This window comes from Panthera uncia, chromosome D1 (assembly GCF_023721935.1).
Source record: "Panthera uncia isolate 11264 chromosome D1, Puncia_PCG_1.0, whole genome shotgun sequence".
Lineage (NCBI taxonomy): Eukaryota > Metazoa > Chordata > Mammalia > Carnivora > Felidae > Panthera > Panthera uncia.
The window spans coordinates 25481717-25603612 of record NC_064808.1 but is presented as its reverse complement, the minus strand read 5'-3'; the positions used below and the strand labels follow the sequence as shown (position 1 = coordinate 25603612).

The 121896-nt window shown below is 51.8% G+C and overlaps 1 protein-coding gene across 1 annotated transcript; it reads right to left on the bottom strand.

Annotated features, from left to right (window-relative positions):
• Nucleotides 1–3472: 3472 nt before the first annotated feature.
• Nucleotides 3473–64635, bottom strand: ABTB2 (ankyrin repeat and BTB domain containing 2). Its single transcript, XM_049639751.1, has 18 exons — nucleotides 64515–64635; nucleotides 62536–62664; nucleotides 50394–50540; nucleotides 44025–44238; nucleotides 24668–24820; nucleotides 23205–23370; nucleotides 20288–20377; nucleotides 19417–19518; nucleotides 16969–17065; nucleotides 16627–16762; nucleotides 14686–14915; nucleotides 13118–13296; nucleotides 12628–12733; nucleotides 12297–12399; nucleotides 11694–11784; nucleotides 7327–7395; nucleotides 6574–6693; nucleotides 3473–5206 (listed from the first exon to the last, which is right to left on the bottom strand). The coding sequence occupies exons 1-18, from the start codon at nucleotides 64633–64635 to the stop codon at nucleotides 5015–5017; spliced, it is 2445 nt and encodes an 814-aa protein (XP_049495708.1). The 3' UTR covers nucleotides 3473–5014.
• Nucleotides 64636–121896: the final 57261 nt, after the last annotated feature.

The following is a 121896-nucleotide window of genomic DNA, read 5'->3' as shown; positions in this document are numbered from 1 at the left end:
TCTCCCTGTGCCCTGCGGCTCCCTGGCTGCGTCAGCCTCGAGCTTTGGTTACCGATCCTCCTCAGATTTTCATAGAACTTAAAAGGACTGGTCTTCCATGAGTCCAAAGACCCTTTCCTCAGCCCTGGTGTGTAATCCAGCTTCCTGTAAGGCGAACTTCTGGACCAAGAGGATTAAATGTACACCTCCCAGGACTCACACCCACAGCAAGGAGAGCAAATTCGGCCTGGACTGGTGACCCCTGCACCTTGCCTACATAGGTTTAGGGGTCTTTCGTCTCCTGGATCCACAGGTTCCTGTCCACAGACCCCCTGTTAGGCCAGCAGGAGAGTTCACTGAGAGGGGCAACGAGAATTTTTGATCCGCTTGTTTTTCAGGTGAGTGCCTGAGCCTATCTTCCAAAGGATTTTCTTAGGAGAGTGACTTTTTTTTTTTTATATGAAATTTATTGTCAAATTGGTTTCCATACAACACCCAGTGCTCATCCCAAAAGATGTCCTCCTCAATACCCATCACCTCCCCTCCCCTCCCTCCCAACCCCCATCCACCCTCAGTTCTCAGTTTTTAAGAGTCTCTTATGCTTTGGCTCTCTCCCACTCTAACCTCTTTTTTTTTTTCCTTCCCCTCCCCCATGGGTTTCTGTTAAGTTTCTCAGAGAGTGACTTAAAATCAAAGTCGGAATTCCAGTGGTCAGAGCTGGATGGTTTCTTAAAACTATTGTCTTAAGCCATGTCTTCCCATGCGTATGGGGGCCCAGATTGGCCGAGCCCTTGCATGGCACCTCCCACCCCGAAGCCTGGCTTATGCTCTGCTCCAGGATGCAGGGAGAGGTGCTCTGAGGTCACACCTCCTGGCTGCAACACCGTTCTGCCCTGAGCCCCACTGTGACCTTGGGCACGCCACTTTCCCTCCACCTGCTGTCTGGGCCCACATCTGTGAGACGCAAGTGGTAATGACCATTCCCACCTCATGCACCGTTGTGAGGAGCTAGTGGAGCTGAGTGTGAAGAGCGGACAGTGGGGCCTGGTGTATGGCAAGTGCTCTAGAAGTCTCTGGGTTGTGTGGCCTGCATCTGCATAACCAGGGGAGCTGCTCAGTGACACGCAAGCTTAGTAAGACTTAGTAAGACTGGCTTTGTTCTAAAACAACCTAAGCTGAAGAGCCCCACTTGGGAGGCAGGAGATGATGCACTTTGTGGTCAGACCTGTCCGTTTCTGTGGCTTGCAACAAGGTCATTCTTCTCGGAGACAGCCTTCCCCTTTGCACACAAAGAGGAAGTGAACATTGTGCCTTGGCCCTTTTATTTGCAAAGGGTATATTCTTAAACAGGTCCCTGCACTTTGAGATTATGATCTTGGGTTCCCCTCCAAACTTGAAAAAGCACACCTCCCCCAGACCTCACCATCTGGCCCCCAGACAGTGACATCTGTAAAGCTAGGCTGTCTCAGGAAATCTCATTGGTGAAATGAATTCAGATAGGCTGGCTAGGAATGCTGTCACCAGGACGGGAATGGGGCTGAAGAAGCCTGAACAAAGAAGATTCCTAAATGGTCTCCATCCTCCTGAGCTGGGAGGGGGTTAATGCTGGCCTAGTGCTTCCACTGCTCATCTGGCCCCGGCAGTCCCCAAGGACTCCAGAGTGACCGGGAGGTGGACACAAAGGGGTTGTTGAGATGGGGGGGAGGGGAGAAAATAAGTGATCATCACCTTGGAAAAATGTAGACTCATTATCTGAGGGCCTTTAACACCAGCAGCCAGTTTGCAGGCCTGGAGGAGGGGCGGGGCTGCAATCCCTCTGGCCTGAATGGGAGGGTCAGACATCAGCCTTGGAAGAAGCGGATGCCCCTTTCTGTGAACAGGTTGGTTAAAGGGGAAATGTCCTGTGGATTTTGCAGCGGGTGGGGTGGCGGGAAAGGGAAGGCCTGAGGGTCTCCTACGGGGCTGTAGGTGGTTCAGCTGAGGAAAAAGTTTCCATGCTCTTGGTGTCTGGCTGTCATCGGGCAACGAGCAGAGAGCAAAGGAAAGGGAAGAGCAGGAGCGGGAATGCGGGGGACCCTCACGTCTGGAGGAGTTTCCTGTGGGGACGAGGCCCAGGCTCCAGATGCCGAGTGCCAGCCTCTTCTTGCCTGCAGGGTGGCTGGAGAATGCGGTCCCACTGTACGGAACTGACGCGCTCGGCCCCTTGTTTCCCAGGGACTCCCGTGAAGAAGTTCACCTTCCTCTCCTCCAGCCTGCCTTTGGCTGCTGTTGGCTGAAGCGGACAGCTGGAGGAGAGAGGCCCCCGTGCTCTGGAGCGGTGGCCCCGAGGAGGCGGCCCAGCCACCAGGGGTAAGGTCACTTCTAGCCCCGATTTCTGTGATTGAAGCGCTTCCTTAGTGTGCTCTGCTACACGTAGGTTCAAAGGGGACCCATCCCTCCCTAACGTGGCCTTCTCTTTGACCTGCCCCGGAAAGAGAAAATGGCTGAGCTCCCTGGGTACTCGACGGAGGTGCATCCTACAGGGGGGAAGGAGGGGAGAGACTTGTGGGGAAGGTGGACACAGACACCTGAAGGGTAGTTACTGCAGATGGCAAGTGCCAGGCAGGGACAACCCCCGTCCTCCCTCACAAGGGCCTCTGCCCAGAATGATGGCGCCAAGGGGTGCACCTCCTCTCTGTGGCCCCCAGAGGGCGCTGTGGGCCCACGCAGTCCTCTCACCACCCGTGCCAGGGCCCCACGCCGCAAAGCTGGTCATCAGGCCTTTCGCAGACCAACCCCAACTGACCCCATGAGGTCTTCATGTTGTCCCCCAACTCCTGAGTTCTGGCCTATCAGTTACTGAACCACAGCACTTGGGTCCATGTTTCTAGTGACCTTAGAAATTTTTTTTTCCTGTGTCAGGTACCAAACATCTTTAAAAAACCTTTATTTCTGCCTGGACTTTGTACCTAAAACAAACTACAGCTGGTCCCAGAAGACCTCTGGACCCCAGTCGCCAGCTTACTGTCCTCCCTCTATTACCAGGTGGAAAACACCCTGCCTCCACCTTGCTGGGCCACACAGACTTAGACTGTCCAAAGTTTGCAAACAACTGTTAACCCCAACAACAGCTCCCACGTGAGGGCCGTGGGGGTGGTGTGGGCTCAGGGGAGACCAGAAAAGCCCCTGCAGCCATCGTATTCCTATCTGTGGGCTCCAGTCCCTCCACACAAACACCTTTTCCGTCCTGATCAATGGCACATGTACTCAACACACGGGAATGATTTTCTCTTATCAGCTACTTCATTTGATGGAAGAGGAACACCAGAGCCCGGTGTTGGGGGACGGATGGAGACTCAGGTCCTGGGTGAGGTGAGTAGGGGGTAGCCTCAACCCGGCTGTTGGCAGGAAGCCTGAGTAACCAGAGAATTAGCTCTGGGTTCTCTTCCTGGTCCTAAATGGGCTCTTCTCCAGCTTTAAGCAACCCTCTATCAGGAGTGATGAGGCCAAGGTCATTGTTAACAAGTGTTTATTGTTAATAAAACCATGATACATTTACAATAAGTGACAACATTAATGTATAGTTACAGTATCATACAATATTACAGCAATAAAATAACGCCTATTCCTTTGTACATCCAGCTCAAGCAGCTAGTCGAAAATATTTTCCAAGATTGCAAGCCACCAGGGGCTTTTCAAGGTAACCAAAGTAACACCTCCTTAAGTGCCCAGGGCTTTTGGTGAATAAATAGTTTCTAAGGTGCAGCCAGACAGCCTGAAGAAGGCTACACCCGGAGCAAGCTGTCCGGAATGCTCCCCCAGTGTCTGGTCCATAAATATGACAAGTGTCCAGCCCGATACTGCCCCTCCACCTAGGGAAGCCCGGGGCCTACAGCAGGCCTGGAGCAGGTAGGTGAGAAGCAGCAGGCCTTCTCCCACCCCTTCCCTCCCACCACTGCCCCACCCTTTCTACCCCCAGGACTGCAGTTCCCAGTGAGAGGTGCCCCCTCTCCAGCCCAAGTCGGAGGACTCAGCCAGGGGTACATTTAGGGGTCTGCTTCCTGAGCCCACAGAGGCAGCCTAAATCTAGGCTTGGGTTTTCAGAATGGGCCCCTAAAAACAGCAGCAGCATGGGCTGAGGCCCCCGGACTCCTCCATGCCACCCTGTGCTTAGACTGAAAGCTCTGAAGGCATCAGTTGGGGAACTGCCCTACCACTAACTGAGCAGGTTTGTGGTCCCCAAAGGAGGGCCTCTGTCGGCCTAGACACCAAAGAGAATAGGACTGAGTGACCCTCTGTGTGGGGATCTTCAGGCCCCCTGGAGGCTCACATCAAGCCTTTGAAGGCACAGCCTTGAGGAATAAGTTCAGGGATTTGGACAGCCTTTCTGACGTGATGTTGAGAAAAAAATACCAGCTTCTGCATGAAGTGGCCTGAGGCCCAGAGTATACATTCTCTACATTCATCAGGATGCCTGTACCTCCAGGAGCCCCAGCTGGGACCGTCCGAGCTTATGGAGGCGTGGGGACTGCGGGTAGTTAGCTTCTGACCGTGCCTTCCAGGCCCTATTTCAAGCGGGAAGAATCAGGATCAGCCATAGATCTCCAGGAGGGGAGCACAAGAGGGTGAGTACACGGCAACCCTCAAGGTGCAAACGGTATGGGGGTTGCAAGTGGGGGAAGGGCCACCTTTTGACCTTGTCTGCCCATAGCTAGTCAAGCAGACACAGCTCGGGGGCAGAGGGTTGAAGGTGGGGCTGCCCAGTGACAGGAGGGCTCAGAGCACATCTACCTGCGCAAGGACGGATCACCACCAGAGGGGAGGTCTGGGGAAAGAGGGGGAAACTGAGTCCCATGAGCCTGGCTCCAGGAGGGCCTCAGCCAGCACCCCGGCCCCCTCCATGGGGCAACGACCCATCCACAGACCCTGGCTACATACTCGTTCAGACGGCCCGGAAGCACTTGCTCCCAGCCTTTCACACCCGCTGGGATGCGTAGAGACAGAGCCCTGGCCCAGAGGGGGCTGGGTGTGCCGACCTGCTGTGGGCCCAGCCCCCTCACACCCGGGAGGTGATGTAGACGGAGTGCACGCGCTCGGCCAGGGTACTCTGCAGGTCCTGCAGCGGGTCCAGGCCCTGCACTTTGCTGTTGCGGCCGTAGATGAGCTGCCGGAAGGAGTCCTGCTCAAGCAGGGCCTTCATGTGCTTGAGGAAGAAGCCTTCACAGAACACGGCCAGTTCAGGGGCATTGGGGGTGGGGGGGGGGGGGGGGGGGGGGGTGAGACCCACAACCTTAGCATGACCCCGGCACAGCCCCACCCGAAACCACCCTCCACCCTCCCCCAAATATTACCCATGGGCCAAGGCCCAGCACAAGCCTTGGCACCCCCCTGACCTGGACTCCGTCCATAAGCATCACCTCCGGGTTGGACTAATCTGGGCTCAAATCCCAGCTGTACCACCAGAAACATCACTTGTTCTTGGCCCCAGCGTTTTCTTTGCCTACTTCCCACTGCTGCCATCATTGAATAGCGGTCATCCTTGCTGGGGCAGAAGCTCCCTTACTAATGGCAGGGTCAGGGAGACGGCATGAGGCCTGGCACCTGAGCAAATGAGCCGGTAGGTGCTCAGTAACTATTTTAACTCCAGAAATATCAAGTGTCCGCTCCGAGCCAGGCAGTGGGCACCAGGTTCTGAGGTCCAGGTCTCTACAGTGTGCCCTTAGAGCTGATGTTCTCCTTCGGGGAGACAGAAACCAGAGGACCAAGCAAAGTAACGGCAGATGGAGGTCAGTGCTGTGAGGAAGCACGGGCAGGTGATGGCCGTGTGGCAGGGGCCTTATGGGAGACGGGGGGGGGGGGGGGGGGGGGGGTCAGCGGGCTTTGTGAGGTGCTCCGGAAGGTGCTTTCCTGGAGGTGGGGATGGTTATCACAAGAGACCCGGGGGAGGGAGGCGGGAGCTGAGAACGAGCCAGGGCACTGGGTGAAGGGAGAGGTGGGTGGGGTGCTAGGGGCTTGGTGAAGCATGATATTTAGTCTGCAAGCAGAGGAAGCTTTGGGGGAGGGGAGGTGTTAAGTAGAGGAGTGACATGGTCCTAACGCTTTTCAAAAAGCCTGTGGACTACGGGGTGAAAGCCAAAAAGGGAGAGGCTGGGCCAGTCCCATGGTCCAGAGAGGGGGCGGGAGAGGCCCAGCGGACAGACTGTCGATGTGTTCACAAGAGCTGACCTAAATGAGGGAAACTAAAAAAGATTTACATATATATAAAGTATATAAAATTCTCATGTTTTGAGTCTAGGCACTTGAGCAGAGGGCCATGCTGTTGCTAAGGAAGGGGAAGATTCAGGAGGACAGGTTGGGGAAGAATCAGGTCAGAACCTGGGGAAGTGATGGGGCTCAGAGAAGCTCAGCCTTTTGCCCCAGGCGTCCCCAGCCTGGTGGGGCACAGCTAGAATGTGAACTGGGATCCACTTGGCTGGAAAGCTCTTCCCCGAGCTACATGCTGCTGAGCAGCGATGACCCCAGACTCCAGAGAGCATTCCTGCCCCCCTCCAGTCCTCACACTGCCCCGCAAGTACTGCCCAGCTGCCTCTGTTTCTTAGCCAGGCCCCAGCGGGTCCTCACCTTGGCGTACTTGTACGTGTTCACGGCGCTCTCCACGCTGAGGGTCTGGGAGCACAGGATCTCGCAGTGCCTCTGTAGGGCATCCAGCTGGAACAAACTGGCGGCTGACAGCAGCTGTGGGGGGGCGCGGAGGGAGGCAAAAGGCGGCCTTGGATGGGGGCAGCCGGGCCTGTGGCCCAGGCATCACGGAACAGAAAGCTGCTTTGTGCAGTGGGCCCTGTGTTCTAATCCTCGGGGCCCTGCCTGCCTCAGCAGGTCAAGTCTGAGGACGGATTTATTTCTGTTCTAGAGCACCTCGGTATTTGCTGGGACACCTTGGAAGGCACAGGATGGGTGACAGACACTGGTTGGGATTCCTGACCTCACAGAAGATCTTCAATCATAAGCTGCATGCTTTGTCTACACCACCTTCTACCCAGGCGCCTGGCCGGCAGGGGCTCTGTTTTCTAAGTGCGAGGAGGTGAGTGGGAGGCCCTGCTGCCTGCCTTTGATCCTCCTGGGCCCATTATCCCTACAGGGGAGCCTTTCCAGCCCCCATCCCCACCCCAGGCATGGCCCAGGAGGCGGTGGGCACCCAGTTCCCTGTCACAGGAAGAGAAAGGACCAGCAGGGAATCAGAAGGTCCTCGAAGAGGCCACCTCCCCTCCTTGGCTCTCCAATGCCGTGTCTCTGAGCGCGGGGTTGAGAGCCAGCAGCCGGGCATTGGGCACACCGGCTCCCACGCCCTTCCCAGCACCGGGACCTCACCTCCAGGATGTCGGAGGCCGGGATGTCCATGGCTTCTGTTCCTCCGTAGTACAAATACTGCATCATCATCTGCAGCGGGAAGAGGCCCCGCATGAACACCAAATGGCCCCGCGGCACCCAGGTCCTCTGGCTTCACCAGAGTGCCGCTCTCCGCCCTGGGCCTGGCTGCGCCCTCTACCCTCTCCATGTGGATGCGTGCACATCCCCACTCACTGAAGCGGATATTTTGTGCAGTCTCTACAGGTCAGCCCCGAGACTCTCCCTCTTGATTTCCTGTATATACGACAAGCTTCTCTCTATGGGATGGTTTCACCCTGAACCTCATGACAGCCCCGTGAGCCCAGAAGGGAAGGTGCTATTCACAGATGGGGAAACTGAGGCCCCAGGAGGGAAGGCAGCATGGCTCAAGTCACTCGGGTCTTCTGACTCCCACACCAGACTCTCAGCAGCACAATGCTCATTTCTCTTCTTACCTAAATCCTAAATAGGGGCCTACCCTCAGAAGCTGCTTCCAACTTTCCCGGCTGTGCTAGAACTCCAGCGTGGAGGTGAGAGCCAGACCCTGTCTGCCCCCTGGATTTGTTCCCTTGGACAGCAAGCTCAGAGGTGGGTCGGGTCTGGTCCAGAGGTCACCTCGTTGCCTGGCCCAGACCTGGGACTTGTGGGAACAGAGGGCCTGGGATATCAAATGAGGTGGCCTAGGACTGGGGAACTACATTTAATTTTACTGCGGTCTGTCACAAACTCTGCCATCACGCTGGAGCCTGGGAGGTTCCCAGTTGGAAAAAGAAAAATGATTCTCCCCGGTTGGCTGCAGAAACAGCCCCAGCAAGGAGCTGGCAAGTGTGTAAGTAAACACGGCTCCGGCCGGCACAGTCGGGCTCTGTTAGGAGCCGGCCCCCGGGCTGGAAGAGGCACCAGAGGGTCTAGGAAGCAGCCCAACCCCAGGGGAGAAGAGTGGGGAGATGGCCAGTCTGTCCAGGCCTGAGGTCAGTCCCCGGAGACTGTCCCTCCCCACAGAGCGGGGGGCGGGGGAGGCTCCCTCCGTCTAGCAGCCCCTGCTGGAGCACAGATGGAGGTGTCTGTCCCTCCAGGAGGTGTGCACCTCAGGTGCCATCCCCTGTGCTGGGCACGGAGTGGCTGTTTGGGACGCCAGCAGGACTGCCTTGGATGATCCAGCGCTGGGAGTGGAGCAGGCGGGGGGGGGGGGGGGGGGGGGGGGGGGGGGCGGGGGTTGTGTGTGGGTGGGGGGGGGGGGGGCGGGGTAGGATCTCCTAGGCTTGTTTGCTAAGGGGTGGCCTCAGGACAGCCCCTCAGCAAGAAGGGGCCTGGGGGTGTGGGCTGTGAGATGGGCTGGAATCCTGCAGCTCTCCTTCCCAGGCCCCGCGGCTTGGGAGCTGGTTTGACAAGGCCCAGCCACCTGTGGCCTGTGGATCTCCCTGAAGTCCCTTAAATGGATATTAGTCTGTGGAAGCCAGAGCTGAACCGCTCCCTGGGAACCTTGCTGCGGGAGGCAGGTGGCCAGCAGGCAGAGATGGGTTGATTGTACGCAGCCTGGCAGCCCGAGGGTCCAGACAGGCTGCTCTGGGAAAGGCCCCAGGCAGCGTCAGCTGCAGAGGGGGTGGCAGGGTCTCCTTCCGTCCTGGACAGGACCCCAGGAACCTGACTCCAGGAGGCTGCAGATACTGACGGGACAGGACTGGGGTCAGAAGCCAGGTAAGACCAGCAGGGCTGTTCCTCAAAGGCCCGGGTGGGGTCGTCGGCAGTGACCTTGGCAAGATCTAGGCTGGCCCTAACACTATAGCCGCTGACCACATCTAGCTTTTAAGTATTTGGAATAAGACTGGTCTGAATTGAGATGTCAAAAACACACTGCATTTCAAATGCTTATGTTTTACATTCTTGGTATGAAAATACAGTTGCTAATTTTTATATTGATCACATGTAATATTTTGGCTACCGTGGGTTTAATATATTATTAAAATTAATTTCACTCCATCTCCTTCTGCTTTTTTATATGGCTACTAGGAAATGTTAAATTACATATGTGTCTTGCATTATCTTTCTCTTGGATGGCATAGCTCAGATCTCCTTGGGCCTGTTTCCTCCTCTAAAAAACAAACCTAATGAACCCCTTCCCCCGCCTGCCCTCATTCCCTCCCAGTGCTGTGAAAGCCAGGGAGATACTGTGGGGCTGCCCTGAAACTTTCAGCTTTGTTAGGAAACCCCGGTCCCGGATCGAAGCCCGGAAAGCACAGGTCAGCATCTGGATGCTCCATCTGAGATGGCACTCCCCCACGTGGCAGAATTCTATAGCCAGAGAGCCCACATTTCCCAGGCCTGCGTGTGCCACGGATGTTAGACCTGATGTCCCTATTTACCCTCCCAACAGCCCCGAGAGATCGTCAAGGGCTGCTAAGGCTGCTCTGACACGGATGTCCTCCCAGGGAGCGAGAACCCCTCCGGGCTGGGCAGCCACATGGCAGTGGGCACCGTGTCCACACACGTGCCCTCCCCCTACTCTGGCCCCGGCCCTGCTGCCTCTCCTGCATTGCCCTCCCATGTCTGGTCCTGACCCCACCTCATGCCCGGACTTTGGGCTTCTTAGCCAAAGCAGTGTCTAGAGCTGCCCCTTCTCCATGTGACTTTGGAGCAAGGGATGGAAAAGAGGGAAGGAGAGACCCTCCCCTCCCCAATTCTGCTGCCTGTGCCAGACCCTGGGCCTCGCCTCCACCTTATTGGTCACCAGGTCCTGTCCACCTCCCCTCACTGCACAGCCACCAGCTGCTCACCGTCATCACACAGCTGGATTTCTCAACAGCCTCCTAACTGGTCCCCTGGAGTAGTCATGACCCCTCTGGTCCCTTCCTCACCCTCCGAGTGAGCTTTGTAAATGCGAACTTGACCATTCCACACCCATAACCTAAGGTTTGAATCCTGGCTCTATCACTTCCCAGCTGTGTGACCTTGGGTAAGTTACTCAACTTCTCTGTGCCTCTGACTCTTCATCTATCAAGAGGTGATAATACACCTACACCTCCTAGGATGGTGCTGTGCTATGAAGCTTAACTGATGAACACAGTCAAAGCACTTGGAGCCACGCCTGGCTAAGTGACAGTGATGGTGCTATAGGTTAAAGGTCAACCCCTTAATGCGATGGCACCCTGTGGCAGCTTCAGACTCGTTTCTGGATGTTCTTCTGAACCACTAACCAGACTGGATCAGAGGACATTTCTTGAACACACTGTGGTCTCTGCTTCTGTGTGCACAGTTCCCCCCGCCTGGGGCTCCCGATGGCTGGCTAGCTGCCCCAGTCCCTGACGGCCTCTGCAGATTTGGGTTAGATGCCCCTTTTCTGTGCTCCCAGTGCTCCCCATGCATACAGATCACTCTCTGATCGCTCTCTTGTAGTCCTGTCTCCTGGTGGAGGGGGCCCGGTCCTGTTTAGTGTCATCCCCACAGTGCCCACAGATGACGAAATGCCAAGTAAGTGGGTGAAGACAGCAGGAGGAGGAACGAGGCCATTTTAGATGGTGGCTCCCTGTGCTTCCGTGAGACTCTGGCCTCTCCCGCTAGGTCACAGAGCTCTCCTGTGCAAGGCCAGGCCCCGGACCCACATACGAGCTGTCCCTGGCCTCGGTCTCAGCCCCTGGGGGGTCATCCGGGCAGCCCGGAGCCCCCCCCACACAGCCTGGAGACCTGTAGTCGCCACTTTCCCAAAAGGAGCTCTCCGCCGGGGCTCCTCCCTCCAGACTCTCTGGCCCCGACTGGCAGCCAGCCCGTGGAGTTTCCATCACACTACCTCTGATGTTCTCCAAAGTTAGGGACTGAAAGACCCGACCTGGGTCCTCCACAACCAGGACAGGCTCACCCGGCTTTTTCTGCCTGGCCTTCCTGGTTGGGGGTCTGAGGCTGGGAGGGGAGGAGCAGCCCACACCATGCTTCCCAGAGTGAGCACAACCCCCGCGTCCCGCCTGCAGGAGGCAGGGGGCTGACGCCACAGGGGGGTCTGTGCTGTGCTGCGGGGAGCTCGCCCTGAGGCACAAGGGCTCATGCACGTGTGCCAGGCCTTACGTGTCTGTCAGTCTGCCCATGTAGTCGTTTGGTGGTCAGAGCTCAGGACTCATGAGTGAGGCTCTGAAGCCACAAGCCCACACAGGAATGGCTACCTCTGCCTGGGAAAGGCCCAGACACTCCCACCTGACCACTGATGTAGCGAACGCAGAAGGCACTGGGGATGGAGTGGAAGATGGCGGCCAATCCCAGCTGCCTCCCAGCCCAGACGGACAAAGCCAAGGGGCCCTGGGGGTGGGGGGAGCTCCCCCCACCCCACCCCTGAGAAGCACAAGGCACAGAGAACCACACACCTGAAAAATGTGGTACTTCATGTCGCTGATCTCAATGGTTTTGCTGCCGTTGCCATCCTGTTCTGATTTATTGGTCATCAGTGTCTTGAACCTGGAGCGAAAGGGGAGAAACAAGGCGGGTCTTGAGCATGACTTTTACTCCATCATCCTGCAGCAATGGCGCCATCCATCACCTGGCCGGTCACTGGGAGACGGGACATTTTTAAAATTACCGCAGCGCTCCCAAAATGATTCTCGGCAAATGGCGTCTTACATCACCCTGGACTGACAGCCGGGCTGGGCCCCAGTGCGTCCCCACTGCCCCCCAGGGGTGACTGTGACGCCTGTGGCGGGAAAAGTGACTCTTCATTCCCAAACATTTATATTTTCTAGCGAAAGCAGGAACTCGAACAGGAATACAACCTCAGGGCTCCTCCTGGAGCGCTCTCGTCCCATCCCCTCTGTCCCTCTGTCCACACTGTCTTGTGACCCCTGTGGGCACCCTTGTGCTGCCTGTGGGGCAGCGGGACTCCATGGTCGCGTGACCCATCTCCACGGAACAGGCTCCTCTGTCACCTGGTGTCTAATGAAGCCACTCCCACCCCTCTTCCCGATACAGCCTACCTGTTAGAAGCCGTCACCAGCAGGACTTTATGCGCATAAAACAGCTTTCCTTCCACTAGGAAGGTCACATCTGACATCTCCTTGTTGTTCAGAAAGTGAGGATCTGTGCCCAAAAGGAGAGAAGGGAAATGACTAGGCCCCCCCCCCCCCCCGCCCCGGGTGCTGGGTAAGCATTCTGAGAGGTTGGGGGATACAAAGGGGAAGAACAGAGAAACTGAGGCCCAGGGCCTTGGCGCTAGGAATGGGGAACAAGAGACAGACAGGGAAAGATAAAGGAAGACAGACAAGGAGGGGGATCTGGAAAGGTCGGGTGGGCAGGGGCAGGCCTCACCTAGCCTGGCGGGCAGGGTCTTCCGGATCTCTGGAATGCTGGGGACTGGGCTGCTGCCATAGCAGTGCGTGAAGATGGCAGCCAGCTGCTGGGTGACGGAGTCGTTCTGCGGGGCAGGGGCAGAGAGAGGGCCTGTGAGCTCGCCCGCCCGCCATGGTCATCTGTTTATAGCTACAGACACGTCAGGCTAATTTCAAAAGTCCAGGCCTGGATTAGAGCAGCCGCTGTCTTTTATTCCTCCTGGATCTGGCTTGGCAAGAGATGCCTGTTCCTCCATCACTGAATCCCCAAATTGCTTTCCTGGCCAGGCTCCAGCCCCGACAAATCCACGGCCTGTGGCCTCGGCAGCCAGGCAGTGGGAGTCTGGGTGTGGGGGGTGCGGGAGGGTGCCGGTGTCTGTCTGCCGTGTGTCGGTCTGCGTGTCTGCGGTCTGGGCCGGGGCCCTGGAACCTGGCAAGCTCAGGGTGGGGGCCTGCCCAATGTCACTCACTTTGCTGGTCTTGAGGATGTCGAACATGAGCTGTAAGCCCTCGGTCACCAGCTCCTCGTTGTATTCCTCCTCCTTGATGGAGCTGAAGTCCCGCAGGAGGCTCTGCACCACCGAGTACCGCGACTGGGAGAAGGAGGTCCTCAGGGACTCGATCCAGACGTGCAGCTTCCAGGGGACGCCTGGGCGCAGGCAGGGGAAGGGCAGGCCTCAGCAGAGCGGGCCCTGGACAGACCCCCCCCCCCCCCCCCGCTTTCTCGGCAGGCTCTCCCGCACTGTGCCCCCTCCGGTCCCCTAGCATCCCGCCCTGTCCCCTCATGCTGAGTGGCTCTCTCCGAAGCCAGCTGTAAAGAGCTTCCTTTTGGCCTGACAGGCTTGCTGAGGTCGGGGGGATTTCAGGTTCTCATCAGATGAGGGAGAGCCGGCCGGAGTGCCAGGAACGTGCACGGCTCAGCCTGAGGCCACGCCAGTCCCACCGTCTCTGGGGCCCTGGAACTACTTACTGGGAAGACCTATTAATTATGAGGGATGGCCAGGTGGACTCGGATGCCTAGAAAATAGGCAGGACACATAGGCAGGCCCACGCCTATCTAAACGGCTGAAATGAATCCTGACCTACCTCAGAGGGCTTTTACCAGCGCTCAGGTCACTGGCATTCAGTGGCACATAATTACTGTGTACCAGCTCCCTGGAGTGTGTCAGTGAGGCCATAAAGTAACTTGAAACTACTTTGTGAAGGTCATGACAAAAACTAGTAATTTTCCTGGTAATTAGAGACATAGCTTCTTACCCCCCAGCCTCATATGGATTTAAACAAAAAAGGACGGATGGCAGTCCCCAGGGACACATGACTTAGGTGGCATTAGCATCCTCAGTTTGCTGACTGTAGATGGGAATGATACACCCATTTTACAGTGAAGAACACTGAGCCTGACCGGCCGCAAGAAGGTAGCATGGCCTCCTGCTCCCCTGGCCAGTGCTAGGGGTCTGTGTGTCGTGGCCCCTGTGAGAGCAGGGACACCGCTGCCATGCACCAAGCGCTCGTGGCGAGCCAGAGCCAGGCCCTGTGCCTCACGTGACATCACACTCTTAGATGAGGACCATCAGAGCCTGTGGAATGGCTGGGACCTCACCCAGGTCTGTCTGTCTGTCTGAGCGGCCTCCCTGGTGGAAGGACAGTCCCACAGACTTGCAGACCCGAGGAGTGGAGAGTTTGGCCGAGTGACAGGAGAACATCCAGGTGACCGGAAAAGTTGACTCAACCCCGGGGCCGCACATCCCAGGCCGTGACCAGGCCCTGGGGCGGGGAAGCTCTGACCAGGGAGGATGAAGGGCCTGAGGCGGGGCGATGCCCTCAAGATGCACCTCTGCTGAGGACTGAGGCTCCGGGCAGCTCCTGTCCTGGCCATCAGCCATCAGGCCTGCGTAGACCGGTCCCACCCGGTGCCCTGCTGCCTTGTGGCCCATCTGCCCCTGTGGGCACCGCCCCCTTCCTGTCTGCCGCAGAGCAGGACGGCGCGCATGCGCGTGCGTGCACACGTGTGTGTACGTGCATGCCTGCGAGTTCTCACCCAGCGCCCTCAGCTCCATGGTGATGTCCACGTAGCCATGCTCAGCACTGTAGTACATGGCCTCCTGCAGGGCCTTCGTGCGGGTCCGGCTCAGCCGCACGGGCCCCTCACTGCCGCTGCCCTGGCTGGACGCGTCACTCTCCTCCACACCTTCAGCCAGGATCTCCTCCAGGGACAGCACGTCCGCTTTGGCCTGCTGAGGCTGGGTCAGGAGCTTCCTCAGGACGTTCCTGCAGGCCAAGGGACAAGGGAGGGTGACGCCTGAGGTTCTCACCATGGACGGAGCCACCTGAGGTGCCTTCCAGAGCCCCGGGGCCCATATGGGAGCTACGGGGCACCTGTGGGCACAAAGTGCTCACGATCTCCCCCTCCCAGGCGGGCTGGGCCAGGCCTCCCAGCGCCCTCCATCTGCAGCCGCCCGAGGGAGGCAGGGAGGGCACCGGGGCCTCCCCTACCACTCCCCTACCATCCTGGTACTACTAAGTCATGGGCTTTGGGGCCAAGCAGGCCCCGCCATTTTGCCTGTGTGATCTCAGACAGGTTGTTCTATGTCTCTGTGCCCTGACCACTCTGTCACCTACAGAACAGGGTGCCAGCCTCACCCTCCTCCAGAATTAATGCCAGGCCAAGGTGATGGCATCACATGTAGAGCCTGATACATAGCGGTCCTCTGAGATAGCAGCCAATTTTACTCATGGGAAGTGTCTGAAACGTAGGACATGCTCATATTCATTTGTTTTTCCTTCCTTCCATTAGGAAGAATGACCTAAAGTCAAGACGCCTGTTATACAGAATTCAGCGTGTAGAACGTTAGACTTGACGTAACGTGTTCCCATGTACTGTTGCACTTAACCCCGTGAGATCCCACGGACGCTGCCATTCATGTGTGATGAATACAACTTGCTCAAGGTCACCCTGGGCAGGAGTACAGACTCAAACCCAGACTTCTGGTTCCATGCCCCAGGCTCATTCTGTCACATCCTGTGGCCTGGGATGGCTGTAGCATGGGCAGGTCCAAAGGTCACCTGGGGGCTGAGCCTCCTTCCGGCGGCAGCCCAGCCCAGCCCCCACCCCATTCTGTGCTGGAGGTCATGTTGTGCCATGCAGAGACCCCTCTGAGAGACTCGGGGTCATCCGGAGGTAGCTTTGCTCACCAAGTTTACAGAGCACCCACTTTGTGCCGTGCACGGGTATGTAAAGGTGAGCCAGCCATGCCTGTCCCCGATCCGTGTTCCAGAGGGAGTGGGTAGCAGGTGAGTGGACAGACGGTCTCCACGCAGGGTGAAGAGGTTTTGAGAAGGGCGTTGGAGAACAGGAAGTAGTTGTCCCGGCTGCCCCTCCCTTCTCGCCCCTCCCCTGCCTTCTAATAACCTCCTCTCTGTCTGACTTTGCCCCCCAGAGCTGCCGGATGGTTCTGGGCTCAGCCCGCTGCCTCCCCGCCACAGCCCTGGGCAGGCCTGGCCCCCACAAAGCAAGATCCGCCATCTGCTCTGGCAGCGGGGTGTGATTTCCCACACGGCCGCCAGGAGCTTCTTCGAGGCTGAGCCATATGCTGTGCGAAGGCCCTGGGGGTCCAGGAGGCCACCGTGGGCCCGGAGAAGAACCATTGAGCACAGGAAGGGACGTGGCCCCGAGATGGGTCAGTACTGGAGTCTATAGGAAATGGGAGAGCCTGCCCTGGGTGTTGGGAGACCCAGGCTGCAGTCCCGGTCTGCCGGGAACGAGCTGGGGGGCCTCTCCCAGCAAGGGGACCTCTCTGGCACCCAGTGTCTCTGGGCGTCCAACATCTGAGGCCTCTCTGCTGGTCGAGGACCTGCTCGTCTTTCTGGGTGGCTTACATGCACAACTCCCATCTGGAAAGATCTCTAGCTCTTTTGCTGCCCCTGGGGGAGCCTGTTTCGTGCTCCCACATCGCACGGGGCGGGAACCCCAGGTGGGTACCTGTGGCCATGGGCGGCTGAGTGGCTGAAGCAGTTCATATCCTCATGGAGGGAGGAGGCCATGCCATTGGCTTCCAGCATGCTGAGTAGGGGATCAGCGCCTCGGCTCAGCAACAAGCTGACCAGCTCGTAGTTCCCTGGAAGACAAGGCCGACGAAGGATGCTACCACTGCCCACAGCACCGCGCCCGTCTGCTGGCCCCCGCCTGGGTGCCGAGCTCTAGAGAAACACTGATGAATGGGGCCAGGGGGAGGCCTCAGAAGGAGGGGTTTCAAGGCTCGCTCCAGGGATCCGGGCACGGGGCCGCAAGTCCAGCTACGGGCCGAGCCAGCTGTATACCTACCAGCTGCAGAGGCTAGCTGCAGCGGTGTCTCCGTGTAGCTGTCCTCACCGCCAGTCACTGCTGAGCCCTCCACGTGGGCACCGGCATCCAGGAGCAACTGCAGGGCACAGGACAGGACACGTCAGTGTGGCAGGGAGTGTCTGTGAGAAGGGCCTCGACTAGTTCCCTCTAGGCCTGTGACTGAGACCCTACTCCCCTGGGCAGCCGAGGAACTGGGACTTTAGAACTTGGAGTTAGCCTCAGGGCTCCACGTTTCTAGAATCTTCACCTCTATTCTTGTGACTTTGGACCAAGCCCCTAAGCCGTGGGGACATCTGAACTGTTTCTCGCTTTTAAATGCTTTCCTGGGGAGGGACGCCTGGGTGGTTCAGGCAGTTAAGGGTCTAACTTTGGCTCAGGTCACGATCTCGTGGTTCACAAGTTCGAGCCCCACGGTGGACTCAGAGCCTGGAGTCTGCTTCAGATTCTGTGTCTCCCTCCCTCCTTGCCCTTCCCCGGCTCGTGCTCTCTCTCTCTCTGTCTCTCTCAAAAATCAATAAATGTTAAAAAAAATTTAAAAAAATGCTTTCCTATGACTTAATTGTGGTGACCTTTCTAAAAAATTATGCAAATGAACAGAGTGGAAAGTATCATCCCAATCCAGCAGGGGAAACTGAGGCGGGGAAACTGAGGTTCTGGGAGGCAGCAGAAGTAGTGGGAAAGGCACAGGTATTAGGGCCAGAATGAGCCGAGTGCCAGTGCCGGCCACCAACCAGTCAGGGACCTGGGGCACAAACCTCAACCCCTCTGGGCCTCGGCCTTCCTCATCTGGAAAACGGCAAGAGGCCGTTGATACGAAATGGCACTCAACCCACCACGGGGATCCAATAACCAGAAGGTTCTCACTGAGAGGTCTGGCAAGCAACCCGGGGCTGAGAGGCGCAGGACTCGCCATTCAGGGCGCCTCTCTCCGTGCAGGCAAGGGGAAGATGGCCGGGGGCTGGCGGATACCTGGCAGTTTCAGCTGAGCCGGCCTGGCTTTGCCTCGGGGCAGGGGCGGGGTCTGCACTGCCCCAACAGGCCACCACCGGCTGCGTCTCACCTTCCCTGACCTGACCAGCTGCTCCGGTGGGAGCACTTTCATCCTTCCCGGGTTTCTGGACACCAAACCCTCCTCGGAGCCTGCACCCGGCAGGCCAGCCTGCACGGCAGCTGTCCCACACCCAGAGACCAGGTACGAGGGGTCGAGGCTGCCCTCCACGCCTCCACTGCATCGCCTTTCCGGGTGGCTTACATGCACAACTCCCATCTGGAAAGCTCTCTAGCTCTTCTGCTGCCCCTGGGGGAGCCTGTTTCGTGCTCCCACATCACACGGGGCGGGAACCCCAGGTGGGTACCTGTGGCCATGGGCGGCTGGGAGGCGGGGAACGGCCGTCAGCTGGAGGCTCTTGTCAGTCAGAACCCAGCTGTGGCTGCCGCCTGAGCCGGTGTGCCAAGGCGGGGGAGGTGGAGGCCTGCCCGATGGGGCGAAACTGGGCACCAATCCAGGCAAGTCCAGGGCACGGCCCTGCAGGCCGGTCTGGGCTAGGCTGGAAGCCTGCTCGGGTCGTTAGGATGGCAGTAACCAAAAAGCAGGCAGGATAGGGCAGCGGGCCTGGTGAAGACCACTCACTGAGTCACTGCCACAGCCCAGGGCTGTGCTGACAATGATGAATAGCCTGGACATGACCTCGGCCCTCAGAGGACTTGCAATCTAGCAGACAGACAGACAGACAGACAGACAGCAAGGTGTAACGCGAACTCCCAGGAAGGGGCGTGCAACCCTGTATACCCCAGTGGCCTGAGGAGCAAAGGAGTCTGGGAGTCGAGCGGCAGTGTGGCTGGTGTCCTACCCAGGGTGGGACGCCGCTCTGCTCTACTTCTGGGCCCGAACCCCATCCTCACACCGGCCACAGCTACCTTGGGCCGAGGTGGGCACCGTGTGGCGTAGCCTGGATTGACCCCTGAGCTGTGCCCCTCTGAGTGCCCTCAGGAACTGGGAGACTGAAAGACTGGGCCTGTTAATGGGGATGGGCAGAGCCAGAAGGACGCCATGATACCGAGCCGGCTCTGGGGGACCATTCACGAGGGAGGAGAACGAGCTCGAGGTGGGGGTGGGGGGAGATGGCTGGAGGAGGGAAGACAGAGCACGTTTGCAGCTTCCAGCACGCCCCGGGACTCCCTGGCAGACCCGGAGATGCCGGCCAGGCCTGCTACTGCTCAGGCCTGGGTCTTACTTGCTGAGGCCACACATACCCTTGTACGAAAGCCCTCTGCCTGAGGCAAAGTGGGGGGCGGGGTGGGGCCCGCCCTGCTGACCCGGTGAGCTGGCTCTAAGCAGTACCTCTGCTCTCTCTGATTCCAGGCGGCCGCTCGCTTGGGCCAGGCAGGGGCTGTGTCTGGGGCCCGGTGCACCTGGCAGAGGCTCACCTGGACTACAGAGATGTGTCCGTGCAGCACAGCAAACGTCAGCGATGTCCAGTGCCGGCTGTCAGGGTGGATGGAGGGGTGCCTGGGAGAGTTGCTTGGAACCTGGAAAATGCCACGGATGAGCAGTTTTTGCGGGCGAGTGACATTCCTGGGCAAGATACACATGCGCCTGAGCTAAGGGGGGATCCCGCAGGGACGGGGACTAGGAGCCAAGTCGAGTGCTTTCCGGGTTCAACCGGCAATGTCTGCCTGGAGCGCTATGTAGACAAGGCTCAAAAGGATGTTTAAGGGCACCTGGGTGGCTCGGTCGGTTAAGCGTCCAATTTCGGCTCAGGTCATGATCTCGCGGCCCGTGAGTTCGAGCCCCGCGGCTGGCTCTGTGCTGACAGCTGGGAGCCTGGAGGCTGCTTCAGATTCTGTGTCTCCCTCTCTGTCTGCTCCTCCCTCACTCACACTCTCTCAAAAATGAATAAATGTTTAAAAAAAAAAAAAGGGATGTTTACTTAGCGCCGCTGGCCCTGGGCAGATCCACCGCAGGAAGGGCACCAGGCCGCAGAGGGAAGCAGAGCTAAATGCATCTGGGGACGGTGGGGACGGTGGATGCGGTAGGGGCGGGAGGGGACGAGGCTGGTTAAGAGGGACCGGTGTTACGGTAACAGAACCACGGCCATTCTCTCCACTCACCCCCCTGCTCTCAGACACAAAGCCCAAGTTTGAGGCAATGCCCTCTCTGCTGTTATCTCCGTACCCATTCCTCCAAGAACCATTTAGCCGGTTGTCCAAAACACTGCACCCAGCGTGGCTGATGGACACCTTGGGTGCTCCCTTGCTGGGCCAGCAGCCCGGCTGTGGCTCTTTGGGGCCTGCTCACCTGGATGTCCAAGTTCGCCCCCGCGTCAATCAGCATCTGGACCATCGCTTCATCCCCAGCAGCGCAGGCATACATCAGCGGCGTCAGACCCTGTGTGAACCAGAGGCAGACGCTAAACCATCTGGAAACAGACACAGTGACACGTACTCCACAGGCCTCGGTCCCAGAAACCACCGTCCTGTCTCCTGCTTGACTCGGCTGCTCGTCCTGAGCAGTCCTGTGTCGTGGCCCAACCTCTGCCCTTTCCGGGCCCACTGGACACGCCACACGTGAAGGGTGAGCAGGGGACGGTTCCACAGGCACCGTGGGACCCAGGGGTGAGGAGCCCGGGCCCCGCGGCCGGACTCGGGCACAAAGGTCACCTCTGCCACGGCGAGCTGTAAACTTAGTCCAGGTTACTGGTCTCCCTCTGTGCCTCAGTTTCTTCATCTTTAAAAGGAGGATAACGACAGTATCTACCTCAGAGAGTTGTGAAGAATACGAGTTACTACGTGTGAAGTGCTCAGTACAGAGCCAGCTTACCTTAAGAGCTACCTAATTAAAAGAACACAGCGAATGACCCCATCCCTGCTACTATGTCACGCTGCCATAGCCTAACCCGGCCCAGGCCCTGCGCGCCTAATCGCCGTGCGAAGTGCTTCACATGCAGTGTCTCATTTAGTCACCGTAATATCCCTGTCAGGGAGGCTCTATTCTCACCCCCACTGTACAGACGAGGCACAGAGAGACCCAAGGCAAGGTCACACAGGGTGCGGGAGGAAGGGCTGGCCCTGGAACCACACCCGCCTGAGCTGTGAAGCTCACGCTCCGGGGCTGCGCTCGGAGGGCGGAGAGGGCTCTGCCTTGACCATTTCGTGCTACTGAGCAAGTCAGCGCTTTTCCGAAAGCTGAGGCCCAGTCCCTCCCTGCGTTTGGGCGGACGGTTAGTGGGGCCGCCTCCTGGCTGGGAATCTTTCTCCGTGGCCAGTAATAGCAAAGACAGCAGTGGAAAGTGTTATTCCACAGCTGGATCCTGGCAAGCGTTTGTCTGGAGCCCTGCGATGTTATTTATTAGGTTATTTGTGTGTAGACAAGATCTCCTTACCTCATAAATCCTTGCCTAGTGCCCAGAGATAAAGAAATGGCCTGACATTAGTCATGGGCGAGAGGGCTGTTTACCCACAGATCATTCTATAAATACCAAGGTTGAGGGAACAACAGGATCGAGCATTTAGAGAGGAGCCAAGCGCTGCAGAGTGAGGCTCAGGCTTTGTTTCAGCCCCTGCCGCACACGCTCGACTTCTTGTTTCCCACACATCTGTGCACGGTTCAGCATTTAAGTCGGGGGGTCTTGTGAGAAGCAACTGTCAGCCCCATTCCCGAGGCAGGTACAGGAAGACGGCTGGTGACCAGCGCTCACAGATAACCGCTGTCGTCCTCGCGAGGACAACAGGACCCAGAACGAACATTTCTGAGCCTTAACTATGTGCCTGACGCAGACGTGTCCCCTAACCCTACGGGGCAGGCATCACCGGCCCCCTTTGCTGGGGGCGAGGCAGCCCGTCCGAGACACCAGGGCTTTGACAGTGTGGATGGCCCTGCGCCCCGAGGAGGAAGAGGATGCCCCAGGACAAAAGCTCCTGCAAGGCCCTGGGACCTGTGCTGACAGAGGCACCCCAGGGAGATCTGACGCCCAGCCTGTCGCCTCCCCGCTGCCCTGCCTCGGCACCTCCCCGACCCTACCCCAGCAGGTGTCCTGACTGCCCCACCTCCGTGCTCTTGCTCTCCGGGTCATCTCCTGTCCCGGGAGTGCCTGTCCCATTGCTCTGTGCTTCATCCCCCTGCTCCTCCCAAGGCAAGGTCCTCCTGGCTCTGGCTGGGCTTGGACCCCTCCAGGGGACCCCCTCTCCCGCCACTCCACCTGACCCGTCACCAGTCCAGGGCCACCCGGCCTTGGGGTTGACCTGGCACATCAGCCTGCCCTGTCCTGTGCTGTCATCTCGTGGGAGAGCATTCCACCCAAGCCCTCCGCTGTCACCGCGCCTTCCGCACGCTTCCGTGTGGCCTTCCAAATTGCAGTGCCGTCACCTCCATGGCAAGGACTCACAAGGCCGCGTCAGATAAACAAACCGGACAGTGCCTTGTGGCGAAGGGCCTGGAGTCAGATGGCTTATAAGCCCAGCTCTGCTCCTTGCTAGCTGTGTGACCTTGGGTAAACCAACTTCTCTGTACCTCAGTTTCCTCATCTGTAAAATGGGGATAATGATAGTACGGACATCACAGGGCTGCTGTCAAGATTGAATGAGTTCATCTGTGCAAGGCGCTTTGAACAGTGCCTGGAACATAGCAGTGAGCTCTATAAATGTGAGCTCTTCAGAGCAAAAACAATAAAGCAAACAAAAAAAAACAAGTTAAAGTCTATCTAAAACTATAAGTCACTTCCAATGCTTCCTTTTCCAGCTCGATTTTACTCCTTAGCACTTTTCACGAATATGCTCTGTATTGGACGTTTCTATTTCCTAGCATGTGTTTGTTTGCCTGCTACTGCCACCAAGGCGGCGGGTTCCACGGGCCTGGCACGCGGGAGGCGCACGAGGTGCCCTAAAGCACGCCCTCGTGACTGACGCCCAAAGCTGGAAATCCAGCTGACTCCTCTGGACTTTGTCCCAGCCCTGAGCCATCTGGGACAGCCTCCAGCCCTCCAGACAGTGGAGGCAGAACCTCCGTTACAAGGGTTTTCCAAGGGGTGCTAGGAAGGTCTTCGAGCTGACGTCTCACCAGGAACAGGCAGGGCGCGATTTGGGAGGCCGCCCATTTGTCAGCAGCACAGAGCTGAGCGGCTCTCAGGTTTGGGACAGAAGGACTGGGCCACCACCCGGCAATGACGAGGCCCCGACTCTGTGCCCTACGCCTGGCTAGCGGAGCTCTCCGCACGCACCTGGTCGTCCATAGTGTTCACCCCGTCCGGGCCCAGGGCCTCGATCGCCTGGTTGATGAGGTCTGTCCTTCCGCAGTTGAGCATGCGGAAACCCAGGTCCTGGTTGAATTTTTCGGTAGCCGCTCGGGCATCCAGCCTCCGGAAGGAGCTGAAACAGCACTCGGGTCTGTGCAGAAAAGACCCACAGGTGTGTGAGTGTGACCACGTGTGACACTTTTGGCTAGGACATCGCCCCTCAAGGAGACGTGGCACAGCTACGCCAGGCTGAGTGGGGGGATGACAGGGCGGATGGGAAGGACGGGAATCGCTATTGGATCCGCAAAGAATGGCCTTGTCGTGCGCCATGCTGCCAAGCGTCCATACTTCAGTTCTTCTACACACACGACACAGAAGAGCTGTCGTGTCAGGGAACCAGGTCCCATCAGGAATAACCCACCAGGGGTTCAGCCTGAGGAGGAAGCAGCTCCAGTCGGGGTGTGGACTTGGCAGTGAACTTCCTGCAGGGAGAAGGCTGCACCCGGCCTACGGGATGGCCACTGTGGCCAAGTTCCAGTTCCTGGCTCTACGCCCTCTCTCCTGAAGGCCTCCCGAGGAGGCCCAGAATTACCAAACAGATGGTGGAGAATGGCCCAGAAGCCCACTGCCATCAAGCCATCCTACCAGGGAGGGTCACGGATTAAAAACCACGTCTACAAGAGGGCGCGGGACAGGCTTCCCATAGGTGGCTTCAGCCTGGAGCCCTGGTTGGACCGAAGTGTGGAAAGTTCACATCCCAGAATGACTTTGGGAATTTGCCGTGGAGACAGAGGAGGCTATAACTGGGGTTGGGGCAGAGGGTCAAAAAAAAAAAAAAAAAAATGCAAGGCTCTCATAGAACAGTAGCCACAGAAACCATTCTTTAGACAACTTTAGGAGACCAGTCCAATACAAGATGGCCATGCTGGGAAGGAAATTAAGGGCCACGGCTTGGGCCATATAGACCTGGGTTCAAATTTAGGCAAGGCCGCTTTGCTAGCTGAGTTTCTCCATTTGTAATATGGGCTTTACAGCACCCCCTTCTCTAAAGTCGTCCTGAGGCCCAAGATAACACATGTGAAAAGGAAGGGCTCAGCCCAGCGCCTACACCGGGAAGAGTTCAGGAAAACAGTGGCAAATATAGGAACAGAGAAGAAGAGGGACCCGCCTCTGCTGCTCGTGCCCAAATATCCCAAAGAGCCAGACTGTGAGAGCTCTCCTGTCCAAACCCAAACGCGTGTCTGCTCTGTGCACCTGACCAGCGGCTTTAGAAGATGAACCCAGAAGGCAGCCAAGGTCGGGAGTGATTAGTTCTGACAGGCGTGGTCACGCAGGGGCACCACGGTGGGGGGATGGGGGGGCCCTCCCAACCTCCAGGAGCGGGAGAGGCGAGGGAAGCCCGGCGCGGAGCCCAAGCCCTTCAGCCTCACTCCTCCCCAGGTCCGTACTTGAGCTGCCGGGGCTCACAGTCCAGGCCGGGCAGCAGCAGCCGGGCGGCCTGCCGGATGTCGCCGCTGTCCACGGTGAGGCTGCGGCGGTGCTCCGCGTAGGTGATGGCCACGCGCATCCACTCCATCAGTGGCGGCAGCAGCATGAAGGGCCTGTGAGGCAGCAGAGAGAGAGGGTCAGGCCGGTGGGGGGCCCCCTCCCACGCACGCTCGGCGAACGGCTGTAGAGGCCGGTCACCAGTAACCTTCAGGCTGAGAGGTGTGGAGGGGGCTGGCTCCCTCTCCTCGCTGAGACCCCAGTGTGTCCCATTCCACAGACACTGTCCTGGGTCGGGAGAAATTCCCATCATAGGCCACGTGTGGAACTGAGGGCCTGAGGTGACCAATGAAACAAGGCGTTTGCCGGTGCGTCAAGTTGGGAGCTCCCATCCCCCCTCCCCAAGGAATTCAGATGGGGTCTCCGGGTCTCTGTGTGCAGAAGGGAGAGACTGCCTCCCGGGTGGTGGGTGCGTGCAGGGGACAGAGTCCAACAGACCCGGGCGGGCCCCCAACCCAGCTTTGCCGTTAGCAGCTGTGTTCCATCACCACAAACACAGACTGGGCCTGCTCCCTGCATCTGTGAGATGGGGTAACACCTGCTTCTCAGGGCTGTCGTGAAGCTGTGTCAGATGATGTGGATCACACTACACATGCATAGTTGATGTCATTCCTTCCTCAACCTGCACCTGGGCTGAGGTGGGCCCCACGTCACTTCCTATGACAGGCCAGAGCTGCCTCCGCTCCAAGTCCTACGGGGAGGAAGAGTCTCGGGGCCCAACACGAAGAACCCACGGCCACAGTGACGTGGGGCGCAAGGTGGAAGCAGGGAGAGACTTCTGCTCCTGAGGCCTCTGAATTGCAAACTCCAGGGGGCACCATTCCCAAGGTATTCCCTGTGTCACCAGGGGGCGCCATGCACAAGGCATGTGACTGGTGCCCCGGGGCATTGGGCAATACAGCTGCACCTCCACGCAGGGTCCTGCCCTCTCCCTGCCCCAGGCCCTCCCACCCCCATCGTGCTGGATCTACATTTCATCCCAGAGCGGCTTTCCTCCTGTCCTGCCCTCCTGTCCTCCGTGAGTTCTGGCAAGTCTCCCATGGCGAAGACCTCCTCGGGAGACCACTTCACAGTCCAGTGGATCTCACTGCCGCGGGCGGCCCTGACAGCCAGTTTTCAGCTTTATGACTCGATGGACAACCAGCCTGCTCTGCCCACAACATTCCTTGCCTGGTCACAAGGGTGAGGCAGCCCTGGCGCGCTGCCCCTTGTGGCTGTTCTCTCTAATGACAGCCTGAGTCCACCTCTTGTTCCTGTATGTGCTCCCCGCCCTCCTGATGCCACCGCACCCCACGCCCTCCGACGTCCTGGGCTCCTGGAGCATTAGGCCTCTGCTGTCACCACCATCTTACTCCTAGACATGCAGAGAGGTACTGTGACCTGGAAAAAGACTTCCATTCTCCTTTTTCAGTCACTAAGTCAGTCGACTGCAGGGAATCAACGTTGAGACCCTCAGATCTCTGGTCTCAGGTTTCCGAATGCTTAGGATATTGTCAAAATTTTAAGAGCTTCTCTCATTGAGGACAAAGGATGCTTTTATTTATTTTTAAACAAAATTAAGCCGGATGTAACCCTGCAGGTGGTTACCTGGGAAGCTATTTTGACATTCTGGGCTCTGTCATTTCAGAAAATGTATCAGGGTCCAAGTGTAGTAACTGCAGTGGTGAGGACGAGTTACGGGCTGGGGAAGCCTGGCTGGCCCTGGCTTCAAGGGTGCCCTCACCCCAACCCATTTCCAGTCCTGGCTCATAACATTCACCAGGACACAGCAGACCAGCAGGCACCTGTCCTTCCTACCTCCTCAAGAGAATGAATCTGCTCGCGCCTCGGCCCGTCTAAATCCTGTTTACCCTTCAAGGCTCAGTTCCAGTGCCACCTCTTTCCAGAAGCCCTCCCACTCCAAGATCCAAGATCCCTTAGAACTTGCTCTTCCATCATTGGATATGTCTCATCTTCCTGAGTAGACTCTTCTGCCTCAGGACAAAAACGATGGCTTGCTCATGTCTGTGTACTCCCAAATATCCCCAGCATGGGACCTGAATGTAACAGGTCCTCAATAAACGCTGGCTGAATGACTAAAAGTATGGCCGAGCTTCAGGAACTTACTACGATGTGTCTAAGTTTTTAATTCTGGACCAACTCCTATTTCTGCCCAGAAAAGAATGGCATGTAATTTTCAAGGGCACAGTGTTGACTTGCTAGAGTGGGAAAGCCAAGACTCTATGGAAGAAGCCTGTAGAATGTAGGAAGAAACAACAAGCCATTTGTGCACTACTCCTCTGTTTATAACAATTTTCTTGATTATATATGCCCATTTGAATTCTCTGTAAATATTCTTGGATTTTCCAATTTTTACATTGCAATGCTAGAAGGCAAACTCAGAGACATGTTTCTATATATAACAGTCCTTTGGATCCAAGGGGAAGGCTTTATCTAAACCACCAGCATTGGGACTGAAGTATAAATGAAAAGATAGTTCATGGATTTGCCAGCCATTCTTCCCTGTTGTGGCCAACAGCCAAGACCAAGTGCCAAGTACGGTCACTGAAGCTCCAAGTGGCATCTCCCAGCTGCACTAGGGGAAATCCAAGAGGGAACTTGGGGAATCACCAAGTCTAATCAGATGGTGTTATGATTCATATGCTCTGTGCCTCTTAGAACTCAGCACATGAAAAAAACAGTATCAATAACTTTGGTGGGCAGGTATTGGGGATTGGCTCATTCAGCCTCCATTTTGCTGTCTTTGTTGGAGACATAAAAAGCTGAAAACTACACTTCCCAGACTCCTTTGCAGCTGGGGTTCTGGATGCAAATTAGGTTTTGCCATTAAGATGTAGTTCCATGAGATCTGGTAAATGGATGTGAGACAGAGGCCATACTTGTGCCCCCTTTGCCTGTTTCTGGTAGCAAGCCAGGTCATGAAGCATGAGGTCTATTTTTTCTTTTCTCATACAACATTCCAGTGTCCATTTTCCACCTTCCTGAGTGCTTCAAAGGCAGTGGTAGTGTTACTGAAAGTGATGACAGAGATTTCTTGATTGCAGCTTCAGTCCTGAGTTGCATTTCCAGGGAATGTCTCAGAGGGAGCAGTCCCCTTGGTTGGATGAGTTCGGTTTTGTCCTTGAGCCTGATCCTTGAGCCCTTCTAATGATTCTGTTGGCATCTAATTCCCTGCATTAAATCCCTTCCTGCTTAAAATACCTAGAGTGGTTTCTGGTTCCTGAATTGAACACTGGCTGATATTCTCAACACACTGAAATCCTCCAGGGTTAAGAGTGTCCCTCTGCCTCTGGGGTAGTGGCTGGCATCCACCTGTCCACAAACAAGGCGGTACCAGCCCCCAAACTGACCTCTTCAGGCTCTTTTCCTTGGCCTACCCATTGACCCTGTGGTCCAAGAGAAGATAAAATGACAAGCAATTCATGGACTTAGTAACATCCTTCCTTTAACCTGTGTGTTCCAGGCTCCTATTTCCTTTCTGGTAATTTCATCTAGCCCACTGAACATGCTGAGAAGCTGGCCTGTATTTCTGGACATTCTGGAAAATCCCTATAAAAACTCCCATCTGTACTGGCGGCAGCTACATCCTAACTGCAGGGTGAAAGGGCTCCAGAGGAGCAAGGCTAGGAATGACTGACATCTGCATTGTCCTCAGGGTCTCCAGCTTTTATCCCTCCCAAAGAAAAAGGCTGTTTCCCTCCTCTTGCCATTCTTCTACGCTGAGCTTGGCCACAAGCCTTTCATGGCTAGGGCGGGCATCTGCTGTGCCCGAGGCAGGGAGAGGGGGCAGGGCTGAAGGAACCCCCTTTGTGCTGCCACTCTGTCGCCAGGTTTCTCCCTCGCTGGGTCCAGTACCTCTCAATAGTCGTTCTGGAGTGTTCTGGTCACAGGACGCCCTTTGTACTCTTACAAATTATTGAGGCCTCCAAAGAGCTTTTGTTTATGTGTGTTATCCTACCACTATTTACTGTATCAGAAATCAAAACAGAAAATGTTAAAACATCTGAACATGCAAGTTCACATCCCCCATCAGCCATCAGTGATACTGTTATCACACGTCACACAGCCTCTAGAAAGCTCCCCTGGACATTTGTGGGGAAATGAGAGTGAAAAGGCAAATAACCCCTTCTTATTATGAAAATAATTTTGACTCTATAGACTCCTGAAAAGTCTCAGGACCCCAGGGGTTCCCAGACCACACTTCGAGCATCACTACCTTAAGACAAGTCTGTTCTTGGGCTGAGCATGGGGCTGGGATTCTGCCTCTGGCGGCACACGGTCTGGCCATTTCCACAATCGTGTATGCTTTGAATGCACCTGCCTGGCCCAGCGAACTGAGGCTCCTACCCCCTGCCCCGCAGTGTCCTCACTGGGAGAAAGCCTCCCTGTCCTGGAAGCAGGTGCGTTGACTCTAGAACCCGGGGCAGATCAGTATACTCTTTGGGCCTGTGTTCCTATTAAAGAAGGGATGTCAGTAGCTTCTAGATGTTTTCTCCATTGTGAGCATCTCTTTTGCGGTCTCCTAGACTCCACATGACAATAGCTGTATCTACTCTGCAGTGATCAAGTCTGTGGGTTCTAGAGAGGACCTCCTGGGTTGGGATCCGGTGTCCCTCCCAATGAACTCAATCATGATCCTGCCCAAGTTACCCCACCCTCAGCCTCAGCTGTCCCATCAGCAAAATGGGTATAGATAATAGGACCGCCTCACAAGAAGCATGTATGCGAAGTGCTTAGCACAGCATTTGGCACACGCCAAGTTCTCAGTAGAGGTTAACTATTAGTACTACGTTAGTATCTGCTGATAGAGAAAACACATACTAGCAAAAAAGCCTCTAGGAATCTGGTCCTACTAAATGCCTCAGCCGTGGCCTTCTTCAAGTCCAGCCAACTCTCCCCTCCCCCGGCCCTCCAGCAAGTATAAACACGCAAAGCTTGCAAAAGCCTGCCAGCAAACTGCCCATCACCCACTCCGTCCCAGCTCATAAAACAGACAAAACAAATGCAACCACCATGTTGAGTGGGATCCGGAAGCTGTTTCTGGCAGTGCAGGTTCTGGGCCTTGGCAGTCAAGGATCTCACACAGGGGATGGGGTGACAGCAAGGGACACAGACTCACGAACGTGTGAGGTGGGAGGTGGGCATGGAATTACCGCCAGGGACCTGCACCCCCCTGGCCGCCCCAAGTGCTGTTGGTGGCCTAACCCGCATGAACACACACACATCAGGTGGGGTTGCTGCTGTGACAAATCAAGCCACCTAAAAGGGTCATTGACTGGCAGTGTGTGTCTTTCTGTGCATAAAACAGCCACTACCGTCACCTGGGAATGTTCAGGAAACGTACCAGTATAAACGGGGCTTCTACGTGGAGAGGCTGGGAACTGCCTGACCAAGTCCTCTTAGTTGCTAGGGGAGGAAACAGAAACCCCACGAGGCCAAGTGTTTCATCCAGCAGCAACGGGGAGACCAGATCTACGTGTCATGACTCACTTTCTCCTCATATCTCTTTAAATGAATCATATACCTGAGCCTGAGTATATCAAGCCAAGGATCTCATAAGGCCCTTTGACGGGGCTGGGCCTGCAAAAGCCATTTTTCCCCCTTAAAAAAAAAACGAAAGAGAATAAACTTCTTAAGGCTTGGTTTTAAGAGGTCCCTGCAGCCTGGAAAAAAAAAAACAACCCTGCCCCACTCAGCAAGCATATGATTTATTGGGATTACAGCCCTGTAAGCAGTGTCTTAACAACATGGAACAGGAAACGACTCTCATTTCCAGCTCCAAGCGGGCTCTGTTCTTCCCGGAGGTGGGCAGCGGCCTCAGAGAGAGAGGCAGGTTGGCAGAGGGGCACAGGCCCGTAACTGGTGGCTGTGCGACCCAAGCCCTGGGCACGAGAAAGCCTTGTGCCTCTGTCCCCAACTGGCAGGTATGTCCCCCCTGTGCCCACCTGTGAGGAAGCGGATATGAGCACGCAGGCAGCCCCACAGATGTGCCCACCGGCCGGGCAGGGCCTCAAGACCTGGCCTGAGCTCAGCCCTGGGAAAACCGGGCTGTGGTTTCTTAGCTTCCACTCTTGGCAGGGAGCACGGAGGGCTCGGGTGCGGGCCTGGCTCCGGGGGCCGGGAGGGCTTGGGGAGGTCCACGCCGCCTCAGGCTCGCTCTCTAATGAGATTTCCCCACTCCCCAGTACGCCCAGCCCACCCTGCCTGTGTGCACCCTTAGTACGGGCGAGGAACCTCACAGGGGCCCGCCAGAATGTCTCCCACCCTCAGCCCTAAATTCTTCCCCTGACTTCGCCCCACCTTCAGCTGGGGCCCCCGCCAAGCCGTGGGGTTGCACAGGGTGATCTCCCCGCTGCACGCACTGCTCCCACGTCCCTCCCCGCCGTGCTGTCCGGGCTGGGGCTGCAGAGTGGCACCATCAGGAACCGGCTAAGAGGCCAAGCTTTGTCCAATGGAATGCAGCTCTTCTCTGGGAGAAGGCCGGCTCTCCCATGCTGGCTCTCCCATGCCGGCTCTGAGGCCTTCACCACAGGTTGCCTAAGATTTCTGAGAGCCGCTGTGGCCTCAAACACCAGGCCAAACCGTCCAGGAAGGAAAAACCCACTGCTGTCCCACCAGAGTCAGATGCTACTTGCAGCACAGAGGAAGCAATTCTAGTCCGGTTCACATCTTGGACTAATTATTTTTCTAGAATTGCTTGGTAAACGGAATGGTTTGGCCTAGCTTGGAGTCAGAGCTGGGACCCCCACGCCTATCTTCTCCACCGGCCCCTCCGCCTCAGGACCTGGAGCGGCTGACCCACAGCAGAGTCTCCCCGTGGGGTCAAGGGACCGCTGTCAGAGGCAGAGCTCAGGGCTTTCTGAGGGGGAAATACTCTTCTCTTATTAAAACTCACGTGTTACGGGTTAGAGGTGCTAAAAAGCCCTGTACTTGCCCAGATACGCGTATGGATATAAATTTAGAACACACCAAGTCAGGAGAAGCTGTGAGCAAGTTCTCTGCCTCTTCCCGGTGACTGCCCATCAGGCTCCATGGGAGCCACAAAGTGGGCACTGGGGCGGGAGGCCAGTTGTGTGAATACTGGGGCATCTTGGTTTGGCTCCTGAAAACAGAAAAAGAGCCTCCAGGAAAAAAGAGAGAAACACGAAGAGCTAGCATCTACAGAGCACGCTAAGCTCCTGGCACCATTTCAAGCCCTTCACATCTCTTGACTCCTTCGATCCTCCTCTCTGCGTCACAAAGCAGGTACTATTATCCCATTTTCCACACGGCCAAACTGAGGGCTGGAGAGGTGAAGTAACTTGCCCCCAACCATGCACCTGGGTAAGAGGCAGAGCTGGGATGCAGTCCCTGGCAGTGTCCCCCAGCCCCCGAGCTCCTACACGGTGCCTTCCGCTGTCACTCAGCATAGAGAATTGGCCCTGGTCTTCTACTTTCTGCACTCTTCCTCATCCCCCTCATCTTAGAGGCACAATAGCCCCGTCTTTTGTCACCCATATTGGACCACTTTTGAGGGGAAAAAGGAGTGTCGTTGCCAAGGACGCCGGACAGCAGGTGCAAGCCGGAACCAGCTCAGGCGAACCGAGACATCCGGTCACCGTCATGTCAGGGTGCCTTGGTAAAGCACAGCCCCTGGCTCCCGCCGTCCGCCCAGGCAGTGGGAGGCCTCTGCCCACCCTGAAGCAGGCCCTCCGCACCTGCACGGCACGTACCCTACTTGTCAGGGTCTCACTTGTGCCTGCTTTCTCCCCAGACTATAGTTTCTCGAAGACAGAGACTTCCGCTCACGGGCATGTCCCATCCCTCAGCACAGGGGCCCACGTCAGAAATCTATGAATTGGTAAACGTGTGGCATGTTCCTCACTCCGGGAGGCAAAGCCCTCTGGCTGCTAACGTGTTTTCGGTGGTCTGCTCTCACTCCAGAACTCTCTGCAGGGCTCCAGAGTTCTTCCCAGGGGGCTCCGAGTGCTACGAGGTCGAGGGCATCTGGCCCAACTCTCCGCAGGCAAACGAGCTCGTGAAATGGGGACCTGCTTCGTCTTTCATTCCTGGAGGCTCGAGTCGGCTTGGGTATTGGCAACGGGTTCCCTTCAGAAAAAGAAAATACTTCCCAGATAAAAAGACAACCATTTCACAGGAGGATTTTCTACCCAGGAGCAGTTTCCTGGGGCGGGGCTCAGTTGACTGGGGCTCAAGCAGTTTCGGGGTGGAGGCGGGGCCCAGCTAGGATGTTGTTGTGGAGCCTTCCCAGGGAGGGAGACGGCACATGTAGTTCTGCAGATGTCAGTGTGGCGCTGCGCCTCGGTGGAGGGGACCCAGCCATCTGTCTTTGGTAAGTGGGCCTCACTCCAGGGTGGCATCCGTGTGGGCGAGACGGTGCGGATTCCAGGGGAGCCGGCACACGGGCCGCCACATCTCCGCCCTCTCTCACGCCCCAGGGAGGGCTCCCGAGTGCTGTGAGGTCAAAGGCATCTGGCGCATTTCTCAGGCCCAACCTCCCCGCATGGTGGCCTCATGGGCAGGCAGCGGGTCCAGGAGGCCAGAGTAGCACCCTTCCCACACCCCTGGCAGGGGGCGGCGTGAAAGCGGGCCTCTCTCCACTTCACCGGGGTGTGGCTCCCTTGGCCTACGGGCCACACCTCCCCTGCACCTCACCTAGGGAGCTCAGTGCTGCCATGTGCAAGAGCCCTGCCTGCCTCAGCCGTGCCCGGTGTCTGTGCCGACAAGAGACCACAAACTCTTTCACCATATGGAAGCCAGACGGGCGAGGGCTTCCGACGTGATCACAAACACAGTGAGGGCACTCGCCACCACCCATCAGCCTCTGCCAAACAAGGCAGGCTTGGAAAGAGGCTGTGGCCCCGCTGTCCTGCTGATTTATCTCACAGACCCCGGGGGGGGGGCGGGGGGGGGGGTGTATTTTGTTTAGGGTCTCTGGATAGCATTCCTGCTTGGGTTCAGCAGAGAATAATCACACAAAACTTGCCTCCCCTTCCTCCACGGTCTAAGGCAAAAAGATGACCCATTCACACTGTCAGGTAAAGAGTTTCCAGAAACTTCTAGGAGGAGGTAGGGGTATGGGGCTCCTGAGGCCTGAAAGAGATTAAGGGGGGAATTCCTTGACTGGCAGCTGGTGGCTTTGACCCAAGCCATAGATGGCAGGACACCCAGCCAGTGCAGGCTCCTAGGACTGACCTTGCTTTCTGCACCCACATCCCCACTGCAGCTTCAGGGAAGACTCCGGCACTGGCTTCTGGACAGTAAAGTCATATTGCTACCATCTGTTGAGGACCTACTATGTGCTGAGCAAGCATAAGGTCACTCTGCAAGCATTACCCTCTTTCTAATACAGCCACCCTGCAGGGGAGGTATAATTATTGGTGTGCATTTTACAAATGTGGAAACTGAGGCTTTGAGAGGTTTGGACATACGTCCAAGGCCACATAGCTAGCCAATGGCAATCTTTCCGGCTTCAAAAGGAAAAACAAACACACACAAGATTCTAGGGTCTTTCACGAGACCAAACTGCCACACACAAAATGCTGTGAGCCTGCTAGCTGGCCCAAACCCGGGAGGCAGGCAGGCTGGAGAGAAGGCTCGCCTCAGTGGCTCACCCAGGCCCCACCCGAACTCCCAGCGTCTATACCCACAACCTCACCTCATCAGCCTTGAGGCCCGCAAGGAATGAATGGAGGGCTGGGCCGGGCCCCAAAGCCTCAGGTGTATTCTCTAGACCTCTCGAGAGTCTTTTCCCCCTTGATGTCCAATATTAAAGTAGCAAAGCAGGGGCAAGTCCCAGACGGCTGTCCTGTCCGAGGTGGGGCATGAAAGTAGGGCCAGAAATCAGCCAGACCTGACCGCATCTCAGCTGCTACCCTGTCCTCATCCTCAGTTTCTGGAATGTCAACAGCTCAGCCTTGGAAGCCACTGTTAAGAAAGCAGAGTCCATTCCCTTTAAAGCTGGGACTTCCCAGCACCCAGGCTCTCTGGGATCCTGGCGGTACTGCAGACAAAGGGGATTGTGGCTGCCGTGTTACAAAAACACTCCCAATGAATGAAGCCCCTAGGCCTGGCAGTTCCCAATCTTCTTTTCTGTGAGGCCGGGTGGCCCCAACAATGGGGCAGGAAGTCAGACGCAACAGGCAGCCCCCACAGGCGCTTGTCAACGGCTGGGCCAGGATCCTGTTCTGTCTCCATCCCCCGTTATGTGGCACTGCCACTTCCTTTGTCTGCCCCCCGTCCCTGGCTCATTCCTTGTCAGGGGCTGGACAGATGCCCACCCTCAGGCTGGCCACCCCGAGCCCGTGAACTCATGTCTGCTGGGGAAGAGGCCCCGAGTAGTTGAGGGCGAGCTGCCTAAATCACGCTGGGTGGAAGGGGTGCTGACCAAGAGACCTGGCTCCTGGGGTCTTGCCTCCTCTCTCCTGGGAGGCGGGGGGAGACCCAGCACCCCTGACGATATGAACGCTGTGCTATCGTAATCAGACCTCCCTGCCTGAGCTCTGATCTGCCACTTCCTAGATGTGACCTGGGCGGCCCCTTTTATCCCTTTTAGGCCTCAGTCTGCTCATCTGTAAGTGGGAACAGTAATGGCTTCCTCCAGGAGCTACTGTGAGAGCTAATCAGAGAACTGTGTATGCAAAGTGCTTTATAAACTATAAAGCTTTGACTAGATTCTTCCGGCCCACGTGAAATATATCGAATCACTCCCCAGCTTCCATACTTAGCAACAGCAGTCCATCTTGTGTAGGTGCTATGGGCAAACCAGCACGCAAGGGGCCCGGGTACCCCGCTGACTGTGGAGTGTTTGACCCTCAGTCTGCTTGGTCTTTGAACCAATGGGAGGATGAAATCCAGTTTTTTAAATCCTTGGGTGGTGGGTTGTGATAAACCTAAAGTGTGTACACATCACTGTTCCAAACAGTCCTCACTGAGGCCTTTGTGACATCTGGTCTACTTCTTCTCTGTCGCTCGCCTGGCTCCCTGGCTCCTGTCAGGCCTGTGTTAAAGTAAGCAAAGACAGGGGCCAAGGGGGGGGTACATGGGAGGGAGAACACACACACATGCTGAGTAGATGCGATGTTTAAGTTCACTATTGTTTCTGGATTATTTACGCATTAAACACAATTTCGTTACTTTAGGCCTTCCAGAAAGTTGAGGAAAACAGTAATTATACTGATAATCGCAGCTCCCACATCCGAAGAGCTTACTGTTCACTACTTCCTTTAAATGTATCACCTCCCATGATTGCCACAAAAACCTCTGGAAGCAGATCAAGTCATTTTCCAGCTGAGAAGTTGAGGCCCGAGAAATTAAGTATCTTGCCCAAAGTCACCCAGCTAGGGACTGGCAGGGCAGAGACCCCATGTGGTAGTTTGACGCCAGTGTCCAACCTTTAGGCTCTTTGTCCTATTTCGATAAGCGAACAAAGTATTCAACTGCCTATTGAGTGCCAGGCACAGTTCTTGGTGTTGGGCACAGTGGGAACAAAGCTGATCTATGGTACATTCTAGAGGGTGAGGAGAGGGGGCAGACCATTAAGTAGACAAGTACGGAAGAGCCGGGTAACATCGGGTAGAGGAAGGTGCTCTGAAGAAAAGAAAAAGTGGGTGAAGTGATGGGGAAGGACCAGGCGTAGGAGGAACGACCCCTGCACACGGCAGGACCATAAACAGCGGGGTCTTTGCTCTGCCACTTGAGAGGTTACGTACTGGATGCACGGGTCTGGGGAACACAGGCAAACAAGCACTAATTCACCCAATCGCCATTCTGATTTCTTTTCCTTCCACTTTGGGTAGCAGATGGGAGATTTAATGCACAAAAACGGGGAGAGGAAAAGAGAGAAAAGAGCTTAACGCTGCAAATCTTCTTGAAATGGTATTTAAGGGAACCCTAAGTCAGTAGCAGAAAGCCCTCACTGCCATCATCTCTATTATTTGATAAGAAAACACTTTCGCAAGCTGAGCAAAAGATTAACGAGCCCACTTCTTCAGACTGAGCACACAGCCTATCCGTGGCGCCTATTTATGTGAAGCGCTCGGCTGAGGGGAGACCTCCCCCCTTCTGCATCTGGAGTAGAACAAAGAGGCTCCTCTCCTCTCTTTGTACCTCACTCGTATGGGGGGTATCTCCCCACAACTTGGGGAGTGCCCCTAGGAGGCAGAATCTGGAAGCAGAGGGGCCAGCAGAGGTGACTCACTTCACACAGGGGGAAACTGAGGCTCGGGGCGGGGGGGCTGGACGTGCTCAATCCCAGAGCCAGAAGGGCAGGAGCCGACCCCGACCCTGACCCTCAGGCACCTCTGAGGTTGTACTTCTCCACCAGAGAGCGGCTCCAGCCCCACCTAGACCTATTTGCCTAGATATGCGGTCAGTGAGAACTTGAGAGAACAAAAACCAAATTCTCTCCCCCGAATTCTTGTGTTTCTAAAATGTAGATTCAGTTTTGTCATGAAACACGTACTTTGAAACAACAGAAGTCCCTCTGTGACTTTCGCTGCCCAGGCTACCCAGCCTGTCCCAGTCTCCTGTGGCTGCCCTTGAAGGCCCAGTTAAAAGCCTTGGCTGTTCTGACGCCCTCCCCCAAGTCCGTCAGGCTTCCTGAGATCCCCCTGCACATGGTGGTGGTGCTGATGACAGAGCGTCCCATGTGCTGCTCTCAGCGCTTTCGGTCCATTAACTCCCTCCCCACCAACACCCCTGCTAAGAAGGGACCGAGGCACAGAGGCTGAATGCCATGCCCACTTTGTAAGTGGCAGGGCTGGGACTGAACCCAGGCAGGCTGCGCGGCCCGACGGCCGACCCCACACATTATCACGCAGCCGAGCTGTCTCTTACGCTGTCTGGTGGGTTTCGCTCATTTGTCGTCTCCTGTCTTGTTTCTGCCTCCCTCATTAGGCTGGAGACTCAGGCATATAAGCCATTCTTCATAATTCTCTTAATACCCCTTCCCTACTGAGCAACAGAAATCCAGGGAGAAATGTGAGTTAGTAACAAAAGCACTTAAGATGCTGTCTCTGACTATGTGCCCTATAAATGCTGGCTATGGTTAGCCAGAGTAGTGTCTGTAAGTGGTGGTAATGGTCATAGTTACACGTCAGTGGTAGTCGTAGTGGTTAGGTAAGTAATAGTATTTATTACTAACAGCGATGGCACTTGAAAGTCACACTTTAAGAAATGTCATTCTAGGGCAATGGAGACAGCCTCCTGCGGGTGTCAAACATGTCATCTAAACACGTTTACGACCATTATAATGACGGGGAGGAGGGTGGGCAGCCACCATTTAATAAATACTTGCCGTGCGCCAGGTGCTGAGCTTCGCGCTTCACTGTATCATCTCATTTATTGCCACCTCACCTTCACCATTTTACCAATGAGGAAACTGAGGCCTAGAAACAGGAGCTGACGCTTCATACTGCTGCAAGACGGCGGAGAGGACACCTCCGGGATGACCCAAGAGGCTCCTGGAGTCTTCCTCTTCTTCCCCAGGACCTAAAACCACAGGTGAGCGACTTCCGGGGGAGTGGGTGGGACCCGTGATGGCCGACACCTCTGCTGGCTCCATCGCTTCCAAATTCTGTGCACATACCTGCTGGAAACTTCTTGACTAGCATGACACGGAACAGAGTGGCCAAGAGCTGGGCCAGACACACACTATCTGCTGCCAGGATCTCACCTGGACAAGGGTTTCGACCTGCGAGCAGGCCCTGTAGTCTCAGCAGAACTAACGCTATGCGGACTGTGTTTTCAGATGACTACCAAACTGGTCCCTCGTCCCTCCTGAGCCTGTCTGGTGGTGCAGAACCACATGCCAGGCTGCTCCCAGCTGGGGCGTCGGGGTGGATCTCGGTAGGAATGCCTCTCCTCCCAGCACCAACGCAAGCAGAGAAGAAAGGGCTTCCCCCTTACCCTCAGAGGGGTCCAGGCATCAAGTGGGGAAGGAAAACCGGCCAATCGCAGAAAGCACTGAGCTGGATGACAGGGCCAGGGCCCCCCAGGCCACAAGCCCGGTCCACGATTCATCCTGTACCACGACTCCTGTTCTCCGGCTCTGCCACGCCGCCCCTTTCTGTCTCTCCTAGGTACCGTGTTCTCTCCCACCGCGAGGTCTCTGCGTGCTGTTCCCTCTGCCAGGGACAAATGGTCATGCTAATAATCATAGCAGCTAATATCTGGCATTTACTGTGCCCCAGGTACTGTTCCAGAAGTGTTAGGAACGTTAACTCACTTAGACCTCACACCTTGCAAGTGACTGTAATGACATGTCAGTGGTCTGTAGAACCTAAGCTTTGGAGGGACTGACTGCCCAAAGGCTCTGAAATCAGTGAGTGGCAAGGCCAATCTGAAAGGCATGGTGTTGAATAGCAGTCCCCTCCTCAGATAGGGCTCTGACAGCCGAGGAAATCACGACACCAGACGTTCCCAGGCTCCATCTCAAATCAGGCTGGCTAGGCTCCCACGCTCCTCCTGGCTTAGTGTCCTGAACACCAGGACACTCCCTCCACAAAGGGGCACCGTGCGGGGCCGGGGAGAGGGAAGGGGCTTAAGCAAACACACTGCCTTGTGCACACGTGGCTTGCGTGATTTCTAGTATTCCCAGATATCCCTCAAAGGCCTGGCTTTGCTGCTGCTGCTGCTGCTGCTGCTGCTGCTGCCAGATCAGAGGCACTGGGGATTGCTACCTGCTGAGCCTGGGCCCTCCAGCCCCCAAGGTTCTGAAGCAGAAAATTAGTTCTCCTCCTGTGTACCTCAGCCCCCTCTGCACCTCGGACCGTATCTGTCTCCCTCGTGTGCTCTGCTTGATGATGCTTTCTCCCGGACATTTGCAGGCGAGCTGGCAGATCTCTTGCCGCTCCTGTGTGTCCACACGACCTGTCTCCCCACTTCCCAGACGCCTCGTCCCCCGAGGCATGATGACCAGGGAGGTACCTTCCACCCAGGAGGCCATTTCAGCCAGCTCATCCCTCTGCCCCCAGGCATGACTAGCAGGGACCACACTTAGCCAGATGGCTGTCCATTCTCCTCCAGACCTCGGGGGAAGGAGGCTCCCCCATCTCCATGGGCAACCCTGGATCTCTGACAGCAAGTTCTTTCACTTTTCAAGCCCGGTCTCGGGTGATGGCATGCCCTGCAGGGCAGCAGCTGTGACTAATCCTGGGTTTGAGACCCTGCCTCGTGCCTCGCTGGTGTCTATGATGCAAAGCTGGAGGCAAGAAAGGCGCTCTGGGAGGGTGCAGGGAGGCTCTGTCTGCGAGGCTCTCCCAAGGTGGCGGGGGAAGTGTTCTGGGAATGGAGAGGCAGGTGGGGCTGGAATGGCCCCAGTGGAGGTGGCCCCCAAGGCCAAGACCCACCCGGGATTGTCTTGAGAGCTTTAGGACTAGGTCTGAGTAGCCGGATGGGACGGCTGTAGCTTGGCACCGTGAAGGGCAAGGGCTTTCGGGTCAGAGGGACCTGGTTCAAGTCCCTGCCCGGCCACTTAGCAGCGGGTGCCCCTCTGGCCTCATGTCCTCATCTGTAAAATGGAGGGAATCCTGGGGCACGTGGTGGCTCAGTCAGTTAAGTGGCCGATTTGATTTCCGCTAGGGTCATGATGTGTTAGTGAGTTTGAGCCCTGTGTTGGGTTCTGCGCTGACAGTGTGGAGCCTGCTTGGGATTCTGTCTCTCTCTCTGTTCCTCCCCAACTTGTGCTCTCTCTCTCTCAAAATAAATAAATAAACTTAAAAATATATTTTTTAAATGGAGATAACGCTAGCACCTACCTTGCTGATCTGTGGGGCAGGAAAGAAACACAAGTGGGTAGAAATGCCCTCTAGAAGGAAGAGCTGGCCGCTTTATGTGCGTTATCTCGCTTCATCTTCCCCATTTTACAGGTGAGGAGCCGGAAGCGTGGAGGGGCCCGTGGGGGAGGCTGGACCTGAGCCCAGGCCTGGGCACAAAGCCTGGGGGCTTTCCCCGGTGCCGCCGGCTCCCCGTTCCGCGCAAGCCGGCCCGAGAGTGCCTGCCCGTCCCTTGCAAAGCGCCCGCTCGCCCACCCTGAGCTCCTATTGTTTCTGCCACTCCCTCCTCCCACCTCCCTCCTCCCACCTCCCTCCTCCCCCCTCCACTCCTCCCAAATCCGGAGCAGGAGCAGGGAGCTCCAGGGAACAGGGCCCCTTCTGGGGAGACACGAAAGCCCCGCTGAGCAGTGCAGAGGCAGCACGTGGCCTAGCAGGGAAAGCCATGATGACCTTCACACAGGAGGGGTGAACACACGTCCCACCCTTCATCAGCACGGATGGGTCACACAGCACCCCCTGTGGGAAGGAAGAAGGGTAATTTCCTCAGAGCGGAAATCTGAGCACAGACTTGAGTGGCACCATCAGTGTCGCCATGTGGCCAAACCTGTGCCACCAAACTGAGCTCTGGGACCACCCCCCCCCGCCCACATCACACTGGCAATCAGAGACCCTGTCTGATTCTGGCTGGGCGGACGCCCCCACTCCCGACATGGGACACAGGGAGGAGCTTCAAGAGTCAATGATGTGGGGGATACAGCGGTGGGGAAAGACACAGACAGGCATCCCAGCCATCCCCAGACTCACAAAGCCAGGGCCCTGCAAAAACTCCAGCTCCTCGTGGGCAAGGGGAGGAAGTCTCCCAGAGCTCTGGCAAGGATATCAGAGCGGCAGTGCCTCAAGGAGACGTGTGGCCCAGCCTGCAGCCGAGCGTGGGCTCAGTGGGCCCAGGAAGGGCCAGCCGGGGCCTGCCCCGTCGGTGTGGGTCCAAGTGCAGTGGGATCCACTTCAGCAGCCCAGAGCCGGGCCACCAGACAGCTGTCAGGCTGTCCGCCAGCCTGGGTATTTTTAGGGTGTCCTCCTTTTGGTGCCCAAATCTCAAACGTTTGGATACTTTTTTCCTAATCGTGGCTCCAATTTCTCATGTATCTAATAGTCATTTGAAATGATTCATGGAAAAATGCCTTAGCTACCAATTTCTTTGTGCCACAGACAGTGTGGTTTTTAAATAACAAGCTACTTAAACACACACGTGTGCACGTAACCACTGAAGCTCTGCTATCACAATTACACACAGACAACGACCCAGGTCACAGAGAAACTCTGGTGCCGTTTTAGAGCACTGGGGGCTGGGAACCGTCCCAGGGGAAAAGCCAGAAGGCAGCCGCAAAGACATCCAAGGGGTTCTGGGCTCAACACCTGCAGAGGGGCACCTCCCTGGCCTGCCCCACAGCCAACAGCCACGGTCGCAGCCAGAGGGCCAAACAGCCCAGGCCAGGCCAGTGGGCCCAAAGAGGGCTCATCTTCTCCCAGCCACCTTTGCTTGGGTGACCAGGCCCAGTCTAGCGCCCTCAGGACCTCACCAAACAATAAGCAAGCTTCCCCCGCCGCAACAATTTTTCCTTGCCCTTTCTCCTTCCCGGCCAACTCTGGAAACCACAACAATTTCTCCACAAAGCAGAAACAGCTGGGGCTTAGGGCCTAGGCTCTGGTTCCACCTTCCAGCTGGGTGCTTCGTCAGGAAGCCGGGGGCCTCCACCTGCTGCCTTCTTGCTGGGTGTCAGCAGAGCGCCCTACCTCGGCCCTGCATTCTCTGTCCACCTTGAAGATAATGACGATCCAGCAATGATACCCGTCATAACAGCAGCAGTGGTAGCATTTACTGGGAATCTACTTTGTGTGTGTACTGGGTCATTACTGCCGTAGGTCTCTTGTAATGAAAGATAGTACTGTCTGTGCAGTGTTGTGAGCGGAGCTTATGTGGCCCTGGCAAGTTATCAAATCTCTCTCTGCCTCCACTTACTCATCTGTAAAATGGGGCTGTGACGCACACCCACTTCCCGTGTGTACACCAGTGAGTGTTCGCATGTAAAGTGCTCAGCACAGGGCCTAGCACACAGTAAATCCTCAGTAAATCCTCAGTAAGATAGTGTCGACTATCACCATTCGGTCCTTTCAATGGCGTCATTTCCACCCCTCTGTTTACAGCAGAGGCCCAAGGGGTCTGAAACCTTGCACAAAGTTCTCAGGGTCCATGAACGCAAACCACCTGACTCCTGGGCCCCTGCATTCCCAGCTCGCCGGGTTTGCCACATGTCCACAGGATTTCCCGTGTTTCACGGTGGCTGTTTTGAATGAAGTAGGGTGCGTTGCACCTTTGTTTTCCATGACTGTGGGGGCACCGGAGGGGTGGGCCTGGCTGCGGAGCAGGTGTGAGAACCACAAAGTTGACGAGACCTGGTGCCACTCAAAGGCAACAGCCAGCTGGGGTGGGGGCCGGGGAGAGCAGCAGCCTTCTGTCGTCAAGGCCGCGGGTCACCTTCCTCCACCCTGCGGTACAGAGCCCCTTGGGCTCTCTCGCGCCCCAGGGCCTGCTGGGCGGTGGAATGCGTGCTGGTGGGTCTTCCTAAACCAAAGCCAGTCTTTCTCACTCCCGGGACCTTCAGGCACACAACTCTCGAGCCCATGGACAGAGCCAGCAGGGAGGCCGTGTTGGCCTCCAGGTGAGGCGCATGCCAGCATTTATGATGTTCTGGGCAAATTATAAAAAAGGATCCTCTCTAGTGAGAAAAAAATGTGAAAGCAGTCAAGACCAATTAGAAAAGGCACTCTGTCTGCAGGCTGACATGACCCTGTGCTTGTCCCCTGCCTGTGCCCCTCATTGGGTCCCCTTGTGCAGTGCAGAACCTTCACATCTGTTCTTAGCAGCCCTGCTCCCAGATGGGGAAGGGTTAGGCTCTTGTAGTGAGAGCAGCAGGCCTGGATCCTGAGGCTATTCAACCAGTAACCTGCCAGACTGTGATGTTTTCGTCTGTGACATGAGGGGATGGGGCACAGCGTGCCTCAGATCCCTACCAACAACAAAGAGGACGGTGGCATCATCATGATGAAAACAGGTGACAGAGGGCCAGGTACCACCCACACACTGTCCTGCATGCTTTTTCTCAGAGCCCCGGCTCACTCCGTTCTCAGGCAGGTGTGGATACCTGTCTTCATGAAAGAGGCAAAGGAATTTCCGAGAGCCCAGGAACTGAGCGACAGAGCTGGAAAATCAGAGACGGAAGCCAAAACCCATCATGAGCCTCAAAGAGCCCTGGGTGTCTCAACCCTGGGTGAAAAGTCCCATCGCACGCCAGGGCCAGGCCTTGATTCGTGTGAATCATCAGCCGCTTCCTCAGAGGCACACAGGCTGGCACGAGTCGGTCAGCCAGCACACCGGGTAGTGTGCCCCCCCCAACCTGGTGTGCAGCCCAAGAGAGACCCCTACCGCTCATTGTTCAGAGCCATCCTCGGGGGGTCCAGGTTGGGGTTCTCCATGGACTCCATCTGTGGACACCGCAGGAAGTAGTAGAGCGTGTGGAGGGCGTCGGGGGACCAGGTGACGGGCTGGGGTGGCTGACGGGCCTGGCGGGCGGGGCTGGAGCCAGGACAGAGCGGGTGGCGCCCCTGCATGTGATGCATGGCGCGGGAGACCAGGTCACCTGGCGGGGAGGGCAGAAGGGAGAGACAGAGAAGAAAACGTCTGAGTTCGCTGCCCACATTCCTCCAAGGCTGCTTGTAGCTAATGAGAAACCGCTCCCCTTGCCTGGGCGCCTAATTACTGTTTACCCCGGAGCCAAGAGGCGGGGGAGGTGGAAACTGTCACCCAGACACACACAAGAGCAAGTCAGTTTTCCTTTCACTGCGGGTTTTGCCTTAACAGCTGAACTAAAAAGCCCTGGCAGGACCTTCTTATGCTAATGCGGTTTCTTTTTCGACATCCCCACTCCCTCCAACACCCCATGGCTCTCTTTGAGCCAGGGAGTCCCAGCCTCTTACACCCAGCACCAGGGTGTGACACCAGCAGGGAGGTGACGGCCCCGTGTTGTCGTCCTGTGCAATGCTCAGGTCCTTCAGCAGGGAAGGCGCCTCCATCTCCAACACGTCAGGTAACACTGCCATCATCGCCACCATTGAGTGCTTACTACATGCCGAGTGTTCAGTTTCCTACGAAAGAGCTTTCGTTCGACCCTTATGATGATGGGGCCAAGTATTATCCCCCTTATACAGGTGAAGAAATGGAGGCTTACCTGGTAAACAAACACTTACTGACCCCCTCCAGTCCCCTGGTCACCGGGAGGCCCCCGTGTACAGAACTTAACCAGCCAAGGTCCTGTGGCTAGTAGATGGTAGAATCTACACTTGAATGCAGGTCTCTGACTCCAAAGACCATGAGCTGAACTGTGACCCAGACCTGACCCACTGGATTCTGTGGGGTCCTTGGGTCCCCATATCCTGCGCTGTGTTTCTGCCCAACTCAAGTCTTTTCAATATCCCGCTGGCCTGGGACAGGAAATGTCCCATCATTGTGTGAGGCCACAATGCTGAGAAAGGATGGGCCAAACAGCCCCAGGCACCTGCCGGCCCCTCTGTTCCGGGAAAAGTGTCACCCTTCCATTCTCCTCTGGCCTGAGAACTCAAGGGGGGGTGGTGGGACACGACTCCCCTGTGGGCCAGCTTCCCCCCACCTGTGGCAGTGCCTCTGGACAAGGCCGGCCCTAAGGGGAAAAAGACAAGCAGGTTTTAACCTGGCGAAGAGAAGTGTCATTCAATGTATGGCAGGACCAGTTCATTTATTCAATTGACCTTCATTCTATAGCTTCTTCGAATCTGGTTCTCTGCCCCACTGCATCCTAGCACCCTGCACAGGGTCTACCACATAAGAGGTGCTCAGCAAACATTTACAGAATAAAAAAACTAGCCTTGCGCATTCATTCCATTTCATTTCAAAATACAGCTTCTGGGTGTGTGTGGGGGGGTGGGGGGCTGCACTTAGGTCCATTAGCGGCCAAGTTCTCCTGGGACAGCAAGGGAAAATGACACCCCTGGAACTGGAGATCTCCACTAGGAAAGAGAGCCCTGTGCCCCCACCCCCACCTCCTCCCTCCTTCCTCTCTCTGCACCTGACTCTGCTCCTCGCTGGTGCCCCCTGGAGCGGCCGAGAGTGGGGACTTGTGGACACCTGGCTCCCATCCTCAACACTCTGCTTTAATCGGTCTGGGGCGGGACCTACACATCCTATCTTGTAAAAGCTCCCTCGGTGAATCTAATGTCTGGTGAGGTGAGAGAATCAGCAAGTTAACAGGTGAGAGTGCAGATCCCAGAGTCAGACACTCCGGGCTTCCAGTCAGGGCTCTGGTACTTGCAACCCTGTGCCTTACGTAAGTTTCTCACCAGAGCCTCCATCTCCTCATCTGTAAAATGGAATAATCGTATCTCACCTAAACATTCGGAGGATTCAAATAAATAATAAATGTGAAGCACTTAACGTCATGCTTGGCACAGAGTCCTTGGTAAAGATGAACTGTAATGCCATTATTACTACTCTTGTTCCTCTCTTCTCCAGGCCACCTCCCATCGCCTCGCTTCCAGGACTTTTTTCCACGCCATTAAGCCTTACCCCACATTTCCCAGGAGAGGAGGAGCCTGAGCCCTGCGATGCCAGCTCCCAGCCCCGCTCTTGGACTCCTGGGCGGCAGAAACTGGCACCGACAATCCTGCCTCCCAGCAGCTAGTTGCACAGCTAACTTGGCTTCAAGAAGTTGCAACCTGGCTTCCATTTCTCCAGGTCGAAATGCCATAACTTTTGGCAGAGTCACAGGACCAGGGGGGAGAAGGCAAAGAATCCCTGATTGCATCAGAGAGAGAGAAAGAGAGAGAGAGAGAGAGACCTTGTGGAAATGCTTCAAAGGCTCGACAAGGTAGAAGCCATTATCATTCATCATGTTTATGATTATTTTATTGTTACTGGTATAGAACCCTTTCGGCAGCACATTCCCAGCCAGGATGCAGGCAAGAAAATCGAGTAAGAAAGTAACAAGTGGAAGCAACTCTTAAGTGTTCCCTAAAGGGAAGCCAGGTACTGAGAGAGCCCTTCCAGAGGTTCGGGGGACAAAGGCAGCAGTGTGGCAGCTGGGGACGGAGGTCCCCAGACTCTCGGTCACAAGCCCAGCTGCGTGCCTTCGGTCTCTCACAGACCAAGAAGCAGATGCATGCAGACAACTCAGATCAGGCATCTAAAAACTCACACGGCTCTGCAGCCCTCATTCACACAGCCAAAGCAAACGGCTTACTTTGGGTTACTCTCCCCAGCGTGGTTTTCCTCCCTGCTCCCTGATATTTTTTAGGCTTGAGAGTGGGGAAAACATAGATTAAATCTCATTTAATCTGCACAACCACCCCATAAGGGAGGTATTTCCAGTTTACAAATGAGGAACCAGGCTTGCTGATGTTAAATGGTGGTATGTGAACCAGCTGGGACTTAACCTGCGGATCCCGCATCCCAAACACATGCTCTTGGTCACTGCTCCACAGTGTGGTCTGCATACTGGGACAGGTCTGCAAACTGTGTGTTACTTTTTTTTTTTTTTTTTTTTTACTGGATCACAACAAGTAAATTCCAGAAATTGAGAGTGAGCTTTAAAAGAGTCTCAGAGTTGAGGCGTCTGGGTGGCTCAGTCTGTTAAGTGTCTGACTTTAGCTCAGGTCATGCTCTCGCAGTTAGTGAGTTCGAGCCCTGCATTGGACTCTGTGCTGACAGCTCAGAGCCTGGAGCCTGCTTTGGATTCTGTGTGTCCCTTTCTGTCTGACCCTCCCCTGCTCTCTCTCTGTCAAAAATAAACAAACATAAAAATTTTTTTAAAATAAATCTCACAGTAATTTGACAGAGTGATTATATGTCTAATAATTTTTTACAAACTGGCTTGCGTTTTACATGTCTTTGATTTTATTTTTTAGACACTCATTTTCATTGTATTTTATAGCAGCTTTGGTCGGCAATTAGAGTGGGGACACAGATTCCCTGGCCTGTCACCACGGCTGATTCGAGAAGTCATGGCCCAGACTGGATGACACTCTTGATTTAGTGCAGGTAGGCACTCAGAGCTGCTTCAGAAATGCCTTTGCGCTGGAGAATCAGCTGATCCTAAGCTCAATGAAACCTCAGTCTGAAGCCCAGAAACGCCCACAAGGCACGGAAAAGCAGGCCCTCACTGCTTGCTAATCATGAGAGCCTTGGTTAGAGGTGCTACAGGTTTCTGGTCTGTTCAACCCTCATTATGAGCCATCAAATGAAAACAGCAGCAAGAGTCTGGAATGCAGCTCTGTCTTCAAAATGAGGCCTACGCCGTCTGGCTACCTTTAAAAAGAAGGTATCTCATGTTCCCTCCCATTTACATGTTGATGGGGAGAGAGGGACAGAGAGACAAGCGCCTGAGTTCTCTATGCAGCTGGACCTGACATAAGAAAGAAACTTCTAAACCCACCTGGCAGGCTGGTCCTGGCTCAAGTGCAGGGAGTTAATGCGTGTTAAACCCGGGGTAAACTCTTAGGTCCAAGGAGTTCAGTGCCAAGTATCACTAGCCTCATTAAGTTCTTCAGTTTCATAAAATCTGCATTATCTGCCTCCACCTTTGTCTCCTCCCTCCTGCAGAGTGGGTTCACAAAATCCCTGGTTTCAGGGTGAGGGGGGTGGGGCAGCATGGCACATGACACAGCCTGTTCAGTCGTCTGGGGAAAAATGCTACAGGGATGCTTCTTCCCTCTGCCCTGAGGAGTGGCTGGGCCAGGATGTGGACAGATCCTAGGTGGGTTTTAGGATGCAAACACTGGACAATTCAGAACTCATTCCTCTGCACACATGCATATGTGCACACAAGCATGTACACACACACACACACACACACACACACACACACACACACGATGAGGCACTATTCTAATCACGGGGACACAGTACAGTGGGGACCAAAACAGAGAAAGTCTATTCTCATGAAGCCGACATTCTAGGCAGAAGAAAGAGATGATGAACTATTTACAAGTAAATAGTTACAAGTGCTTTGAAAGAAATGAAGTTCTAAGAGGGAAGATGGACGGATGAGAAGGGGGTGCTCAGGGAAGGCCTGTCTAATAAAGTATCATTTGGGCAGAGACTTGGAGAAAATGAAGGACGAACATATTTGGGTTTCTGGGGGGAAATGGTCACAGGCAGAGGGGACAGCTAGTGCAAAGGCCCTGGGCTGGGAGAATCCTGGCCAGGAGGCCAGGGTGGCTGGAGCACAGTTAACAAGAGTAGAGTGGTAGGCAATGAAGCCAGATCATATATTAGATCTTGGGCTATGGTGAGGATTTTGGATTTCACTGAGTGAGCTGGGAAGCAATGGGGTAGGGGGATGGAGGGATACTGAGCAGATGGGTGGTATCTGACATGGCTCTAGTTTGGGCTGAGTTGACAGGAGTGGAGGTGGCAAAAGGGCAAACTAAAACTTGGGCTGTTTATAAAAGGAAGAACCTATAGGGGCTGAATGTTAAGGGCAGATGATGGCAAGCCCTTCCCTTGAGGAAAGTTTCTGAATGGGCTTCCCTTTGCCCGGCTGTGGACTGTAACGCCCACAGAAGCTGCCATGGTAAAAGGAAAGGATCAGACTCCAAACCTGATCTCAGCTGAGACGCTGGTGGCTGTGCCACTAGCCACATCTAGGAAGCCCACAGCCTGAAGCAATTCGAAGGGTGGCCACTTAAGGCAGACATACCTGAGCCCACTTCCTCCAGGGTCCCGGGGCAGCTATGTACCAGCCCTGACTGCTGCGGCGCCCCCAGGAGACAGACAGCTGGAAGTCCTGCTTTCTCTCCCAGCCCTGTTATGAATCTGCTCTGTGAACTTGAACCAGGCACTTTCTTTCCCGCTCTGGGAAGGGAGAGGAAGGATGGAGGGAGGAAGGGAGGAAGCTGTGTCCTGAAGAGGCAAAAAGGTTGTCATTCACCATTCAGAAAGCTCAAGGAAATCAGAAATGGGAAGGGGGAGAACAGAGTGAAACTCCATCTGTTTCCACACCATGCACTTCTGTCCCTGGATGTGGGACTGCCCACCACTGGGAGGTCCCATGGCACAGGAAGGGAGAACTAAGGAGGAGTGGGCAGTTTGATTTCTTAAATAATTGGGACGAAAGAGAGAGAGAGAGACACACAGAGAGACAGAGAGAGACACAGAGAGACAGAGAGAGAGATCAGGAGATGAATGAGATTTCTCACCCAACACACTCTTTTCAAGCAGCTGCCAAATGGTAATGACCTAGACCAAGGCATTCCCCCGTGTCCTGCAGGGCCCTGAGATCCTAGGAGAAGCAGCCCAGGGCCACTGCAGGGCTGAGGCCACACGCCACACAACCTCCCTTCAGCCAGAGGAGCTCTGCTTCTATCTTCCATTTTCTACACTGAGACTTTGCGGGGGGTACTTTCTTTTAAGGAAGAATAACAGTTATAGATGCAGAGCATTTGGGGCCAGGCTGTAAAATACCAAGGTAGATGACAGCGTAGGGAAAGCAGGCTCCCCCTGATCGCTGCCATGCAGGAATGGTCATCTGATGTTTCAAGAGAAACCAGAAGTCCAGATTTGTGTATGATCAAGCCCACAGGCCAATCAAACCATACATGTTTGTGGGCCATGAGTTTGCACTCTCTGGCCTGGAAGGGCCCAGCCTGCAGAGAAAAGGCAGGAAGTTTGAAGGAGGAGGAAGAAGAGGAGGAGGCCAGAATCCAAAAGGTGAGCTCTTCCCCGACCTCTCCCTCAGAGCCAGCTAGACTGGGACGCCCCACTTACTCAGTTCAGAGATGCTTCCCACGCAGGTGGCCAGGAGGGACTGCTCCAGAGTCCGGAGCTCCAGCTGGGCGTATGCATCAGCTCGCTCATCATGGCCCAGGGACCCGCCATTGTAAGGACTGAAGTACGCAGGGAGAGAGAGGACACCTGTGGGGAAATAGGCAGACAGGTAAGTTCAGGAAGGAAGCAAAGGTCCTTCCTGGGGTTGGGGGTGGGGGGTGGGGTCAGTGGGCAAATCTCAAAGCTGCACTTGAGGATATCTGACTTCTACAAAAGCCAGAACGAGGAGGGGCCCGCTTGTAGATGTGGTTTCTTGGCACTGGCCTCTACAAGCTCATGGGCCATATGGGAATTCATTCACTCCTGCACTTCTCCATTCACTGGATATTTACAGCGCCTCCCTGGGCCCAGGCATTGTGCTCCATTCAGGATGATGGGGTGACAAAGAGATCTGGCTTTGCCTTCATGGACCTCAGGGGACGTAAATGTCCACCATGCCCACCCAAAGGGTGGGATCACCACCACCGCCCCCCCCCCCCCCGAGTCCTCTCACGTCCTCATACTGCCCCCTTTCCTTCTTCCTGCCAAGAAGGAGACGAGGACAAACCACAGTGTAGGAGATGCTGTCTTCTCCACTCCAAGGAGGGGAAACATCCCAGCCACTGGCCAAGTTCAATTAGTGTTTTTCATTAGCACTTCAGCACCAGAGGGGAAGAGCCGTCAAAATCAATCCCAGGGGGTGACAGTCTGTACATTTCTCCAACTCACTGTGTGGCTTCTTAGAAAGCACAAGAAAAGCACGATCAGACTGGCTTAAAATTACATGTTGGTTCTCAAGAGCATGTGGCCACAGAGATTCCCAGCCTTTGGTAACTGCTGTTCCTGTGATCAATGCATCTTTGTCCAATAGCCCCCTGCATTTTTTTTTTCTTTTTTCTTTTTTTTAAAGAAAAATACCCACAGGACCGTAATCAGTCACTTTTGGGAATATCTCTTAAAATGCCTTGAGATAGCTGGAGAGCCCCTGGGATGTGGCCAAATCTGGGTTAGAATTCCCTGTCCCGCACACGGAAATGTAATGAGGATGTTGACTGCTATAGACGGTGAGCAGCGCGGTGAAGACGGGGCCTTGGAGCTGGGACGTTTGCGCTCCCGAATCTGGCTCTGTCACTTAGCCAGCGGTGTGATCTCAGGCCACTTACTGCACTTCTCTGTGCCTCAGAGTCCGTGCGTGTTAAGCGCAGATAAGGAGAGCACCTCCCTCACTGTGTGGCTGTGAGGGCTGATGAGCTATTAGATGTCAATGTTGCACCAGCGTGTGGCTCAGAGGAAATGCTCTGTTGGGGGCTGTCACTCTCATTTTTGCTACATGCTGGGAATGTAGGCTTAATTTTCACCTTCTAATTTATTCTTTCTAGGGGCCCCTGGGTGGCTCAGTCGGTTAAGCGTCCGACTTCGGCTCAGGTCATGATCCTGCAGTCCTGTGAGTTCGAGCCCCGCGTCGGGCTCTGTGCCGACAGCCTGGACCTTGCTTCGGATTCTGTGTCTCCCTCTCTCTCTGCCCCTCCCCAGCTTGCACTTGGTCTCTCTCTCAAAGATAAACATTAAAAAAAATTTTTTTTAATTTATTCTTTCTGTAAGGTAGGCACTGCTGTCCCCATTTTAGATATTGGGCGACTGATGTTCAGAGAGTTTGAATAACTTGTTCAACTCCGAGGCGGAGCTAGGATTTGAATCTGGATCTGACAGGCTCTCAAATGTGTACACCTAATCCCTCTCGTTAGCTCACGTCCGATGAGCGCACCACCAAGGCTCTCCCGTGGCTGCCCCGGGTCGGTGGACTGTGCATGTGCTGATACCGCTGTATCACCACCGCCTGGTTCACCCAGGAAGCCCCCTGTTGCGTCTTGTGTGTTCCTCTCCCGTGGGGCAAACACACATGACACTCTTCCTCTGCCCGGACCCGGGCAGAGTTCTCTGACCGCTCTGCAGGTTCAGCTGACAATCAGCCCTGCCCTCCTTGCCTGCCCTTCGCCTGACCCAGCCTCCCTGCCCTCCTCTGTGCTGCCTCACTGCCCCCTCAATCCCCCTTCAGCCCTCCGGGATGGCAGCAGCCCCTCCCATCAAATCTAGTGCTGACGCAGCAAGGCAGGACATCAGAGCACTTCCTCAAAGCCATGCTTCCCAGTGGGAGGATGGGGAGGGCACGACTGGGCTCCCCCTACGCCCCAGCCCTGTTCCCCAAAGCAGAAACTCTCCCTAACAGCTGAGTGCCCAAACACATTAGGGAGAGCTGGCTCTGAGCATTAAAACAAGTAAAATGAAAGGGAATCTGCACCCCTTCCAACACACACACACACACGCACACACACACACACACACACACACACACACACACACACTCTACAAGCTCTAACCCACAGACAGCCCAAACATTTGGGAGAGTTTCCACACATCTATGGGTCCTGTGCAGGCTGTGTTCCCCTCCCTTCTTCATTATTAATCTACAGAAACAACACTGGGGACATGTGGATCAAATTTACAGTGCTTAGGGCAAGGGAATAGGAAATTCAGCCGATTTGTCAAAGGATTCCCAGGGAGAAATATTATGTCAATGGATCCAGTAACACGAGCTGGCAGCTCCATTAATAATGGTTCCTATCTTCCTAGTCATCACCCAGCAGAGGGGCTTTCACTTAATATTGTGGCAAAAGTAATTATGAATCTATTATTAATCATAATAATTGATGGCATCAGAGCTTTTGCGTAGTACCTTTTGCTTTTAAGAGACGTTTAACATGGAGTAATGTATTCTTCTGGCAAGGGAGGTGGGGTGGCCATTGCCAGTGAACAGCCACGTCTGACTTCCATTGAGGGCTTACTATGTGCCAGGCGCTGTGATAACCCCACCGCATGATCACACTGGATCCCCAAAACTTCATGATGTACTCTCTGCACCCATCTTACAGATGAGAAAACCGAGGCCCCCAGAAGATGTGCCCAAGGGTACTGAGGGTCAGAAACAGAACTGGGGCTAGAATTTCGATCTCTTGACTCTCAAGCTACTGAAATGAAATGGCGGCCTACCTGTGGCCACCCTGTCCTTTAAACAACCCTAGGGGATTTGTGAGAAGAGGGGTTCCATTCTGTTTGGGCCCCGGGGTTTGACAGGAGGAAAGAGAAACTAAGATCCAGGAACAGCACTTTCCTTTTAATGGGTCTCTAGGCACCTCTTGCCAAGGATCCCTGGAGGCTGCCCATGGAAGTCTACAGATGGAGGCTGTCCTCTTATTCCCTCGGATCTTTCCAGAATGCAGCTTCACCACTTGTCTTCTGCATCTGCCCTTACAAAAGCCTTTTTTATGTCAATCTGAAATTCTTATAAGCCTGCTCCTCAGCAGCTCTCCGTGGAGATGGAAAATCTTTACGTTCTCTTAACACTTCAGTGCCTTCTTAGCCCCACACAAATTCCCAGCCTTATGATAGGGGCCCAGGGCAAGGTCATTCTGGAAAAAGGGATTTTAAACACACACACGCACGCACACACACACACACACACACACACGCGCATGCACATACCCCCCCCACAGAAACGTGTGCGCACACCTCCCCCCACCCCAACACACAGAAAGAGCATCTCTCTCTTTTTTCCATTGAATAAAATCTTTAGGAAAGATTATTTCAGTCATGATTGAAAAGAAAGCATGTTGGAATGCTTCTCTTGTGATCAGTTCACAAGGACATCCCTGATCAATCCTGCTGAACTCTGTAAAAGTCACAAAGAAAACCCACAGGCATCAACTCAGATCATTACTGCGACATGACCTACTGAGTCGGGAGCAGCAGGAGGCAGTAAGTCTGATGGAGTTATCCTTTACCTTCTATAAAAATCAGCATTTCTGTTGAAACAGTGTTCCACTCGAGTGTACTTTGACTGTAGGTGAAGCCTCCACATTTCTCAGTCTACACACAGAACCATAATCTTCCCTCACTCGATTTTTCTCAATGTGGTTGCCCAACTCCTGAATCTCGGAACTCATTATCTCATCCCCTAAAGCTGCGGCTCCCTCCTCCACCGTCCCCTCCTGAGCACGGGGCCACATCCACCCAATTGCACAAGGACGGCCCATGAGTCATCCTTATCAAGCCTCCCTCCTCCTCCTGCACGCATCCGATCAACCACAAGCCTTCTGCTTTTACCACTTCAGCATCTCAAACATCCGCCACTGCCGGGACCCCAGTTCGGGCCACTGTCTCCCCTCACCAGATGCTACAGCAGCCTCCTCTCCTGTCTCCCCCCACCAGTCCTGTCCCATCCTTGCCGGCCCTTACTCTGGTCAGTCCTCTTCCTTGACTCCCCACTGCCCTGTAACAAGGGCATTTAAGTACCTTTCCACAGGTTAGAAGAACTTTCTTTCTCTGAAATTTAAGGATGAAAACAATTCTGCCAGTGAACGGGGGAAATACCCAGCACCTCCCAGGAAATCAGCAGAGCTGAGAAGCCTACGCGTATCTGCTCCCTGTTTCTCTGAGCTGTTTTGTTTTGTGAGTTTGGTCACCTGGCTCTGTGCCAGCCCTGGGTTTGGAAAAGCAACACGTTTTCTTCCCAGCTGATTCTCCACCAGTGCCCAGAGAGGGCGCCCTTGAGTTACATGGGAAAGCCACCGAGCATAGGCCTGGGAACCCCGCCTTCTTGCCAGGGGTTGCCAACCAGGAATCAACCTGGGTTTCAGTTTGCAGCTTGCCAGCTCCCCCAAGCAAGCGCCACGCCAGAAGCAGATGGATTGCACATTGGGTTGACAAACCAGACTTTCAGTGCTCAGGTTTTTCAGAAGCAGGGCTTAGTCCAAAGGCCAAATCAATGGGGATTTCATTCTGTTCTCGGGGAGAGTCGGTGGCTTCTAGAGTCTTCTCCAGCCCCGGGACCCTACAGTCTGGCCTCTCTGTGTGCTCTAGCACTGAAGTGTAGCCTTCCAAACCTTCTTCCCCGCTTTCATTCCACTCTTTAACTTCTGAACTGTCAACAGTGGGAACAAACAGACCCTGTTATTATTATTTCCTATGGTTTAATTTCCCCCACAGCTCCAGTCTCCCTCCGCAGCACGCACACTCAACTTTAAAGGTAAAGAAGAAGTCCTTTTTTGTGTGTGAAAACTGGATAGATTTATGGGTCAGCTTTTCTGACCGGTCATCAAAACACCATCGAGACTGTAATATAACTGTCCCCGCAACTCAACAAGCTATTACCAGTGCTCTCCCTAGACCTGTAAATGTTTTCAGGGCAGCGTGACTGCAGTGGGCTCAGATGTCTGTGCAAGGCTGTGTGTGCAGCACCCTCTCCCACCCCCGCCCATGACACTGCCCACCGGACTCACTAGCAACCGGCTCAGGGAAGCTCATTTGTGAAGACGGCAGAGGCCACCGCCTGTCTCCTGTTTCTTTAAAATGAAACCGGGATGCAGAGGATTACTCTTTTATTGCCCTTGTGAGGAAACTTGGCAGGGTAGATTCTACTGGTTTTCTTAGGAGCTGGAAGCTTTGGGTGGGGTTCAATCCATAAGCTTCTGAAAATAAAAATTATATTGCCCCGCTGAATGGTTTCCAAACAGCCCACATAATCCAACACTGTTTTACTCTTTAAAAAGTGTTTCCATTCTCTGATCTGGAATTTTGTATATAGCACATTTAATGCCCAGTGTTGGATATTAGTCATACTGAAACAAAGTGCTGAAAAGTTAAAGCATGGATAGTTTTCAGAGAGACCCAAATGGAGCGTAAGGATAGTCAATTCTAGAGAAACTTCACCGAGTGGTGTTTCTCCTGACATTCTAAGGTTGGGGGTGGGTGTTGAGGCAAGGGGAAGGCGAAGGAAGTACGAAGAAAAAACCTGGTGAACCGTCAATCATCCATGCAAAAAGGATTCATCAAGAATAACTGAAAGCTCATCTAACTCTTGGCCAGGACCCATCTGAAGGTGAGACCACGACACTGTGAGGCCCAAAAGTTCATCTGAGAGAAGATGAGAGCCCGGGAGGCAGGAGCGTGGTCTGAGTTTGGGAAATGGGGTTTAACCATGGCTTAATAATGAATGGAGATGGGCTACCCCATAGTGAGTGGTAGGTACTCTATGCCAGGAATGGGATGAACCATTTGAACCCACACGAAGACCCTTGCAGTGGTCTTATTTCTAGTAGCTAGTAGCTAATACGATCACTTGCCAATGAGGCACACTGTTGGCTGGGTCACTTGGCTAAGGTCACTAAGCTAGAAGATGACAGAGGTGGGATTCTGACCCAGCCTGTCCGACGCTGGAATCCAGAGCACCATGTACAACCACCTCTCACATGCGGCTCTCCCCCGTTCAAGGCCAGGGACAGAACATTTCCTTCTCCACTCCCCAGTCCCATTAGCAGTGCACTTTCCTTTCTTCTTCAGGGTCAGGAAATTAAAAGCAAACATAATTGCGCTCTGGTTAACACCTTACTCTGGCTAAGTTATCAGAACACGACTGGCTAAAGATGGTCTTCCAGTTAAGTCAGGCCCAGGGGACCAGGAGCTCACTGTTAAACAGTAAAATCATAAGACACATTTACGACTGCCCGGGGAGCTAGGGGCCAGAGAACCAAGGGCAAGATCAAAGGCTGCTGAAGTGCAGCGTGCTCCTTGCCAGCATCCCCAATTCTCTTTTAAAAAGATGGTAAAAAGCAAACCTCACCATGAATTCTGGGCTGGAACTCACCTCCCTTTGGAAGCTGTGACAGTCCTGGACTGGCTGGCAGCAGACGCGCTTGGGGAGCTGGCCTTGGGGCCACCCTCTTCCCCTCCAGCTGGCAACAGCACCTGTGACCTCAGGACTGACTCACCCAATTCTCAGGGGAGCCCCCAGCAGGGTGAGGATTTATGGGGGGAGAGTGGGGCCACCAGAAAACAACAGCCCAACAAAGTAGTAGGGGGAGCCCAGAATCTCCACAAGGGACGCTGGCTCACTGGCATTCTGGCCACTTGTGTCATTAGGGTGCCTATCTGTTCTGTCACAGACCCAGAGGACACATGTTGGGAGCCCATAAAAGAACAAACTAGTAGAGATCGTGGATTGCTGCTTAATTTTTTTAGAGTAAAAAACCTAATAAAATGCAGTCTGTTCATAGCCATTTCCCCTCTTTGCAAGAGAGTGAAATAAAGCCAGAGTAACCAAGCAGATCAATTTCAGGAAATTAAACCTAAAGGTGAACTCTGGAAAAACCAGCAATAGTCACAACACTGGGCAGCACGGAGCAGAAAACTCACAGTGACCTACTGAGCTTTTTCCCGTGGAAAAACATCTCCGTGGTGTTTAGAATACTTTTTAAGAGATTCTGGGTGGCCTCTCTGCAAAGTATTGATGTAACACACCAAGAGCTTGAGTGACCAGAAAGCATGAGTCTTGGAACCGCCGCCTCTTAAAAAAAAGAAGCCACCACATGACCATGGTCCTTTGTCGAATGCCGTCCTTGGCCCACAGTGGGCGAGCACCGTAATTCCTGTGGGCCAAGGCCAGCACAGAGCCACTTTTGTATAAAGGCAACACATTCAGCACGCATGGGTGCATACACACACACGGTCATCACCCTAAAATATCAGCCTTTCCCCCAGTCAATGCACACAGCCACCGAGGTGAGAGTGGTTCTCTCTGTTTGAATTACCATGCTTTCTGAAACTTTTTTTACAATGATTATGATTTATTGCCTTAGTAAAATGTTATTGTTATTAGGGAAATGGGGGTAGGGAAGGAAGGATAGCCTTAGAGAATGAGGAGGGTGACCAATGTTTCTTCTGAGCAAAGGAGTATCTCTAACTTCAAATGTGGCAGAAAATTAGTTATCGGAAATTAAATTTTTATATAAGAAAACAAGTGAATGTTAAAAAGGAAACTACTATAATTGAGTTACCTATAAAGAGCCTGGAATGGGGGCCATCTAATATAAAAGATAGTTATTTCTGCATGGGAGACTTTTAGATGACTTTTTTCTCCGTTATTCTTCATACTTTTTTTCCTACTGATTAAATAATTACTACCTATATTTTTAATAAAAACAAAACCATTATGAAACCATTGTGAGCTCACGGAGGCCAAAAAAAAAAAAAAAAAGGTAAATAAAAGGAAAACCCGGCTGTTTTATAGAAATATTACCACACACACACACACAAAAAAAAAGGTAAGAGGAAAGGATATTCTTTTTGGAAGAAATCCAGGCAGAAACAGTTCTACATTGCTAATGCGGTGGTAAGATTTTGTCTGTGTGCCTCATTCCAAGAATTTGCCCCTCTGAGAACCAGCACCTTCACCTGGTGGTGACTCCAGGTGACTCAGGGGCTGCATCACCAGTGGCACTTCCCGGAGGATCCTGCCAGACACTCGGCCCAGCTGTGTACCCACCTCACTGAGCCTGTGTGATCACGATGCAGCCACATGGTGGCCTAGACCTCCAGCAGCCGCTGTGACAGGTGCAGGCTGCAATACGCTGGTACCTGAGGATGGGGACAGCCGGGGAAATCTTTACACCACACCACCAGAATCACTAACCCAGAAAAGGAGTCTCGGGCTGCTGGTGCTGGCCTGGGGGTACCGGTGGGCACAGGGGTGGGAGAAGAGGCAAACCCTGGACAGGAGTGGTTCCTGAGCCACGTCTCCTGTTAGAGACCAGTGCTGCCAGTAGGAAAAAGAGGGGAGCAGAGAAGTCTCCAAGCGTCAGCCCAGAGGGGAGGAGAGGGATAAATGAGCCAAGCACCCAAAACATGCACAACTCACCCCTTGGGGGTTAAAAAAGAGGCAAATGTCACAAGGTCCCGGGGAAGATGGCCAAGGCATTTATTAACAGATCATGAGTACATTAGTCAGAAATTTACTATGCTCGAGTTCTTCTAACAAATCTAACCTGCTTCAGTTGGCTTTGGGTCCCATTCCAAAGGGTTTTGACTATTGGACTCTCTAGATGATTTAATAGCATGAGTCAGAGAGAAGAGGGTTTAAAACCAGCTCTGAATCTTATTAGCTGTGTGACCTTGGACTAGTTGCCTAACATCTCTGAGCCTCAATCTGCTCATCTGTGTAAAAGGCTTAATAATAGCTCCTAGTTCTCAGGATTGAGGATTAAAAGACGTTAAGTGAGCACTTAGCAAAATGCCTGACATAGAGTAAGCGTGTAGTAAATGGGAATATTCTTATAAATGGCTTCACTGATTCCCAGGGCCAATGGGTTTGGAATGAAGCCATCAGATACCGTATAAAAGTACTTACCACCATTAGGAGGAAGGGATGAACCCAAAGCCAATCTATCCCATTATTTTCCTAAAGACCACTGTGGTCTACACTCATAAAGAATCATGCTTTACTCACCAGAGAGGGGTTATTTATTCTGCATTCATTCACTCACTCATTAATGCAACAGCTATTTATAGATGACCTAATCATGTGCGGAAGTTTCTATGCTCTGGGGATAGAGAAGTGAACAGACAAGTTCCCTACCCTCTTGATGTTTGTAGTCTAGGGAAGGAGGGTAGATGGTACAACAGCCAAGTCAAGATTGTGTGAAAAGGGCTAGAGACAGCACAAAGAGCCCAGAGGAGGGGTGTCCAAGCCAGACTATCCAGGCCTAGTGGTCCAGGAAGGCTTCCTGGAGGAAGGGACATCTCAGCTGATGATGAGTAAATACCAGTCTCATGAAGGGGTTAGGTGCGTCTTCCAAGGGAGAGGAAAAGTCCATTTAGAAAGGTTAGGAACAATGATAGTTTAGGGAGAGGCCCTATGGGAACTTATCATGAAGTTGTGTTTGTACAGTAAACACTTTATTTGTACTAGATGGTGTTTATTTGGAGCAGCCTGGGTGGTGGCTAACAGATCATTGCCCTCTCTCCACCCACCCTTGGAGCCAGTACTAATCCAAGGGTTAGCAAACTTTTCCTGTAAAGAGTCAGACAGTAAATATTTTTGGCTTTGCAGGTCTCTGTCACAACTACTCAACTTGGCCCGTGTAAGGTACACATGCAACATGTAAACAAATGCTCATCGCCGTGTTCCATGTATGAAAGTATCAACATGGATTCGCATTTCACCTTCACGTGTCACGAAATAGTCGTCTTTTAATGAATGTTTTCAACCATATAAAATGTAAAATTCATTCTTCGCTTGTGGGTCATAGAAAAACACGTGTCAGTGAAATTTGGCCCCGGGGCCATGCCTGCTGACCCTGGTACTAATCCAGAGCACCTTGGAGGGACTGAGAGGGGTAGTGTAGCGATGGGCAGAATGTGACAGGCCTCAGGGAGGGGCCAGGGTGGAGGGCACCAGTCACAAGGCTCTAACAGACCAGGCTCTGTCCTCAGGGCAATACGGACCCACGGAAGGGGCTTAAGCCCTTGAGTGACAGGGTCCCATGTACATTCGACAGAGAATCAGGCAGCAGCCTGTGAACAGATGGGAGGTAGCATTAGACTAGGATCCACACTGCTGGCCCACTTCCCTGGGACTTCACAATCCAAAATCCACCCAGCCTGCTACCTGGGCTCTCTTACCTCCATAAAGCTGGGCATTTCTTTAAACTTTTGCATGAAACACTTGAATATCAAAGACAGAGGAAGCAGATCCTATTTTTAGAACTAAAATTCAGCAAGGTATCATTTTTAAGCCCAAATAAGTGAAAACGGTATTTGACTACCTTTAAAATTGGTGATGTTCCTACGTCACTTTTTTTTTTTTAATGTTTATTTTATTTTTTTGACAGAGAGAGAGAAAGAGAGTGAGTGGGGAGGGGCAGAGAGAGAGGGAGACACAGAATCTGAAGCAGGCTCCAGGCTCTGAGCTGTCAGCACAGAGCCCGACATGGGGCTCAGACCTACCAACTATGAGATCACGATCTGAGCCAAAGTCAGATGCTCAACTGACTGAGCCACCCACGTACCCCACTAGGTCACTTTTAAGTAGTTGGCAAATTTCAATATACCCGGCTCAAAAAAGTAACTCAAAGAACGGGAGTATTTTTATAACACAGGCCTTGAAATCTGGGCCAGGACAAAGACACCCCGATGCTAAGTGTGCAGGGGACACCAGAGCCCAGAGGCAGTGGTGTCCCCTTCATAACTCATACAGGATGCACACACACATACCCACCCCCCACACATGGAGAAGCGGCTGCTTGCAAGCAGTTACGTCCTGGTGACAGAGAACACATTCCCTAAGGCCCTAGGACGCTCTGTGTCAAGATTAAGTGATGGCTTCAAATTTGGAGTATCTGAGGGGGCTACAGAGATTTTAGCAATGTGCTATTCCCATGACTCATTCGCTTATGCAAATATCCCTTATAGGCCAATTAATTACCCTCAGCTTGGCACTAGGAATACAGAGCTGCATAGACCCAGGATACTGCCCTAGAGGAGAGGAAAGACATGTAGACAAATACTTAAAATGCAGCATAATACATGCAAGAGGAGGGGGCTGGAGTCAGTAATAAGAATTTGGACAGAATCTGGAGAGAGGGCTTTTGCTATGTGCTGTCATGAGCTATGGCAGGGGAGGGGAAATAACAGGATGTTTCAGAAAGCCCCCACTCACTCCAAGAACCCCGAAGGGATTGTAAAGACTTTATGAGAAGCAAACAGTCCCTGGTCAATATGGCTGAATAACATCGCATGTCACCAGAGTGGGTTGAAGAGGGTGGAGAGGAGGTACCCGGAGGAAAGCTCATTTATAGACAGGAGGTCCCTGCAGAATGCTCATTTCTGAGCTGAGGACACCCCAAATTTCACTGTGTCACTCTTGAGGGACTTGATCTTGAAGGACCTGATCTTGAAGGACCCCATGATCTTTCCCCACTAAGATGTATGAAAACAGTCACTGGATGCTTGAAATTGTGCTGATGCTCTCAGCGACCTATCCAATGCCATTCCTTCCTTCTATCAGAACCCCTGAACTATTCTGTCTGGAACAGTTATGTACTATGAGCCCTGGGGGACACTTTCCTTGGCCTCCCTATACCTGTGCGACACGGTTTTGGACAATGAGACATACAGTCAAGACTTCAGGGGTTCTAGAAGATGTTGCTTTCCCTGATCTAAGAGGTATGATACAGGCCACCCAGCCAGCTGGCAGAACTTTTGCTTTTCTTACTGCCTCCGGTGTAACACGATATCTGAGGAAGGTGCAGCAGCAGCCATTGTGCAACCAGGAGGCAGGCCTCCTGCGGCAAACGCTGGAGCACCGTCCAGTCCCCATGGTCCTGTGGTGGAGGGGGTGGACCTGAGTGAAGGGACAAGAGCAGGGTGAGAGCCAACATGTTAAGGATGGCAGAGCAGGGAGCAGAAAGGGCCTGGGTCTTAGACAGCCTCACCAGGCAGCTGACCACCACCAGGAACTGCCAGTCTTGGAATGTTCTACAAGAGAAAAATATCCCCCTCTTGGTTTTTCTAGGGCTGTCCTCCCAAAGTACCACAGACTGGGGGGCTTGCACGACAGAAGGTTATAGTCTCACGATCCTGGAGGCTGCAGGTCCAAATTCAGGCGCTGGCAGGGCTGTTTTCTCCTGAGGCCTCTCGCCTTGTCTTACAGATGACCTTGCTCTGTATGTGTCTGTGTCCTGATCTCTTCTTCTAAGGACACCACTCATACTGGATTAGGGCCCACTCCTATCACCTCATTTTACCTTAATTACCTGCTTAAAGGCTCTATCTCCAAATACGGTCACGTGCTGGGGTTCTGGGGATTAGGACATATGAATTTGGGGGTGGGGGACACAATCCAGACTATAACCGTCAGGTTTCCTGCGACTTGCAGACATAGTGATTTCTCTAACACAAGAGGATTTCTGTAAAGTATGTTTCCAAAAATATTTTTAAGCCATAGAACCATTTGTTCAAATGCAAGCATGTGGAAAATCCGACAATGAAGCCATCTCCCCCATTCTCCAGGGCCCCCATGCCTCAGTGGAGTCCCCAGGACTTCTTAAAGCCGGCTGTCCATTCCGGCTGGCTGTGGAAATGCTCGTCAGACTCCACCGAGAGCAGAGTGGTTGTGGTCCACAAGGCCGAGTTCCCTAAGGGCTTAGGCTGGCAACTCCAGCCCTCATTTAGCTCAGACCTAGGGGCTGGAAAGCTCCCTTCATGGGGGACCTTCTTGGCAGACCATTCGGCTGCCACCAGGTGAGTATCTGTGAAATGGCACTCACAGTTTATTTTAATTTAAGAAACCCAAGGAAGCAAAAAGAGGAAAATAAACATCGCTGTAACTTTACCACATGGAGATAATCACCATCAACATTATGGTCTTATATGCTTCAGGCTTTTGAATATGCACCTAATGCCTCTGAGTGTACATCTATACTTCTAATTTTTCAAAAGGAACCCTGCCATACACTTTAATGACTTCCTTTTTCACTTAATATTTCATGGACATTCTCCATGGCCCTAAATCATGTTTCTAAATGTTTATTTTTGAGAGAGAGAGAGAGACTGAGTGCGAGTGGGGGAAGGGCAGAGAGAGAGGGAGACACGGAATCTGAAGCAGGATCCAGGCTCCCAACTGTCAGCACAGAGCCCGACGTGGGGCTCGAACTCATGAACTATGAGATCATGACCTGAGCCGAAACTGGACGCTTAACTGACTGAGCCACCCAGGTGCCCCGATCATGTTTCTCATCATTGTTTTCAACAGCCGCAGCACATGCCATTCTAGAGGTCCATAAGTTGGGGCAAGTCAGGAGGGACCCCTTTAATATGACTTCAGAGTGGGCAGAGTGTCCCCTGAGTCACTTTAAACCCCGGCACTCTAGCACAGAGAAGAGCCCTCAGGGCTCCACCTGAGAGCTGAGGAACTTCCCTTCCCACCTGGCACCTGTTAGAGAGGTGACCTTATTAACAGACCCTCCTAACAGACATCAGCACCCTCCACCTCTTCCTTAACTTGAAAACCAGGTCTCACCAAAAGGGAATTAAAGCTCCAGGAAGATGGGGGATTTCCTCACACGTGTCTTCGGGTGAGAGACTCTCACTCCCTGAGGCCTCAGAGGCCTGGCTACGGGGCTGTCTTCCAGGGAGGAGCGCTGGGGCCTCTGGCCCGCTGACACCTAGTCCTGGACTTGCACACAGGCCCACTCTCAAAGGGGTCCTCTTCTCCCACTGGGGGACCCAGGACTCTCAGTGCTTTCCGTGCAGAACCCACCTGGGAAGGGCTCTTGCTACGCCGCAGGTGCATGGGAAAGACAGCTTGCCACATGCTTCCCCGGGAGGGAGGCCTCTCCCTGGGGAGCTCCTGTCCCGCTGCCTTGGGGACAGCAGCTCCGCCTGTCTGCCGTGCTGTATGTGACCCTGTGCGCTTCAACTACAACTTTGGGCTTTGGCCGGAGTCCCTCACTGTTTGTTTTACAAACTCCTACTTATAGTCTCAAATTAGGCTCATTAAAAAGCCAGCTCCCCATGGGGCTATAAACGTCACAGGGACAAGCGCGGAGCGAGTTTACAAGGCTGGCGTGTGATCTGCCCACCAAGACGGCCCGCGGACCCGGTGGAAATAGTGAATCAGTCTTTTTGGGCAAAACCCGTTCCCCAGGGCCCTCCCCGACCCGAGATGTGCTGGCTACTGGCCAGAGAAGAGGCAGCACGGGGAGGTCCTCTCGAGACAGCTGGGCCGGCTCTTTCTTGGATTTGAGCAGCACTGAAAGGAGGGGGGTGCCCACCGCCACTCCCTGCCCCTCTGCTAACTCAGCCTTTCCTCACTTCCTCACGTGCAGCGCCCCAGCTCTGTTTACACTGCCCCCCACCACCATGATCGGAGCAGAGGCCTCCGCCCACACAGCCCCCACGTTCTCGCTCATGCCTGAGCAGATGAGCCTTCTCTCTCCCCCGGGGAGTTTCTCCTGCCCCCATCCGAGTGCAGTCATCTTCACTTCGCAGCCTCTGCCCGGGGCAGGGGTCACAACCAGTGGGCAGTGGGTCTGGGTGAGGGGAGGGCAGAGAAAGGGTATTCTGTTCCCCGGCATCGGGCCCATTCTCCAATCATTAACCAGTCGGCATGTCCCCAAACTACACTGAGGCTGAATGAAGCAATCTGTCACCCTGGAGATCTCACCATCCACCCCCCCAAGCCACCTGCCAGATGGCCAAGGTAAGAAAGAATCAAAGTCTTTTGAACTCCTTGACGAAGTTTCAGGAGATACTCCGTCCCAGGGCTTTACGAAAAACACACACAAATGACATTTCTCCTACCCTCGCCCCGCCCCCCCAAACAAACCAGAGCACATCACATACATATTTATAGAACCAAGGCTGAAAGGGACTACAGAAACCACATGGCCTCCAAGCCCATTCGTGTTTCCCCACGGCACAGGCTCAACGTGTGGCCGCCACGCTATCTATACTCACCCCCTGTGCCCCACTGCGGCCCAGGACCTACAGCTCCAGCTGATCACGGCTCTGATGTTCGACACGCCCAGCCAATACGCCAAGTGGCCGTCTAAGGGCACTGTCTTAGGGGCCACAGACTCACTTCCTCCTAAGAGAGCTCATGTGCAGCTCCAACAGCTAGAAAGTTCTTACTTGATCCGATTCCATCTTGTAGCAGCTTCTATAGCCCCGGCCCTGTGTCCACACCAGTAAACCCCCTTCCCGTGGTGGGGCCCTTCCCTCTACCCCAAGTTCCTCATGTGCTGTGGTGCCATTCCTCCCAAATCTGGGAGCCCAGGATTCCTGCACAACTCTGGGGTGTGTTGCGTGTGTGTGTGTGTGTGTGTGTGTGTGTCTATCCAGACTGGTTCAGAGTCTAAAATGCTCATGACTGTAGCCTCAACATTGGCGGCTTCCCCCATCTGTGTCCATCTTCTTTCTCCCCGGCGACTGGCCACCACCTGCCCAGAGCCTCCCCTGACCACAGTGCAGTGGTTATGAGCCCAGCTTACAAATCAGGCAGGCCCTGCCTCAAGTCTTGCCGCTGACTTGCCATATGGCCTCAGACCAGCAACACCTCCTCTGAGCCTGTTTCCCTGTCTGAAATGCTCACTCTCAGAAAGCAAGAGGGAGGATCAGCGGAGACCACACGAATGTGGGCTCAGGGCGATGCCAGGCACAAAGTGGGCACACAGCGGACGGAGGCTGTCCTTGTCCATGCCGCCACCCTCGCGGGCTCACTGTGACTGCCACTGGACTCTGCTGAACTCTGCTCCTTTGCCGAGTCCTCTGGCTGGACACGGGAGTGGTTACGAAGGGCAGAAGGCTATTATTTTTCGCCTTCCTCCTTCCCTCTCTCTGCCATCCCTGTAGTTCCAAGAACATGGAAGATGCTTCGTAAGTTGAAAAACCCATGTTCAGGGAACCTGGATTGGACACTTGCACTATTAAAGCAAACCAAAATAACGGCTTTGGCTTCAGATGACGTTAAAGGTTAAAGAAAAAAACCGTATCTGTGACGTCAGTCTCCTCCAATAGCATGTCCGGGAGGGCAGACGTCAGAGGGCAAGGGCCTGTTGGGTGCTGACCGCTCTGCCACAGACATTACAGCAGAAAGGAAGGAGAGAGGGTGTGTCAGTCAGCATGACCGCCAACCTCAGCCCTCCCCAGCCATGATCCTCATCCAAAAGCTGGGCGGGCACTGAAACGGTCTGCAAGGCCCTGCCACCAACTGTTATGCTCTAGTCCACTGCTGGTAAACAGCAGCTTTGCAGACTTGAGCCCACCCTCTTCGCCCCCAGTTCTCCTACTCTTTTACCTTAAAAAGAAACAGAGGGAGGGAGAGAGAGACAAAAGGAGGGAAGAAGGGAGAAAGGGAAAGAAAGTGTTTATCTGAAAAATAAACACAAGGGCTCCACGGCTGCTTTGAACTTAGAACCTTCGTGACATTTCCATTAACTACAAGTTTTAGAAAAAGCCACTGCCTATTTGACTCTCAGTTCTTCAAATAAACATTGGAAACAGCTTGGCAGGATGAGCCCTCTCCCTGCCCCATCCCCCCAGGACCTCAGTCTCTCCAGGAAGAGGTGGTTTTAATAGAGGGGCTCTCCTGCTGGGACGGAAAAGTAAAAAGGCAGCTCCCCTTACAGGGATGACAGCCGGCCTCCTTGGGGAGCGGTTAAGAGTTGTAGTCTGGAGGAGGAGTTGGAGAAGGAGCACGGGGTCAGAACGAAATGTCCCACGGAACTGGAGATTTAACGGTGTTCCCAGTTTACCATTAAGAACATGACGCTGTAAGATGTTAAGCAACTTGCCCGCGATCACACAGCTCGGAAGTGAGAGCTCACATGCTTCCCTTCCATTCCAGGAAATCCGGGCCGGCCTTTACAAGTCAAAATCCATTGTTTTTGTTAAATTGAGATACAACCGCCCCCCCCCCCCATCGTAAAATTCATCCCTTAGAAGGGTACAATTCAGTGGTTTTTAGTACATTCACAGAGTTGTGAAAACATACCATGATTTAATTCCAAGCATTTTCATCACCCCAAAAGACACTCTGCACCCATTCATGGCCACACCTCACTGTCCATCTCCACCACCACCCCAACCCTACTTCCTGTCTCTGTGAATTCACCTATGTTGGCCGGTCACACAAGCAGCAGTCTTTAGTGTCTGGCTTCTTTTTCATGGCTTAATGCTTTTAAGGTTCATCCACACTATAGCACGTGCAATACTTGACTTCTTTCTGTGGCGCTACGATCTTCCGTTGTATGGATAAACCACTTCTCGTGTACCTATTCATTTGCTGATGGACATTGGGTTTGTTTCTGCTTTGGGGTAATTATGGATAATGCTGCTGTGAACATTCACATACGAGTTTTTGTGAGGACATATATTTTCGTTTCTCTTAAGAGTCTGTCTAGGAGTGAAATTGCTGGGCCTTATGGCAATCCTATGTTTAACTCTTCAAGGAACTGTCAAACCGTTTTCCACAGTGACTGTGGGATCATTTTGTGTTCCCACCAGTGGTCTGTGAAGGTTCCAGTTTCTCTCCATCCTCACCAACACTTGCTACTGTCTGTCTTTTTGGTTAGAACCATCCTGGTGGGTATGAAGCTGTATCTCATTACATGACGTTTTTTTAAAAGTATACTTATTCTTTGGCAATGATTCAATGCTAGGACGGGCTTCCTTAGAGGGAGTGTCCCCACAGAAGACGTGGATGAAGCACATAAAAAAATAAGACAAACATATTTAACAAGACAATCAGTCCTAGATGAGGATGGTCCTAAGAATGAAGCTCCCTCACTACCTTTACCTTAAGTTACTTTTATTATAATAACAATTAATGCCTGTTTACTGCATTGAAGTACAGAAAATACAGTTCAGTAGAAGGTAAAAAATAAGAATCACCCATCATGTCATTACTTAAAGAAGTATTGACATAGTTTTTAAACTTACGGTGTTGTATCATTTCACTTATTACATGGTAAAGCATTTTCTTATGCCATTGAATATCTTTGAAACAAGCCTTTAAATGTGTACACAGCCATGGTCCCCTGTTGTGGGCTGCATTAGCCTTCGTTCTTTGGTCTCCTAAAAGTGCTCACTTTCTTCTGAAACTAACCATCATGTAGTTCCCAGCACCAGGGCTGTGGTGGGATATACCTTCCTACCGGGGCGGGGGTTGGACATTTGCGCAGCAGCCCCTGGAGAGCCTGTAGGATGGACAGACAGGCATGTGTATATGTGTGCGTGCACGCGCGCACACACACACACACACACACACACACTCTTTACACTTTTCTGGGATGACCATTCTGATCGGAGAAAGCAGAGAGGGTGGGCCCATGAACTTGGGACAACACAGTCCACTCCTGCACTGAAAATGAGTGAGTTCACAGAGCACACTGAAGGGCAGCACAGCCCAATAAAGAGAATTTGAGGGCCATGCTGAGGTTTGAATGCCAGGTTAGTCCCTTACCCAGGGATGCTGGGCATATCCTTAGCCTTTCTAGCAGTAAAACGGGGCCAACAACACCTAAAGTACCTTGCAGGGTGCTGTGAGGGTCCAGTGACAGCCTAGGGCAGTGCCTGGAACACAGAATGGGCTAAAATCTGCTCCGGGGTAAGCAGAGAAAGCCCCAATAAGTTAGTAATGGGGAAGCCAGCCCCCTGAGGAACCCTGAATGAGCAGCCCCTCCCTAAAGCATCTGTGGCCATGTGTTTGCCTGTTTACAGAACCACCCCCCAAAGCAGAGGCCACAGGACTCTGAGTGGTGTCCGTGTAAAGTTGCTGATTCGGCAAGAGGCTTAGACTGCCTCTGCCAGCCCCTTCCTTCTTATTTCATCCCAGAACTTTGGTATAGATGTGGCTCCTCTTTTCCCAGTTTCTGCAAATCTTCTCTCGAAAGGAATGCCCCGCTCGGCCCAGGAGCAATGAGCAGATGCCACGCCCAGCTCCAGGATTCTGATGCCAGTCTCTACTAAAAGGACCCGTTGTCCCACGGGAGAAACAGCAGGTTCTGGGAATGGAGCAACAGTACAAAGGACGAGCTTGGAGCATGTGATAGCACCAGAAAGTAAGAGAGTGGTCACAAAGAGAGCATGATAGGGCGTGTCAAAGTGATGCGGGAGCCAACTGAAAGAGCTCCCAAAGGCCCAAGCTTGAACACTTTGAGCAATCAAAAAATAACATAGTATTTGATTATAATCCAAAGTATAAAACAAATATCCATGTATCCATGATTAATAATGATGAATGGCTGGGAAAATAGATAAATCTTTCGTACAAAATAATTCCAACTAATGTATGAGATGCGTCCCCCTCAAGGAAGAGAGGCATGAATTCATTCGCTTTAAGTGTGGGCTGGGCGTGGTGACTTCCTTCTGGGGAGGACAGTGTGGGGAGGCCTGGCGGAAGAGGAACAGCTTTCCAGTAGAGAAACCCGATGAACACTGTCTCAGCCAGGTGGGCGGGGTTAATGTCATGTTGACAGCATGTGATAAGCTGGGTACTTTACCTCTGTGACCTTCTGCCCCCCAGACCTACAATGCCAACCGAATCAGGAGAAATACCTGAGACAAACCCAAATTGAAGGATATTCCGCAAAAGACACAACTAGTACTTCTGTAAACCGTTAAGCTCACCAAGAACAAGGAGAGTCTAGGAAACTAAGAGGAATCTTGAGGAGACATGATAACTTTAAATACAATACAGGATTCTGTAACAGAAAAAGAACATGAGGTAAAAACTAAGGAAATTCTATTGGAGTACGGACTTTAGTCAACAACAATGTATCCATATACCTTTATTCATTGTGACAAATGTACAATGCGACAAATCTAAGATGATAATAAGAGAAATTAGGGCATTTGGGAACTTGCTGTAATATTCTTGTAACTTTTCTGTAAAGCTAAAACTATTCTAAAAAAGTTTGTTAACGTTTATTTATTTTTTGAGAGACAGAGACAGAGCGTGAGTGGGGGATTGGCAGAGAGAGAGGGAGCCGAAGCAGGCTCCAGGCTTTAAGCTGTCAGCATAGAGCCTGGGGCCTGAACCCACAAACTGTGAGATCATGATCCGAGCCCAAGTTGGACGCTTGACTGAGCCACCCAGGCGCCCCTAGCTAAAACTATTCTAAAGTAAAAAGTTTATGAAATGGTATTAAAAAAGGAAATTTTTAAAAAAAAAAAAAAAAAAAAAAGGAATGTGCCAGAAACAACATCATGTGTACTTCCTTCATTCTCAGTAACGTGACCTGTCCTGTAATCTCTAAAATCTGTCTAAAATCTGCAGACACTTATCTCATACAGCACTCGCAATACTTGATTGCATAATATCTATTGATTTGTATATCCATTCATAAAACATTTTTATTGAGCCCTCACTTGGGGCCAGGCACTGTGTTCGGCCCAAAAGATGGAATGGTGGAGAAAACAGGTGTTTTTCCCTTTTCCCTGTGCTGGGGGCCGTGAGGGAGGTGCCCTGTGGAACTGGCTTGGTCCTTCCAGACTAGGGAGGCAGCTGATGTTTGCTGGGCGATCATTCCGTCCATCCCAGTGACTTCATGCATTCAGTTAGCAATTGCCCTTGGGCTGTTAGGCATTTAAGGAGGCTGATGTCCTTTTAGGACACTTTGGTTTGGTTTATTAGTTTTTTTTTACCCAAATATTTTTTTTCTGATTGTAAAGGTAAATATGTTTATTATTTAAAAATTAGAAAGACACAATAAAGAAAAAGGACATTTCGTTGACTTTTACCTTCTAGAGATAACTTATTAATATGGTGTATACTTTTTCTTCAAATAGTTTTTTGTATATATTAACGTATCAATATTTTTTTTTCACAAATAGGTGAAAAATAATGTCATTATGATCCTAACACTAAATCCTGTATTTTGTGGACATTTTTCAGCTCATTATGTTTCATTTATACATATACACATGTATATACGTATACATATATATTATACATATAGACATACTTTTTTTTAAGATCTGCACAGTTGTCTGCTTCAGTTGCCCCCCCAAATTTGCACTGTGTCCGCAGCTGGCCCCCCAGGTTCCCTCAGCTTTCTACTGGCTCAGTAAAGGGATTTCCCCTTTTCTTGGCTCCTCCCCAGCTGGTGTGGGGGCAGAGGGGGTGGGGTGGGGAGCGGCTCCTGGGAGGAGGTGCCCAAAGCAGGTCTTGAGTCAGGCAGAGGAGCTTCCGGAGTGAAATCATGCCGCAGAGCTATTTGTGGACTCTGCTGCAGGGCCCGCTGAGCACTGACTCAGTGAGGTAAGGGGGGAAAGGATGGGGGCTCCCCGCTTAAGCAGGAACTGGTAACAGCTGATGAGAACTCCCAGGCCTGCCTAGAGCAGAGGCTCTACCCAGAACACCAGAACCACAGTGAATTACCCAGGGCTTCCCATCAAGGGAAATTCCTGAGTTACTTTCACTGATAACAAGACAACTACTTACACCCAGGGTGAGGCCGAGGCTGAGCCAGGGAGGCGCCAGGGCTGGATCCACCCCGTAGAGGGGAGATGCAATTTTCTGCTGTGCATCGGGGTGCCAGCATCACAGGAATACCTGCCATGTCAGCTCTGGCTCTGCTTCTCATAAAACAAGGCCAAGGTGCCTTGCATGAAATGGTTTCCTCATGAAAACGTATGGCTAGCTGGCAGTGCTGAGGACTGGGGACATTCAGGTGACTAACTCTGCCTAATGAGGCACCTAGGCTACAGGGTAATGTACCTGCTCCCGCCAGCCTTAGGGACCTCTGGGAATCCTGGCTCGGGCAGGGAAGAGCGCCCTTTCAATTCTCCTGAAGCACTGATACAGAGACTGCTGTGTTCGTTTGCTTAGATGTTTAGTGTCTGATGCTCCCCTCCAAGATGCAAACTCCTGGCAGGGGTTGCCTGAACAATGCCGGGCACGTGATAGCTGCTCAATAAATATCTTCTGGGGGGAAAAAAAAAATGAATGTCATTAGCTGCTCCACTGTGACCTGGGTAAACTTATCTGACTTCTAGGCCTCAGCTTCTTCATCTGTAAAATGGGTATGGTGTCTTCTCTCTAGCAGTTATGGTGAGAATTAAGAGAGCAAATGCATATAAGCCCTAAGTTCAATGCCTGACACTGCAAGAGTTCAACAAACCCATAAATGGACTCTTTCTGTTATCATCATCAGAAGTGAGAAAGATCCTGGACCCTGAGGTAAGCTGCCACATCCCTCGTACTTAATAATGAATTTGCCTTTGTTCAACCAGCCCCACAGGAAGGGGATGGCAGAGGGGAAGGTCGAAAGGAACTGGTGCCTGTGATCCCACCTTCCTAAGAGGATTTGCCTATCAGAGTCCTGGATAGAACCCTGTCTGAGTGGGGAACCCACCGTTTGGTTATGAGCCACAAGCCCGGGGAAGCAGCAACAAGCAACCCATCACTAATTGCTGTTTTGCAAAGCTTTTCCTGATCGGGCTGCTCAGTCCAGCTAAAGGCACTAATTAGCTGCAGGAGGTCAGCTGTGAGCTAACTGAACAATCTTTCTGCCCTAGGTAACAGCTAAAGAGCCAGGAGGGCAGGGTGGAATGTGTTTCTCCCTGATACAAACCTTCCAGGTAGCAAAGCCCCGGAACAGAGAGCTGCATAGTCCCAGCAAGAACAGCACCTGTTTTCTCTCCTGCCCAGGGGCAGGTCAGTCTCCTCCAGAAGGGAAAGGAGGCGAGGGTTGAATCTCTGGTGATTCTTATTGGGAGGGGGAGAAAAAAAAAAAAAAAAAAAAAAAAAAAAAAAAAAAAAAGAGAGGCTGGAGGAAAGAAGGTAAGAAAAATGAAGAATTGAAATAGAGGGCGCTCTTTCCTTGAAAGGAGAGGTCATTTGGAAACATCTCTTCACTGGAAATCTAAAAATGCATTTTGAAATAGCTAAGAAAATATAGACATTCTCATCTTCCTTTGCTCTGATGGGCGTTTAGAGAATTCACACTTGTCTTCCACTTCTGGCCTTGTGTGAAGGGCGGGAAAACACAGGATACAGTTTCATGTGCTTTTCAAGAAAAAAAAAATCTTCCTGATTTGGACTGGTTCGCCAGGAGCTTTCAGAGGTCTTATTTGTAGAAATGGAGAAGGACCTTGTCCTTCCAGATTTCCCAGAGATGGCAGCTTCTTGTAAGATCAGGTTGGCTGGGGGGGAAAGAATGGAGGAAGGGATTCCCCCCTCCCCCATCTTCAGGATATGCGGCAGATTACAGGTAGTTAGAAGCGGAGAGGACCCCATTCTCTTTTGATCCCTTCCCTGCACCCCTCCCCCCAATTTACTGATTTACTCGGGGAGGCCTCAGGGCCCAAGGCCCGGCCTTGATCTCCAGGGGAAGCAGAAGTGATTGAGATGCCCATACATCAGGCTTGTCTGCAGGGCCCATGAGGGAGGAGGGAGGATAAACAGACAAAGAGCGAGGAGGGGGAGATAAACGAATTCACATCAGCTGCAAAGCGCCTCTCCTTGATGGATTAGCACCTTCCTCTGCCCTAATCATTCTAGACAGCCTCAGTGTCTTGGGCCAGCCAGAGCCATCTGGGAACCCTCAGGGATTCAGCTCTAGGTTCCATGGAAATGTTCTGGCAGCTAGGATCTGTGATCCTCAAGTTTATGAAAAAGTTGAATGTAAACATAAAGACTTAATATCTTTTAAATTGTACAAGGAAAGCAAGCTGTTTAGAGTCACAGCCAAGAGCAGGGGCTCTGGGGACAGATCACCTACCTTCGAATCATCGTGTGTGTGTGTGTTCCCATGTGTAAAATAGAGCCCACAGCACCACCTCTATGGGGTTGATATGAAAACTAAATGTGCCAGTGGGTACAAAATAAACAATATTGGTAGTTTTTTATAACCATTACCGTGACTATAGCCTCATGATATTTCTGGATGTTCTGATTGTGAATTGTTTTCCTGCTTTCTCTGTAAATTCCTTTGCCAGATTATTAGTGGTTCTTATGATTGCCACAATATGCTCTTCATAAAGGTATCCTCACTTTCTGAATTATTATTTGTATAAATCTGAACTTGCCCAATTCAGGCTGGCTGAAATGTGGGCTCCATGCAAGAGCCCCAGGCTACACAGTCAAGAAGCTAGGTTGCCCTCCTAAAGGCAATTCTTCCTAAATCACAACTACCTGTGGGGAAAGGGCCACAAGTATAAACAACAGTGATGGCACCAAGAAGCCCCAAAGAAAACAAAGTCCCAGCCAAAGGAATGAAATCCTGGAAACACAACCTTCCAAGGATAGGCCAGGTCCAGTGCACCTGATTTTCTGAAGCTCTCATCTTATTTGAAGAGAAAAAGTCTGGCCTTGACAATGTTTTTAAAATGTTTGCTTGTTTATTTATTTCGAGAGAGAGAAAGGGCATGTGCACATGAGGGAGGGAGGGAGAGAGAGAGAGGGGAGGGAGGGAGAGGGAGGGAAGGAGAAGGAGGGAAGGAGAAGGAGGGAGGGAGAGAGCGAGTGAGCACGAGCAGGGAATGGGCAAAGAGAGAGAATCCGAAGTAGGCTCTGTGCTGTCAGCACGGAGCCTGACACGGGGGTGGATCTCATGAACAGAACTGTGAGATCATGCCCAGAGCAGAAATCAAGAGTCAGATGCTTAACTAACTGAGCCACCCAGACACCCCTAGCTTGAACTTTTTAAGACACTCTGGTTTCCTCAAAGGGGATTAGCAGGGAGCCAGGGCACCCTGGTTACCATCAATTTCCTCTGGCATCTGAGAAGGAAGGTCAGGGTGGGACAGAATGGGCCACTTCTACTCAAAAATGTGCTGTCTTCCTGAGGAGATCAATTTCCATCTTCCCATCTTCCCTGATATGACCTGGTCCAAGAGACCATCATTGCTCACCTGGCTTTCTGCAATGGCCTAGCTGATCTCCCTGCTTCTCTCTTTCTACTCCATTCCCAATGGAACAAAGAGAAGGATCCTGTTAAGACCAAGAAGCCAAGTTTGATAATGCCACTCTTCTATTCAAAGCCCTCCTATGCCCTCCTATGCCCCTCCTTCCACCCAGCAGTGTGCTCTGAGTAGGTCTTTACATTGGCTTTGGAGCCCTATGTCATCTCGCATACCCCAACCTCTTTCACCACACCACACTGGCCCCCTTGCTGTTCTAACATGGCAGGTGTGATGCAGTCATGGGGCCTTGGAACTTGCTGCTCCTTTTCCTGAAACACACCTTTCCCCAGGTATCTGCATGGCTGGCTCCCTTTCTCACCTCTTTTAGTGCTTTTGAGAGATGTAACTTTCTCAGTGAGGTCTTCCCTGACTTGTGTCTGCCCACCCCCAACTCTCCCTATTCACATTCCCTGCATTATTCTTCTCCATTATACTGCTCACCATCAAATAGCTTGTGTATTCTACTGAACTGTTTTCTTCATGAATACTATATAATCCCCATGGAGCAGGGTTTTTGAGTGTTTTTTATTCATTGCTATAGTCTTAACATCTAGAACAATATAGTAGATGCTCAACAAATATTTGTTGGGCTGATAGCAATTTGCCATATGACCATATTCATATTCATCCATACATTTGCATAAATATTAATCCAGTATCTACCATATGCCAAGTACTTAACATATGCAATCCCATTAAGCCTTGCAACCGCCTGTGAGGAGAGGTCTGTGCTCTACTTTATCAATGACAGAGGCAGTGGGCTAGTCTCCTTCATTGTGTCTGGTCTCCTTACTCATCCCATCCTATCGTGATCACTGGCATCTGTTTTCTCTGCTGACTGGAAGCCCCATGAGGGCCAGGGCCCTATCTGGCCTCTTCTTCACTGTATCCCTGGTGCTCAGTAAATATCCCTGAAATGAGCACCTCTGATAAAGAGTTGGGGGTGGGGGGTGGGATTCAGTGCCTGACCCTTTATTTAGCTCCTGGATTTGGTTCCCACCTACAGAGCTTTTCAGAAGCACATAAAGCAGTTTACCCAGAGGCTGAGCCAACCAAGAATTCACACTCAGGCTTCTACATCTTTCCTAGCCCACCCACCCCCACCCTGGGCTCTTTGTCAGCAAAGAAGAACTACCCAAACAAATTGCAAGACAGGCCTTTTCCTGTAACTCAGGCCTGTACTGTAGTACAAGGTAAGCCTCTCTGATGAGAGCCTATGGAAAGAACCGACCTTTGGGGGGGCTAACCGCGGTTGTCCACACTCCCTCTGCCCTAGGCCCCCTCCCCCACCATCTCCCCGCCTCTTGGCAAAAATCCACCAGAGACCCACCACCAGACAAAGGGCAGGAAGATGTTCTAGTCTGAATTTGACCATTTTCCCAGAGAAGCAAGTTGTGTCAGCTTTTTTACCTTTCCTTTTTTTTTTTCTTAAATAATGGATAAAGAGCCAAGAGCCCGGGGGCTGAATTATCACTTAATAGTCAGGTGGAGTTTCTTATTTCAGTTACACAGTTTCCTCACCACAAAAGATGGTTTAATGGACACGGAAGGTCTGATAATTCCTAGGAAAATCGTCATAACCTCAACTGCTATTCATTACAGTCCTTTTTTTTTTCTGGGCTTCTGAGAACTGATGAGAAGAAAAGGTTGTGTGTATGCAGGCCCCGCCCCCCCCTAAAGCTTAGAGCCCAGGCAGCTCTCAAAGAACGCCCTCCTTCCCAGTTTCTGACACTTCCATTTGATGAACCCACTCCATTTGCTAGTGGGGAGGCCAAGCCGCTGACGACAGGAAGAGCTCAAAGGCCAGGATTCCAGGGGCTCTCTGCTGACCCACCTGGACAAAGCACACGGGATCCCAAGCACAGGGCTTCACTTCTTCCCCTGCTGACCAGCCCCCTGAAGAGAAGGTCCCCCTGCCACCCTCAGCACTGGGCAATCGGAGACAGGGATTTTCTAATAATAAACTAAAAATGCAGCAATAGATGTTTAGATCACTCATTTCCTGTGCCCAGTCCATCAAAGCATCTTGAATGCCTGGGCTGAAATCTTCCAAAAGACCAAGTTCATAGGGTATGGGCGGTGAGGGGGGTGGGGTGGGGGAAGGGAGGGAAGTCTTTCCAGCCAATTGCCTTTTTTCTAGAAGGGTGGCATTATGGTGTGGTGGTTAGGAGAAGAATTTGAGAGCCAGATGGTTTGAGTTCTAGTCTCAGCTCCACCAGTTACTGTGTGACTTTGGGAAAATTACTTAACTGCTTGTTGCCTCAGTTTCCTCATCTGTACAGTGGAAATAACAGTAACCTCCTTCATGGGTGTTGTGAAGATTAAATGAATTAATACCTCTCTTCTACAGCCCAAAAAAGGGGAAATGGAGAATGTAACCAAACATTCACACGTGTGTTTCTGGGGTGGGGTAGGGTAGGGGGGTAGGCACAGGAGGCAGCCTTCACCTGAGGACAGTCCAAAGGTGACCACATCATCCTCTGAGTTTCCAGCCAGATGACATCCCTGCTGTCCACGTGCCACAGAAGAACTGAAGAAATGACGGAGTGGAAACACAGTATTTATTGTGGTTTTTTAAAATAAGTTTATTTTTGAAAGGGTAGGGAGGGGCAGAGAGAGAGAGGAAGAGAGAGAATCTCAAGGCTCCTCACTGTCAGCGCAGAGCCCAACGCAGGGCTCGAACTCATGAACTGAGTTCGTGACTTGAGCCAAAATCAAGAGTCGGACCCTCAACTGACTGAGCCACCCAGACGCCACTGGAGTAGAAGATATTGTAAGGACATCATGAACCACACAGGCATCTCTCAGGGAGTCCTGGTGGGAGTCCGGAAAAGTCCCAGCAGGCTTGATTTACATCTACATCCATTTATTGTTAACTTTAAGAGATCCTGTCAATCTTATATTCTTCTTGAGACAGAATGTAACTTTGGCTACATTTTATTCTAATATGTAAACACTCTCCCCCTTCCTCATCTGGGAAAGATGACAAGCTTTTAGGATCCAGACTGAGTTTCTGTCAGAAACAGACCACAGCCCCCCAAACGCTGCTGTGAGAAGCTAACCCCTTCTGAGGGGCATTGTGAAGGCTCCATAGGGTGATCTTGCCTCCCGGCCCCTCATCTGCTTGATCAAACAAGAGAATCAAAAAGCAGAGAATAAATACTGCCTGGGTCCCGCATCTGAGGTCTCTCTGAAGGTTCGCTCTTTAACTGTGCTCCTGGAAACTCCCACTTCTGAGGCTGCATCATGACTCTCTACGGAAAGAGTGGGCTTTGCCTTTTATAAATGAAACCAAGATTCACTCAGGCACAGATCTGTGAAGTACCTCTGTTGTCAGCCATGAGTCAGACTTCGCCACACCCTCCGGGTCTGTCAGGTGCTTAGTGCACAGTATCTGACATGGGGCCGGGTGATGTGACAGTAACACAGCCCACACCTGCGTCATGCTGCTATGCGCCATGCCATGGGGCACCCAGGGAGTGGTAGCTCTTGCTGGACCACGTGGCCTTCCTTTCTGGAGGGAGCTGGCGGGGCCGGGGGGGGGGGGGGTGGACTATGGTAAGAGAGCGTTCTTACAGCTGCAACTGCATTAATTCCGGGGGAAGGACAGGTGCCAGCATCTTGGGGGACTAGGAGTCGTGGACCTGTGGGAAAAATGACCGGCGGGGTCCTCTCTGTCCTAAGGCCGCGTGACAGATCTGGCTGATCACAGAGCACCACGTCTGCACCGAGCTAAGCGGTTCCGTGTGCATCGCCTCAGTTAATCCCCGCCAAAGTCCCTACAGGGTGGGCACAATGCCGTCTCCATTTTCCAGAAGGGGGAACTGCTGCTCAGAGAGGGGTCACGCAGGCCACCCAGATCACTGCCACTAAGTGGAGGCCTGCGGGTTACTTACGGGGCCTCACCGAGGGCCTGACCGCAGCAAAACCGAGGCTTCTCCCAGACTAAGACACCTCTCCCTGCTCCCCTGCCCTCTCCTTGCACCTCTCCTTATCTCCCCCTGCCCACCCAGCTCGCAGGCAGCCTGTCGGGGATCCTGAAGGAGGAGCAGCGCCTGCTGGTGGGGTTTCCCGCCCTGGAGGAGCCATCACACACAGGACAGGGAAGAGCCTGGAGCTGCAGGAGAGGCTGCTGTCTCCACGCCCCGCACAGGCAGCAGAGGTGTGAGAAGCGGCCCCTTTCAAATCCCTCTTCCGCAGGTACTAGCCTCCTGACCTGGGGCACATCGCTTCACCCTTCCTAACCCCACTTTCCTCACCCATAACCCTCTCCGCCCCCCCAACAAAGAAATCACTAACATCTACTGGCATTTACTGTATTCCAGCATTCTTGCTAAATACTTCCCATTCGGTATCTTATTTAATCCTCAAAAATAAGATAGATCCTAGTTTTAGCCCCATTTTAAAGATTGTTATTGTCTGTGAAAACAGGAACAATATTGGTTCTCAGATGAGGCTTCTGTAAGGACTCAACACGACCATTTATGGAACGCACTCGGCACAGATTCGGTGTTTGCAAGGTGAAAACTCAAAGCCCACCCGCAGACGGCCCTAAGGGCAAGCATCCAGTCAGACCAGAATGGAGCCCCGAGACATCCAGAGCAGTATGCTCTTCAGTGACATGCCCCAGCCCCAGGTATCGGCTAGGTGACTCAGCAGAAGGCATTCCACTGGTCCTGGAAAACCCCTCCTGACTGTGGCCAAGATCCTTCTGTTACTCTAGGACGTGAGTGGATGTGTCTGCAGAAAGGATGGAATCGGAAGCTTTGGCTCCTGAGTCTAACACCGCAAAATGGCCCCACTCGTGTCATTGTCAAACCACCTCTGTTTCTGTACCGGCACCATGCCAGGCCCTGCACTAGCCCCGGACACACAGGGAACAACCAGATTAGCCCTTCTCTTAGCACCAGCTCGGGTACCAGCACACCAGGCCCACCTGGGGAACCAGGATGCTGACCTAAGGAGATGTCACTGTTGACAAAAAGGGGTGCTTTCTTTTTGTCTCTTTAAATCACTTCCAGTTGTTAAATGAGTAAACAACTCTAAAATACTTAGGAGATAAGAGGTGAATCTATCAGGACTCCCCTGACCTTTGAAAGCTCAGAGTGAAAAGGGAAGCAGGCCTGGGCTGGCTGTGGGTAAAGTAGATAAACAGCAGTTTCACTGGCAACACAAAGAGACTGAAAACCCTGCACATTTTCAGCATGTGACTAGAATAATCCATGGCTGGGCCCCCGGCACAAAATGCAGGATAATAAAGCGCACAGGAAACGGGGCTATCCAGGGGCCTTCGTTATAACTGACAGAGCACTTACTCTGTGCCCGCTTAAGCCTTTCATGGAGATCATCTCGTTTAAGGTCGTCTGCTCTCCCCAGAGTGGGTGGGGGTAGGGTTTAGAGTCATTCTGGCTGGGTGGCTCCAAACAGTCACTCCCACCCGGCCCCGTACCCACCTCACCCCCCTGGCTGGGTGAACTTGGGTGAAAGCATGCTGTTTAAATGCTTTAGGCCTCAACTTTCCTCACCTGTAAAACCGGGACACTAGGACCTACCTGTAAGACTGCTGGCAATCCACGTAGGGTGCGTGGCAGGGTCTGGGGCCCAAGGCCTCAATCAACGTTAGCTATTGTTACTATTACCAGGATAGCAAACAGCCCTTGTGACGGACATGTGTCTCATCTCCGGTACACACGTGATTAGGCTGGGACTGCTCAAGGTCAGAAGCCACTCACACCTGGCCCAAGGTTCCTCTCCAGAAGGGAACCATTTGCCTCCCGGAGCCACTCCCCGCCAAACCGTCCTCGAGGGAGCGGAGCTGCTGATTCTTTCTTGTTTTTTGTTTCTTATCCCCACTTAGGAAATCAACGCCGGAAGCAAACCCATCTGGGGGGGGTCTGTCCGGGGGAGCGGACTGCAAACCAGGCGCTGGAAATGCGTGGCGGGGCAGACCTGAGACCTGACTCTCCGTTAACCACTGCCCGGGCTGTGAGCCGCACACCTGGCTGGCAGGCTTTCCCGAGGGGCCGACACACCGGAAGCCCTGGCTGGGCCGGGCTGTGTCTGAGATGCAGGTTGTCCGTGGTTGCCCTGCTCTGTTTGTGCTCTTCCTCTGATGCCAAGGGATGAGACCCAAGCCTGGTACTGGCCATACCAGGTACTTCCGGCCACCTCGATGGGCATCTATCTCTCCATTTTATTTAAAAAAAAATTTTTTTTAACGTTTATTTATTTTTGAGACAGAGAGAGACAGAGCATGAACGGGGGAGGGTCAGAGAGAGGGAGACACAGAATCTGAAACAGGCTCCAGGCTCTGAGCTGTCAGCACAGAGCCTGACGTGGGGCTCGAACTCACGGACCGCGAGATCATGACCCGAGCCAAAGTTGGCTGCTTAACCGACTGAGCCACCCAGGCGCCCCAATCTCTCCATTTTAGAGCTTGAAGATTTCGCTAAAGAGAGCTACCCTCTCTCTCTCTGAAGCCTGACCTTTAACATCTTTCATCAGCCAAATCCCCTGCGAAGATCGTTGAGTCAAAGAATATCCCAAGTCCAACCCTGGCTATTAAAGGGCAGAACGGAAGCAACCAACAGAAAATTAAAAATAAATGATATCTACTGAGAGCACACGATAACCCAGGCACTATTATAAATTGTTAACAGGTGTAATTACTGATGAATTGGGTGCCTCCAGTATGGTGACAGGCAGATAATAATAGAACCCACCTCACCCGGCAGTTTTGAGGAATACAGGAATTAAAGTATGAAGTACTTAGAACAAAATCTGGTACTCATAAACTGCTCTTTAAGTGACAGATAAGAAAACTGAAACCCAGAGAGGTGACCTAACTTGGCCCAGCTTCCACGGCGAACAGGCCAAGCCAGGATTCAAACACAAGCCATCTGGTTTCAGAGTTGATTTTCTTTGCCCTATATTAAACCATTCTCAGAAATCAGGCTCCTCATGGAACACTTCTTCCTAAGGGATAGAGAGGCTCCTGAGAGCAGATTTCTCTCTGAAAGTTAAATTATACTTGGCCTTATTTGTACGAAGTTGGCAAAAAGATCCAGCAGCCAGGTATGGCTGAGAAGCCCAGGACCTACCTGCTCCCCTCTAGGGCTGCCCCCGCCTCCTTCTCCTCCTAAGCATCTGGCCCCCCTGTGCTGTTCTGGACCATAATGTAAACCAGAAAAGAATCCCACCCTTCGCTGCTGTAACCACAGAAACACATGGACCCCGGCAGAGGAGCAAGGCCTCCTTCATCCTGGGGCGACAAGTGTCTATCATTTATAGATTGGTCTTTGCCGTCGGTTCCTGGCAATGTGTGACCAGCAGCAGCCCTCCCACACAAAGGGCAGTGGAAGCACAGAGGGGCTCGCTGGGACCCCAGACTTCTTGCTCCCCCCACCCCAACACCCTGAGGGGGAGAACACCTGCCGCCTAAGGTTGCCTCTGTCGTAAACATACCCTCAGGATCGAGCCTTGGTGGGGCGGACTCCCCACTAGACAGACTGGAATCCCAGAGGTGGAAGTCTCACGCAGGGCCCAGTCCCCAGAGCAGGCTCTGTGTGCCTGGCCCAGCCCCTTGTAGGACTCACGGGCAGGATATGGAGCACCAGCCGGGAGTCACCGCTTGGTTCTTGGCCCTTCTCTCCCTTCCTAGAAGAGGATTCTGTTCAAATGGAGACTCTTCAGCCAAACAAAAAGCAATCACAGTGGGTTTTCTTAAACAAGAAACAACAGTCCAACAAGAGTTTAAGAAAACTCTCTTAAACAAGAGTGGCCAAGGTTGGGCAAGCTCACGTCCAACCTGTGACAACAGGGATTTTTGTTCATTTTTCAGAAGATGAATCTTCTCCCCCTATGCCTTTCCCACCATTTATATACCTAGCCATTCCAATTTGCCTTGCACCCCATTACAACAGAAAACCTCACTTATTTTTGTTCTTTATAAATTTCCTACCTATATCACGCAAAGGCGTTTCTTTGTATTGAGCGTTGGAGTGCTCAACAAATCACTTTTTGCCAGAAGTTCAGTTTCTTGAGAAGCTGAGCCAACGCCTCCTGTGTGAATTGGCCTTGGCCTGCCGGCTGGTGGAGCCGAGGTGGCCACTGTTACAAGCTGCCGAGTGGGTTCCTCATACCACTGCCACCTCTGGTCCCCTCAACAACTTTGAAGAGGAAAGCCAGAGCCCTGTCGGCTCAGGAGTCAAGGCCCATTCGGGGCTGAAAAACAGTCCAAGAAGTCTTAGCAAGCCAGTCCCAGCAACAGCTGACATTGTACATTTACTGCAGCCTGGATACCCTGCTAAGCACTTCACATGCATTCTTTCATTTAACCTTCCCGACAACTCCACCAGAAAAGCTATTATTAGCACTATTTTGTTCATGAAGAAATAGGTTTAGAGGCATAGAGGAGGAAAAACAGACAAATTTGAGCATCTCGGTGCTTTCTGCTGGGCAAAAGGCATGTGTATGCTGAGTGCTTGCTTACACGAATGAGCACACGGAGAGACTAGAGCTCCGTCTGGGGAACTGAGGTCTGGGCTTAGCTTATGAGCCCACTGTGGAGCCGCTATGCTGTTCTGGAACATTCTGTAAATCCGGGAAGAGTCCCAGCCTTCGATGCATCAACCACAGAAACACAGAGACCCCAGCAGAGGAGCAAGGCCTCCCTTATCCTAGGGTGACAAGTGTCTGTCATTTATGTATTGGTCTTTGCTGTCAGTTCCTGGCAGTGTGTGACCACCAGCAGCTCTCCCACACAAATGGCAGTGGAAGCACAGAGGGGCCTGGCCAGGACCCCAGATTTCTTGCTCCCCCCTCCCCAACACTCTGACTTGGATGCCCTCCCATAAAAAAAAGAAACTTCCTCACTTCAATTATGGCTTCGTTTCCATCCCATGTTGCTAGAAGCCAAGCCGGCTGTTACTCTAAGTAGGAATTTTTTTTTTTTAATTTGTTTTTAATGTTTATTTATTTTTGAGAGAGAGAGAAAGAGAGGGAGAGGGAGAGAGAGAGACAAAGCAGGGGAGGGGCAGAGAGAGAGGGAGAAACAGAACTCAAAGCAGGCTCCAGGCTCTGAGCTGTCAGCAGAGAGACTGATGTGGGGCTTGAACCCACGGACCATGAGATCATGGCCTGAGCCACAAATCAAGAGTCAGACGCTTAGCCGACTGAGCCATCAAGGTGCCCCGATACGACAGCTCCTTAAAACTGTAAAAACTATGACACATCACAGGAACATAAAACGCTTGCGACATGGATTCTCTGCAGAGGTGGTTATGACCTGCGCGCCTGTTCCCGTTGGCCGTGCACTGGAGTCCGGGCCAGTGGGACCACTGTGGAACCGATGCTGGAAGCCCAGCAGCACCCCGGGCCTGCACGTTCTGTGCCACCTGGGATGGGTCTCGGTCTGGCCTCTGGACTGCAGCTGTGGTGGGGAAGGCCTTTTGAGCCCGAGCCCACCTGAACTCCTAACTTGGAGCTTTGTCCATATGTTGGGAACATACGTGTTAAGCCCCGTCACTGCACACCAGCAGCAGAGCTAAGACGGCCGAGTACCAGCCCTGTGCTCACTAAAGCGGGTCATGTGGCTGGTGAGATGAGGCCTCGCCTGTGTCAAGGTGTATACGTGGCCCTGGCATCATGGCCCCCGACGGTGCCCAGTGTCCGGGATGACTTCACGGGGGACTCAGGGAGCTGGCCCTAGAAGAGCAGGGGAGCTCAGGCAGAGAGAGGCAGGAGTAAGGTTCCAGGGAGGAGCAAAGGCAGAAGTGTGCAAGCTGCCCCTGGAACAGAAAGAAGAGGGGGTGTGGGGGGCAGGCGTTCACGAGAGTCGAGCAGGGAGTGCTGGTAAGGGAAGTGGAGGCATGGAGCCGAAGTCTCATCTACTGGCAACATGGGGACACTGAAGGTGTCGGCGCCAGAGAAGTCTCTCCAGGTCTCCTCAAAGGCCTTGCGAGGCTTCTAGCTCCCGGACTGTGAGCTCCGTAGGGGCAGGGGATTCGTTCCCCAGCACCCACGGGGGCGCCAGGCCTGTGGTACACGGTCAACACTTGCTGAATAAAGTCACGACAAATGTGAATCCAGAATCCCTTCCTTCCTGGTCCAAGGAAGCATGGGTTTCCTGCGGCGAAGGGGAGGGCTTCACAATCAAGTGACAGGGTTTTGGCCAACGGAAACAATTTCCCAAATGACGCTTAGAGTCAGCTTTCTGCCCACGTGGGGAGGGGACTTGGTCCTGGGAGAGGACGCATGGATGTAGAAAGTAGAGTCATGGCAGAATACTTCATCCTTCCGGTCTGCACATCGATTCCTCCCCAACCCCAGGAGCCTTGATGGAAATTCCCCCACAGAGAGAGACAATACCGACCCCAAGCTTCCTTCTGCAGCATGAAGACCGGGTGCCTCCCTAACAATTCTGCGGCCACCATTAGTGTGATCTTGCCACATGTACGGCACCGTACAGATTGCCCTCTGCTCGTTTAATCCTTGGGATAACGTGGAGACATGGACACCATCATCCCCATTCTACAGATGAGGAAGCTGAGGCCCAGAGAGGCTGAGTAACTTGTAAGGTCACACAACTCGTTAGGGGCAGAGCAGGATTCACACTGGTCTGACCATCAAAGTACATGTTCTTAACCTCTACGTTTACCCCTCCTTCAGAATCCCTGGCGTTATACCAAAGAGGAAGGGAAGGAGGGCAGGTGCCCGCAGAATGGGCAAGCAGAGATGGTGGGCTAAGAGATGAACAGTCTGCCCTGGCTTAGGAGGAGCAGGGACGGGCTGTGGAAGAGGGCAGTGGGGAGGGGCCTCTCAGATGCAAGGAGAGCGGCTCCTCCTTTCTCCTATGACAACCAAACCAAAATAGAGGGGGCGAGGCTGCCAGTGGGTGTGGAAGTGCATCGCTCCCCAGTGAATCATGCCTCGGTGAAGGGCGAGGTGCCTGCTCAGACAGCCCGACACTATTTCTGTTCTGCCTGTGAGAGAGCCGAAGGGTAAGAAGCAGGGTTCTTTGTGGAAGGGAGATGCGTGGAGAAGTACAGCCAGAAACATTCACAGACACCCCACACCCTCCCCCAAGCACCAAGGGGACGGTAGGTTGACTGGCTCTTCGGAGAGGACCCTGTCTGCCGCCTTCCCCTCAGTCCCTGTTGACCAGGCATCCACTCCCACGGCCAGCAGGTGTCAGGTGCTCTGGGCCATAAGAGACACATGGTCTTACTGAAAAAGTAAAAGAAGAATTCTTTACTCAGTGTATCTTGCCTTCTACATATTTTTGTAAGACTCCTTGACTTTTTTTTTCTCGGACCAAGTACAATGCAAGTAAGTTAACACGTTCTTCCAAATGAAGCACCGCATAGATATAAGGCAAATGCCACGGGAACCTCCCATAGACTTGAGGACACAGTTGTCCCGCACGACACCACGGAAGAGCAATTCAAGGATGTCTGTAGTAAAATGAGAGGTGGTCTACTGCAGAGTAAAACGGCAGTAGTTTGGGCGATACAGACAGATGGAAATGACTCCTGATGCTCGTAGTTCTGCCTCCGTTCAGGGGAACTCAGCTGCCAGGGGAGGAACAGCTTTCCCCGGCCCGGCCCATTCTGAGTGCTCACGGGGCGCGGTATACAGGACATTCGGGGATCTGAGTCCCCTCATCCCCCAGGCACCCTCCCCCCAAGAGGCTCGCCACCCAGCTGGGGAAGGGGAGGCTCCCATGAGAGAAGCAACAACACCGGTCAGTCTCACGTGGTGGTTCCGAGTCCAGGCCGCAGGGGTCTAGCAGAGGGAGAGGAGCCTGGCTTGGAGACTCAAGGAAGTGAACTGACAGGAAGGCCACGTGATACGGCACAGCTCCCAGGCCAGAACCCCATGACTCCACACCTGGGAGAGGGATGAGGAGGGCCAGGCAGGGGGCCAGATGCCCAGGCCCCTTCCTGAAACTTCACATTAACCCACTTCCTTTGGTCTGTTCCTCAAAGTAGTCACATCTCTACTCTTGCTGGGACTGACTTCCCTTTAGGAGCAGGTACCTTTTGGGGTGTCTGGGCAGCTCATAATGACCACCGCTTAACTAGCCTGACTTAGTCACAGAGGGAGGGTGCCATGTGACAGCGTGACCCAGCCTCCACTGGACCACTGACCCCTTCCCAGAGAATTGGAAGAGGGATCTAGAAAGGTTCCTAAGATGTACCCCATCCCATCCCCAACTAAGTTTACAAAAGAAGCCCATGGAAGAGAGGAAGGCAGAAAGAAGAAGGAGGGAGAAAAAGAGAGGGGTGCATCCTCCCGGACCCGGCTCTCAGCACATCCCAAGGCTCAGCTCTCCTGCCTTTGGGCTCTGCCTGCTTCCAAAAATCCTTCTCCTTTTCTATTTCTACCTTATACTCAAATATGCTTCTTATAACTTGCAACCACAGGAGTCCTCCCTCATCTAGTGCCAGGGCCAGTGAAACTACCAGTGGGGCCAGAAGAGGCTGGGGGGTCTCCAGGAAGCCATAAGGTGACCAGACCTGGACACCTGGTCCTCTCCTGCCTGGTTCTAGGTGGTTATCACCCAGCCCATGGAGCTGACTCCAGCTTTACCAGCTCAGGGCTGACTCCATCCCTCCCACAGGAGAAGTGGGGCTTCCACGGCTGCCCATCAGCGGAAGAGCCTCCTATTAGTGCTGGCCCTGAGCTCCCTCCCCCACTTTCCAGCTAATGCCCATCCCTGCGCTGGGGAAGACTGGCCCCAGTTATCTCCTCAGCATTTTTCCCGGATGACAGCAGGCTTGCCTGCTGCTAAACCAAACGCGCCGGCCCCCTCTGGGCCGGAAGCATCACTGTCACCGTCTCTCATCTCCTCACTTGCACCAGAGCACATCAGAGGCCTGGGATTCTTCACTCCTTTCCTTCAGAAGGACTGGGAGCACCGCCTGTGACACAGCCACCGCCCCGGCCCAGGCCCCGCTGCACAGAAGCCAGCCTGGCTTACTGAAATAGCCACACTGACTCCAGTGGGGGCCACAGAGGAAGCAGAAAGCCCATGCCTATCTCAGCTTCTTCCTGCCTGGGAACCGTGCCCCTCCTCCCTCTCCCACCCACTGGAAGGAGTTAACGGCTTTCTTTAATCTCCCAAAGAAGGGCTACTTCTTGGTATTCAGGGCACTTGGAACAAAACTGCCTTGTCTGGTCATCACCCCCTTGGACATAAGGTGACCACACTCCCTCCTTCAACCCCCCCACCCAACCCCCTTGGTGAAGTTCACCTGTCCTTCCTTAGGTAGGTCATAAGGGCACGGCCCGTGTAGATGTGTATTTTCCCACGTGGTGTCGTAGTGGAGTGATAACACCCACAGCTTAACAAATCATGTCTTAAATAACAAGAATGCACATGAGCACTCATGAAATGCCAGGTACTGAGCTGACTGCTTGGCAGACACAATCTCATTAAACCCTTACAACTACCCTATAAGTAGTGGGTATGTTTTCCAGGCTACAGATGAGGAAGCTGAGGCTCTGAAAATTGAGGTCACCTCCCAAGTCCTATGGCTGGTGACTGACAGCCTAGATCAAATCCCCATTCCCCAAGCTCAACTTCCCCCCGTGACTATAAGCTCTCAAGCCCCCATTCCTTCTGACCTCAAAACGAAGAGAAGCTTCTATTACCAACTACGCCCTTACACTGGTATACAGTGGCACTGGTGACTATGGTGGCCACCAGCCATATGTGGCTACTGAGAGCTTAAAGGAAAGCAATGGATATCAGGAACCAAATTTTTACTTTCATTTAGTTTTAATTAGTTTAAATTTAAAACAGCCACATGTGGTTAGTGGCTATCATCCTGGACAACACAGATATAAAATCGTATTTTGTGCAAAGTACTTCCATATGTACCATATTCAATTTTCAGGCAAGTAAAATTAACCCCTTTTACAGATGAAAAAATTGAAGTTCAGAGATTTGCTCAAGTTGAACCGAACACTTCACTCCAAGCTCTCGAACTATTTCCGTCACATGCCCTCTACTCAAACTTGACCTCTGACCTTAGGGCCAGGAGAGATGGTCTTGACTGAGCCCCACTCTGGCTCCACCATTCAACTGATACGTCACTTTCTCACCTTCCCCTCCTCCATGCTGAGAAATAAGAGGGACAAATGTACATGGTAGAGGGTTCCAGAGAGCCTGGAGTATGCTCTCCTCAGACTAAAGGGACAGGTGGTCAGGATTCAAGATCCTTCTAAACTCCTGCGTGGTTCCAAGTCACCCTTCTAAAAATGAGGAAAATGAGGCAGAAATTAGATAAATTCTTTACTTTGTCCACCGATCTTGTTCCAGGAGCCAAAATTAGGCGGGGGGGGGGGGGGGATACATTGTGATCCCATATCCTGGCCTCAAGGACATTCCAATGCCTCAGTAAGTGAAACCCAACTCCTGATCATTTCCTTTAGGACCAATCCAATCCTCAGGACATTGCCATTCAGCCAAAATGGTATAATTCACTGGGTGGGCATTAAGTCCTTGCCAAACACCCTGGCACTCACCCAACACTCACTCCCATTCCCGTTTCTTTGTGAAACCCAACTGACGAGTCTCAGCTGTGATGCCCACACTACAGTCAGTTTATAATCATACACCCATACTACAGCCCATTTATAATCTCCTGAGGGGGCAGGGGGACATCTAGAAGCAGGAATAAATTACACGAGGAACAAATGGAAAACGTGAATTAATAAAACACAGACAGAAAATAAACCACTAGCCCAGCTACTAGTGACCAGTGCAATGTTATTTTTTTCCCTCTGGTCCCTGGTGAATGCCCCCGAATTCTGGGAAAGGCTCCCTTTCGCCTTCTGAGTCAGGCTTGAAGGAATACTGCAGTATTTTAGCCTCGGGTTTCTAGCAGAGAAACAAACCCGGTTTTGTCATATAATTTTCTGCACCTCCACTGTAATAACACATCATTTGTGGATCTATGCTAAAGCAAACACCATATGGTGGCTGTGTAAAAAGCTGTCCGGGGTTCTGACCTTCGAGATGTAAGGGGTTTGTTTGGGAAAAGGAGGCTGAGTGGGGGGAGAATCAAGACGGTAATGAGACACGGTGTTGGTGTCGGCAACCTGTAACGGGTGACATTTGGAGGCTCAATGTTGGAAAACTAAGCTGGTGTCAGGTTCCAAACACTCGAGGCAAAATCGCCAGTAATTCCTTTTTTTTTCCCTTCCCAAGTGAAAAATGTTTCACGAAGTCTATTTTCTCAATGTCTTACCGCAACACGCACACACACGCGCGCACACACACACACATACACACACACGTGCATGCGTGCACTTACTCCAGTGGGTAGGGTACTAGGAGCCACGGGCTATCCAAAAGGAAAATTACATCTCGAAGCATCTGGCTGGCAAATCCTCTGTTTTGTGGGATGCCGTAGCTGTGCAGCTGCAAGAATGAGACAGAATTTGCCCTGTCTGCAGCCCCAGGTTTCTGGGGTTGCTCTGAATCTCTACCACAGCACAGCTCACTCAGATACAAGACCACTCAAAGTAGTCAAGTGCCTTCTCAGTAGTGTAGCTGCTTAAATACCAACTCATTTAAGAAATTTTAAAATTCTAAATACTCTGGGTGCTTGGGTGTCTCAATTGGTTAAGCGCCCGACTCAGGTTTCGGTTCAAGCCATGATCTCACTTTCATGAGTCTGAGCCCCATGTTGGGCTCCGTGCTGACAGCATAGAGCCTGCTTGGGATTCTCTCTCTCCTCTCTCTCTCTTTGCCCCTCCCTGACTCACTTGCACACATGTACGAGCTCTCTCTCTCTCTCTCTCAAAACGGATAAATCAACCTTAACAGAATAAAATTCTAAATACACAAGAAAGCTGTTATTCCTCAGGCATGAAATGAGCCCCAAGAGTTAGCGTGGAGAGCAGCTGGTCCTGGAAGACGGTTTTTTTATGAAGAAGGGTCTTAAATTAAGGCTGACCTCTGAATCCTGACTTGAATAAGCGGAGTTCATTTGGAACACGTGTGGAGGACAACTGCTCCAGAGTGGACGGACACCCTTGGGTCCTTCCACAGGAGGGAGAAACTCAAAGGAAAATGAACCCGAGAGCGCTGGGTGCCTTCAGAAGACCTGGTTCTTAGGCATCAGAGAAGAGAAATGACCAGAGCAGTTAGAACGGATACTTCGTAAAAAGCAACTCAGAGCAACTAAGTGTCCAGGAGCCCTCTGGGACTCCAAGAGATGACGAAGAGTTTGGGACTAGAAGAGCCCACAACCAGAACTTTCTATAATGATGAAAATGTTCTGTATCTGTGCACTAATCACATTTTGGCTGTGGGCGCTTGATGTGTGTGGCTCATGTGCCTGAGGAAATAAAATCTGAATTTTATTTCACATTAATTAAAATGTAAACTTAATTAGTCACAGGAGGCAAGCAGCTACCATACCAGACAACACAATAAAATCAAACTTCCCAATCACTGTTTATGAAAAGGCCCCCAAACCGTCTCCAGCAAAGCTCTGACAGTCACTCGTGTTCTTTTCAGAGAAGGAAAAGCTCAGCCACGCTCACATCTTTTAACACCAGGACAGCCAGCCACAAAACCCAGGCGGCCAACTCAGCAACAGCCACCTCCTAGCCAAATTGGGCCCTGAGGCATGACCCCAGAGGGGACATTCTCTACCCGAGGGTTACCGATCACCTGAAGCCACCAAATCCCCCCAAAGCACATCAGACCAATCGTGGGCCACGCTGCCTCACTTTCCCCAGCCAGCCCAGACTCCCTCTGAGGGGGAGGACCTGAACAGAGGCGGCGCCCTCAGCTACCTTTCAAGGCCTGCAGGCTGACTGCTCTAATGACACCCAAAACTCCACTGTCACAGAGCTCCCCTCAAAGCCTCAACATGTTTTGTCCTATAAAAATCTCAAGGTTAAAGATGAAGTCCCGTGGCATCCCTGCGGATTGCCATGTTGGCTTGTAAGTCTCCATCCTCTTTTCAGCAGATATCGATTACATACCCCTCAGGCCTTCCCTACAGCTCATTGAATAAGGAATAACACAAATTTCTTTCCCGCTTTATCATTATTTTTTTTTCCATTTAATCCTCATAGTGAGGGAGAGGCAGAGGGAGGAACCATCATACCTGTTTCATAGATAAGAAACATACACCTGTCAAGGGTTTACAGAGGTAGGGTTTATAGAGGTGGAGTTAATGACCCAGCAGAAGACTGAGGTCAACCTTCTGTTGCTGTGGCAAGTTACTTAGCCCCTCCGTGCTTCAGTATCATGTGTAAAATGGTAGTAACAATAGCCTTGTTAGGCTTGTTGTGAGCTAGAGTTTGCACATTGCTTAGAACTGAGCCCAGCGCAGAGAAAGCTCTACAGCAATGTCTGTTCTTATTAAGAAGGCTGTGATGTGTATGTGTGGGGGGACATGACTTTACGTTTATATGCCTCGTTGTGTAAACATGTGCATCACTGCTGTGCACGTTATCCTATGCGTGAACAGTTTAACATAGGCTCAGCCAAGTCCAAGCCCTCAGTGTGCCTGCTATTGTCTTCTGTTATTGGCGTCAGGCTGGTTAGCATTTGGGTCTAACAGCCTCACGGGTCTCTCTATCCCAGCCGTCCTCTCTAGTGAGGTCCCCTGTGTCTGGCACCACCTTGGAGCCTAAACGAGAACGGGAGGGTCAGATTGTACAGCCGTGGTTTGAATTCGGTGTGGTGATTTCACGGCAGGAACCAGGTGGGTGAGATAAGAGAGGATGTGCAGCTGGCAACGCCTAAATTCCTAGAAGTAGTTTGGGAAATGGGCAAAAACTACCACAGAAACTTCCAAAAGATGAACGGATTTCTGTTTGGGGGGAGGGCAGGATGTCAAATCCTCCCCAGCTCTGCTCCAGTCCTTCCCAGAAAGAAGCAAATACATTTCTTTCATCTGGGCAGGTGCAAATTCAGCCTTCTGACATTTAGGCATCCGTGGGGTATCTCTGTCTCCTTCCATCCCTTTCAGCAGGTGGGCTCTGGCCTTGAGCCTTACAAAATGCTGATTGGTTATATTACTAAACATTCGAGTGTCACCAATCAATGCCGTTTCAGAACTGGTGGGGTCGGTCACAGGGTCATGTGCACTGCTGTCCTCAAAAGTTCAGCACCCCTAGGAAACCGTTAGTCAACGAATCCCCAGAGAGCTTTCCCAAAATGAACAACAACAACAACAACAACAACAACAGCAAAGATCTCTGCTAAATGTAAGGCTTTGGAGAGATTGCTTTTGATGGTACTCCTGCCCAGGTGCAGAGTGGACGGAATCACAATCACCATCCGGCACTTCGAGGCGTCCCTGTGGAATCCCCGAGGCCCTGGGAGCTGATGAGGACCGTGGTCAAGTGGAACAGGGAGAAACAAGCCGAAGGCCAAATGAGGCTTTTCCGAATCCAATAACCCATCTGATCCCAGCCGAGAAAGTACCTGCACTGGCAGGGCGGTGTGCCGCCTCCTGAATAATACATCCGCACTGATCACGGCACAATTCAACGAGGGGCCTCCCAAGAGGACACGGAGACACACACTGCAGTTCCGGGGCCATCGTGAGGAGGCAGGAGAATCCCCAGACCAAGTGCCTCCCCCAGAACGCTGTCCAGAAACCCTCCTATGCCTGTCTAGGGCCACCTCTGCACTGGTAACAGGGGACTAACAGTTTTTCCAAATGGACCCTTGGCCCCGCACGTCCTCCCTGGAAGAATTCCATGGCAGCTACTTATTTCTTGGGTTTTCCTAACCACTCTAACCCCACATTTTACAGACATTAAAACTGACACCCACGCAGACCAAGGCCTGTCCGAGGCCACACAAAACGTGAAGGCAGAGCTGAGGGGACACTGAGGCTCTCAATTTCGACTCTAGCTTTCCTTCTTTCCTACTCCGCAAGCCACATTTGTCCCAAATGCCTTTTCCTATCCTGTGTGGACTCAGAGCATCCTTACATTGCTTTTTTTATTTTTTTTTTTTTAATGTTTATTTTTGAGAGAGAGAAAAAGAGAGACAGAGCACGGGTGGGGGAAGGGCAGAGAGAGAGAGAGGGAGGGAGACACAATCTGAGGCAGGCAGGCTTCAGGCTGCGAGCTGTCCGTGCAGAGCCCGATATGGGGCTCGAACCCCCCAACCACGAGATCATGACCTGGGCCGGAGCCGGACACTCACCCGACTGAGCCACCCAGGCGCCCCTCGGAGCACCCTTACATTTCAGTGATACTTCATACATCTTCCGTCTCAATCTCTCTCACACAGGTTCAATAACCCGAAAGATCTTCTGGAGGAAAGCTAGAAGTTAATGTGAAGACGGGAAACGCTGCCAGAACATACAGTGCAATAGCTGTGGATATGAAAAACCCAGACTGACCCCAGAGATGAAGTTGCAGGTACCTCTTTGCTTTACAAAACGATTTCCGTAGGATTCCAGTAAGCAGCCTGTTTTTCTCATGCATTTGAAAGAAGATTTAACTTACAAAAAATCCTCCCCCCCGCCAACCTGTTTGGGTTTATACCAATTGCATTGTGGGAAAAATGTACTTTTTTTTTTTTTTTTTTTTTGCTGCCGGATTTTTATTTCCAAGAAACCAAGGTGGTGATAAGGGGGCTTTGAAGGACAATGGTTATTGAGAATGATTAGATTCCCATTTTACAGATTAACAGAGAGGTCAGAATAAAATTATAAGCCCTGCAAGAAAGGAGGCCTCAGGAAACCTGAGGCTGATGGAGCCGTAATGAGTTAATCCACTTAGACCTCATGCATAATGGGCAGTAGGATAAATTTATAATTATCAGCATTTTCACTCTTTTAAAATGCTATCACACATTCTCCTCTGGCTTCCCCCACCCGAGACAGAGCCATTTTCACAGACTGGTGAATAAGCTGCATTCTTCTGGCTTTTAACAAACACCACACAGTGCTGTCTGTACCACCCCCCAAATTAAGTCAGGCTTCTTATAACACAGCTGCAGCTACTGGCTGCCTGCCTTCCTGGAGGCCAGCGCAACTTCCGACTTGGCAGGGCGGGCTCTGGTTTTCACGGACCCTTCCAGCCCCGAATACCACCACACCCCTGGGATGGTGAGCCCGGCACCCAACGAGAAGACGAGAAGACGACACAGACTCCCATCTGCATCAGAAAAGGCATGAGGACAGCCGTCCTCGTGACCTCGCTTTCGTGGAGAAGTAAACGGTCCAGAAACGCGGCAGGCTCTGTGCTGGGCACACAGTAGGTTCACAGTATGCGGTGGCACCAGTCAGGGCCAAGCACAGCATCTGTAGCTTCTGAGTAGCGTGGAAACACTTGCGGCAAGTCCTTTTCCGTCAGTGCTCTCGCCACGTGTTTTTGGCGGCTGTTACTCCTTGAGCAGCGCAAGGGGCTTGTCCTCCCTCAAGCACTGAGCCAAGGGCTCCCTGCAGATGAGGGACCCGAGGCTCAGAAATAAGGGAAGCTGCCCAACGTCACACTGCTGTGTCACAGCCAAGACCTAGACCCCGGTCAGCCTGACTTTATTCTCGCTCTGTTCAGAAACTTCGAGGGGCCCAGACCCGGTGGAAGAGACAAGACAAAGGTAGGGTTGGAGATACGGTGCTTGCAACAAACAAAGCAAACAGGAGGCCCAGGGAGGCGGTGGGCATCTTCCGATTATACCTCCGGCAACTATAAAATCTATCCCCGGCACACCCCCACAACCCCTCTCCGGTGATTTTTCTTCCTCCATTAGCCTTGATAAATTACAAGGCCCCACGGCAGGGACTGTTTCTTCCTCTCAGCTTTGTTTGGAGCATTGTCCTAGCAAGGCTCAAATAAAGGGCCATTATTAATGGTGACAATAATGCGATACTGTTTTCTCAAGGGCCTCCGCAAGGGCTTGCCAGACCAACGCCATGCTCCTTCCTGCCGGCTTTCACGGGTGGTTTTCACCTGTGAACCCGCCGCAGCCGGGGTGGGGGCTGCTACCCAGCACTGCCCTCCACCTGGTGTTGCCTACACTCCATCTCTTTAGCTTCTCAAGGGCCCTCTGAGTATCGGACAGGGGAAACAGGGCCCAATACAGCACCTCAGAGGGCCTGCAGAAGACGAACAAGGCAGCCACGGGGACAAAACGGCCAAGGAGATAATGCGCCCCAGCTTTGTTTTGAACGGAGCTCACTTGCAGCCCAGGGCTGGGGGAGAAAGAGCTCTGGGCACTGGTTCAGCATCAGGAGTGCTTTGAGGGCGGCTCTGGTTTTCATTAGGCACTCTGGGCCTGTGGAAGCTGTGACAGGCTACGGGTTCATCTCTTGAGAAACGCTGCTTGTGATGAACGAGGGGACTCAGAAGGAAGCCAGAGTGTGCTTGGGCTCATGTGCAGGGGGCCATGTGCGCAAGTGTCTGCACGGGAGCCAGGCGCATCCTTCACTTTCCCGAGCTTTGGGCTCTGGCTAGAAATTCCTTAATAAAGGCTCAGTGGGGGGAGTAAAAGTCTTCTTTGGCAACAAAAGCAATCATCAGGATGGAGCAGGGTGGATGTGGAGGGGAGGTGGGGTTTCAACCCTGAGTTCTTTTGCAGGTTCGCAGCTTTTAATTAGCACATCTCTGGGGACAGAGTCCTCACCTCTACCCCCACGCTTATAAACGGCAGGTCTGCTCTTGCTTTACTTTTACTGTCACCCGTGATGGGCCCAGGTAACCAAAGGAGCTCTTTCTCGAGCCTCTCATACAGATGGCTGACCAGTTCTGAGAGAGGCTACAATAGCAGGCAGATGCAGAATGCACCTGTATGGGTCTGGCATACTCCCATCATGCACCAGGAGATAATGAGCTCTGCTCTGGACAGAGCTCACAGCCAGGCCCAATGGGGAAACAAAGACCAGGAGCCCAGACCTGCCCCCAGGAGCTCTTTCCTCCAAGTCCAAAGTGCAAGAGCATGGTCAGAAACTAGAGGCACGTGGGACGCACACAATACCACCACCCTGCTCCACCCCTGCCCTCCTGCTGACAACTGCTGGGGACGTTGTGATCTGGGGACTTGGAAGGGAGAATATGAAAGCCCTTGCTAACAAGGGGGTCGTGGGGGTGCTGTGCTCCCAGGTAGCTCTCCTTTCCTCACTGACATCTTTATGGAATCTGCCTTTTGACCGGCTTTGCTCTACAAGATCAATGGTCTGACAGAGAAAGTTTCCACCATCTTCTCTGAGGGAAGCACCTAGGCCTTACCAGTCTTCTCCAGCAGGACCAAAAGGGAGTATCAGCCCCATCAGAAAGGTCTCCAAGCCCTCCTGATCTTTTAGCAGCAGCTTGGAGAGGAGCACTGGATGGGGAGCACAATGGGCACGGAGCCACAGGCTAGGATTCTAACCTGGACTCTCCCACGGTACTTTTTTTTTTTTTTTTTTTTTTAGCTGTCTCAGTCTTGATTTCTTCCTCTGTGAAATAAGAACTTCCATTTATGCCACCTCCATGATTAAATGGTAGCACGTCAGGAGCACACGTGGACCAGGGCTCTTTCCCCAGCACTGTGGACAGGAAGAGGCAAGATCCGAGGTCTGGATACATCTCTGCATTATGCTGGTGAAGCTAGTGGACTGGTGCCCTTGGAAATCATACTCAATAACCCTAATCTATGGGATTTTGCCCAGCTACTCTAGGGGAGATCTTTCAAACTCGTTCAGAAAATCATCTTGTTTGACATTTCACTGCCAACGGTTAGTTGGGTGGGTCACTTTTTCTGCCTCTTTTGGTTTTCCACCTGATGCTGATCAAAGAAACCAAACAGAGCCTCAAAGCGAACAGCCAGCTACCACGCTCTCCCTGAATAGGACCCGTGGTGGATGTCATGGACTGGCCCTTTGGGACACGGAACTGCTGGAAGTGTGTCCCAGGACTCTTGCCCTGGTTCCTTCATCCCTAGAATAAGGTGCTTGGCTTTGCTTTCCTGTAAATGTTCTTCTAGCCTGAGATTTCATAATCCTTCCATCTTTCAACGTCCTTCGTCACCAGAAGTGGGGGACTGTAATCCAGCGCAAAAGGTCACAAATGAGGAGATACACATTGCAGAGCCAGCTTCTTCCACAGATAACTCAGCACTCCACCAAAGTGAAAGCACTTACTTTCTTATGACTCAGTTGCTTTATCTAAGGACAAAGGAAAAGGCAATCAGGCCTATCCTTCTGAACGGAGACGTAGGGATAAAGGAAGGAACAGAAGCCGATGCAACCAGTTTCAGAGGCAGGTCTTTTACAGTCCTTAAAACCTGAGCAGTATAAATGGCCCACACATTCACTTCCGCTCTCCTCTCTAGCAGAAAGAGGAGGGGTCTGGGGAAAGGCTGCACCAGCATTTCTACAGTCTACAAAGTCTCCAAGGTCTCCAAGCAGACCTAGCAGCAAAAGGAAAATGCCCTTTTTTGAGCAAGGAGGAGAGAGCACTGATCAGGAGGTGCTGAGGCCTGGGATGGAGTCCCACCTCTACCATGAATTCATCATACAACTCTGAAGGACGTCACATCCCTGCCTGAGCCCATTTCCTCATCTGGGAGCTTGACCTAGCCTACTGGAGTGTTCCCTTCTAGCTGACACCGTGTGCTCCTCCTATCAAGCAGGAAAACAGTAGTGTGTCTTGTTATTTCTGAGCAAAGGCCCTAATTGTTCTCTACAGCATGAACTCCTCTATCTAAAAACCACAACCTCTGCGTCCCTCCCTCCCCCTGCCACCCCCTTCCTCCAAGATCCGCAAGACTGTTACAGAATATTCATTTATTTTTCTTCAGTGCTTGGGCTGAAGACTCTGATGACTAAGCCATTGAATTTTAATATGCTACTGTGCTCCCCAGAGGATTCCTTCATTTCCCAGCTCCCACCTCCCCTGCCCCCTGCGCCCTCTGTGGACATGTGGTAGTCGTTAGGAACAGTTTGATGAAGTTGAGGTTTGCAGAGTAGAGAGACGGGGGAGGGCTGGTGGTGAGGCATGATAAACGGACACAACAGGCCAGAGAGCCACTCAAAAAATAAACATAAAGCTCCTTTTGAGTGAGCCCACTAAAAACAGACTCCAAAAAACCTTCCCCCCCTCCCTGTGTGTGTGTGTGTGTGTGTGTGTATGTGTATGGGGGGGGGGTAGGAGAGGGGAGTTCTCCCCATGTAAATGAACACTGCTCAGAGAAAGAAACAATTCTCTTTACTGGCAGCAAGCAGAAGAGCACATCGGGGCGCCGCCAGCCATATGTCACGAATGCTGAGTCCTCCAAAGCCGAGGCTGGCCATCCAACTCTCGGGCCCTCAGGACCGCCAGCCAATGCTGGCAGAATTCCACGAAGGAACCTGGGTCACCACGTCCCTGGCCAAGAACACCCCATTGGAGCTCAGTCTTGCTGACAGTCCCAGAGGACTGCCTTCAATTCCCTTTCCTGGATCCCAATCCCAGCCTCTTGCCCATCCCAGTGGCCTCACTCTGTCTCCCACAGTCTACATTTCCATCCATGCAGTTAAAAAACCTGAGCTCTGAGCTCTGAACACAAACTGGGTAGCACTCACACCAAAAGAACCACTGTGAATGTGCAGAGGCACAGGAACGATTTTGTGGTTGTAAGAAAAGCAACATTTTTTTTTTTTAGAGATGCGTATTACAGCAGAAGGGATAAAATGATGCACGGGATGGGATGACGCTTTCAAATACTAAAACACAAGGTCAAACACAGGTGAATGGGGCAAAATCACAGTAACTGCTGAGTCTGGGGAATGGGTATGTCGGAGTTCTTCGCACAACTCTTTCCACTTGTCTGTTATGTTCGAAAATATTCATAATAAAGAACAAAACAATCTTAAGGTGCCAGACTTCCATTGGTAACAATTTCACTTGCAACCCAAGTTTCTTCACAAGTCTGTGAGCTGGGAGCGTTATAGGAATCGCCTCAGTGCAGAGAAGCACAGCATCTCACAAGCTGTTGGTGATTTCACTTGTTTGTTACCCAGGAGCTTGGGCAACCGGATGCTACCTAAGAAGGAAGTATCGGTGTTCTTATGCTTTCCAGGAGGCCACTGGAGACTCCGCTGGTTAAATCACCTTCCCTGCTGGGGTTTTTATTTGGGGTATCTCCCCAAGGATCTCTTAGGCACACTCTTCAGAGGCGCTGTAAGATGGCTAAGAAAATTGAGTTTACTTCTCTCCCATGACCTCACAATTGTAAATGATACACGGCTGTCTGTAAAACATACCCCCCAACTCATTTTTTAAAAAAAGTTACTGACTGAATTTTCCTCTTGCACACGTGGGAGCTCAAGCAAACAAGTTCACACGACCACAGCAGAGAGATACTCTGCGCTGCTTCTGGAACGAGAAACAAGAGGCGGAGGCGCCATCACGCCCTGCCCGGGAGGACGCCGTGCGCCAGCTGCGGAACGCCGTTCCCCGAACAACCCACCGCGGCAGCCCGGAACCGGAAGGCCTGGGCTGGAGTCCTGCTCCGCCACCGGCCCAAACCTCGGGCGGCTCCCTGAAGCCTCCCGCACCTCGTCCACCTCATGTGCAGAGCAGGGTTACCACCAAGCGCCTTGAAGGGCACCAGAAGGCTGCCCCAGGGTGGGCGAGCTGCCCCGATGGTTTCCTAGGGCCGCTGTAACAAGATGCCACAGACGGGGCGGCTTCAAAGAACAGAAGTGTATTATCTTACACTTCCGGAGACTGCAGGCCCGAGATCAAGGTGTGAGCAGGGCCGCCCTTTCTCCGGGTAGAATCCTCTCTTCCTTCTCTCCAGTAGTGGCTGCCAATCCTTGGCACTCCTTGGCCTAGAGACGCGGCCCTCCAATCTCGGCCTCCGCTGTCACATGGTGCTCCGTGTTCAAACTTCCTTCTTCTGAGAGGGATGCTGCTCCTGTTGGACTAGAGGCCCACCCTACTCTATTAGGACCTTGGCCCACTTGACTAATTACATCAGCAGCCACCCTGTTTCCCAATAACGTCACATCCTGGGGTACTGGGGGCTAGAATTTCAACACATCTTTTGGAGGACACAGCTCGGCCGTGACACACTCTTGCAGGCTTATCGGAGTGGTGGCTGCCCTCTGTGCCTCCTGTCAATCTGTGGCTGAGGGGAGGAAACTGCCCACCAGGCCCGTTCGGTGGTTAATATACTGGAGAAGTGCCCACGGTGACAGGAACAGCTTCTTCTCTTGCGGTTTTTCCTAAAAGGGGGATTGGTTTTATGAAAAATGCTGTGGTTTTCATCAGGAAGTGCCCCTAGCTAGAGCCCGCGGGACGGAGCGTTGCTCCAGCGGCAGTTAAACTGAGAGAAATTCTTGGCTTTGTCAGGAAGGGCAGATTTGCTGTGGGCCACAGAGGATGTGCTTGTATGGTTTTGTACAATACTCCTTGGGCCACCTATTTGCAACAGCACCTAAGTCTGGATGATAGAAGAAACGAAGAAAAAAGAAGCGGGGGACTGAGTCCCTATCCTTCCATGTTCTTCCCTAGAGGTTGGTTAAGTTTTTACGGTCAAAGTTTCAGATAGTAAATATTTTATGCTTTGGCGGCCATCTGGTCTCTGTCACAACTACCCAACTTTGTCATTATGTCCTGAAAGCAGCCATAGGCAATACATAAACAAATGGGCGTGGCTGTGTTCTAATGAAACTTTACAGACACTGAAATCTGAACTCCATAGAAATTGTATGCACCATTAAACATTATTTGCCTTTTATGGCTTTTCAACTGTTTCGGACGTAAAAAACATTCTTAGGGGGCAGGATGCATCCCATGGCCTCAGCTTGCCGACCCCTGACCCTCACGCTGCCAGGTATCAGAAGTTGCGTGTTCTCCCGCAGCACACTACTGCTGTCCTACGACCTGGTTCTTCAATACAACTTTACACTTCATAGCATGTTTTCAGAGGATCATGTGACCTGATCCTCTTATCAACCTTACTGGTGGCACGCTAGACATTATCCCCATCTTACAGATGAGAAAACAGAGACTCCATCAAGTCCAATGCTCGGTTAGCGAGTGGTAAAGCCAGACTGAAATGTACGTCTTCTGACTCCTTGTCTGGCACCCCAGCTAATACTCCACATCACCCAAATGGACTCCAAGCCAGCTACCCGCCACAGATGTACCTATGCGTCCACAACTCCCTGACTCAGCATTTGTCATCTTCCCGCTCACTTTTTAAGGAATTCTGCCACAACTGGGGTGTTGGTGCAGAGCGGAGGACTCTCCTCTAGAATCCCAGCTTCCTGACCAAGAAGACCAGGTGTAACGCTGACCTCAGAGAAAGATGGACGTCGAGCAGTTCTCACTGCACCTGCTGTACCCACGCACAGTAAGGAACAGAGTCTGGGGCCCAACCAATTAGCTCCTGATGCATCTAATCGGCTACACCTTTGAAGACAGTGTTCTTTCTTCATCTATGTCAGGAGTTGACAACAAGATGCTTATGGCGTCAGGCATGCAAGATGAATGAATGAAGTTTGGGGGGGGGGGTGGAGGCCTACAGCAAATTGGAGAACATCTGCTGCATCTAAAGGGGGCAGATGCTACTCAGCTTTAGCCAACTGTTGCCAGATCAGGAAATCCCTGAATTTTAAATGATAGCATAAGAATTTTTTTGAAAGAAGTAACAGGTCCAAAGATACCCACAGGTCACTGTGTGAAGCCTTGGCCCTGAAGCCTGTCTCTAAACTTTAGGCAGGTGATTCCACCTTGTAGTATACAGAGTTGACTCTCTTTCCTGAAAACACTCATTATGGCAGCCAGAGGTGTGGGTGGGTGGGTTTTTGGAGAGGAGACAAGGAAACAAGCAGCCACATGACCCTGAATAGAGCAGTACAAGGGGGAAAAAAAAAGGCTTGGTGTTTGGAAGTAGATGAACACTGTATTATTCAACACAGGTTCAGCCTGGGGCAGAAATAGAAAATAAGTCCTTGCCATGTCCCTATTCAGACTAAATTGAACTTGATGGTATCCTGTCACAAGACACCTTTGATGGAAATGAAGATGATAATCACTGATGCCATCCAGCATGGTGATTGATAATGTTCTCTCTTCCAAATCTCAACAGTGTCCTTGAATCCCAGCAAGGTGCCTGGCTTGGGCCCAACATTCAGACTCTGGATCCAGAGGAAGGAGCCCTAGGCTCAGTGGGTACCCCTGCTCCCAGTTTACACCCCGTAAATACTTATAACTTGCCTTTTGCACCATGACCCATTATATGCTCCTTGATGGAGAACCATGTTGTGCTCGTCCTTGAAACCCTGGCATCCTCTGTGCCAAAGCTCAGCAGAGGATTCGACCGGCTAATGCAATACTGTGTGTGGTACCCAGCAGGCCTCAATGTTTGCTGAGCCAGCACGGGGAAATCAGCACTTATGGAACATCCATGCACCAGGTGCTTTATCCCACTTGATGTTTGTAATAAAACCAGGAGGCACTGTTATTATTCCCCTCGTACAGATAAAACAAAACTTTTAAAAACCAACTCTAGCAGTTTAAGCAACTTCCTTAAGATAAAAAATATGATGAGAAGTCAAGCTAGGATTTGAACGCAGGTCTGACCCCAAACTCCACGCTTTCACTGGGATGTGAGAAACGCTTGCAGTACGGCCCCGAGGACACTCCTCCAAGGGCCACTGAGCTCGTGCGGCAAGCATGTCCTTTGAGGAAGGGAGCTACCAAGAGGAGCAGTGGGGAAGGCAAAGAAATGATGGCAGTTGACTGGTTCAGTTCCTTCTTGGGTCTGCCGTGGACTGAACAGGGGCCAGGGGCTGCTTCAAGGAGCTACCTGTCACCTGGGGAGCTTGAGTGGAACATGACACAGAGTTAGTTCCCATATTACATGCCTTCTAAATCTTCCTACCTCCAAAGATGCATTCTGAATTCATGCTCTGGAGTCAGGAAGACCCAGTGGCCTCACGACTTCCCGTTGACTTTAGATGACTGTTCCCTCATCTGTAACCGAAGGTGTTTGGCTTTTTTTTTTTTTTTTTTTTTGAATTTTTTATTTTACAGAGAGAGAGAGTGAGAGAGAGTGTGAGTGGGGGAAAGCGGCCGAGGGGAGAGAGAGAGAGAGAGAGAGAGAGAGAGAGAGAGAGAGAATCTTAAGCAGGCTCCACACTCAGTGTAGATCCTGACCCTATGACCCTGGGATCACGACCTGAGCCAAAATCAAGAGTCAGATGCTCAACCAACTGAGCCACCCAGGCGTCCCTGGAACTGAAGGTGGTAGGGCACCCGCACCTCCTTGGGTTGCTGGGAGGATGAAATAAAATAGTGACTGTAAAGTGCTTAGCACAGTGCTTGGCATACAATCAGAATTCAATACAATGTTGGCAGTGGTTTGTTTGTTTGTTGGAACCTTTAATTTTGAAATACTTATAGATTCAAAGGAAGCAGCAAAAACTGTACAGAAAGGTCCTGTGTATCCTTCACCCAATTCCTGTAGATGGTTACATCTTATATAACTATATAGTATGACAGCAAAACTAGGAAATGGACATTGGAATAATGCGTAGGTATAGTTCTATGCCATTTTATCACATGTGCCTGTGGTTTATTTTTATTTTTATTTTTTTAATGTTTATTTATTTTTTAATTTTTTTTAATGTTTATTAATTTTTTGAGAGAGAGATTGACAGAGTGTGAGCAGGGGAAGGGCAGAGACAGAGAGAGGAAGACACAGAATCTGAAGCAGGCTCCGGGCTCTGAGCTGTCAGCACAGAGCCCGACGCGGGGCTCAAACCCACGAACTGTGAGATCATGACTCGAGCCGAAGTCAGACGCTCAACCAACTGAGCCACCCAGGCGCCCCTAATGTTTGTTTATTTTTGAGAGAGACAGAGAGAGGGAGACAGAGTGCAAGCGAGGGAAGGACAGAGAGAGAGAAAGACACAGAACCTAAAGCAGGTTCCTGGCTCCGAGCTGTCAACACAGAGCCCAACACGGGGCTCGAACACACAGATGGTGAGATCAGGACCTAAGCCGAAGTTGGATGCTTACCTGACTGAGCCACCGAGGTGCCCCTGTGGTGTATTTTTAGGATTAAAACCATTTTATAATTTATAACTATCATGAGAGGCAGTACAGAGCCGTGGTAAAGTGTGCAGCTTCTAATTCCAGGCTGTCTGGGTTCTACAGCCCATTACCGGCTGTGGGAGCTTCAGCAAGTTACTTAACTGCTCTGTGCCCTAGTCCCCTTATCTGTAAAAGGGGGACAACAATAATAGAACTTCTCTGGCAGGACTATTAGGATTGAATAATTTAATACGTGTAAAGTGCTTAAATAGTCCTAGGTATGCACTCAAGAAAACACTGCATGAATTGTAGCTATTATTATGTTCACAGTTTTTATTCTTCCTGGGAGTCAGGAAGGGAGAGGAGAGAATAATTTCAGGCTGACTCTATCTGTCGTGGAGCTCAGACCTCTCTTCTCCTTTGGTCAGAATGCTTTACAGAAGTGAGCCAAGGAAATACCAGGCATCCACTTTTGTTGCTGTTTTGTTTTGGAATAAACTCTTGTTGCACTCTGGAGGAAACTCAGACAGTCTAGGCTTGAGCCTGCTTTTGGAAGGCTCGGGGCCTCTGTTGTGGAACCTTGCTGTTTTGGAAGAACAGGGGCAGAGCTAGCTGGCTGGCTCTGCTGGCCTCACTCCCTCACATAGGCCAGCGCTTGACCCCAGATAACAGTATCCCAGAACGCTCATGCTTTCTCTGGAAGACTCCTCCATCCATCTGAATGGTGGCCTCCTGGATGGACTTCCCGGCGGAGCAAAATTAGCAAACCTCAGAGGAGGTGGATGAAAAAGGAACCCATCGTCACGATGGGCCCATGGGAGAAGAACCAATGAAGTCTGGCTTCTGAGTTCCTAAGACCGTACATCCCCTTATGCAGCAGCGTCGGAGCAACGATGTAGCTAAGAGGAAGGAAATCAGACACCGGCAGCTAGCTGCATGGAGGGCATCACCCCCCAAAACAGGCTGTTGCTATGGGAGAAGGGATAACAATCATTGTGCTAACAGGTACCATGTATTAAGCACTTACTTTGTCTTAGACAAACTCAATTGTCAGACCAACTTTAAGATGTGGTAACACCACCCCATCCTACAGCAAAAGAATAGAAGGTGGGAGAGGTCGTCACAGCTAATAAGCCGCAGAGCCAGGATTGGAACCCAGGCTCAGGCACTCCCACATTGGGGCTCTTAGCTGCCGGGCTGTAGTCCCTGCCCCACGAGCACAGTCCCTGTAGGCTGGGCTCTCATTTTGTTCTTTATTAATGTCATGACACATGCGGTTGGCTCAGTTCTGGTTGCAGCCCTTCTAGTATGGTCTTATGCATCCCTGCGTTAGGTAGTGGATTGGAATGGCTTCTTTATATCAACAAAACCTAGCACATGTCAGCTGGAGAACATTAAAAATAAAAGACAGGTTTTTGTTTGTTTTATTTTCTGGCTTTTTTTTTTTTTTGGTCAAGCAGGTCTCACTGTGTTTCATTTGGAAGGTAAAAGGTCAGACCAGTGGAGTTGCAGAACCCCACTGAAATGGGATCCTACTAGATACATGGGTCAGGCTGCATTGGCTCGCCCTGGCACGATACTGGGCAAACGCACCTTGAAAATCCCGGGTGCGTTACGGCCCTGGAAACATCTCCTGCTTTCCCACTTCCAGCCTGCTCTGGTCCTCAGTCAGAGGCTGCGAGTCATTCCAGACAATGTGGGGGGATGACGTCAGCAGGGAGAACTGGACCAGCGGCCTTGACCGTCTGACTCCTGCCTGGGGCCCCAGTCCTGGGGCTGCTGAGCCTCACAGAGGGGACGGACACCGGGCGGTGATGAGTCACCTGAGCAACATGCGGGCCAGGCCGGCTCGAGATCCCTCATTCCACTGCCTGAGCCTTGAGCGTCAGCGAACTAAACAAACCGTGGGGGCCGAATACGCCACACGCTGATGCCCTCACCTCAAAACCCAACCGGAAAATCAGATTCCATCATTTGGAATCTATTTAGCTTGGATCCATGACAGCGTTCCTTACTCAAGACCTGAGTCGGAACAGGGCTGGAACCCACAGGCTAAGGCTCCGCTAAGGAGCGTCAGACTTGCAGGCGTGGTCCGCCTTGCCCTCTTGGAGTCAGGGCTGTAACCTATGGCAAATGGAAAGCTGGTGGACACCCGCCCGACCCCCCCCCCCCAAAAAAAAAAAAAAAAGTTCCATCCTGCCTGCTGTGGAAACAGCACACACTTGACTTTCTCCAGAGCCGTTTAGTTAAGGGGAAACCGTGGGGACCATGGCTTGCCACAAGCTTCCCCTGAATATCGGCCGTTTTCCTTCAGTTCTGCCCTAAGAAGGGGCTAAAACAGCAACATGATCTTTGACTTCCGGTCTAGAAATAGCTGTGGAGGACACAGGCACCAACTGCAGCTCCGAAGTCCAGAAGTCACCCCCACATCTGTGGGTGCTAGCTCTGTGCCTCCTTTTCATATCATTTCTCATCGGCTGTCACTAAGCTGGTATGGCCAGTTTTCCCTGGGCTGACGAGTCTAGTTAAGGATGGTTGTTAATTATGCGCAGCATATGCTAAGGAATAATAATACGTGCCGCCACCCTTTCGTGTCAAGAACACCAAAACCTGCAACCCCGGAATTCCCTGTTGGGGGAGCCACATGCGCTACTCCTATCGGGTCAGCTGTGGTCTTCTTCACAGGCGAGCGAAGCAACGGCCGGAGAAGGTGATGCACTGTCCCGCCAGAGGTATCACAGGGGGACACCGCTGGCCGGGGGAGAGAGGAGACGCTCTAGTCCTCAAAGGAGGGTCGCTATCAAATACTTGAGCAGAGACGTTTCGTATTTAATCCAGCTGCGTGTTGAGCTTACAGAAAACACAAGTGGCATTTGGGCCATGCCAATGCGGGAGGGCTGTGGAGTAACAACTCAGGGGTCGAGGCCTCGGCCTCAGAGGGGGGACTTCTGGATCACAGCGAAAGCTCTCGCATGGGAAGAATGACATGTCCACATAGGAGGGAAAAACATTCGACGTCAAAGCCACGTCAAAAATCCTGACTTGGTGTGACTGACAATTCCCCAGACCACACTGCTGAAGGGTCCTGACCAATTTAGAAGTTTTAAAAAGCATTTAAAATAGACCTTCCTGCTCCCCAAAACTTAATCAGTTATTCTTGGCTGCAAATAAAACCAACGCTGGTACTTACTTACAGCTATATTTCATATTCCAGTTACTATTCTTAAGGGAAAATATTAATACATAAAATCCTTCTTGGCTATATATTCCATGTGGAAAGAATATAGGGCAACAGAATTCCTACACACACACACACACACACACACACACACACACACACACACTCCACAGCCCAAGCCTGCCATTTCATCTGCTTTATTGGCATACACATCTGGATTATATAAATTTCAAGTATGGTTTTCAACATTAGTACCGCTTAGGGTTACAACACTTGACAAATCTCAAATGCCGGGATGTCAAATCAAATTAGCTTGACCAGCCACAGGAGCAAAAGGGTGAGTGGGATGTACAGTCCGAGGGCTGTAATAATAAACAAAAGCTTGCAGAGGACCCATTGTTTCTGGCTTGGTTGGCACAGAGGTTTCAGGAGTGACCTAGCGAACTCTCAAATCCAGGATAAGGGGGATCTGCCACTCCACGTTCCCATTCCTTATGAGAACAGTCTAAGGAAGGGAGCAGTGAGGCTCGTGGGGGTCTGGTAATTCATCCCAATTCCCACGGTGCAGCATTGTGAGGACACTCACATTCTCAAACGATTCTTGTCAAAGCAAATTCTGCTGCTGGGCAGTTTTGTGGATTAGTGCTATCCCCAAAGACACAAAGTATATAAAAAATATGTTTCAGGGTGAATCTATCACCTTCGATCTTTCATACCGCTTGAATCTAATACTACTTGATCTAGCTGTAACAACTAGATCAGGGGCTGGCTCAGGAGATGCTCGATTGGCTGAGAATGTGTGTTTAAGGGCTTAAAGGGAACTGCTTGAACGCACAACCCCAGTTAATCCCGGGTCTCATAAAGGGCATCTCCAAAATTTTAAATTTTACCTTTACTACTCAAGTTCAAGTCTTACCCCGACAGAGGCATCTTCTGGCGGGTCATGTGACAGTGGGTTGGTAAGACACTGAGTATTTTATGATCAAATCCAAAAGTGGCTACAAAAAAGTTACCCAATACTTTTTTTTTGCCAAATACTTAAAAATACTTGGAATTAAAATCCTGCCATTTTCTTTTATTTAAAAAATTTTTAATATTTATTTTATTTTTTTGAGAGAGAGAAACAGAAACAGTGTGAGAGGGGGAGGGGCAGAGAGAGAGGGAGACACAGAATCCGAAGCAGGCTCCAGGCTCCGAGCTGTCGGCACAGAGCTGGACGCGGGGCTCAAACTCACAAACTGCAAGATCATGACCTGAGCCAAAGTCTGATGCTCAACTGACTGAGCCACCCAGGCGCTCCAATCCTACCATTTTCTAACTGTCTATTGAAAAATTACAGATTCTCCTTTCTTAATATTCACATATCACTTATTATAAATTCTTTTAAGATAATTAGATTTCTCCAGTGTTTTTACCTAGCCCCTAGCAATGCTAATAGATGTTACATGGAAAAAAAAAACAAAAACAAAAAGGGTTCATGGTGAATCACATTTGGGGACTACTGGGTTCAACAGTGTTACATTTGTTTCTTTCTGCGGGACTTATCAAGAACCTTGAATATGCAAATGCGTATCATAAAATGCCAAGAAGGAAAGACAGCGTAATACATTGCCAAATGTATTTGGCCATGGAACCTTTTTTCTGTGGTGCATTTTTACATGACCAGCATTCTGAGAATCATTTTGGGGATTGGTTGATACTCAAGTCCTCTACTTCATAATCACCATCCTAAATTCACAGAGGGGGAAACCAACGCAGTCCAAAGTGCTGGCTTCCAGACCGAGGGAATGGCTGAGCGTCACCAGCTCCCGTGGGCACACAATGGACAGAATCACAGAATCATGACCTCCCACTGGCTCCCCACAGCACCTTGTAGGGTCTGAGCTTGTCAGTAACACACTTTACTGCCTGCCAGGTCTCCTGGATGTCCAACACTTTGGTGGTGGGAGTGGACGCTGCACGGGTCCGTTCGTGAACATGAAATCATGGCACACACAAAGCTGTGTGCTGGCATTTCCAAGTGGGAGACTCAACGCCAACTTGGAAACACTTCGGAGACGTGCTCCAAGTTAGGCTACCACCAGAGACGGGTCGGGGAGATGCCCAATGATCCTGGCCACTCTGGACGTGCAGAGGGCTCCAAAGACCACGGCGAAACTCTAGGGTGGTCTAATGTTTGATGACTTGTGAAAGACACACATGGAAATGCAGCTCTTATGCGTATGGCTGAGGGAGGTGGGAGAGGATGCCTGTGTGTAGAGATCCTGTTCTCTTCCTAGTGTTCTCACAGTCACCAGGGAAAACTAAACAGAAACCAGATATCGTCCTCTTACTTCAAAATGAAACCTGAAAAAAATGCACAAACCACCTACTTAATGTGGTAGAACGAGCATACTGAGGCCATTTTACTCATCAGCATTAGCACCGTCATTTCCTGCGAGTGCACTCCTGCCACGTGCTTTGCATGTGTTCTGTAATTCAATCTTCACTCCGACCCTCTAAGAGTCGACTATTTTATCCCATTTTACAGATGAGGCAATAAGGCCAGAACAGTCAAAGGTCCGGAGACAGAAGCAAAGTCAGGATCTGAACCCAGGTCTACCTCGTGTCAGAGCCTGAGCTTCCCCAACCCACCCAACCCAACAAACATTTAGGAATCCTTACTTTGTACTATGTACTGTGGGGGCTAAATGGAGCAGATGGGGATTCTGCTGTCAAGAAGAAATAAGATGTTAAGATGAAAGGCCTGACGCATGGAGAGGCAAACCCCAGAAGGCACTAGCAAACATTCATAGAGCAAATGCCTTCTACACCCAGTCACTAGTCTAAGCGTTGTTTATAAATAAACCCATTTGATCCTCACAAGGATCCTATGCGGTAGGTACTATTATCCCCATTGTACAGATTAGGACACTGAGTCACAAAATTGGTTAGAAACTTGCCCCAGGTCATGCAAGCAGAAAGGATGGAGCCAGGATGGGGCTCTGGGACGTCGTGCAGGCTTGACTGCTATCCTAGACATCGTGGCAAAGGAAGGTGAGTCTGGAGTCAGGTGAGTCAGGTTAAGTTCCTGGGCTGTGTCTCCCGCCTGTGGGGCTGGTCTGCCTCCAGCGTACAGGTCAGAGAGGAGAGCGTCACCCAGTTCTCACTGTGCCCGTGCAAAATGCCCTCTGCAGAGGCTTTCAGACACTCAGCACCTTCCTAGCTCCAACAGCTGCCCGGTGCCCCTCTCCCCTTCTCATTGTCATTTTAGAAAGGCACAGCTCTATAATCTGTTGGCAGTGATTGTTTTCCCAGCCCAGGTCTGGGAGGCTCGATAGCTGTCCTAAGCCTTTTGACCTCAGAGCCCGTTACTAACTTAACAGGCATGTCTAGTGGGATCTGCCTACAGATAATGGTCCATCAACCCTTACGGACTAGACTATATTAAGCCCTCGAGAATAATGGACAATTTAAGCACCTACTATTCAGCCAGATACTAAAGGGGTTACTTTAAGTCATCACTTCTAATCCTTACAACCACCCTGTTTTATAGAAGTTAAGTAAACTCACCCAAGGGTGAGCCTGTAACGGGAGGAGGCAGAATGCTACGTGAAGAGCTGGAGAACTCAAAATCCCTGGGTGCTTTCCTCGACACCAACTGCTCTTCCTAAGACATGCATATCATTAAAGAGAGTATAATGAAGAAAACGGGAAATGCCCTAATCGTGATATGGATAAAGCAAAAAAAGGGAGGCTGTTCCAAGCCAGGAGGAGGTAGCATTTGGAGGGGGCGCAGCTGCTTTCTAAGGGGGAGCCTGGGACATAATGTGACCAACAGCTAATGGCACTCCAGGAACGAGAACCTCCGCCCAAAGCCACAGTCTCAGCAACGCCTGACATCCAGCAAAGTCCTTTCTGGACCTGGAGTGTGTACCTCCTCCCGCACACAGCTTCAGACATCCCTTTAGCAAATACCAAGTATCCAGCAAGCATTCTCTAAGCCCTTCTTATGGAAACAGCTGATGCTGGTTCCACCCAGGCTGGCTCTCAAATCTGTGTCTGCCCTTTGGTGTGGAGGTCACTCCCTCTGGGAGCCTGGCTCCCAGCTCTGCACTGGCTTGAAACCACCTCAAGTTCCCCTTTTAGCACAGCCACTCACACCCAAGCTGTGGATCTGTTCTGGCTTCTACCAAAGTCCAAGGTGTGGCCCCAATATGTGCATCCAGTGTCATTCTTCCCAACCACTTACAAGAGCCTGTGTACCTCCCCTGTCGAGACAATCCTGTGACCATCACCAATGCTGTGCCAACCATGCTTTGTGGCCACGTGGGTTCCAGAGGCAAACAATGGGTTTTCTTCAGAAAACCTAGATGATTCCTAAGAGCCATTTTCCACAATGAAGGTGCACTGCCTAGCTCTAGCATATTGACAGCTTACTCTCCTGAAATCATTATTAATGGATACAGGCTACCTCCCAGGAGGGAGTCAAGTCTCAAAGTCCACTTTCCAGCTCTTGGAACTCCCGGTCTCTTCTCTCATTCCAATGTCACACTTTTTATAGGCATTCAAAAAGTTATCCTAAAGTAATCACTTAGACCATTGCAAATATTTTGCTACAGATGAAATTCATGCCAGTGTTGGTAAATCAGAGAAAGAAGCTGTAAACCAAAATGCCCAGGCACAGGTGATGAATTATGTAAATCCATTATACAGAACATCCCATATGATGAAATACTTTGCAAGACATTAAAAATGAAAATGTAGAAGACCTACGCTACTGACTTGGAATGATGTTTATAAAGTATTGAATGAACAGATGATAAAAGAGTATGAAAGTGAGAATCACATTTCTAAGTGAGAATCACATTTCTGTTAAAAAAAAAATTAAAAAAACCCCAAAACCTCTACATGTGCATTAACTTCTTAAAGGCACTCTCCAAATGGTGAGATTATAAGTGACTTTATTTATGGATCATCAAATAGAAGCACATTAATTTTTAAGTTTGTCTACATTGAACATATTAGTTATAAAAAAATTTAAAAAAACTTTTCATTTGATTGGAGAGGCAGTATGTGTCCATTTAGCAAGTGTAAAAATGTATATTGCAGGGGGAAAAAAACCCCAACATCCCATAAACCCAAGCTTCAAAGTTTCAAATCTACCAGGGGCACCTGCGTGGCTCAGTCAAACGTCCGACTTTGGCTCAGGTCGTGATCTCACGGTTCGTGAGTTCGAGCCCCATGTTGGGCTCTGTGCTGACAGCTTAGAGCCTGGAGCCTGCTTCAGGATCCTGTGCCTTCCTCTCGCTCTGTCCCTCCCCCACTCACACTCTGTCTCTCAAAAAATAAATAAACATTAAAAAAAATTTTTTTTTAAATTTCAAATCCACCACAGGCAAATAGTAGTAATTTAAGGGCATAGATCAAGATGGAAAATGGTCATTAAATACCCTCTAAGCCAGCTTAGAGGGTATCCTCACAAGGTGGCTCCAGAGGACACTATTTTTTGTAGGTGGTCTTTCAACACCAAAACATTTCTCCGAGAATGAGGAGAAGGTGCTGCCAGAAAACTTAGTCCCAGGGGTCAAGACCCACATCTGGTTCTTTGCTGTCAGTAAAGACACTTCAACCTGGTTTCCTGGTCTCCTAACAAGGCCTCCTCTGAAGCCAGAAAGAAGGCAGAACAGACTCTTCACCAGACAGTGTTATGGGAGTCAAGTGGCTGGGTTCTCTTACTTCTTGACAAATCTCAAGGAGGGCTTCCCTATCTGGGTTTATGATGTCCTGGTACAGAGCTTCTCAAACTCCACACACATGTGACCCCGGAGAGCCTGTCAAAATCCACACTTGGATTCACCAGGTCTGGGGTGGGGCTGGAGACTCTGCGTTTCTGTCAGCCTCCTAGGTGACGCTGAGGCTGGTCCAGGGCCCACAGTTTGAGAAGCATGATTCTATCCATGGTTCTGGCGGGGGGGGGGGGGGGGGTGTTGGCTCAGACCAAACCACATCATGCTGGAGGGCAGAAATGGCTTGGCTTTTGGAAAACCCTTACCTTCTCGGGTCACTAGTGACTAATTAGCAAATGATCTAGATGGAGTCCTGAAGGACCTTGATGACTTAATGTTCCCATTAAAATGAGCCATTTGCCACAGTTACCAGAGGGAGTGGCCCCAATGCTTGAGCTGCCCTCCAGAAACTCTGTATCGCCAGAAACACCCTTGGGCGCCTGAACGATGTGGGCAGTACCAGAGATTCCGTTCAGAAACAGGACACTCATGACAGCCAAAAAAAAATCAACCCCAAACAGTAATTCTGATTGGCTTCTTCTGACACTAGAAGGTGTGAGGCCACACTTAGGGGGAATTAGAGAATGAACGGGAAGCAGGGAGCGGGCTACAGTTAACAGGAAACGTAGAGCAAAGGGTATAAAAACGGTAAGAGATGGACCCAAGTGCCCTACTGCAGCCGGAAACGGTCCCTGAGGGCCCTGAACAATGGCAGCAGGCGCTGTGCTTGCACACCCCCCACGTGATCCTGTCGGGACCTGGATGAGGTCCCCTAATGAGGCTAGGTGGTGAGGCGACTCCATTTTTCATCTCTGACACTCAGACGGGCAGTCCCCAGCCCAGGACCCTGGCCAGTCAATCAGCCCCCAGCTCTGCTGTGTATAAACACCTTCCAGCCTCAATCAGCAAGGGAGGCAGGTGCTGGAGATCTGGTCACGGTCAGTTGGACAATCTGATAAAGCCTTCCTGGGGTCTCGGGGCCCGAAGAGGCCGGCATAATTAGACCAGGCGGAGGGTCTGTCAGGCAACCCAGGCGGAAATAACAGGCCTCTGCCAATCAAAGGGAAACCCAACCGAGGTGGCGGGTGGGGAGGGGGGCATTTGTTGTACAAGTGGACGGTGGGGGAGGGGAGGCTTCCCCGAGGCTGCCTGGTGACTCTGGCCGGCTGCACAGCTCATTATGCGGGCCCCAGAGCTAGGCGGGGGCTATCGATCACTATCGGGGGTCTCCGGGGACTCGTCATTATGCAGCAGGACCTGGCGTGTGCTCCGCTCTGGCGGTAACCAGAGGAACATGGCAACGCGTCCTTGCCAATGGGAAAACAGGTTGGCCTCCCCACCACCCCCTCTTTTTTAATTATCTTGCAGCTCTTTTAAGCAGGAAGGTGCAGAAATGGACAGTTACTATTAGAAGACCACAGTAGGTTTGTAGTTTACAAAGCCATTCTGTACATGTGATCTCAGGGAGGGCAAAGGCGGGCCAGTGCTTGAGGGAGCAGAACTGGGAAGCCTGGGGCCCACCACCCCACCCTCTGGTCCTGTTACACTCACCCCGTCACACACATGCACAAACTGCTAGGTTTAGTCAGGGATTCCTGTCTGTTTAAGAGCTGGGCAGAGCTCACCAGCCCCTGTCCAGCCCAAGACCATAGCTTTTGGCCACCTGGTCTCTCACTGCTTTTCTGGAACATGGACCCAGAACACAGTGGGGCAGCCGCTCTCCTAATCCTTTCGTTCCATTGTTTTCTGTTTAATTAAGCCCAAAGTTGTCCCCCTGCAGCTTGCATCTGGGATGGATGAGAACCCCATGTCTTCTGGATGGGCCTCTGTCCTCGGCCCAAGTGCACCGGGAAACAGAAGTCTGACTTTCGGCAAATCCTCCAAATGAACTCAACTCCACAATGCAACAGTACTGAAGGTTTCTTGGGGAAAATCAAGGGAAATTTACACTGACTGCTTATGGAAGAACACTTTATATGGCCTCCCTCTGCATACCTCTATTTCCTCCAGTGTTCCTTTCCCAGTGCTCACCCACACACCCACTCCTGTTTTGGGTCCTCACCATCCCTCACCATTTTCATGCTGTTTCTTCCTCTTCCCTCATACCCAGCCAAACAAAAGCCATTGAACTATTATTCTCAACATGTCCCCAGGAAGCTGAAATACATATTCACGGGCGTTCAGCTGCGTGAAAACAGCCCGTCTCAAAATGTTACCTACATGGGATTCCACACATGATACTCTCAAAAGACAGAACCATCCTGATGTAGATGACGTTGGGGGTTGGGTAGGGGGAGGGAGTGACCATAAAGCCAAAGGGAGCTTTTGGGGGTGATGGAACTGTTCTGTATCTTAACTGTGGTCATGGTTATATAAATGTACACAGGCATTAAAACTTGCAGAACTGGATGTATCCCCCAAAACCAATTTTACCATATATAATTTAAAAAATATATGTACCCACAGAACTGATCTCCTCTTGGGATGGAGGTGGATAAATTCTGCAATTAGGAATGAGGTACTGATTCTAGTTGCCAAATAGAGCCACTTCTTCAAAATCCTTCCAATGACAAGTCTTTACACAACACACACAGGTTCTCCGCCCACACTATGGCCTCTACCTGCATTCCTCAACTTTGGGGGTCTCATTCATATGCAGTGTGAATAGTACCAGAGATCTACCCAATGGAATGCCCTCCCCACCCCAGCCCCCACCCATGGCTGCCCATGCAATCAGAAGAACATTCCGGGCCCTTCTTGTGAACCCACATATCCCTGATCTCATGCGCACTCTCTCACGCTAGCCTTCTTTTCTTTCCTCAGATACACCAAGCTCGTTCTCATCCCTAGGCCTCTGCACCACCTGTAATGCTCCTCCCTTCATCCTGCACAGCCAGTGTGCCTTCTGTTCACTCAGATCCCAACTCCAATGTCTCCTCCCTGGAGAGGCTTTTCCTGAGCTCTTTATATGCAGCATTGTGTTTCTGTGGCTTTTCTTTTTGGTTCTGGAACATTTCACTATTGCTTGTCTGTCCTCCTGCAGAAGAGGGAAGGATGTATGTTTGGCAGTCAGAGGACCATCTTGCTGCCACATGCACATCACCTAGAACATGCCCAAACGTGCCCAAACACAGTGACTGGACCATGAAGAACACAGAGCTTGAACACAATGGAGAAATGATTGTGGGGTGAGTGTTGGGGAGGCAGCAAGGAAGAGCAGTGAAGTCACAAATTCATGAATTCTCTTTTGCCCGTTTTCAAAAGTTTTACACCCAAATATTTCATTTCCCCAAACATTCGATTATTGAACGATCTTCAAACATACAGCACAGTTGGAAACATCTTGTGGCCAACTCCTGTATAGCCACCACACGGACTAGAGTCATCGCTTACATTTTGCTATACTTGTATTATCGAAGACCTGTCCATTGGTCTCTTCCTCTCTCTGTCCTTTAACCCATCTTTTTCTCCACCGATTTCTATCCCATCATCTAAAAAGACCTGGCTGTATACACAAAAGAAACAAACCAGGATGAGGACATTCCTCGGAGCTATCCCAAGGGCAAGAATAATCAGAGATTTCCAGTAGCTGGGTCCCCTAGAAGCCAGGTATGCCTTTCACGTTTTCTGAGCACTCTCACGGAGGTCTGAAACAATCAAGCAGGGCTGAGCACTAGATGTTAGATGTGCTCTTTTTCCACTGCCTCATTAGTCTTCTTAGTCCTGTTTTTGGCCCAGGGGTGGGGCGTTGGCGGGGGGGGGGGGGGGGGGGGGGGGGGGGGGGGGGGGGGGGGGGGGGGGAGGGGAAGGCGGGAAGGCACAGTTAGGGATTCATGGGTCCAGGAGGGGATGACAATGAAGGACGACCCGCAGCCACGTTTCCAAGGTCACCGCTCTAGAAGCAGGCTTCTGTGTCGCTGCAGCCATCACTCCCCAGGTGCACGAGGAAGGTTGTGGCAGAGTATATCAGGAAATGCTTTACTTTATCGCCCTTCCACAAAGCACAACTTTCCTCTAGGCGCTCCTGCATCTGGTCATAACATCAGCAGTGACCTTCACAGTCCCTCTGGGGTTATTCATCACATGCCCCCACCCCTACCCCTGCCTTCAAATGGAAACCCAGCAACAGGGACATTGTCACCGAGGTCACGTTGGCTGAAGGAAAATCTGCTTTTCTCATTCTGACGTCGGCACTGTCTGTAAGACCGGCTCTGCCCATGCAGAAAGTGGGTAGGTGGCGTCAATCTGTGATCAGTCAAGTTCTGATGAGGATGGAAAGAGCTAGCCAAGCATGACTTTGTACTTCTAGGCCTAAGAAGAGCTGCCTGTCACTTTGGCAACGACCTCCCCAGCTTCCCAAAATAGCTTCACCATTCTATCTTGGTCGATGCTTAGACTCTTATGAAAGGTAATGAATGGAATCTTCTTCTCCCCAGGAAAACTCAAGTGCACGTCAACACAACGTTTTGCAATTAATTTTAGGGGTTCACCACGGCGCACCCACAAGGCCTCGAAGTTCCAGCAGCCGTGGTTAATGCCAACGCAGGCTGACTGTGGGCTGGGCTCTGTTGTCTCATTCAATCTCCCGACAACCCCTTCCTCACTGTCACTGTCCCATTCTCAGAGGCAGAACACGAAGCCTAGAAAGGCAAAGCGATTTGCCTTCCAGAGCTTCATGGCTTATAGGCAGCGGAGTGGAGTCCAGCCAGGCCTGACTCCAAGACCACCAAGAAGCTCATGGCATTCTCGAGATCCTTCCAACCAACCGTGCTCAGGCCATAACTTGAAGCTACCCTGATTTCAAGTTTCCCCTCCCACGCAAATGACTTCTTAAAGTCAACTGATGCGACAGTCCCTCCTGGCAGGCCAGCCAGAGTAGGCCCTGGGCATGAGCCAGGAGCATAAGGCCCTTGGGCCCGAACAAGGGAGGCCTAGGGGCAGGTGACTAAAACCTCAGAGATGGAGAATCAACCCGCAAGGCAAAGAATATCCCATAAAGAACCAGCTCCATAGCAGATGTCAGATTGTACCCATGGGCCCAATTCAGGCCAGATGTGTATTAGTTGGCCCACATAGCTTTGCTTTTTTTTTTTTTTTTTTTTTTTTTTAAGTTTAAATTTGAATAGCTGTTAGTCAGGGCCTGCAGCTGACTACAGTCCTCACTATTCCCAATTGTCTTACCTCCAACATCTTCATTAACAAAATGAACAAAGATGAATGGCCTAGTCCCTGAAGACATTTGAGTGGGACTCCTAAATCACAGGGAAGCAGTTGTACTGATTCCTACAATGGAATTTTGATACTCGCTCCCAAATGGCCTCCTACTTCTTTGGATTTTACGAGCCCCAAAGCCTCCATCCCAGACTTTCTCAGAACACCCATTTCCATGTTTGCTCACAAGAGAACACTTCTCCAAGCATACAGTGAGTCAGCAAACAAGTAGATGAATGTTAGCTCACACCTTTTTTGTTCTCCTAAGGTCAGAAAAAAATGTGAATTAATGAAAACACTGGGGTATTACAAAACTTTTATTATAAAAATTTTCATATACAAAAAAGGAATTAAAAAATGATTCTAAATGGATTCATTATAACAATGGTTAAAAATACCTGGTCTAGGGGTGCCTGGTTGCTCAGCCGGATAAACGTCCGACTTCGGCTCAGGTCGTGATCTCATGGTTGGTGAGTTCGAGCCCCATGTCAGGCTCTATGCTGACAGCTCAGAGCCTGGAGGTTGCTTCGGATTCTGCGTCTCCCTCTCTCTCTGCTCCCCCCGACTACACTCGGTCTCTGTCTCAAAAATAAACATTAAAAAAAAATTAAAAAAAACAACAACAAACCTGGCCTAAAAGGGTGCCCACGTGGTCCAGTTGGTTAAGTGTCCAAAACACTCTTGATTTTGGCTCAGGGCATGATCTCACGGTTTGTGAGATTGAGCCCCACATCGGGCTCTGCACTGACAGCGAGGAGTCTGCTTAGGATTCTGTCTCTCCCTATCTGTCTCTGCCCCTCCTCTACTTTCACGCTCGCTTGCTCTCACTCTCTCTCAAAATAAATAAATAAACATTGAAAAAAAAATCTGGTCTAAAAGGGGAGGCTGCATGGCTCAGTTGGTTGAGTACCCAATTTTTGATTTCGGTTCAGGTCGTGATCCGAGGGTCATGAGATCAAGCCCCACATCAGGCTCCTCACTGAGTGTGGAGCCTGCTTAGGATTCTCTCTTTCCCTCTCTCTCTGTCCCTCCCTCATACACACGTGTGCATGCTCTCTCTCTCTCTGTCTCTAAAATAAGAAATAAATAAATAAAAATTTCTAGACCCAGTTGATCTAAAACAAAACAAAGCAAAACAAAACAAAACTAACCTAGTCTCCTGCTTTAGCTTGTGTTACTCCCTTGGCATTAAGAGTTAAAATGTTTACGTAAGTGAAGAGCTTTTCACAAAAATATTGCAATAGAGAAAAGCCATTTTCTACAAAGAAAGCACACATAATATGATGTGACTTATGTTCTAAAGATGTGTGCTACACAGATATAAAGAAAGGAAGGATGGGGGCGCCTGGGTGGCGCAGTCGGTTGAGTGTCCGACTTCAGCCAGGTCACGATCTCGCGGTCCGTGAGTTCGAGCCCCGCGTCAGGCTCTGGGCTGACGGCTCGGAGCCTGGAGCCTGTTTCCGATTCTGTGTCTCCCTCTCTCTCTGCCCCTCCCCCGTTCATGCTCTGCCTCTCTCTGTCCCAAAAATAAATAAAAAAAAAAAACGTTGAAAAAAAAAAATTTAAAAAAAAAGAAAGGAAGGATGTACAATAAGACACCGCCTCATACCTGTCAGGATGGCTACTCTCCTGAAATCAGAAAATAACAATTGTTAGCAAGGATGTGAAGAAACTGAAACCTTTGTGTGCTGTTGGTAGGATTGTAAAATGGTACAACTACTACGGAAAACGGTATGGAGGCTCCTCACAATATTAAAAATAGAATTACCGTGTGACCAGCCATTTCACTTCTGGGTAGATATCCAAAAGAACTGAAAGCAGGGTCTCAAAGAGATTGTCTGCGTATCTGTGTTCATAGCAACATTTTTCACGGTAGCCAAGAGGTTGGAGTTACCCAAACATCCATCGACAGATGAAGGGCTAAATAAAATATGGTATATACCCGTAATGGAATATTATTCAGCCTTAAAAAGGAGGGTCATCCTGACAGATGCTACAACATGGG

What these genes read in the sequence shown, in the direction of transcription:
- ABTB2 (XM_049639751.1), bottom strand. Translation starts at nt 64,635, where the DNA reads ATGTGGCAAGCTGTCTTTCCCATGCACCTGCGGCGTAGCAAGAGCCCT. An exon ending in ATCGTGTTACACCGGAGGCA is followed by an intron (nt 50,541 to 62,535) that starts GTAAGAAAAGCA and finishes ATTTCCCCACAG; the next exon opens with GTGTCCTCTCTCTCCCTGCG. An exon ending in ATGGCTCTGAACAATGAGCG is followed by an intron (nt 24,821 to 44,024) that starts GTAGGGGTCTCT and finishes GCTGCCTCACAG; the next exon opens with GCCCTTCATGCTGCTGCCGC.